The sequence below is a fragment of the Trichoplax adhaerens genome, genomic scaffold (genome assembly GCF_000150275.1).
Source record: "Trichoplax adhaerens TRIADscaffold_5 genomic scaffold, whole genome shotgun sequence".
NCBI classification, from domain to species: domain Eukaryota; kingdom Metazoa; phylum Placozoa; class Uniplacotomia; order Trichoplacea; family Trichoplacidae; genus Trichoplax; species Trichoplax adhaerens.
In genome coordinates this window covers 3,965,848-4,110,026 of record NW_002060947.1, presented here as the reverse complement: position 1 = coordinate 4,110,026, position 144,179 = coordinate 3,965,848, and the positions used below count along the sequence as shown (strand labels likewise).

General features: G+C 33.7%; 21 protein-coding genes across 21 annotated transcripts; 10 read left to right on the top strand and 11 right to left on the bottom strand.

Annotated features, from left to right (window-relative positions):
* Nucleotides 1-1,074: 1,074 nt before the first annotated feature.
* On the top strand, nt 1,075-7,086 carry TRIADDRAFT_24784 (uncharacterized protein; the record flags this gene model as incomplete). The annotated part of the gene is made up of 21 exons (XM_002112880.1): nt 1,075-1,214; nt 1,898-1,997; nt 2,446-2,631; nt 2,742-2,883; nt 2,997-3,142; nt 3,288-3,356; nt 3,443-3,536; nt 3,640-3,770; nt 3,866-3,973; nt 4,073-4,137; nt 4,298-4,427; nt 4,579-4,622; nt 4,688-4,775; nt 4,908-5,022; nt 5,109-5,188; nt 5,520-5,612; nt 5,739-5,854; nt 6,031-6,076; nt 6,260-6,378; nt 6,656-6,779; nt 6,892-7,086. The coding sequence occupies 21 exons, from the start codon at nt 1,075-1,077 to the stop codon at nt 7,084-7,086; spliced, it is 2,331 nt and encodes a 776-aa protein (XP_002112916.1).
* Nucleotides 7,087-7,526: 440 nt separating this feature from the next.
* On the bottom strand, nt 7,527-9,912 carry TRIADDRAFT_56533 (uncharacterized protein; the record flags this gene model as incomplete). The annotated part of the gene is made up of 9 exons (XM_002112440.1): nt 7,527-7,562; nt 7,650-7,754; nt 7,833-7,891; nt 7,985-8,084; nt 8,399-8,536; nt 9,229-9,285; nt 9,507-9,552; nt 9,681-9,742; nt 9,853-9,912. 9 exons carry the CDS (start codon nt 9,910-9,912, stop codon nt 7,527-7,529), a joined length of 663 nt encoding a protein of 220 aa, XP_002112476.1.
* A 1,627-nt stretch (nt 9,913-11,539) lies between these two features.
* Nucleotides 11,540-14,088, top strand: TRIADDRAFT_56532 (uncharacterized protein; the record flags this gene model as incomplete). The annotated part of the gene is made up of 5 exons (XM_002112879.1): nt 11,540-11,735; nt 12,752-12,886; nt 13,294-13,446; nt 13,793-13,892; nt 13,998-14,088. 5 exons carry the CDS (start codon nt 11,540-11,542, stop codon nt 14,086-14,088), a joined length of 675 nt encoding a protein of 224 aa, XP_002112915.1.
* Nucleotides 14,089-15,720: 1,632 nt separating this feature from the next.
* TRIADDRAFT_56531 (uncharacterized protein) lies at nt 15,721-17,559 on the bottom strand (the record flags this gene model as incomplete). Its single annotated transcript, XM_002112439.1, has 3 exons — nt 15,721-16,035; nt 16,826-16,911; nt 17,451-17,559. The coding sequence occupies 3 exons, from the start codon at nt 17,557-17,559 to the stop codon at nt 15,721-15,723; spliced, it is 510 nt and encodes a 169-aa protein (XP_002112475.1).
* A 3,933-nt stretch (nt 17,560-21,492) lies between these two features.
* TRIADDRAFT_24967 (uncharacterized protein) lies at nt 21,493-22,869 on the top strand (the record flags this gene model as incomplete). The annotated part of the gene is made up of 2 exons (XM_002112878.1): nt 21,493-21,617; nt 22,341-22,869. Coding segments are annotated over 2 exons (654 nt in total), but the record flags the coding sequence as incomplete, so codon positions are not given.
* A 4,231-nt stretch (nt 22,870-27,100) lies between these two features.
* Nucleotides 27,101-30,327, bottom strand: TRIADDRAFT_25574 (uncharacterized protein; the record flags this gene model as incomplete). The annotated part of the gene is made up of 7 exons (XM_002112438.1): nt 27,101-27,420; nt 27,515-27,666; nt 27,809-27,947; nt 28,226-28,388; nt 28,699-28,776; nt 29,418-29,549; nt 30,133-30,327. 7 exons carry the CDS (start codon nt 30,325-30,327, stop codon nt 27,101-27,103), a joined length of 1,179 nt encoding a protein of 392 aa, XP_002112474.1.
* Nucleotides 30,328-34,894: 4,567 nt separating this feature from the next.
* TRIADDRAFT_56528 (uncharacterized protein) lies at nt 34,895-38,094 on the top strand (the record flags this gene model as incomplete). The annotated part of the gene is made up of 9 exons (XM_002112877.1): nt 34,895-35,027; nt 35,429-35,908; nt 36,166-36,371; nt 36,478-36,582; nt 36,707-36,806; nt 36,896-36,949; nt 37,026-37,148; nt 37,330-37,608; nt 37,979-38,094. 9 exons carry the CDS (start codon nt 34,895-34,897, stop codon nt 38,092-38,094), a joined length of 1,596 nt encoding a protein of 531 aa, XP_002112913.1.
* Nucleotides 38,095-39,049: 955 nt separating this feature from the next.
* On the bottom strand, nt 39,050-43,974 carry TRIADDRAFT_56527 (uncharacterized protein; the record flags this gene model as incomplete). Its single annotated transcript, XM_002112437.1, has 14 exons — nt 39,050-39,289; nt 39,365-39,468; nt 39,556-39,727; nt 39,843-39,972; nt 40,053-40,216; nt 40,335-40,492; nt 40,572-40,746; nt 40,852-40,939; nt 41,072-41,160; nt 41,320-41,401; nt 41,516-41,702; nt 41,917-42,049; nt 42,343-42,549; nt 43,852-43,974. 14 exons carry the CDS (start codon nt 43,972-43,974, stop codon nt 39,050-39,052), a joined length of 2,052 nt encoding a protein of 683 aa, XP_002112473.1.
* Nucleotides 43,975-44,850: 876 nt separating this feature from the next.
* On the top strand, nt 44,851-49,251 carry TRIADDRAFT_56526 (uncharacterized protein; the record flags this gene model as incomplete). The annotated part of the gene is made up of 14 exons (XM_002112876.1): nt 44,851-44,940; nt 46,510-46,624; nt 46,953-47,056; nt 47,208-47,270; nt 47,461-47,491; nt 47,568-47,707; nt 47,741-47,929; nt 48,095-48,220; nt 48,287-48,317; nt 48,416-48,521; nt 48,625-48,710; nt 48,868-48,987; nt 49,038-49,116; nt 49,239-49,251. 14 exons carry the CDS (start codon nt 44,851-44,853, stop codon nt 49,249-49,251), a joined length of 1,293 nt encoding a protein of 430 aa, XP_002112912.1.
* Nucleotides 49,252-49,687: 436 nt separating this feature from the next.
* On the bottom strand, nt 49,688-55,428 carry TRIADDRAFT_56525 (uncharacterized protein; the record flags this gene model as incomplete). The annotated part of the gene is made up of 23 exons (XM_002112436.1): nt 49,688-49,774; nt 49,842-49,905; nt 50,002-50,076; nt 50,185-50,283; nt 50,348-50,416; nt 50,500-50,540; nt 50,638-50,687; nt 50,978-51,035; nt 51,281-51,350; nt 51,440-51,516; nt 51,657-51,717; nt 52,184-52,230; nt 52,907-52,980; nt 53,117-53,201; nt 53,345-53,421; nt 53,529-53,578; nt 53,666-53,755; nt 53,887-53,969; nt 54,216-54,302; nt 54,500-54,553; nt 54,904-54,964; nt 55,167-55,231; nt 55,393-55,428. 23 exons carry the CDS (start codon nt 55,426-55,428, stop codon nt 49,688-49,690), a joined length of 1,560 nt encoding a protein of 519 aa, XP_002112472.1.
* A 3,025-nt stretch (nt 55,429-58,453) lies between these two features.
* On the top strand, nt 58,454-63,407 carry TRIADDRAFT_25818 (uncharacterized protein; the record flags this gene model as incomplete). The annotated part of the gene is made up of 19 exons (XM_002112875.1): nt 58,454-58,549; nt 59,013-59,123; nt 59,327-59,417; nt 60,040-60,168; nt 60,610-60,656; nt 60,801-60,826; nt 60,981-61,061; nt 61,226-61,355; nt 61,431-61,523; nt 61,611-61,682; nt 61,776-61,838; nt 61,925-61,979; nt 62,108-62,171; nt 62,262-62,298; nt 62,434-62,516; nt 62,595-62,718; nt 62,920-62,991; nt 63,070-63,200; nt 63,290-63,407. Coding segments are annotated over 19 exons (1,623 nt in total), but the record flags the coding sequence as incomplete, so codon positions are not given.
* A 2,383-nt stretch (nt 63,408-65,790) lies between these two features.
* Nucleotides 65,791-66,069, bottom strand: TRIADDRAFT_7635 (uncharacterized protein; the record flags this gene model as incomplete). Its single annotated transcript, XM_002112435.1, has 1 exon — nt 65,791-66,069. A coding segment is annotated over one exon (279 nt), but the record flags the coding sequence as incomplete, so codon positions are not given.
* A 1,712-nt stretch (nt 66,070-67,781) lies between these two features.
* Nucleotides 67,782-71,556, top strand: TRIADDRAFT_56522 (uncharacterized protein; the record flags this gene model as incomplete). Its single annotated transcript, XM_002112874.1, has 11 exons — nt 67,782-67,995; nt 69,080-69,171; nt 69,694-69,760; nt 69,860-69,936; nt 70,111-70,250; nt 70,334-70,419; nt 70,649-70,714; nt 70,825-70,895; nt 70,972-71,062; nt 71,181-71,383; nt 71,464-71,556. 11 exons carry the CDS (start codon nt 67,782-67,784, stop codon nt 71,554-71,556), a joined length of 1,200 nt encoding a protein of 399 aa, XP_002112910.1.
* A 1,563-nt stretch (nt 71,557-73,119) lies between these two features.
* On the bottom strand, nt 73,120-75,456 carry TRIADDRAFT_56521 (uncharacterized protein; the record flags this gene model as incomplete). The annotated part of the gene is made up of 8 exons (XM_002112434.1): nt 73,120-73,262; nt 73,671-73,749; nt 73,862-73,969; nt 74,090-74,204; nt 74,297-74,398; nt 74,504-74,620; nt 74,741-74,883; nt 75,229-75,456. 8 exons carry the CDS (start codon nt 75,454-75,456, stop codon nt 73,120-73,122), a joined length of 1,035 nt encoding a protein of 344 aa, XP_002112470.1.
* Nucleotides 75,457-77,078: 1,622 nt separating this feature from the next.
* TRIADDRAFT_25819 (uncharacterized protein) lies at nt 77,079-82,872 on the top strand (the record flags this gene model as incomplete). The annotated part of the gene is made up of 18 exons (XM_002112873.1): nt 77,079-77,138; nt 77,272-77,301; nt 77,586-77,645; nt 79,519-79,672; nt 79,831-80,018; nt 80,121-80,195; nt 80,274-80,414; nt 80,492-80,572; nt 80,739-80,833; nt 80,912-81,083; nt 81,148-81,188; nt 81,263-81,361; nt 81,449-81,599; nt 81,686-81,752; nt 81,820-81,887; nt 81,960-82,088; nt 82,238-82,315; nt 82,387-82,872. Coding segments are annotated over 18 exons (2,175 nt in total), but the record flags the coding sequence as incomplete, so codon positions are not given.
* A 1,674-nt stretch (nt 82,873-84,546) lies between these two features.
* On the top strand, nt 84,547-86,765 carry TRIADDRAFT_24835 (uncharacterized protein; the record flags this gene model as incomplete). Its single annotated transcript, XM_002112872.1, has 8 exons — nt 84,547-84,634; nt 84,718-84,829; nt 84,970-85,064; nt 85,231-85,486; nt 85,562-85,687; nt 85,935-86,002; nt 86,377-86,573; nt 86,655-86,765. Coding segments are annotated over 8 exons (1,053 nt in total), but the record flags the coding sequence as incomplete, so codon positions are not given.
* Nucleotides 86,766-92,251: 5,486 nt separating this feature from the next.
* On the top strand, nt 92,252-96,910 carry TRIADDRAFT_25611 (uncharacterized protein; the record flags this gene model as incomplete). The annotated part of the gene is made up of 10 exons (XM_002112871.1): nt 92,252-92,372; nt 93,287-93,429; nt 95,490-95,565; nt 95,603-95,760; nt 96,043-96,123; nt 96,195-96,254; nt 96,337-96,388; nt 96,509-96,615; nt 96,702-96,743; nt 96,824-96,910. The coding sequence occupies 10 exons, from the start codon at nt 92,252-92,254 to the stop codon at nt 96,908-96,910; spliced, it is 927 nt and encodes a 308-aa protein (XP_002112907.1).
* A 2,854-nt stretch (nt 96,911-99,764) lies between these two features.
* Nucleotides 99,765-103,717, bottom strand: TRIADDRAFT_25783 (uncharacterized protein; the record flags this gene model as incomplete). The annotated part of the gene is made up of 16 exons (XM_002112433.1): nt 99,765-99,830; nt 99,920-100,039; nt 100,238-100,474; nt 100,641-100,753; nt 100,842-100,929; nt 101,015-101,081; nt 101,180-101,286; nt 101,417-101,553; nt 101,644-101,784; nt 101,913-101,958; nt 102,029-102,111; nt 102,217-102,286; nt 102,489-102,563; nt 102,649-102,705; nt 102,793-102,963; nt 103,661-103,717. 16 exons carry the CDS (start codon nt 103,715-103,717, stop codon nt 99,765-99,767), a joined length of 1,635 nt encoding a protein of 544 aa, XP_002112469.1.
* Nucleotides 103,718-105,640: 1,923 nt separating this feature from the next.
* Nucleotides 105,641-108,265, bottom strand: TRIADDRAFT_37748 (uncharacterized protein). Its single transcript, XM_002112432.1, has 5 exons — nt 108,224-108,265; nt 107,679-107,756; nt 106,584-106,764; nt 106,207-106,304; nt 105,641-106,120 (listed from the first exon to the last, which is right to left on the bottom strand). Exons 1-5 carry the CDS (start codon nt 108,224-108,226, stop codon nt 105,689-105,691), a joined length of 792 nt encoding a protein of 263 aa, XP_002112468.1. The 5' UTR covers nt 108,227-108,265; the 3' UTR covers nt 105,641-105,688.
* Nucleotides 108,266-111,264: 2,999 nt separating this feature from the next.
* TRIADDRAFT_16489 (uncharacterized protein) lies at nt 111,265-111,717 on the bottom strand (the record flags this gene model as incomplete). Its single annotated transcript, XM_002112431.1, has 1 exon — nt 111,265-111,717. A coding segment is annotated over one exon (453 nt), but the record flags the coding sequence as incomplete, so codon positions are not given.
* A 15,758-nt stretch (nt 111,718-127,475) lies between these two features.
* Nucleotides 127,476-136,196, bottom strand: TRIADDRAFT_56514 (uncharacterized protein; the record flags this gene model as incomplete). The annotated part of the gene is made up of 34 exons (XM_002112430.1): nt 127,476-127,596; nt 127,724-127,788; nt 127,867-127,963; nt 128,175-128,221; nt 128,323-128,421; nt 128,497-128,565; nt 128,687-128,764; nt 128,849-128,926; nt 129,006-129,112; nt 129,242-129,292; nt 129,362-129,479; nt 129,568-129,648; nt 129,712-129,793; nt 129,924-129,964; nt 130,239-130,308; nt 130,545-130,591; nt 130,732-130,795; nt 130,867-130,967; nt 131,325-131,414; nt 131,517-131,575; nt 131,657-131,702; nt 131,809-131,910; nt 131,995-132,033; nt 132,132-132,195; nt 132,321-132,460; nt 132,543-132,594; nt 132,708-132,771; nt 133,003-133,073; nt 133,329-133,366; nt 133,427-133,483; nt 133,739-133,793; nt 134,894-134,953; nt 135,066-135,116; nt 136,135-136,196. 34 exons carry the CDS (start codon nt 136,194-136,196, stop codon nt 127,476-127,478), a joined length of 2,466 nt encoding a protein of 821 aa, XP_002112466.1.
* Nucleotides 136,197-144,179: the final 7,983 nt, after the last annotated feature.

The window sequence follows — 144,179 nt, the reverse complement described above, 5'->3', positions numbered from 1 at the left end:
TGTAATTTTAATTATTATAATAAATGAATAATATTAACTACAATCACCAGAGGCAGATCCAAATAGACTTATTTATTAACGTCATGACCACCAGGAGAAAGTCTAATGGAAATCCGCGCAAGAGTATGGTACAATTGAGACCGTCTTAAAAGATTAATTTTAAAATCAATCATTTCGTAACAGATTCATCATGGTTTAGTGCACATGAGTGGCAGTCTCCTAATATAAATTCTGAAGGAATTCTATTTGCTAAAAGTATTCTATCGCCGTTTCAAATACTGATACAACGCCATTTTGGGTCATTTAAAAAAAAAAAATGGCGTTGTATCAGTATTTGAAACGGCGCTAGTTGACTTTCAGTAAATAGAATCCCTTCAGAAATTATATCACGAGACTGCCACTTATGTACACTAAATCGTGAAGTTGTTGGAAGTTTATTTATTTTATTTGAAGGCTTAGATATATCCGCTGATCGTATATTGCAATGATCCAGATTTTTAAATTGTCTACGGCGTCCATTGTACAATATAGTATACTATAGTATACTATTGTAGTACTGATACTGTAGTCCACTCTGTATACTAGTACAATACTTAGTCAGCCCAGTCGCACTAACCTATAGGTAATAGGACTGCAGATTGCTATATATAGTATCGCAAGACGTAGTCGTCGATCCAGTGTAATAACTTTACCCGAGTTAGTTAAGCTAAAGTGACGACATTGGAAAAATTGGAAATTCAGGAACTACTGTCTGCTCCTATCGCTTTAAAATTGAATGGTAGAACAAGTTTTGAAAGAAATGGTAGGATTTCATTGGAAAAGGATGAAGTAAGCCTACAAAGAGTGAAAACTTGAAAGAATATAATATTAGAGAGTACAAGCAATACAATTTGAAAGACAACCTTTGAAAATTTGAAACGGACCTACTAAAGTTTTTAGACCTTTGAAAATCCTCTTAAAATCCGTTGAAATTCTATTTTATAGTCACAATTTTAAATGTGTTAACAACCCGACATTTCCCATTGGTGGCTATTATTAGATATTACTTTACCCTTGTGGTTGATTAATTTAAAAATGCCGACAGGTTTATTACTCAGTGCCGACGATTCATCGAATGATGATTTCGAACGTAGTTGGCAGCAAATTGAACATACTCTATTGGCGCTCTTAAATCAGCAACCTATCAGCAAAAGGGAATGGCAAGATCTCTTTGCGTAAGCTAACTTTTATGCAAGCTTTACTGTATTAATTGATTATGCTACTTACAAAATCTTGCCTATTGAGTACGGTATACGATAGTGACAATTTGAGCTACGGTATATTAGTGCAACTAGGTTGTTGACATGTTATTTATAAATGGTGCTTCCGTACTACGGTAGAATGTTTACTTATGGCCTACATTGGCTCTTGCCAACTTGCAATACGGTATATGAAATATAGAATAACGAACTACTTGTGGATCAACATCGAATGATTTATGCCTAGACGATAGATCGAGAAACAAGTACATATACTGTATCATATAATCATAAATATACAATCAATATTGCAATTTGCATTGGTTAAGGTCATTTTCTGACTATCATTGCATCCCAAGTCGACTGCTAAACTTGTTATAGCAATGAATCAAGAGTAGACATTTACAAATACAGTAAAGCATGTGTCTTACATTCCTTCCATTTTATAGCTATGAATGATAGCATCATCTGTACTTCTCATTCTAGAAAATATATGTCAATACGTAATTAATGAGTTCTCGACCTGCGAAAACTGTCTCGAATACGTACTTGCTTCGGATACTGATAGACATAATTTGTTCCAACCAAAGCTATAGAAGCATTTATATATGCTATATTCTACCGAAACTTTATGCAATGTTATGCCTTCTTAATTCCAGATTGACTTTTCGATTGAGTATGTGGTATGAATCATCCAATCAAATAATTGTCGATAACTTTAATAGCGTTATTAACAGATTTGTCCTGGATAAAAAGGAGGTATGCATCCCAGTAATATACTCGTATGAAGTAGAGATTGGATACATTGTGTATCATTGTGATTTTCTTAGCGCAAGGTAATTGCGCCGATAATCTTTAACAATGTGTCTTGCTTATACTAATACAGTGCGTAGAATCAATAGTGCAGTATTTTTATCAATACTTTTAAAATAATTATTACTTTGTCAGTTTGAAAAGTTCTGTAATTATTCATGAAATTTATTTAGTCGATCTTGTAGCATATCATGTGGTCTCTGATATTATCATTATACGACTAGATACTGTGAACGTAAGAATATGAGCATAGAATAATGTCATACTGAATTTCAAAGACATTCATATATTTAGTTCTATTTAAGATTTAAATATTGTTTGTAGTTAGGATAATAAACTAACCATTATCTTTAATGGTAATATTAAATATGTAGATAATCTGTTAACGTCCTAGGTTCTTGCAGCGCAGAGTGACAAGCTAGTCTTTTTGCAAGAATATGTACAAATTTGGGAGACTTACTATCGTTTATGCGATTACATACCGCAACTATTTAAGAGGTTGGAGGTAGCTTCAACCAACAAATCTGGCAGTGCTGCTTTGTCAGTTAGTAAGAGAAATAAATGTCAAGCTTTTCGAGATGTAAGTGGTAGCAGCTATACTAAGAAAAGGCATAAGTTATTTCCAACTTCAAATATAAAAAGCTCTGCAATGGTGAATATATTAATAATCAATAATTTTTATCATTTAAGACAATGTTGGAGAAATGGAAAGATGGTTTGCTTAATTACCATATCCAAAGATTATTAGATAATGTAATGGAGTTGATAATAGAAGAGAAGCGTAATCATATTTATAATGGACAACTTATTACGAATATAAAGGATGCGCTTGGTAGGCATAAATCTATTACTGGTTAATTAGAATTCAAAGCTTCCTGATAATTCTTTTAGCTGGTCTTGGTAATGTCACCTATATTAATTTAGTTTACCTTTTTTCCTTCATAGTTCATCTCCATTGCTCTAAAGATAAAGATAAGTTGGATACTTATCAACAATTTGAACGAGCATATATGAAAAATATTTTAGAATATTACAAGTTACAATCTTCAATGGCATTGGACGAGATGTCTATGTCGGATTACATTCGTTATGTAAGTTATATCGTTCCAAAGTAACATAGGATATTGTGGCTAAGCACAGCCGCTATGATATAATTTATTATTTGTTGATTATATGTTTGTTTCCTTGCTATCAAGATATAATAGCTATATTATGTCCTTAATATACATATTATAGGTAGATGCTAAACTACGAGAAGAAGAGGATAACTGTCGGCGATATTTGGAATTTAGTTCCATGAAAGTTGTATGTATTCATAACTGTAATGTTTCTCTTACTTTACATTCTTATATACAACTTGGATTGTAATCTACTGCTAATGATTCCTTAAGGTACTCGAATCCATAGAAAATCATTTAATAAATAGTCGAAAATCTATATTATTACAAGAGTGTTTCAAAATGATAAAGAATGGCAATACTGCAGGTTAATCTTTAACTGTCTTTCTTGGCTTTATATGTTAATTAATAATTTCGAATAAAATTTGAATTTTAAACCAGCCACTCAGGTGCATTTTTGTTCCCTACAGACCTTATTATAATATTTAAGTTACTGGATCGAGTTAATGGATGTATTGACAACGTATTGGAAGCTTTGAGCTCACACATACTTGAATCGGGAATGTCAACTTTATTGACTGATGCGGAAGTTATTATTTGGGTAACTTTTCTATACCTTATTTGTCATTAAATTTACCCCTCCTGTTATGTTTAATTTCTCATATAATATTTGAAAATGAACTTTATTCCTTTTAGGATAGCGAAAAATACGTTGATAAATTTATAGGGCTTTACGAAAAGTTTAGTGAATTGCTTAAAGGTGGTTTCAACGACGATGCACGTTTTTTGTCATGTCGAGATCAGGTATAGTAGGAATTTTGGATACCATAGATTATTGCTAATGTGGTCTGGTATAACTAGAATTATAATGCTATTTTGGTATATTTTATTATGTTTTGTAAGGCTTTTAAGAAAATCATCAATGATCGGACTATTTTCTCTATAAATATTCCAACAAAGATCAAAGGGTGATTATTTGTGCATGTATTGTAAATATAAATATGCCTTATGCACTTGTGTAATATCTACAACTATTATTGTTTTGGCTGTTAAATTTTTATATATTTTAGCTGTCAGTCCTTCTATTCGTAAAATATAACATCACACGTAATATTTCTGATCCAATAGCATGGGTAAGCTTGAACCGGAGTCCAGGTGCCCTGAGCTATTAGCAGGCTATTGTGACTTACTGTTACGTAAAACTAACGTAAATAAAAAGTTGACATCTGGGGAGATAGAAAGACGTCTAAAAGATGCGGTATGATAGCTTGATCACGTTATTTCCATTCGGATACAATGTAGAATATGAGCGAAAATTTCATAAAATTTCGTGCAGATGTTATATTTCTAAAAGTCCTTATTGAAGTTACTCGACTTCTCATTGTATTCTTTGCTGCTCTTTGCTATAGCTTCTGTTATTGAAATACGTTCAAAATAAGGACGTTTTTATGAGGTATGAATATTTCATATTTGGTTATGATTCGACATGAACTTAATTGCTCGTAACTTGTTCTTCAGATATTACAAGGTCCATCTCATGAAAAGGCTTCTCCTAGATATTACAGCTGACCAAGAGATGGAAGAGAATATGATCGAATGGTTAAGGGTACATCAAAATGCTGATCTGCACTTTTAGTGATTCATAAATTATACTTTTGTTAGATATTCACAGAAAAATAGTAGGGTGTTATTGTTATTAGCCTATGGTAATTGTAATATTCATTTATTGCTTACATAGAATATAGAAATGCCCGTTGAATTTATCAATAAATTAGCAAAGATGTTTCATGATATTCATATTAGCCATGATGTAAACAATCTCTTTAAAGAAGCTAGGAGTAAAGAGGCATCTGGTAAAATATTGTATACTTACATTATTATAATAATTATAATATTTCTATTGACATGTTTTGATAATGCTATACCTTACTATGTCAAGATACCATTAATGCCAAAATTCTAAGTGCAGCAGCTTGGTCTCGAGGATCAGAGAATACTAACGTATCACTTCCATCCGAAGTAATCCTTTACTCTAATGTTTATTTTATTTTTTCTTTGATTTGTTTGTTTTTGATTATTTAATTAATACTATACTATACGATTTTATCGTTAGAAAGAATTATCATCAAAACCTTTTATAGCAATTTTTACATATTTTAATTAATAGCCAAAATGCTTTCTTATCTCGTTTCGAATTATAAATTATGAGTGATGACAGTACTCTAGAGATAATATAATTCTGTACGAACAGTTTTCTTTGTCTTTACCTGGCTTAATTTAATTCTATGTATGCGTCTTATATTTCAATTTCCTTTAGTAACTTGAATAATTCTTTATAAATTTCTACTAGTTAGCGGAATATATTAAGGAGATTGAAGGCTTTTATCATCAAAAATACACCACTCGGAAATTACAGTGGCACCATTTATATTCCAGCGGCACTGTTAGTATCAGCTCAACAAATTATCAAAAATTGTTAGGAATTTGCTTTATTTATGAGACTAAAATAATAGTCAGCTTATTTTAAGCCGTATAATTGAATTTTTGTTTGTATTCCTTCTGTAATAAGATCACATTTGCGACTAACTATGGTAAGTACGATTTAGAAGTGACAACTTTCCAGATGTCGGTCCTCTTTGCTTGGAATTTGAGACCAAGTGATGAAATCTCGCTCGATAGTCTACGGTATGAAATCCTACATGTTATACTCGTATCGTAGTTAAAAAAGTTCATTTTGTATTAGACTATAAAAATCATATTACAAAAAAGGCAACACTGCCTATCTAGCTAGCTCTTCTACTTTATTGCTGTTGAACATATCATTATTAATTGCGATATTATAAAAAATAATAAACTTTTAGGATTGCAACAGGATTGAATGAATCAGAACTTCGTAAAACATTATTTGTAAGTCTATATTATAAAATTTATGTCTTAAGTAAAGATTATGTATGAAAGGATTGTTGGATTTTTTTAGTAATTTGATGATGTTGATTGAGAACAGTTAACTTCCTTTATTATAATAATTATTAATACGGATATCCACTTATAATACCATTAATCTGCAATATGAACATATCTTGATTATAGTCACTGACTAACAATTCCAAAATGAAGTACCAGATTTTACTTGTCAATCCATCTGTGCAATCATTTCGAGAATATACCCATCAATCAATTTTCAGGATTAATCGTGATTTTAATATTGTGTTAGTCAATACTTGCAATTTGTTTGTTGAAAGGATTTAGATTGTTTTAAATAATTGTTATTGATCAATAATTTATGTTGCATGTAAGATTAATTCAGTGCATAAAATGAGTTAAAAACAGTATGCAGAGAAAATATACATCTATGTTACAGTATTCTTTAGCGCTGCTGCTGCATGATAAATTAGGACTTTAATTTTTGTAGTTATGAGTTAAAGCGTAATGGATGACGTCAGTGTGAGATAAATGAAATTCTTTTTAATATTTTCAAAACAGGAGTAAATCTGGAAAAATACAAAAAAGGGGTAAAGTTACCTTAATTGGGCGATTACAGCTAGCGCCAGAAAAGGGTAACGAAGAAGAAAATAAAGAAATTGCTAGTTTACGAATGCTTCGAACACAGGTATAGCCGGTAATGTGGGTAATGTTTGATTAGAACTTAGTTGCTATACTTTGTCACTAATTTCGATTTGCAGATAAGAGCGTTACCAACTTACACGGTTGTGTTGATTTAGGAAGCTATCATTAAGATTATGAAGATGAGGAAAAGACTTCGTTTTGGTCAGCTACAGACAGAGCTCGTGAATGTACTTAAAAATATGTTTTTTCCGCAAAAAGCAGTCGTAAAAGATCAATTGGAAAAGCTGATAGAAGAAAACTATATTAAGCGGGACGAACAAGATTTAAATACATTTATTTATTTAGCTTAGTAGCACTGTATACGACAATTTTATCGCTTAATGGATTTTCAAACACACATTTACTTGTATTGGTATTGAAATATATATATTCTATTAAGTTATATAGATAAAAAACAAGGATTGCTGATGATATTTCATTGATAATTAAGTTTGTTCTATAGTGTATTACGTAATATTTTTATACAGTAATAAGGTTTTCGGTAATGGCCTTACCAATTTATTGATGGTACTGGTAACATATTATCGGTATGAACTATAACTGGCTGGTAAGTATGCCTAGCATGGCGAAGTTGAATTACTCATTAAAAAACAATGAGTACTGTAATAAATTGTCTGATATTAATAAACTTGATATAATTAAGTTTATAGTAGGTAAAGTTTATTTATACCATCATCCATCAGTATGTACAAAGTCGTAGCCATGCTACAAGTGATTTACTCGAATATATTTACGTTTTCACCATCTTCTTCTTAGCAGATTGACCCTTGATAATCGTAATTATAATTAATAAATAATTGAAAACTATGATCAGTTTTTACCGCTGATTGCATAGAGTAGCAATAATACGTACCATTTGTAAAATTTCAGATTGTAGCTGACGCTCCGCTTTTTGAAGTTCTTGTAATCGATTTAATCTAGCCTGTAACTGTTTCTTATAATGACTTAATTTGGTATTCTATTTTAACAAATATAATACATAATTTAATAAATTAAGTTGAAACGAATTTGATAAAATGATCTTAAGTGGTTATACTTTAGCGTTCAACTTGATCTCATCTTTTGTGCTATCTTGAGAATTCATTAATTCTTTTTCTAGATTTGCAAATGAATGATAGTAATGAAAATAGAAATTGCTTAAATGGGTGTATTATAGGTGAACAAGGAATAATTAGGAATATCACTTACTTTCATCAGTTGTCTCGTAAAATCTAAGATGAGAATTTGATTTTTTAAATCCTGTTTTGTTTTCGTAAAGGCTAAGACTACACTGCAATTTTTCAATAGTCTATTATAAACACAAATTGTTAAAATGTATAAGGTGATACTAGCATTTAAATATCAGTGATTACAAATTGGTTTACACTTCTTTGAGGCAATATTAATAAGATTTCTTTTTATCAATAGTGTTGATGTCAGAGACCGTGTTTATATTACACTATAAATTAGTAGAGTTGTAGAATAATTTTGCAGCATTTTATTCGCATAATCATCCAAAAGAGTGTATGCATGATTTGGCAATATAATTTTAATTTAATCATCTATGCTATAGTACGATGATTGTACTACAATCTCGTCGATTATTACAGATATTATTGCAACCTTTTTTTGGTCAGCGCTTTCTAACAAGATTGCACGTAGTTCTCTGGTCTTAATTCGTCGCATTTCTACAACTTGAGCTTTCCGGTACTTGAAAGGTCGTTGCTTATTATTATCCTTGGCAATGACATGTTTTCCGCCCTGTTAATAGGATATAAATAACATATTGCCTTAGCTCCTATCTAATCTCGATTACAGTGTCTACAGTATCCGTCATTAATTTAGCGATATCTAGTATGGTCGATAAGAAAAACTTCTTTGCATCGATGTTAGTAGCGATGCTCAAGGGCAAATGAATATTATACGAAGAATTTGTGTTAGAATATACGTAAGTCTATCATGCTACAAGTGCTGATTTATTATGTCAAAACTGCACAACTGTAGATAAAACGCCGAGAATCTTTACTGAAGCTATCGCTCAATAGGGCGATCTGAGATTTATGTTAACAGCAAATTGAGAAATTTATGAACTTCAATGCAGTTGTTTTGAAGTCAAGTTATATTAAAATTACACCACCTTGAAGCGAAAGTTGCAATTGTTCTATCGTATGTAATACAAAATAATATTAGCAAAAGGACTAGGTTGACACTTTACAGTTAGTGTCGGATCAAAGTGAACACTGAGCAGGGCAGGCGTTGCTGGTATACAGTATGCCAATAATGACATAATTTAATAATATACCGTGCTGTAGGCTACATGCTGTATAAATGTACTTATAAGTACGTATTTCCAATAATAATAATAATTCTATTAGCTACACCTTATCATTATCATAAATTCAAGCAGGCATATTGTATACGGTAGTATCTCACAAGGTAATTCATTAACTTACGATAACGCGGTCGTTGATCATACCAAAATGGAATTCATCTGGATTTTTATCACGAGCCTAAGATAAATCATAACACTTTGACTTAATAGAATATGGATAACTAGCTGAAAGTTCTGTCGCTTGGCTAACAGAGATATCACCGTTTATAATGTAATAATTAGCAATACATTGTAGGTATAATGAATAGTAATTCATTTGAAGGTGAGCAATATCGTTTTCATTAGAGGGATATTTATACTTTGCTGAAATCGATTAGCTTGTGATTTCTACGCACTAACCTGTATTTGCAATTTTTTCAGTTGCTCTTTTTTTTTTTGATAATTTCTAAAAAGAGACACAGTATAATTGCTTAAGTGAGCTACCTTTACTAGTCATAACTTGCTAGATTAATTGTAAGATATTGAAAATAAGAGTATTTTAATTATGGCTGATGTTTGGTGGTATGATTTCACCTTGCTCTAAGAAGATAATCCTTATGCTTCTCTAAGTGTCCAAACTTTCGTCTCTCACTTGGCTAAATTATTGCAAGTGAAAAAAAATAGCATTGCAACGACATTCTCACTTGAAAGTAGTACAACTGCATGAAATTCAACTATGAACGCATGCAACAAATAAAAAGAGTACTTGATCTCTTTCTCGATGTATTCTCTGACCAGCTTTAGCAGCTTTTTCGAAAGACGCCATGCTAGTAGCAGTAGGCAGCAGCTATGGACTAGAAATAAGATGCGAACAACTTGTGCACGCTGCAGGAATCCTGGAATAGCTCAGACCTTGAAGACCTTTTGGCTGGCCAGTCTCCAGTTACTACAGTACTGTATATCACTATACCACTGTACGCTGTACACGACGGACGCTGGACACTGGACAGTCCATGGGGCAGAAATGATACGAGTTACCGTGGTATACACTGTACTGTACACTGATTATTTTAGATGTCACCCCTTGAAGACTTTTTGGCTGGCCAGTCTCCAGTTACTACAGTATATCACTATACCACTGTACGCGGTACACGACGGACGCTGGACACTGGACAGTCCATGGGGCAGAAATGATACGAGTTACAGTGTTATACACTGTACTGTACACTGATTATTTTAGATGTCACCCCTTGAAGACTTTTTGGCTGGCCAGTCTCCAGTTGCTACAACAGTATATCACTATACCACTGTACGCTGTACACGACGGACGCTGGACACTGGACAGTCCATGGGGCAGAAATGATACGAGTTACAGTGTTATACACTGTACTGTACACTGATTATTTTAGATGTCACCCCTTGGTTCAAAAATCAAAGTTGTATTCCGTTGAAATTCCTGTATAATATATATCCGTCAAATGAGCAAGACTGAGTGATTAGGCTACAATTACCTATAGAATTTCTCTAGTTTGGGCCTGATTTAACTTACACAATTATATCTTTTCAGGGTGCCATTGAAAAGAATCAGACTTGTACTGGACATTGGCACAAATGGAAGGGTAAATTGAGTCAGGTCTAGACATGCACGACAGCACAGTGTACAGTATACAGTACTTCAAGTTGATTAGCGAGTTTTTGCATGGACGATGAAAGTTGGGACCAAGTTGGAAGTGATTTCATTTCATTTGAACTGATTCTGCCTATATTCATGTTTATAGAATCAATTCGATTGCATAAATGAAAGCATTTTTGATTTCACAGTCAAATGATTTAATTACAATGAATGAATTCGCCATACTATTCCATTTGCAGTGACTCCATCAGCATCTTGCCGGTGTCTGTCTGATCGTAGTCCGAAGATTGTTCAGTTCAATGACACGCTGACACGTAAAATGGTACCGTACCTTCCCGTTCCGTTCCGTCCACGATCCACTCCGCGGACTGTCCCAAATTGTCACACCTCAAGGCCAACCGTTACTGCGCAGTACAGACAGTCTATACAGTAGACTACACAAAGAAGACCTACAGTGTACAGTGTACAGTACTCCCAAATTAGTACTGTACATTGTACCACCCTGGAACGCGGTACGGTACCAACGACCAACTACAGAGCTGACAGCTCGCGCAAAACACCAGAGTTGGAGAAATGGCGTCTTGTCGATTGCAAGCTTGCTTTCCTTGCTGGCATTCAGTGTAATCTGTAAACTGTTGCAAGATGCTTTCGGTTGATTGATTGATTGATACTTTTAGATTAATCCCACCGTAGTGTCGTAAGTAAATTAATGTCTTTATACACGAATATACTGTATTTACTACATACATTAATACGACTGAGGATATGGCTGTTTAGCGTATGGGACAAGGTGGTGATTACAACCAAATCCATCGTTGCCATGAATTTTATTCAAAATCCTGGTAGCCTGATCGACCTTAGTTCTATACATAGAGATAGCAAACGGATGAAGCAAATTCCTGCTCATATTGGATTAGTTGTTGTTGAAGATAGCATCAGTTGTAAAGATATCGCCAAAGTCATTGTTTGGTCTATTGGAATAGGCATACCATGTGTTACATTATTTGATCAGAAAGGTGAGAATATTTTCTTCGCTCATTCTAGGTCATCATCAACGCAATCACATGCGGTTCTGCCTGATTACTTCCTGTAACAATACAAATACATTCAAAGTACTCTTTTTAAATCGTTTCATTAATCTTACTGCATCAACATCATACAATTTCAAAATTGAGTTACTTTTAAAACTGTTGGCATGCAATGGATTGCAAGTGATGATCATAATTGTACACGCGTATTCGTAGACCGTACAAGCAATCTCCTGCTAATTGAAAAATTGACGGTAGTGCATGTCTTACTTGCATGCCAATTAGATCATCATGACTGTTGTATTCCTGATATGGTGCGACTGTTGACTTGCTACTCTGCAGTAATTGCTATGTACAGTATTTATATGGACTACCCAAGCAAATTTGTATTATTAACATATTCCATGGTAAAACTACAATGTACTGTCTAGTGCGTCTACATTGCTGTACTTACAAACTGCCCAAAATAAGTGACTAATGCCAAAGTCTAAAAATGTTATATCTACGCTTAGGCACGATATTATTCTTTGAGTGTAAATAAGTAATATTATAACTTAGATATCATGAGACAGGATGTTGAAGTATCTGATAGAGTCAACAGATCTGATTTGCTTAATAATTAAATTAAATAGACTGTAGTACGTACAGTACAGTATACTCTTATGTACAGACTAAAAGTTAAAATCAGTGTTGATAATAGTGCAACTTTCAGACGTTGAATAGTTGTAAATCTAGCCATGTGTATTGCTGCTATTAATTACAATTAATGAATTACCTAAGTAGAGAGAACTCAACTTGTACAATATGACTTCAATTCTTATTCAATAACGGACGCTAGTACCCTGTTATAAATTATATCTTGGCTTTCTATTCCACTGTTGATATAGTTTAAAGTTCATCATATGCTAAAACTGTTATTGAGATGTATAGTAATTTTGTCAAAAGAGCCTGTCTAGCATAATACAATTACGTCTTATTGATTGAGCTATCATCGTTTTCTTCAGGTTGGTTGAAAGAGATGAGACACAAAATTAATCAAGAGGTAACTAATTATTATAACCTCTTACTAAGTAAAGAGAAGACGAAAATGGTCTTAAGTTGTCGTAACGGCATAGCATTGGCTAATATTAGCATACCAGGTTTGTTCATAATTTCGTAAATTGTACGTCATGTTGTGTAAATGTTGTGAGTACCAACAATCGGAAAATAGTCATTTAAGATAGTGTACATAAATATTACAAATATGAGACATGTATGCTATGTTGATAGTTAATAAGATAGAATGGTACCCTTCATTAACTACGGCTAGATTGTTTCTGTCTTACTGTAAGCATCATTATGGCAGGATATGATACTCTGATACTGTATGATTATTTGACATGTTGGATTCTTACAACAATTAGTAGTTAAAGTATCTACTTTCTACGATAATGATATTTTGATAGAATTTTTAAATACAGGTGATCAAGTTGAATAAAAAAGATTCTATCTAATTAATGCTATTACTATACATTTCTATTGGTAACGATCGACGAAAAAATTTTAGGATATTCCAAACCAATTCGCCTAAACTTCCTATCAAATTCAGATGGACGTCAAGATATTGTCACAGCTGCCCAAAAGTTATGCTCTGACTCTAATTTTTATCACGCTACAGTCACTGATCAAGAAATTGACAGGGTTACGTCTACTTTGCATGGTAAGTAAAATGAACAGACTGTCTCCTGTATCAAGTGACATCATTCTCTATTCAGCCTATGGTAGGCAGTTGTATAAAGGATAATTGCAAATATGATTTTGCATTTTGTTGTAAACGTATGTGATTTGCTTTGAGCATCACTAACTCGTATATTGATTGTATCCTTGTGCAGTTGTGCTTAAATTAGTATGCATTGTACTGCCGTTAGCGTAAATTAGGTATAGTGAAAATGATTGAAGCCTAGTATCAAAGATGTTGATTTAAATTTATGTAATAGCTAGAAAAGATGTCAATCTTCTTTTTGTCTTCTTGATGTTTGCATCAATTAATTGAATGCGTAATATAGCCACGCATGGATTTCCGGATCCTGAACTGGTAATAAAATTTGGTGATATTGATTCTATGTTGGGCTTTTTGCCTTGGCAAATTAGGCTGACCGAAATAACGTAAGTTTAGCAATGCTAGAAGTAACCGCGATGTAAGGATATGATTATTTAAGTTGTTATAGCCTGTTATGAATCGATCGTTGATGTACTGATATTTCATTATAGGTCTTTACTATCGCATTGGAATCTGCCGTATAGCTTATTCTTAAACGTTATAAGGGATTACTCCAATTGCCAGCAAAGATTTGGAAAATAAACGACGATATCTATTAAATTACTACCTTACATTATTTTACCTTATATGATTGAAAATACTTAGTAAGCTATCAAACTTGCGATGATTATTATGCAATACTTACTGTAGGATAACGACATAAAATATCAAGAGCTGATTTTGTTTCTAATATTGTACTATGGTATTATTTCTATATTGCTTGAAATAGAACTATGGATGAATTCCTTACTACGACGTAACATACTTGCATATTAAAAGTATCAATAGGAAAATATGATTTTATATAACGCAGCCGATGTAGAATACCCAAATTTGTAACAAAAAATTTTGATTCCTGTCATCATGTCAATGTTAGCGGAATACCTCTATGTATTACCAAAATTTTCGTGCAAAGACATGTATCAGTAACATACTAAGTTAAATAATATGCCTAGATGTATACAAATTTTATAAATGGATACTTTAGTAATAATTCATGATTAATTGTTGTCCTTTGACAAGGTTAAATAGTGTTTGGAATGCGTATTTTAGCTTACCGAAAGATGAATTGCATTGGTTATATACTCTAATTAGCTGTCCTGTAATTATTAGTACTTCTAACTCTGAACCTTGATCAGGTGTACTTGCAAGACTTTGAATGTTTTTAACACCATAATGGTATTATAGCGTTAATATCGAGCAATCGCAAATTCATATGTTTCGTCTGCCACGTGATGAATTACTGGCAATTAACTGTAGTATAGTGTGGCGTTCTATCGATTCCTTACTCTGAGTCTGATATAGAAAATTTTCCTTAATCCGGTAGTAGACTTTAGGGTATGATCGTATTAATCACAATTCATTTTAATGTTGGATATCGACTGCTCGTAGCGTTCCAACTTGTGCCATTAAAAATAGCTAGAGTTCTATGAAGTATTCGACGGTAGTACAAGAATAATAGTGCGCCTGAACATTGGTGTGATATAAAACTTATCATTTTATTATAATACATACGTCGATACGATGAAATTTGTGGTTTCAAATTTAATCTTTTAAAATACACTGATTTGATAGAAAGAAGGAAGTGTATACAGTGTGTGATACCTTGAAGTTTTCAAATGATATACATACTTTGCGTTGACAGTTTATACAAAATTGAAGCTTTTAAGACGTCAAGCAACATAATTTTTGGTTATAGCAAAAGCACTAAAGTAACTATTCTGAGTAAATTAACGGAAATCAATTATAACTTATTACATATATGTTACGGGCAATGTACAGTATACATTGACCGATCTCTTATATATAATTACCGAGCATGTCAATGTTGTACTGTTATCGGATAAATTATTTTATTCGAATTTTCTTTCCACCGCTTATAGCTTCATATATGCGAGTATTGCGATGCAAGAAATTAAAAACAAAATAAATTTACAGAAGATCCCCGATTGAAGCTAACGAAAGCATAGCTCCTAAGGCTATATGTTGTTAGATTGACAATTGCTGAGCTGCCGGGCCTAGTATTATTCTTAGCAATACATTGTTTTAAGAAGTGTAGTGACATCTTGTTGTTGCCGATTTCGTCTACAGTATTAATATCTATAAATTTTGATACCTTTACAGCTTCAATAAGTAGATATAAAAACCGTATAATCTATCTTGCAAGTTTTTAAATCAGTTTTCTTCACTAGCAGGCTTAGGTTGCTGCTCGGGTTTGCGAAGTGAGGAAAATAACGCGAAACTATCAACTAAATCTTGGGCCACCTTAGAATCTATTTTAAATTTTTCAGCAAGTTCTTCAACTGGCATTGATTTATGCTGATATAGTGTAAATAACGTAACAAGTTGTTCCATATTTAACTTGCCAGGCGGAACTTCATCGGGAGTATAGTTGTTATAAGCGGATGGATCTATAGTTTTAGTTGTTACCAGCACCTTTCGATTAGATGCTAAATTTACCAATTCTTCGTTTGGAAAATTTTCATGGATCTTTAATAAAAGTACAATATGGCATATTAATAAGTTCGATATTAAGATCTGTTGACCGTACAAATTAAATAATTTTAGTGGAGACATTGGATGCGACGTATACTAAGTACTCTTGGATAAAGGGTAAGTTATCGTAACTGTTGTATTCTTATTACTCAAAAATACACGTATACTGTTTAAAAATACATGGTAATATCCGGATTAGCCATACTTTATATGCTGCGCATTTATAAAAGCAATTGCAATGGTTTGTGACGGATTAGTGACTTTATAGTTTTCTAAGGTAAATGGATTATTGTAGGTGGTTTTCTTGCTGTTTGCTGAAGAGGAATCTTCAGGTATACTGTACGAATCTTTAATCTATATAACTGTTTATAACAGTACTGCAGCGGCTATATTAAATTTTCTAAGCCTAGCTGCCGATTATGACAACCTAAGATATACTGCAGTGTATTTGATCGGCAAATTCTTACAGCTTAAAATCAATCGATGGATCAGCAACCGCTGATACATAATTGGTAGAAGACAATTATAGGTATTAGAGTTATACTTTACTTTTATTATAAGAGCTCCGATATACAGTATACGCAAGGTATGGCTTAATAGTTACAGTTCTAGGTAAAGTAATAAGACTATCTCTGCTTATACTTTAGGGAACTGTGGAATCAATTTGCTATCTGTGGGATATGGGTAATATAGTACAAGAATGTGCATGCACTAGTGCAGTAAAATAAAATATATAATTAACAATAAATTTAAGCATTAGTAACTATCGTGATAAACTAAAGACCTCAATTTTTCTTGATTGAGCTCTAAGACCCTTTAATCTTTCATTTAAGGTAGAATCCTTCTTGAGTAACTCTTCCGGCTTGAATGCTAAATAAACATGTCAAATAAGTAAATTTAAGTAAGAGTATGTCGAAGTTGAAAAATCGGGAAGTAATTACAAGATGTAATTCGCATTAGTTAAGGCTGATGAGATACCTATGCAATATACGTAGCAATGTATGCATGATTACGATGTATTTAAATTACCATTAATACGCTGTAAGCAGAGTAAATTTCTGTACATGAACTAAAGTGCTGTAATGGCTTGACTGGATGCATTCCATTTGCAGAGTAATTAAAGTATAATGATAGCATTCTGTAGCTAAAGGCAAGAGACTACAAGCTATAGCATCCAGTAGAGTTATATCATTAGCCAGTAGTTACTAGCCTTGTCTGTTAACTCCATTGGTTTACAATTGCAAGAAATGTTGATCATCAACAAATGCATGCGGTGTATTTGCAGATTATAAATAGCAATAATGACTATATGCAGTATCCAGCATGAATATATCAAGTTGCTACGTATTTACTGCCGATAGTGGCAAGTGAAGGAAATTTCAACTTAACCACGCATCATTGATTTTTACTTGGTTCTGGATCTCTGTGTCCTGGATGTCTTGGAGAGCTAACTCGATTAGTTGCCCCTTTTTTCAATTCCTTAGCAGTTCCAGCTAATCTGGACCTACCGGAGCCCATTTTAGTCTATACTTTAATTTATTGCTTAACGTCTCTGATTTATACAGTTACTATAGTCCAGTGACAGCGCTATGAGGAGGAGCTAGAAATCAAGTCAGGGTCGCCTTGAAGAAGAAGAACTTTGCAGAAGGAGCTTTTAGTGGAGTGCTTGCTACAGTACACAGTACAGTACGTACTGTACTGTACTGTACTGTATTTAGCAAGCACTCCACTTCTCGTTTTTGTCCTGGCAGCTGACAGTCCGAGGCTAAAGAGGCAGCGCAGACGAGTGCACGAATGCGAAGCGTCATACTGTACTGTACAGTACAGTACTGTGAGTGAGTGTACTGTACACTGGATGTACTGTACAATAGTGTACATGCGCTGAAAGTTCTTTTTTACGCATGCGTGGTACATTATATTTAGTTTTGTGTTGATTTTTTGGGAATGCAGAACGCTATATATGAAGTTTATTTTAGGGTTATGCAAATATTTTATTACGGTATTATGGCCAATCCATTGACAGTCTGGTAATGTTTTACCGAGGTTTTCTCCGAATTGATTATAACTTTCTTTGAAGTTAATACTACGTCTACACTTGGAATTTCTAGTTCTTAGAGGTATATTCTCTATGCTTCTAGTGGTTTCCAGTAGTCGATGACTCCTGTACTGTACTGTCTGTACATATTGCTGTAAAATATCTAGGGGAGTGTCTATTTTTTTTTTTTTACGGAATGTCTCAAGTACAGTCCCCTAAAAATGTATTTTTGCCTAGTTTAATAGTGATAATTTTTCAAAATTGGAAAAAGGGTGAGCACGACCCAAACATATACGGGTTCATTCTGTCATGGATGACTATACTATCTATACAGTAAAAATGGAGTCCGTGACTGTTCACCATTACAAATTACCTCAAAGAGGTACAGGTAATAATTGATGGTGTAGCAGCGCTATACTGATTGAATGTGCCTTCTTTATATTCTCATTTCTCACCTCTATTTTCTATTAAGGGTTCAATTAAGGCCGTATATTTTCTCTATTTTACTTTCCATTGCTCTGACTGATTGTAATTAAAAACAGATTGACGATTTTCGGTAGACATTCATGCGAGTGCAATGTGTAGGATTAGTGTCGTACTGTGTACAGTACAGTACGACAATGATAGAAATGAATAATGGAGCTAATTACAACTATACTATTATTGGCTAAGTTTTAATAATATGACAAAAAGCGGATAGTTTGTTAAACAATATCATTAAGACGAAAGTATATTCCATATGATCCGAAAGTGAATTGATAAAAGAACTACTATTATGTACTACCAGCGTATACCCGAAAGCTATGCCGGCTAGCGCTGAAAGGCAAAGTTTCATCATAGACGCTTTACAGGCCTGTACAATGTACAGTATAGTGTCTGTCGACGAGCATAGTGTCTGTAGACGAGTATAGTGTCTGTAGACGGGTATCTTGCGTCTTCCGGGAATTCTTCCGAACCCGGAAGTAAAACTTGATCGTTGTTCATTACTGCCGTATTGACAGTACCGTAGAGTACTGTATACCGTACAGTACCGTATACTGTGTACAACATTGCTTTCACATCGAGGTTACAGTGTACAATATATTGTAGGAATTCATTTATTGACGTACTGTGTACACTATGATTCTTTTCCATGGCACCCTGAAAACATAGAATTGTATAAGCTAAATCAGGCCCAAACTAGATCAATTCTATACTTGGCTGTAGCCTAATAACTCAGGGTATGTATAAATACTATACAGGAATTTCAACGGAATACAACTTTGATTTTTGAACCAAGGATAGACATCGAAAATAATCAGATTGTACAGTACAGTGTACAGTACAATGTACTGTACAGTACTGCTATTGTTATTTTTGGGTTTGATCTACAGTACGTACAGTACAGTATTGTACTGCCCTAACTACAGTACTGTACTGTAGATACTGAGACACGTGCACTGCGGTGCGGCACTATACTGTATAGTACCGGGTAGGACTTGAACGCGGAACTATGCATTTGCTTTCTGTTCCATACTAGACAGTGGTGTGCACTTGAGAAAGGTACAATACAAAGCTTTGACATAGTATATAAGTCCCGTTGGGAGGGAGAAATTGTGTTAGTTTGTAGCATAGCGTGCTGTAAGAAACACTGTGAACAAGAAGAAAAAAAAGGGAATGGAAATTATTCGCTGAGAAAATCGATCGTAGAAAGTAAGTGAAAAGTGATTTTTCTAAACAACAATTTTAAGCTATAAACTTGATCTCGATGTCGTCAGTTTTTTCATCACCAAGTCTCTACTCTTCCTTAGTTTAAAACGTTCATAGAAATGGATCATGCTCGTTGTCATTCGTTCAACATACCAATCTATTCGCACGTTACTGAAATTACATAAGCGTATTTTTTAACGATCGCTATAGACTATGGTGCGGTGGCACCATACGTATCAATCGAAAGATGAAAACGTTATTGAAATTGACATTTTGAATGTAGTCTAACGCCAGTATTCCATTGCACATTCGTTATCGTTTCATTAAAAAGCGTCTACAAAGACATTTTACGCAGTTTTGAGTCTATTTCCTACTAATGGTGCTGTTGGCTTACAATTCACTTACTGTAATTTACGCAATGATTTTGACTAATAAATTGTTTCGTTTTTCAATTCTTGCCTTTTTGATGACAGATCACATCAGTTCAAGTACAGCGTAGTACTGTACCGCATTGAAAGAACAAATCTGATTACTTTTTCAACGAAAAGATTTCACAATTTTGACCCTTTCAAGTCGTTTATTCAGCGATAAAACATACCCGGAATATACTCCGCTTTCGTCACCCTTTCCATATCGTAGATCGTTCAAGACGGCACTGAATTTTTAGTCAGAAGAGAAGATCAACTCTTTAAACGCTCCATTACGTAGGATAAATTAACATTACAGACTTATTGACTATAAACCCCCAAATATGATGAATAGTAATTTATTACCGAATAACTATATCACTGCGCGCTCATGGTCGTCTACGTCTAGTTCTGGCAAAGTTCTTGACAATAGTAACGAAAGTCCTCTGTATTCAGGATCTTCAGAAGAAAACTTATCGCGTGAGGAGATTGTAGAACAGTTGAAAAATTTTGCCAAGAAAAGTGGTTATTCAAAAGATGTTGTAAAGCTTGTATTGCAAGAATTGGATCAGTCATTAAGTGTAAGTGTACTGCTTGACATTGATGATGAAAATATTAAAATTAGATCGGCATTCTTATTTTGAATGAAATGATTGAATGATGAAAGTAAATCTTGAAAATTTCATAAAAATAGAATATTTTTTTTACGATAAAAAAAAAAAAGACCCAGCGTTAAGCGCTACATACTACCATACAGACGTCACTGAATGAATACTGTGCTCTGAACATTATGTAACATACTATACAGTATTGTTATAAGTAATAACATATCGAAGAAACGGTACAACGGCAAGTTTTTTTTTTCGCTATAGTACTATACCGGATTAGTTGCGACTCACAGGAGAATGGGACAGGTGTAAAACATTTTTGTCAAGTACAGCAATACGACTACAGTATGGAGTTTCAATAGTGTATGTTGCCCTGCATTAGTTACTCTAGAAGTATAGTATAGTATAGTATTGTATTGTATTGTACTGTACTGTAATTTTTTATTTTTCACACCCATCTTTCAGGTAAAGTACAGTACAGTACAGTACGTGGCTAGACGAAAATTCAAAACAATTTTTTGACTTTTTATACTAACGTATAAATGAGTATAATTGATAGCTGCCATCGTTACATTTTGCTTTGCTTAATGGTAGCTGTATAGTCAGAGAATTGATCTAGAAACTGCTTCTTTGTCCTTAGCTCCCAAGTATAGATGCTTTCTTAAAGAAACTTATTGAAAATGCCAAAGATTTAGAGGTTTCTTCTGGAAAGATGCACAGAATATCTTTAGAAGAAATTGCTCAACAGTTCAACTCTTCCGAAAAGGTTGATAAAAATCAGAATGTCAAATTAAAGTATAAACATATCGTTATTGATGGCAGCAACTTAGCTATGAGGTAAGCACTTGACTAACAATAGTAGTAAAATCCAAAATACTTAGTATACGGTATAAATATCTTTCAACATTGTTATACCAGAGTACTATATCGCATTGTATAAGCTATCCGTCAGTATTTTTAGTTATCTTGCAGTACAGTACTATATAGGGATTTTCGTAACGGTTCTGTGGCTTTTAATTATAATCCTAATACACCTAGTTTATAGCCTGGTCATACATCGATCATGTCTACGTTAACATTCGATTATGATAAGTTGAAAATTAGTATACAGTATACTGTATGAAAGAAAGGATTTTTGATAGGCGTATTATTATATTATACACGTAGCAACATTACAATTTTAAATTCAAATTTCCAGTTTCTAGTTGAAAATTGCTAAATATATAAATATATTTTACTGAGAATCTTGCACTATACTATACATATGTTAAAGTATATAATTCATTATCAGTTCAATTACTTCAATATACAGTATACCATAAAATAAGTAGAGGTGTTTACGTGTTATTGATACTTTAGCAACCGTATTTGTGTGTATTAATAAATTGCAGTCTCAATTGTTATGTGTTTTTATTATCATAATATGTTTAATTGGATTTATACTGTACCTTACAACCTTTCGACTCGAATAATGCAATATGACGTCAAAATCACATGACCCTATTCTAATGTTAATAATAATAAAAACATGTTTTATTCTTATCACATTAATAACAATAGCCATGGTGGTAAAAAAATATTCTCTTGTCGAGGGATACAAGTCTGCGTGCAGTACTTTTTGAATCGTGGTCATAGAGAAATCACAGCTTTCGTTCCTGAGTGGCGCAAAGAAGCTCCAAAGCCTGATGCCCCTATTTGTGAGCAAGATATACTAACACAATTAGAATCACAAGGATTTCTAGTTTTTACTCCATCACGGCGTGTTCGTGGCAAACGTCGAGCACATCACGATGATTACTTCGTAGTCAAATTAGCTGCGGAAAAAGACGGAATAATAGTTTCAAATGATAACTTTCGTGATATACAGCATGAATCACCGAAATGGAGAAAGGTAATAGAAAAGCAGTTATTAATGTATTCTTTTGTCGGCGATACCTTTATGCCAGTAGAAGACCCATTAGGTCGTCATGGTCCAACTTTAGATATGTTCTTATGTAGCGGTGTGGAATCCGATACTGAAGCGACGATCTGTCCTTATGGTCGACGTTGTACATACGGGAATAAGTGTAAATATGTTCATCCTGAAAAATTGAGAGAAGATCACAGCGAATCTCTTATGAAGCCGCCTGTTAACCCTATGATGAACGATGGATCAATTGCTACCAAGTCAAACATGGATATGTTTGCTGGCACTTCAAATTGGATCGTAGCTCGAGAATTTGGCCCAAGCCCTGTATCTGGTGGGCCTAAGTTCAATGGTGGTTGGGATTACAAAGATACAAATAATCACTTTTCTAGTTATGATAGTAGAAGAGAGGATTATGGACGACAAAATATAGGTTACTCCTCATACAGGACTGGCCCAGATAGTCATCGAATGCAACATGGACGGAATGATTATGATACACGCATGTATCCAAATGGGAATACTTCATCTGGTATGTATGCTCACAATAGCAATACTGAGGTTCAAAGTCGTGGATGGTCATGTGGAGATCAAGCAATGGAATCCGGTCGATCCATAAATGATTTTAGAATGCAATCCCATCCATTACCTTTGGAGTCCAGACTGCAAACATTGTCGATAGACAATGAGCAATCCTTCGATCATCGTGGATCAAGAGCTTATAATAATAATCAACCTACTATTAATCGTATACAGCCAATACAGAGGCCACAGGCGCGACCACCACAAAGAGGAAGACCAGACATGTCGAATTGGCCAGCGCCTTGTGCCCCACCTAGACAACATGGTGCAACTTATTTTGATAGGGCTGTATAGCTATAAAATAAGACACAATATAAAAAAAATTAATTGCATCAACTTTGATGTTGGCTTTTGGTTTAGTTATATTTACACAAAACAGACAGTAGCCTGTTACTGGGTTCTTACATCTGTTCACGCCTTGTCTATCCGTTAGGAACAATTAATGGCCGTATAAGCGTTGCTATAATCACCTTAGTGTAGATATTATAGTGAACGGATTACCATTGTTACCCTTCACAAGTATAAATTTTGTCTTCTATAAAGACGTTACTATTGTATAAAATTTGGTACGCCACATTAGTACATAAAATGTAATATTAGCTAATGGTATGGATATATTATGACCAAACTTTCGTAATTATATATATATATCAATTATAATAATGATTCCATAAGATGTGAGAAATATTGATATTAATCTGTCTCGACTAAATAATTTGAAATATTGTCTCTGACTGATAATATTTGAATGTTATCCCTGTACGGTATTATAAGTAATGAATAGGACTGAGGGAGAGTGCTATTAAAATTTACGAAATGATTCATAATTCGTATAATTTGTAATTCTTTGAAATAGGCCTTGTCCACACTTGCAAAATTGATAAAACTAATATTCTAGGAATTATTATCTGTTCTCTAAGCTAATCAATATTCGATAGTAATCGTTAATCATATTTCTACTGTTATGTGGATGATATTGTATACAAATGCGTACTATAATTTCTAGCAAAAGGATATCTTATTCTAAACTTTCAACTCTTTTAATTTTTAAGTACAGTGCTGTCAAGTACGACTGATTTGAAGTTAATATTGTATTTAATGTACTGTAATCATAGGTACATTATTGTCTGAATATTTGAAATAATTAAATTAAATTAAAAATGTTTCAGATGAACTTGTAACTCATACTCAAGTAGATTACTGGTCTTCATTGTTGACTTGCAAGAAAAATATGTAGCTACTAAGTACCTCCAACATTAGAATTATCAAAATAAAAGCATTTTGTGTAACACTGATAATTGGCTCTTATGCGTATGTTTCTTCTAACTACTTTCATAAAAATTGCTAAATCCTATATAGTATGCACTAGTGATGAGCGAATTAACTGTAAAAAGTGAATTCATGGTGCGTAATTTCAAATACCAGATGGCGTTATCATGAATTTCTACCTGGTTTAATATTCTTAGACTTTTCACATACTTGTATTACACATATTATACAGCAAATAGAATTAGATCGTTACGGCGCATAGTAAAGGAAATTACTGAAATAACTTTATAACGGCAATTACTACTGTCAGTATAGATATGCTGAGAATATAAGAATCGTAAACTACTACTTAAGTAAATAATGATACCAGAATTTAAACATCAGAAAAGTGGCGGTTGTTATGGCTAGTAATTTATAATTCATTATCATTACTGTATTGATACAGTAATACCAATGTAGGATCTAAGTACTAGCAGCTTCGAGCCTGACACACGGGATAGCCAGCTTATTTACTGTGCTTCAGTTAATTGGATACATTTTATTTTGTATTCTATTGTGCGTCTAACTTGACTATAACAGAATAAATCCATGAATAGTAATACAGGATTAGGGTAAATTTTAAATGAGCTAGCTTAATATCATTAATTAAATTATAATTTAACTCAAAAACTGATATGAATTAATCTCATTGTTATTATATGGGTCGCTCTGTTTAAATACGAGTACCTCTTCAGCAGTAATGAGTAATAACTAAATACCCGCATGTGCACGTACGCGGGAATATCAGTATACGCTTATTTATAATTGAACATGAATATGAGCTTTGAGGTATACTTTTAGTTTTTATTATTTGTTTTAACAACGGCGTAAGAAGTATACGAGCTTAAATATTAAGCATTCATTCATTTAACCTAGGAATATCTTTTTATTAATTTTAGTTTTGTACGGCTTATGACAAAATGAAGCTTATTGTCGGTCTATTAGCTACGATAGTTTTTTAAGAAGAATCCTGCCTTATGATATTCGTTATTTCTCAACTATAAATAATCTTCTTCACGGCAATACTACCTAATATTAAATGTTCTAAAGCATTCACAATCGCATAAATATCACCTGTAACAGTATTCATGCGCTATAAAGTTTTAAAATTTTTATCAGATAATTAAAAAAAAAATTAATCAAATGTATCACGTTTCTCCCTCACATTTATATACTTTAACCCTAATGCTATTGGAGGAAAGCTAATAAAACTAACTTAATGCTTTGTATATGTACATTTACCGTGCCATCTACCGTCACGGTATTTATGGGAAAACTAAATATTTATCGAAATAGCAATTTTTGTATAATTGCATTCCTGAGCCAAATTCTTCTAAGTTTCTTTATCGTTCTGCTTGTAAAGAAAAATGATTACGTAGTTATTACATCACAGACATTATAAATTTGATTACGTAGCCTTACTATTTTTTAAAATGGAAAAATGAAAGCGTGTCTATTAAAAGTTGCTATTATTAATATCGAAAAATATTTTCATAGCGCACAAAGGAATTAATATCTTTCTGTTTATTAAGAAAGTTAAACAACTATTTGAAGGGGTTGTTAAAGTTTTCCTTATTGCTTTAATATTCATGAGTATAGAAAGAAATGTACTAATGAAATAGATTTTATTTAGATATATAATTGGATTTTGAAAGTATTTAGCAAAAGGTGTCAAGATTAATATTAATATGTTGGAATACTATTGAAATTTTAATTTATCATTTTCACGATCATACGTATAAGCACATGTAAATGGTGTGTATAGTCGTTACCAAGGTAAATGTATGCTTTATTTACTAAATATACTAAGTACTGGTAAACATTCTTCAAGTATTAAATTTAAAATTCTTTGCTCAAAAATATTTAAATCAAGACCTACATTAAACAATAAAGTGAAAAATATTGATAGTCGTTAAATAATATCGTTTGTTCCATGATGGATCATATCTGTTTGGCAATCCACCATTCGCGACACCCATCCCATGATAATGACATCATTCTCTCTAGAAAATAATTGCCATTTGGAGACTACAGTGCAAATATGTACAGGTCGTACTTCAACAACTAATTTCTCAGGGAATAAGTGTATTCTTATGATGAAATTTAGCGTACGAATATTAGACTTTATATCTTTGCGGTATTATATTAGATTCGACGTTATCATGAATGTACTTAAATTTTATTGATGGAGTAATTAACGTCGAAAATGAAGTGCTGACTTGAAGATGTGATACAATTGTCATGATAGTGCAATCTACTCGTATGTCCCAAATTTGTTTTATGTTAAGCTATGAAACAATACTTCCGCTTTATCAGGGAAAACAACATCAGTCTTGGATCATACAATTCAAGAATTGATAATATACAATAATTACCATTAAATACTTCAAGAAATATCAAATAAATTTTTAGAATGGCGTAGGTAATTAATAATATGAGCAGAATATATCGACCACATTAGTAATATACTACTGAAAAAATTTGTACAGATTTTTCTCAAGGAATCGTCATGATGCTGGCTGTTTTATTTCAGTAGTAGATCTTGCGCAATTATTATTGCTTCGCCATCGGTCCCACATATCAAGTCCTGATTTATGATGTCACAGCTATTAATAGGCAATTTATTGTGAGGAGCAACACTGGTAATTCTTATTTTGTTTCTTATAACATCACTGATCAACCAAGGATTTGTAGCATTGGCAGGTTCAATATCGGAAAAGTTACGGATAGATGTTGGTAAATTAGTAGAAGTAATCAAAGATCCATCCCAGTGCCAAATTGAGCCATCATCAGAGCAAGTAAATAAGTTATTTGGGAAGTGACGATGGAATCTGACTTCCCAAACTAAAGTGTAACATAAATTATTATATTAACATTGCAATTTAAAAACTATAACACATAAATTCGATTAAAGAACTGAATATTTTTTACTCTATACCTGTACTCATATGGGCTTTTAGAACAACTGTTGGGTATTTATCTTGGCGAAGATCCCAAATAATGATAGAACCATCATGACTACCAGTTATAGCAACGTGGGGTTGATTAGGGTGTTGATCGATACATTGTAAGCAGGTCTGTTCTCCAGATCTGTAATAAAGTAAATTTATATCGATAACTTTAGTTAGAGCAATTACAAATAAACCGATTTTAGTAGCCTTCAACATAAATACCATCGATATTGTTATCTATCAATAAGCAAGATATTTTTATAGAGTATACTTTGACTTACAAAACCATAACTTTGGCGGGTTTATCATAGGGCTGCCGTAAATCCCAAACCTTTAGACGACCCATAGAGTCTACAGTAATAAATTCTGATATTCCTTCGCATGTTACAGCATTGATGGAACAGCTGCTTATGTTGTCTTCTATACAAAAAATCAGTATTTCAGGATATAAGTGAGCCTTTTGGAAGTATCATACATACAGTGCGGCATTTTGGTAATGATAAATCAACAACTAGAGGTATTCAATTTCTAACGCATTAACTTTTACATTAAATGTATTATGATGTATTGTGACTAGCCAAGAACACCTAACTTCGCCGACAGTATCCCCTATACACTGTAAATACAATGCAATACAGTACTTGGTAGAGTAATATGCTATACTATCTAAGTGACAGGTGATGTGGTTGTGATTGTACCTATTGTAGCAATTGGAGCTTGTACATCAATTTTTAAGATATTGATTCTACTATCTTCACCAACGGTTATTATATTTGGTAAGTTGACAGAAAAACCAGTGCAGGGACAGGAATTGGATGAGAAATGATGGATATTTTTCCATTTAGAAATAGATTGCAATTCCTAGCAAAAGGAGAATAGTAGTGAATAAGGTCTATCGATTTACTCCAAAGCTTCTTTTAGCTATTATACGACATAATCCCTTAGTCAGTTAGTAAAAATAATGAAGAATTGTAGGCAATAAGAATTTAGTACTAACTGCTATAGTGGATGATGCTTCTACGAGATCTATACATTAAATTGTGCATACTGCATATTTAAATATACATAATATAGTATTATGAGTATCAAAATTTGGAAGAACTGTTTACTAATTAGCTGATATGTTCTACGTATTAGCATAAAAAGAAATGAAAGAGCGAGAGTTGCTTACCTGTCGAGGCCGTGAAAATTGAATCAATTCTAATGAGCCATTTGATGAGGACGTCATTAATTTTTCATCATCGATGAACTGTTGGTAAATAAAACAAGGAAGCAGACTTAATATTAGTGATTGTTCTTGATACAATGGCCTACACACATTATCCGCACACTACTAAAACAGCTGGTTGTCACCAGGAACCGAAAGTAAAAAATGAAAATGCTAGCTTCTCAATTAGGAGGCGACGTCATTAAAACTGGTAGCTATCATCTTCAGTTACTGTATCCTAGACATACACAATATCACGTTTATACTAGTGTACAAATTGGTATTCATTTAGTCTAGCTTTTCAGATGTTACTAAGAATTAGAATTTTCATGCAGAAGCTATTCAAAGTATTTTACTGTGATTACATTAAAGATTACAGTAGTTCAGGTAGTGCGTAGGTAGGCAAGAGATGAATGTACATATAGCCGTTGGGAAGACATGACAGTCTGCTACAGAATTTGGTCTATTTTGAGATTGGTATTATTTGAGTACAGCACATTGTATAGTGTAAGCATTAATCGAAATCTACGTATAAGTATTGACAAGCCTTCGGAATAGTGTTATACAATTGAGGTCTATAGATAATCTAGCAAGACAAGGATTATTTTACATCATGCGTAATGTACTACAGTACTCGTGAAGTATGCAGCAAAGTCTTTGCAAGAATAAAATCAATCAATGACCTTTAATTCAGTTACTTCGCCTTGATGATGCATCGAGGTGATAAGTTGAGGTTCATTCAGCGCAGATTCTTGGTGTGTATCTTCCCGGAAAGTTCTGCCTTTCTCATAGTTCCATATATTGACGACGTTATGCTACAATAAAATACCATCCAAAGATAGGAGATTAAAGATCATTTCATTCAGTAAAGTGGAGAATACCTCTGGTGTATAGTACAGGTAGATTGCCTCAGCTATGCGTAAGGCTGTTGAGTCATATGCAATATTCTGTATTACTTGTATCAGTCTGAAATTGCTATTACTGTAAGTAAGTCATTGCAGACTAGGATCATCGTTGTGATTTCCTCTATGGTGTTGAAATGTTAAGTATGGGATTGAGCATTTGTGCAGTTTGTATTTTACGCAGGATGATGGCTAAAGCCAGAACCGAATTAACAGTTGGCTAATTACAATTATTACGCGCGCACAAGTAACTAATTCTAACTATTATCATCCATACCGACTGCTGTTGCTTAGAGTAGCAGCCTAGCGTTGTTGAGAAACGAGTATGCCTACTCTATTTTACACCATTAAGAATACTCACAATCTACACTATACAGTATGCTATAAAGAACAACTCTATTCATATAGGACTACAGTATTGCTACCGCAAGGAGTCATTGAGGTAGAATTGATTTGACAGCCAATTCAATTTAGGACCGAGAGCTAGATGATTTACCAATTCGTCCCATGTACCAGTCGCAAAGATATTCTCGTGGCTGCTATGGCCCTTGGGATCCGGTCTCCAGCGCAATTTGGATATTTTCTTTTCAGTATATTGAATAAGTAGATTTTCATGGCCTTGCAAAGATTGGAAGTTATCCTGCAAGTTGTACCTTTTCTTGACACGCGAATGGACCTCAGCGAAAGCCATGTTTACCTGATGGACTTGGAAAGGGAAAATTCCAGATTGGCGCTATCGCATTCTACTGTATGGTAAGTGCTGAAGTACCTCGTTATGCAATATATGGCAGTACTATACAGTCGAGAACTACCGATACACTATCGTACTGTGACTGTTATGGACAGCTCGAAGAAGACCTGGACAGCTGGACTGACGAACCCCTCAGACAGACGGACTTTTCTTCTTTACCAAATGAGGACGTCAATATGGAAGAATAGCTATTTAGTATGGATCTTTCGGTGTCTATTCTGTAAAATTGCTGGAACGAATTTAAATGTCCAAGTAGAACTTGAGTAACGACTAATCCAAGATTCAACGTAATCTTACTTCAATTAGAAAAAAATCAGCGACAATAAAATGGACCTTTTTCATACTAAAGTAGTGTCCTAACCAAGTGTTTGAAACAATATTTTGATGAGACGAGGTCGACAACGTCTGTCCGTCCAAGGTCTTCTTCGAGTACTATACTGTACACTGAGTGTACAGTACAGTACATGGTAGCTGATTTAGTACAGTACTCAGTACTTTACACCTCAGTCGGACGGACGCACAGACCTTTCTCCAAACCAACCAAGTGTTCGAAAACAATATTTTGACGAGACGAGGTCGGAAAGGTCTGTCCGTCCAAGAGTAATCAGTCCAAGTCTTCTTCGAGTACAGTACACTGAGAACAGTAGTGCTGTAGACGTCGAGCGATTGGACGTCCAACGGACGTTCGATTTTGGACGTTCGGTATGTACGTTCGTTGTCAGATCGGACGTCGACGAACTGTACTGTACAGTGTATAGTGTACAGTACTGTACTGTGTATACTGTACAGTCAGTTTGTATAATCCCACCCCAATACTACTGTATACAGTACAGTACATACAGTACAGTAGTACAAACGTCTTTTACAAACACTTTCAGTACAGTGTACAGTACACTATGTATATACTGTAGTGTTAACACTGTACACTGTGTACGTTGGTACTGTACGTTCAATGAACGTCCGACGTTCAAATTGGACGTTCGTACTGTGTGTACTGTACGTTCGTTCATTAAAACTGGCTAACGTCCACAGTACTAGTCATGACTACAGTATACTGTACGCTGTTACGTACAGTACTACTGTATGTACAGTACTGTACAGTGTATAGTATAGTCTTATACCGTACTGTACAGTGTACACTATGTACAGTATATACTGTAGTGTTAACACTGTACACTGTGTACGTTGGTACGTTCAATGAACGTCCGACGTTCAAATTGGACGTTCGTACGTTCGTTCAAACTGGCTAACGTCCACAGTACTACAGTACAGTACAGTACTGTACATGGTAGCTGGATTCAGTACAGTACTCAGTACTTTACACCTCAGTCGGACGGACGCGCAGACTTTTCTCCAAACCAACCAAGTGTTTGAAACAATATTTTGACGAGACGAGGTCGAAAAGGTCTGTCCGTCCAAGTCTTCTTCGAGTACTGTACTGTACTGTACTGTACATGGTAGCTGATTCAGTACAGTACTCAGTACTTTACACCTCGGTCGGACGGACGCACAGACTTTTCTCCAAACCAAGATGGTGGAAAATGTCGCAAAAATACACTGTAGAGGCCATAGCGTTAAGAAGAAAACACAATCGAGGCTTCGTATGGATCTTTTGTGTCTATATTACGAATTCAAAAGCATCCCATAGACTTTACAGTGTATACTGTATATACAATTGTCCATTTGCTGTAGAGTAAATGGACTTTTAAGAAGCAAATATCCAAATACTCATACTGTCCATACTGTCCATACTGTACAACGATAGCGGCAACATTCATGGCTAAAATGATGTCCGAGCGTCCGAGTCCAGTGGACGTCCATCAAAGGACAGTACTGTACTGCAGACTCAGTTACTTCACTACACCAGGACGTCTTAGACGAGCTGCTGCAAGGGCAAAAATTCCTTCATCCTTTTGCCTATTTGCAACAAGAATTCATTGAAATTGATTGATTTTCCTCTTATTCCTTGCAAGACTTGGTCTTCAAGATCGAAAGCTGTCATTCAATATCGTTTCATCCAAGAGTAATCAAGCTTTTTTAAACACACTGCCTTTATTCTGTACTATGATCGTTAGTGGCCATTGACCTACAGTACTGTACAAGGGTACATGAGCGGATCGATTGGGCAGTATTTTCCACCCATCAAAATTTTCACCATTGGACTAAAAAGTGACAAAAAAATCTTGTACTTTATCTGAAGATGCTCCACTTTGGATTGATCAATCATACAAGTCATTCAATTCGAGAAAATTTGACAGTGAATTTGTAGCGTTTGGATCAAATGCTGTTTCAGTGAGTAACAACACTTGTGTCACGACTGTCTAGCATTGCAAACATACGCCTGTGAATGATGAAAAAGATTTTTTGCTGATTTCATTGCAACCTAGTTATTTTCTCGCTTGATAGTCTCTACAAACTAGTATAAAAGTTAATTTTTCTATTAGCTCGTTCTACTTGAATAATAGTTTGATAGGTTTGGATGCTATGTACTCTTCAGCCACAATATTGAACCATTTCATAGCGTTACTCTAACCTTACACCAGTTTGCCGAGCAACGTTACTGTAGTCAGCCAGGCGAGACAACATGTAGCAATAAGACATTGCCTTCCTAAGAATACATCGTTCTACAATAAAATGGATGCTCAATTACAGTAGTACTACACTTGGCTTAGCAGTAGATAAATGCAAGTTTTCGCTAGTGTTAAAGGCTTAATCGCCTACTTGTTCATGACAGCTTATGTAAGGTGTTTTAAAAATTAGAAATCCTAGTACTGTAGTCATGGACGAGTCGTCCATTTCATAGCAGCAGACGTTTTTTCGCCAAGTGTTTGGTAGTGAGGCTGCATTTTCCACACGTAGTTTGTACCTGCTACTTGATATTTACTTCATTCTACATAGACTACTCCATGCTCGGCTTTGAAAGATCGATTCAATTAAGTAGTCTACACCGTTAACACAGTATACCACCATTGCTTGTACGACACGGTAATACAATTTCTTTTACTTTAAAAAATGCTTCCAGTACTCTGTTCAAATGCAGCACTCGGACTTGCAGTAGATGACTTAGAAAATAATTTCACAGTCGAATGTATAATGATGAAATAAACATAGATAGAAAGTTACCACTACGCCAATACTACTAGCACAACTTTAAACTACGAAAAGCATCCACTATTGGCCTAACTGTATGTAGAATACTTTACTTAAAATCTTCTATTGAAATACTGATTCGATCTGGATAATAGTCGTTCACGTATTTTATTTTTCATTAATTGCTATTACGTATGCATACTTGTGATGTTGTGCTAAATGAATTTTACCTGACTCTTTAACTGTTCCCTTTAAAGGAATCTACATTAAAAAAAAACAAAACTTACATTGCTTTTCATTCGTTCAGCTATTTTACTCTATTAACTTTGAAAAAGGTATGTTATCAAAATATTGTCGGATGCTATCATTTTTTGGTCAACGTACTCGTATTATATCATTAACCAATTTGCTCTACATGTTTATTCTATACCATAACCAATACGATTGCAGTATGTTGAATTTTACAATAACTATAGCTAAAAGAAAATTTTGCTAGCTTTCACTATCAAATTAATAATATACTCTAATTAATTAATAGCTTAAGACATGATTCTACAGCTAGGCAACGTTTCATTCTGTAATGCATAGTGTGTAACTACGATGTCTTTTAAATCATAGCAATTACTTAATTTGATTAAAGCGAAATCAAGCACTTACAGTGAATGTATCAATATGCGTATAGATAGCCATCGTACTGGACTGTATACTGCATAGAAACGTAATTAGTAATTGCAGCTGTAGTTATTTGGTTTTAGTAACGTAGTGGTAGTAAAAGTAAAATCCTATTTCTTTTGTAGTATTAGCAGATATTCTTTATTGAAATATCGTATATACCTATACAGTAGCATAACCCGAAATAATTGAAGTTGGTAATGACAGCTAGTTGCGTAGACTTCCATTCTGCGTTAATTACTTTTATCCATTTGACCAAAGGAAGATACTAATTAGTCATTCTTTACTATCATACGTGTAGAACACCTTTCGTACTATTTAAAACTAAAAATTTATATATCTATTTGTAGCATGAGATAGCTTTAAAATTAGAAAATGGAGATTTATACGAATACATTACAGCAAAATAAGTATACTGTATTCTTAAGAGATCATGAGATCTCGTTAATATTAATACTTAAATCTAATCTAATCCATTATTATTAGAATAAGTTATCGATAGTTAATACATCGAAATATGCTGTACCTGAGTGATATTACGCTTATTTTAGTACTGTACAGCAGATAGGATAGGCAAGAGTTTGATTAAATTGTATGGTAGTTTTGTCAGTATTGATTCATTATTAATTGATCATATTTATTATTATACACTTTTCCTCGTTTGCGTCAAAGCTCAAGGCGATAGCTTTAATAAAAAACACGTTCATAAACGTAAAAGTTAGTGTAAAAAAATTAAAAATAGAAGATGTGGCATCAAGAGGGAAGGGGAATGCCTAATCCAAATGATAATTCTAATCAATGGCAACAGCAACAGGAATATTACCAGCAGCAACGATACTATGGAAATTACTATGGAGAGCAAAATCCAGCGAATAACGGTATGAGATTTTAATACATAAATTACAGTAGATTTAACCATGGATGAAATGATAGATTTTTCTATCGCCGTATCATGATTGCTCTCTGTTGCTTCCCGCATCATAAATTGTGTCTTTATTCATCGGTTAAAAAATACGAGTATACAGTATTGGTACAATCGCTGTGATTATCATTATTATCAGAGCTTAGAGTAAAAGTCTTCGTGATACTTTTTATGATTTGGCTAGAGTCTTACTGAGCTTCAGCTTGTAATGGTTATTAATACGAGCATACAATAAATCAATAATACTGATAAGAATTTCGAAAGAATTTCATTTTTTTAGAGTATCAATTGTATACTATTATTATAAATGCTAAACATATACTTATATATGTCAATATACACATATAAAATGAATAGATCCTGCAATCTGGGCGCAAAAAGCGGCTGAGTGGATTAAACATAAAGAATCTGTATCCCATAGGAACAATGATCTGAGCGGACAATTTGCACATGGTGGTGAGATGGGTTTTGACGGAAGACATCCTTCCCATTTTTATCCTCATGATGCAAATTTTGAGCAAGATCGGTTACAACAATCTAACGTGGATCATTATAACTATAGTGCAATGTCTGGAAATGAAATATTATATGATAATGAGTCATCACAACATATGCAACATGCTCCTGTAATACCAGTGGGTCCGGATGGTATGACTGTAGACCAAGCGCCATATTATAATCATTATCCTGAACAAGATCTATATGGGGGAGCTCCAAATGCCGCTGATAGCTTACCTAATCCTCATGCCCCTATAGGTTACGGCTACGACCAGTATAATGAATTAACAGCACCCGTAGGTTTACAACCCGACGCTAGCCATTTATCCGCTTCTGCAGGTATTATATTATAAGACACATCATCACGGTATCGCATAAATTATCTTGACCATAATCATACACTGTAAGAATGGATCGGTTGATAATTTTATATTAATACTATTACGGATTGACTGTGCTCACTCGTCGTTTATGATAATATCAACTTCTTGGTATTCGCTTGAATTAATTATTGCTATACCACTAAACTTAAAATTTTTCAAAAGTATTAACAATGTAATGAGAAATAACTGGAAAATATTGCTCTTTTTTCTTAGCGGAGAATAATAAGAAAAAAACATTACCGTTGTGGCTCCGACAAAGTCTAGAAAAATTAGAGAAAGATAAGCAGAAAAAGTCTCAACAGGAAAATTTAAATGCTAGTTTTAACAAATCAGATAAATTATCTACATCTTTAAATTATTCTGGGTATGCTTTTGAGGCATCACCTATGAATTCACCTTCACCAATTCAAGAAGCTGAAGTATGATTGGAATAATCCATTAACGTGTATAATTTGCACTGCAAGTTGGTTTTGTTCTTTACAATTGATATACCATTGTTTTTGGTATAATTGCTTTTCTCGTTAGAGCGCACATAGTGATAGCGAAGCATACAATACTGATGAAAAGACAGAAGCATTATCAAGTGCGAATATAGTAAAAGAACATTGCTTACAATCAGAACAAAATTTGGTATGATATATAAGTGCAAAGCAATTATTTTATTCCTCAAACATTGTCGTAAAGATTCTTTGCCTTTAAGATATTATTACCACTTTCATTAACAAAATAAATACTCTTTCTAAAATTTAAACAGTTGGTTCATGTTAGAAAAATTTTAACGGAAGTTCTCTTAGAAGTTACCGACGAAATGATTCAGAGTATTGCTAATGAAAATTTACAAATTACGAAATCTGGTAAGCGAGTGTCCTTACTTTCAGTTGTGGTATATTAATTTCAGTCATATTTTTGGACTAAAATTTGCTCATTTGCTGTTTCAACTTAGCTACAGCGACAGTGCTGGCTAGTTCTAGTGCTTTAGCAGCGCTTGAAGGATTAGGTAAATTTTTACTACTACATTAAAAATTGACTGTGCCAGTAGTACTAACTGTAGCGTGAAAATATTACATACCTAGGAGCTTATGATCAAGACAGTGATGAAGATGACGATAATTCTGCAAAGACTAGAATCAAATCGTCTACAACGCCCAAATCAGAAGATAATGCTAACGATGTTAATGCTAGTTTCGTTCGTGAAGGTATTATAAAATTCAACTTTAGTTCATAGCCAAAAGGTTATACGATAAATCACAAATTATCCTATTCTATGATTACTTTACTGCGCCAGTAGAAGCTATAGCTGTAGAGGGTTCGTTAGGGATTACCAATTAGAGAATTCGAAATAAGGGAATTTTTAGAAATTCAATTATATCGTTATAGGTGAAGCTCCTGGGCGTGAAAGCGATTCTAAACCTCGCAGTCGTCGATCTAGTAATGATAAATCTAACCAAGAAGATTATTCCAAAAGAGATTATCACACTCATCATCGATCACGCCGTCGAAGTCGTAGTCGTAGTCGCAGTTATTCACCCCGAAGACGGCGTAGTAGGTCTCCTGACAGCAGACGAACATCTTATAGTGATAAGTATAAAAGCAGTCGCCATCATAGGGATTTAAGTTCATCTCCAGAATATCATAGATATCGTAAGAAGAGCGTTCGTAAGTGATCACTATTCTGAAGGTAGGCAATATAATGAATTTTTTGTATTGTTACAGCATTTACGGCTGTGCCTTATTCCAACAAGCGGATATCGGCGGTTCTGCACTCTAGTTTTACAGTAGTATCACAACTAATATGTATAGTGCCAAATGTATTGTGCAGTATGTGCACTACGGATATTCGGGATCTATCACATTGTGTAGTTGATTAGTAAATACGCTTACAAAGAAATGAGTGATTACTTACTGTACTGCAACATGCGGGTAATATTCCTTTTCATAATTTTTATGCATTATTATTCCATCTCAGTTACGCTGCATTAATTATTTTCTAATAACTTTTTATTCATAATTTTATTTCCATATATAGCTTTCCTTGACAACTACGATCGCCTTGTAAAGTGTTTTGTTCGATTACAGACAGTATTGATTATAATCATGTGTGAAATTGTTAATCGTGATCGAAAAATAATGGCGCTTGGTTAACTGATACAGTCAGAAATAAATAATATTCCTGCGGTTTGGTAGATCAATCTTCATAAGGTAACTTAATAACTGCAGGCTTTTTAACACTTTGTAATAATCAGACGTGAACTTTGATTAATTAAGGAAATGTGCGAGCATAAATCTGTTTCGATACCAGTTCTACTTGATAACACTAATTAAGCATTCATGAAGATTGGGTAGTCATGAGATGTGCAGAATGCTCTATAATCTATTGTAGTATTGGTAATGCTGCAACAGTTATCAATCGTACTTATATTGTAATCAATCGTTTTTGTATATGTTAAAATTTTGATGTTTAATAAAAAGAGATGTATAAATATCAAATTTTAGTGTGTCCGTACAATATTGCATACTTGCATTCTGGTCATTTATCAATTATCCGAATAGAAACATCAACAACTCATGTTTATTGCTTCGATCTTTGTAGTTTTAAAGATCATATGACTGCACGATTATCTTAAACGATGTAATTTTTAAATATAATCCAAGAGCTAGTTAAGGAGCCAAACATCATAGCATCGACATTATTTGCTGATGATCCCAGTTATTTCAGTGTTGATCCCAAATATTCAGTTTGTTTTAGAGAATCAAGTTGACCTCGATTATACTGCACGATTTTATCTTGTAATCAGCAACTTTAATTAGAACTCCATATGAAGATATCAAGAATCGAAAGTATGTAATTTCGTAAGATAAGTTAACTTCACGATTGAAATGTAGAAAGTTACTTTGCAGAGTTTACTAGCACTGCCAAAAATGAATTTTTGTTGATTATTCATAAATTTAAAATGTTCCGTGTTTACGTAATAAAACTATAACTAAACGCTTAGCCTAGAAGTATAAAATTATAATCCTTTCTTTCAGCTTAAATAATGCGAGATTAGCCTTAAAAAAATCAACATTAAGGTCATTTTTAATTCTTTAAATCGCGATCTTAATCCAACTTCTGCGTCGAACCGTTACTTTTTTTACTATTTGATCTCATTTGGCTATTCCATAGATATGAATAGTAAGTACTTGGATCGCTTAAAAGCGATTCATGATTTCCTCTTTCTAAAACGCGTCCGTTTCCTAATACTAAAATTTCGTCAGCATCGGTAATTGTTGATAGGCGATGAGCTACGTAAATCGATGTTTTGCCTTTGGTTACTTTCTTTAGAGATTCCATTATTGTCTGGTATATAAAAAATCACATATTAGGAGGATCTGGATTATAGTTCACTCGATTCAAACAGAAAATAATTTGTACCTGTTCGGTAATGTAATCTAAATTTGAAGTAGCTTCGTCGTAGAAAATAATTGGTGGATTCTTTAGAATAGTTCTTGCAATAGCCACCCGCTGTTTTTCACCGCCTAATGTTAATACATGTCATTTGATATTGAGATTCACTTATTATAGAGTACAGAAGTTATATTAAATACCGCAATGGCAGTTTTTACCTGACAGTTTAAGACCGCGTTCACCAACTAATGTATCATAACCTTTAGGCATTTGTAATATGCTATGGTGTAAGTCAGCCATATGAGAAGCTGCAAGGACATCATCCTCAGACGCAGAAAGCATACCGTAGTTAATGTTATAGAAGATTGTATTATGAAATAAGACTGTATCCTGAAATGATGATAAAAAAGAAATTTCTATATTTGGTATTGTGCAGATTTTAAAAATACGTTAATAGAGAGCGAATATGACGAAGGCTTTTAATACAGCAAGCTCTTAAACTAACTTGAGGTACTACACCAATAGCTTTCCGTAAGCTATGCAAGGTAATATCGTTTATATTACATCCATTAATTAATATCTGTCCTCTTTGGGGCTCATAAAAGCGGAATAATAATCTTAGGATGGTCGATTTTCTAGCGGAGATGCGAAATAGGACATAAAATTAATATCATTTCATTTGTCAACTAGATATCATTTTTAGCGTATCGAATACCCTGAACCACTTCCACCAACAATTGCTACTGTTTTTCCTGCAGCTACAGTAAACGATATGCCATCTAGGATTTTACGGCCATCCTCATACTCGAAGATAACGTCTTTAAATTCGATATTGGAGTTAGATGCGTCAATATTCATAACCTTTGAATCTGCTTTATCCTGGTAATTTTAAAGTAAAATATTGAATGTGATAACAAGCTAAAATGCTGAAAGCGAGTCATCGAAGTAACTGCTGGTTTATTTTAAATAGATGTAAACCTGCTAAATTGGTACTTACTCGGATGGAAGACTTGACATCCATTAAGTTGAATAATGTTTGCATGTCAATGAGCGATTGACGAACATCTCGATAAACTGAACCGAGGAAATTTAGTGGAATAGATAGTTGAAAAAGTAATCCATTTACCATGACTAAATCTCCTACTGTCATGGTTCCTAAAGTTTCAAGGCATAATTGAGCATATTTGTCAAGCAACCGTAGCATTATAATCACTAACAGTAGGAAAAATTATACCTGCAATTATTTCTTGACTGGCTAATAGCATCATTCCTGTTAAACCGACACTAAATATCATATGTTGGCCAAAATTTAGTGTTGAAAGACTAGTTGATGTCTTTAGAGAAGCCTCTTCAAATTTTATCAAATGTTTATTATATTGTTCTGCTTCGTGTGCTTCGTTGTTAAAATACTACAATTAAAGTCAGGATAGCTCATTAGTCTCCAACTAACAATTGATGGTAATTAACTTAAACTTCGTACAAATTATGATAATACAATTGGAATCAATGCGTACTTTAACAGTTTCATAGTTAATTAGTGAATCGATTGCCTTAGAGCCACTTTCGTTATCAGCTGCGTTCATTTGAGCTCTAAATTTTGTTCTAAATTGATTACGAGAGATACACAAGATAGTGAATTCGTACGTTAAAAGTGAGTTTTCTAAGATCGTAAATGATATTAAAATAATAATTTAACTCTGTAAGTAGCACTGAACGGTCTGATTTGTAACTTACCTCCATTGCGTTATACCTAAGGTAAATACTGCATACGCAGCAATAGTGCCCATAGTAACCAAGACAAACGGCTGGCCGCATTTATATGCCTATTTAATGGTAGTGATTATATATAAAAGTAGTCAGCATTATGTCGTTGAACATTCAATATTGTTGACACTAAAATAACAACAGCACGGTTAGCAAAGGGGTAGAATTAACTCGTACTAGTATATAATTTTTATAGACGATGTACGCTATCATCATACCAAAACTCCAGACACTAGAGACACTTCGAGAATAGTAGGGAACACGTTAAATAACAACGCACTCAAGACAGTATTTACAGACCTAAAATGTTAACAAAAATATCGAAACGAATTTATTGAGACATTGAATTATGATGCTAAACTTCAAAGTTATAGAGTAGCATTGTCAGCATTTATTACAATACTATACTACTACCTCGTGCCACGATCAATGGCTTTGGAAAGAGCTCCCGTATTGCGTCCAAGATGAAATTTAAGGTCAAGGGAATGCAAATGGCGAAATGAATTCTTGGCAATCGTTCTAACAGAATCATGAGCTACTTTGGCGAAAATAGCATTGCGTAATTCACTAAATAATGCAGCTCCAGCTCTTGCTATTCCATCTAGCAATAATTAATAACAAAAATGTAAAAATCTTTTTTATAGCCCAAAATAAAATACGTAAATTTGCATACATTCAATTCAGGCTGTTATACGTAATGATTGCTACAACTTTGGAATGAGAGTACCACTATTTCTGATAGATTTGCTCCTTTAGAAGTCAGCAATCTTTATTCTCGAAATAATTTGTATCGATCATATCTTTTGTCAACTTACAGCCAATCAGTAACGCAGTAGAAACTGTAAAGATTGCCATTATTGGCTCATTCATGTTTAATGTGTTGTTGGTAACATTGTTCAAATGATCCACAGCGTGTTTAAAAAGGAAAGGAACTTGGAGGGTCAAGAGCTAAATAGCGATTTTTATAATCTTATATTAAAAAAATTGATAAAAGGATGATATACTATATTATTTATTATTATCCTTCGCAGTATCTTCATAATTTTAATACTAGCGGACGTGATAATAATTCAATCATACAGGAGTATTGTGATCTTACTGAGAATATTATAATGGTTGGTTATCACATTAAGATGTTATTTTCATATTGGTTGTAATGCAATTCGATAAGATTACATTTTACGTAGCAGTTATCGATACAAGAGTGTCTAAACTGTTCCTAACTTTTGTCTTTAACTAACCTTAGCACCAACTAGCAGGCTCAATGATCCTATAACACGTGCTTTTAAACCTATTTTATTCTTAGGCCAAATAAATCTCAACATAGTTTTAATTATTGCTAATGAGTTTAGTTCCGATGCGTCTGTCACGGCAACTTTGCCAAGGCCTGGTCCAGGGCCGCCGACAGTGGACGCTCCATGAAATGTTTTACGAGTAGTAGTTATGTGCTGAAATTTTAACATGTAAGAGAGCTCAGTAAAATTGATCATTTTATAGTATGTTTAAATCAGGCAGTTTAGTCTAACTAATTTAAATTATTAAATCAATAGAAAAATGATCCAATAAGTGTATATTCTAGTGTATTGAAATTTTGAATACTAACAGGATTCTTTAGTCGCTGTGTATTGATTGGTTTTGAAGATGAGATATTTGTCTGTTAGATAGAAGTTTGATAGTAGGTTAGCTTTTATTATAAATGCGATCATACTTGAAGCAATTATTAATAAATGCAATCAGTACAACTGGATATAATACGAAATTTAGTTGCAAAAAAATAATTGCACATTTGAATATTAGTTAAGGCTGACATTTAATTCGATCAGAGTGATTAATGTGAGTAGTATACAAATATCTATTTACACCTAGACATTTATTGGTCTATTTTCTTATAATTCAATGTATTTCAAGAGTAAAATTTTTAATTTTAATTTTATACTGATGTATATTGTAAATTCTTTGACTTCGTGTGTAAGGGCAAAATCAAGCAGTTGCTATTTTAATTCTGTTTCAACCTGAGCAACTCGTATAACTATTAGTGATGATCCATAGCACACCATAATACTAATTAGTATCTTTTTCGCCGAAGCTTCAGTTATGTATATGATAAATATCGCATGGATTGATGACACAATCTAGCAAGCAAGATGATTTGAACAAGTATAGAGGGAAAACCTGGTGGGTACTTGATAGAACTCTTCCGTCTGTATTTCAAACTGCTTGTAATATAAACTTGGAAAACTGATACGATACTACCACGATATAGCCTAGATGCCCAATGCAGGTATACGAGTATGTCTATTCTATTCGATCATGGTATAGCTGTCAGCAACTGTGGTCATGTATCTTGTTTATGAAGTGAAATGATTGATATTTGTATAGCAGAATTGACGTATGCAGCTGGATATGCCGACAGTAAGATTTCAAAATGCATGATCCACATACGACATCCTCTTCCACGCCGCTATGCACACTAAGAGGGGCGTCTAACTAAAATTAGTATTACCATCCATCTTGGACAGTGGCGGTCATCCACATTTTCAATTCTCGATTGGATTTTATTGATATAGTAAATTCTAAAACTGTAGTATATATCAACGATAGGGTCGAGTATTACGAAATAAAGGATGATGATTGATTTCACTATGGCAGGCAGTGATTGGCTTGTGCCTTCGTTTCTACTCGTCTATCGACTGCCATTGTCATGATCCATGTAGTATTATAGCATATAACATGATGGAAGTGCAACTTACATTGAAACGTAGCCTAGAAAATCGTTTCATACTTGATCGCCAGGCAGTATTATTATGCGCTAGAGTCCATTGACTTCGTGCAACTAGAATTCCATATGTCCCCGTTCGTATGATTGCCGCCATGACGATGATCTAATTTCAACTCCGTAATATTATCCCAACAAAATGAACGATCCTATCACCAATGTTGTACTCAATTTGTTCCTAATACTAATATAAACAACAATCGAAGATACTGTTATGCCATTACATAGTAAATCGAGTGGAAAAGGCAGCTGGAATGGATTTCAATTAGACTTTAGTATCGACTACCATCGCCATCAGAGGATTGCGATAGAAGAGAACACTCCAATCCACTCAAGCCTAATGTTGTGAACTTAGTATGGCTTCCGTCCGAATCTCCCTTCCCCATGCATCCCGTCTTGCCGTCCGTACGTGTCTCGTTTGAATGGCCCTCTTTGGACTAGCCAGATACCCTAATATGGTTGAAACTTGAGTTGATTACTATAGCGATAGAGCGTACGTTTACGATATAGTATAGCAGTATGAGCCATGACCAAGCCAGTCTAACTCAGCATGATAAAACTGATTCTAGTCAATTTCTATATAACAGTACTCCTATTTGCGCATGATATTGTCGGCTATTCCATCTGCAGGATACTCGGGTGTCACCCTATCGCTCACGTGTCCTGTACACCGCTAGGTTTCCTACTCATACTGGAGTTCAACGCCTATAGTAAAGCATGTAAAACTTGTTTGGACTGTCGTCCACAAGACAACAGCCCAGCTTGGCACCTCGTAGGAATCGTAGTTGCCTCTGCAGCTGCTAACATGGCTGCACATCGTTCCGATAGAGAATTGTGATCTACTGGATATTGCCTTTCAGCATAGAATATTATAACAACATTGAAACGCTCTATCATAAGCCAACAATTGTGTGATTCTCCTTTGCAAGAACTGTAGCTCTTGACGTTCATCTGCAGTAGTTGATCATCAATCATGACAAGCTTAATGCATATGGTCGGAAGAAGAAAATTCTCTACTGGCCTACCGTCTATTTTCAAGCTCCATCGGATGGATGCTTATAGGGTTGGTTTGAACATTAAATTCTAATAAAAGAGATTGTAATAGAGATCCTCTTATGCCATTTTATCATGCTTATCTATGGGTCGATCTGGATGTGCAATAGTTTATGCATGGTATTATGCATCCAGCAGCGAAGAATTTAGCTTGCCTTCCAACATAAATTGCGCTCTTGCTATCGTTACTCAACGCCATCTATGATTTAAAGCTAGACGTACAAATGCATAATACTATTGCCCTCAGTCATTCCTTTTCATAAGCCAACTGCTATCAGATCTGTACTTTTGCTATTTTTTGTCATTCTTGTCCGTACATAGCCTGGATGTACTTTATAGATAATAATGTCAACCAGCCATAGTGCAGCTTGTATTCATTACGACATGGAGTGCAGTTGCTGTTATGGCATTATATAACATTTAAATCTACACGTACCAATGCATATTGCCATCAGTCATTGCTTTCTGTTAACTAGCTACTAATAGACCTGTACTTCTGTTCTTTCTTATTCATACATCAATAATTATTGACCGATCTGGATGTATGGTACTTTAAGCGTAGGTGATATTGTGAATCAGTAATCATTCAGTTTGCATTGCAACATCAGTTTCTAGTGCGGTCGTTTTCACAGTATTTCTAGGATTCGAAATTACACGTACTAATGCATGCCAATACCATCAGTCGTTACTTTCCATGGCTTAACTGCTATCACTTTTGTACTGCTGCCATTTTCTTGTTTATATAAATCGAAATAATAATTATTAACCAATCTAGATGTACGGTACTGTATAGATGATATTGTGAATCAGCAATAGTTCAGCTTGCATTGCAACATCGGCTTTTACTGCTATCGTTTTCACAGCATTTTAGCATTCGAATTGACACGTACAAATGCATTCCAATACCATCAGTCGTTACATTCCACGGCTTAGCTGCTATTAGATCTGTACTTTTGCCATTTCTTGTTTATATATCGATCGATCATTATTGACCGATCTGGGTGTACGGTACTTTATAGATGGTATTAAGAATCAGCAATACGAAATTCAGCTTGTATTCCAACATGAGCTGCAGTTGCTATCGTTACTTACGGCATGTACTGTACTGTAGACTTCCCATCTACACTATATAAGTACTCACTATTGCTATCAATCGTTACATTTCGTTCATTAACTAGCTGCTATCGGATCTGTACGTTTGTTATATTATCATGCTTGCTTTTATGTAATTATTATACTCGTATATCGATCGGTCTAGATCTTCAATATTTTACAGATGGTATTACTGCATAAATTAGTCACCATTATTCAGCTTGTATTGCAATATGGATTCAATTCAGTTGCTATCGTTACTCATGACTTTTAAATTTTGCATCTACGCTTATAAATGCATATTATAACCGTTAATCATTACTTTTCATCAACCAGCTGCTATCAGATTTACACTTTGGCTATGTTATATTATTTAAATTAATTTACATTTTAAATTCTCAGCCAACTCCTGACGTAGAATCTGAGTTAATATTTTAACATTTAGCTTTGAATAGAATGGTTTAATATTTATTCCTTGTATTTGCAGGGTATACAAGTATGGAAGAGTTTAGTACAAACGAACACCAACAGACTCATTACACGCCAGTATTCAAGACTAGATACAAATAGAAATGAGCAACAGTCAAGTTCAATAATACCAGGTATCCTAAATTGGCAACACTAATTTTCGGTGCTTATTGCTAATTCTTATTGAGAATATTATTAAAATTAATCAATCACTACGCATTAATAGTTATAGTTATATTATACACTGTATTGTTCAAGTTACCTCGATATTACTGTAATTTTAACTCAAAGACAGTTGCTACCTAACGTGCGTTAATACGTTATTATCAATCTTTTTCGTATTCTAAACGTTACTGTCCTATTTCCTAGTAACGTACATAGTACTAGCCTGATGATTTATACTGGTAATGTTCTATCAACAGCCCTGAGTAACTTTTTTTCCTATTGCATTCCCTATCATAGAGGAGAGATATAAAAATGAAATTGCTGCATTTGAGCGTGGCAAACGAAGATTAGCTCTAATGATGGAAAAAGATCCGGAAACGTTTACCGATCAAGATATTGAGGTAATGCTGCTATTTGTAGAACCATAGCGGCTATCAATTAGAGAACGCTTCAATTTTTTGCTACCATTGTTAAGAAAGTGACACTTTTACGGATATTATTAATTACGTACGAGTCATTCAAATTTTAAATACTATACATCTCTTTGAATAGGAAGCCTTAGCTTATTTACTACCTTCCAGCCTTTTTGCAAAAGATGCAAGACCTATTATGAAGGTATCGCTTAGTATCAAAAAACACTAAATGAAAGTAGTAACTATTCTAGATGGAATGCTATGATAATTTAGCATGGTCATTAACTAATCAATCGGGTTTTTAACTTTTTACAACTTGAATATACGTAGATAAGTATCAGTTACTAAATTATAGTTTTGGTAATAATGGAATATTTAATGCTATTTTTCAGCATCCCCTTGAATTACTGCCGAAAATACAAGGTAAAATCATTAATTAATATAAGCTGCCACTAAATCGTTACTTGGCAATGAAACAATTTCTTATTATTTAAATTAGAAAAAAAAATAGATAAGGATGGCCGACCTTTTGCTGCTGGATATTACACCGGATTTCCAGCATTTTATAACACCATTCATGTAATATTTTTTATTCGATTTAAAGCCATCAAGTATTGCTTACAAGTACAATTTGGTAACGTATGTGATTATTCTATCGAATTAATTAAATAGGAAATAGGGGAACGTGAAGAGTTACTGATGTCCCTAAGCTTAGGAAAGGAAGTTGATAGACTAGCTGATGAAGTCACGCAAGATTTAGCTCCTGCTGATTTTAGTCAAGATAACACCAATCTGTCTTTTAGATGGTTAAGTAGCGATCAGATGAAGGATATATTGCAGGAAGATATTACGGATAGACAGGTATAAAAGTCTAAAATTAAATTAAATATACTATTAATCCTGGTAATTCAAGAAGAAACTCTTTTCAACTATACTCCGTAAAGATGATATTGCCTATTAGGCCTTGTTAATAGTTTTAAAGCAGATATGAACACTATTGATCTTTACTCTCTAACTTCTTGATAGTATGATTATTTAATCGCTCGCCTGGAAAGACTGCAGCAGTTCCCTAATTCCAACCGTGTTAAAGATTTTATGGACAAGTATCGGAAAAACGTTGAACTTAGAAGTACTAAAGTTAAGATACGGCCGGTAAGTTATTTCAATTATACACGATCATATGTGCACGTTAACATTTACCAAAATTCTATCGTTTAGCTAAGTGTTGCGGGAGTTTCTTACAACAAAGGTAAGTTTTAGTAATTATATGACTACAAAAGAACATCCCGCATATTCTATCACATAAAATATATATATATATATATACTTTATACCTATCGTAACTAGGAAAAAGAAAAACTGCTGTTGCTAACATTCAAATACAAGAAGGAACTGGCAACGTTACGATTAATGATAAAAGTCTTGTGGAATATTTTCAACAACTGTTACATAGGTCAGCCATTGTAATAAATTAGACTATATAGTTTAGCAGAGAAAATGCCAATTACTAGACCTATATATTTAATTACATTCAATGGTGTACGTATTTCTTTTAGGGAGCAAGTTTTATATCCTCTATTGGTCTTAAATCTTACCCATGCATTCGATATAACATGCTCAGTACGCGGAGGTGGGCTTTCTGGTAAGGCAGACAATGTAAATTGTTTACTTCTTCTTTCTTTTAATTGATAGCATGTCTGTAGTTTTAGCTATTTAATAATATACCGTAAGCGGTAAATAGAGAAAATATGTATCTTGTGCTATATCAACATCATTCTGACTCACTGGTAAATATTCAGGTCAAGCAGGCGCTATCAGACTGGGAATTGCACGAGCTTTATTAAGTTTTAATGAAGCGTATAAGGAAACCCTGGATGAGTGTAAGTTTGGTGATAAGTTTTGGATAATTTTAGATACAGGTATGCTTACTAAAACTAACAAAAGGTATATATTAATTTCATATTTGAAGACGAACTACTGCATCGAGATCCAAGAATTGTTGAGAGAAAAAAACCTGGACAGAAAAAAGCTAGAAGAAAATTTGCATGGTAAATTTGCGTGGTTGTCGTCACAATTACTACTCTTTTGGAAAGATTTTCATTTATTAAGCTTCAAATATGTGGAATCGTAGTTAACCATTATTATCATTGTTTCTTTATTTCTATAATAGGGTCAAACGATAACTGATGATGGGCATTTTGAAATTTTATCGCGTTATTAAAGTCATTTTCACTTGTGAAAGATAAATTTTACACTATTTCTACAGGAATATTTTCAGCTCTACCATAAATTTGCAGCTTTTTTCCAGTACAATATAATCATAGTGCATCCAAAATTGTCGTCTGGGATGCTATTCTTGCGTGTAAATTCTTGGTAATTTACTGTATATTTCGATGAGCAGAATAAAAATATGTTCGATATAAGTAGGGTGAATATCTTTTGTGAATAGTGGCTCTAACTGCTAAATATGTATCTAGATATTCATTTTTGAACCTATATTGTGACTTTATTTCGGATTTACATGATCATCCCAAGGCTTTCAAAGCTACAATTACACCATTTATCTTGAAATTTTTGATTTTATTTTGCAACAAATATATATAGCATACAATATTTTATTTACATTTTATTTAACGGTTTGACACCTAATATATTCAATCCTTTAGCCAGAGTATTCCTTGAAGCGGCAAATAGCAACATTCTTGCCTACATCAAAAAATAGGTTATATTCCGACCTGCATTTGATAACGTTTATAGCAAAGACGATTATTACCTCAGCTATCTTTTCAGTTTGGCCTAAGACCTTTAAATTATGATTCGCAGCTGATATTAAATGGCTGAAAAATAAAAGTTTTAGATGAACTCAAGCAACAATCCTATACCAACACTCTTATTGCAAAAGATATGACATAATATCGGACATTGTAAATTACCTTAAGATGAAGAGGTAATTAACAAGAAAGCATGGCTCTGAGTGTAATTTTGCTCTTACAAGTTCCCCTTCGAACCTTTATTACGTGAAATAATTATATCTTATAGCATTTATAGTGTTCAATGTAAATTTTCTAACAGTGAAAAGGCATTTAAAAAATTCACTGACGGAATAAAATAATCACCTAGTGATATGTTCCACTAGCTTGATTGCAGAATTTTCAGATAATAAAGATGTTATATCTGCTTCCATGTTAATCGGAACTTGAGTTTTTTCTGCGATACTAATTATAGGTTTTGTCACATTAATTAATGTAGAATAATCAAAGTTAAATAATTGTTTATTACCTAACAAGACGGGCATGTTCATATTGCAAACGAGGGCCAGTATCACCATGTGAAGCTAGCATCTTCTCCCTGATACCGCGGCATAGCACATTTGTTATTATTATACATATAATATGTAATAATACTTTTACCAAAGTTTTGTCATTCCTTACCAATTAAATTCGTAATCTTTAATTCTTTTAGCTTTCAGATCCTATTTAATGTTAGAGATACATTAATTATGTGGGACCACACCAAATTTTCTCGTATTTTGTAATTTCGGCATGCGCATAAGTAGGCCTTATTTTTACCTGAATTAAAATAGCAGCCAAACCAACTAGTTCGGCAATACTTGAAGGATCTAAAAGCCATAGTAAAAATAGTTTAAGGTACAATATGATTTATTGAAGATAGCAGGATTGAAAGAATGCTGAAATTAAACTATTTCTAATTAATAGAAATTTGATTAAATTTGTTAAATAGAAATTGCAAGAGTAAACAAATATGCAACAACAACTTTCATAAACCGAAATTACGAATGTCTTTCTTGTAATCCAAATCGGAATTTAATGATGGTAAGATGCATATCTAGTTTAATTGCATAAATTTTATATTATTTATTTAATATTGTACACTTTGTTGATAATTTACCATTGTGTTTTCTAGATAAGGTTTTCATCATTCTCTCTTTTGCATCATCCAGAATATCCTGTGATAAAATTCAAGACAAAACAGTAATCAACTATACTGTATTTGCTAAAGTATGTAACACACGCATTACATACGCGTTCGATAATATATTATATAATTGATGTCATTTGAATGTAATTTATAAGTACATGATAACTGTTTGCTACCTACGCACTGTCATTAATTCATATCGGCATACTTTAACAATATCTACTGTTACAATTATGACATAACTGAACATAATTTTAGTGCTTAGTAGCATACCTGCAGAAATACCACATTTCCTGTCCGCGTACTCATACCTTTCACCATGCCAAAATCGACATGGTAACAACTATTGGCAGCGTGTCAGTTGATTATAGCAAGTCATATTTAAGTAAAAAGATTTATAGTACTGAATAGACCAGTTGATTAGAGACATACTTTTTGACCCAATTGTAACCACTTAAGTTGAGAATTTTAAATAAATGCTGAAAATGTAGGTTTTGGGCACTTGAAGTCTTACAATAAATTAATGATAAAAATTAATAGTTGCAGTCATTTGCAGATTACGATTCGAAGACAGAAAATACGCAACATCAATTTTATTTGCAGCAATCAGTAATACATTTATTTAGGGAGAAATGTATTTCTTGCTTACCACATAGTACATCTCATCAAAGTTGAACCTTTCAAAACGGTCTATTGCTGCCACAATATCTCTATTAAAATAATATCAGTCTTACATAGGCAGTCAAATATATTTCTCTATAACTATCTCTTACGGCTGTTTATAGTCATAGTTTAATACCTGGACATGTACGTTGTAGTGCGATCTGCCTTCCTTAAGAAGATACGGTCTGTACGTTATTGTTAAATGGTAATACTTTAGTATCTTCTTAAATCACAATCATAGTTCAAAGTTAATTCAGTATATATCCTCCACCTTTTCCGATATCAATTGTAGCAGCTTCATCTTGTCTAGAGTGATAATTAGGACAGATTTTAAGATTACTATTCAGGATATCTTTACTCATTTGATTTGTTTGAAAATAACTATGGTGTCAAATATAGCTAGATAATTTATCAAATAAATAAATTAAATACCAAAGTATCCCTTTTTCTGTTATGATATAACATATGTAGCATTTTAACAGTCTGTATGGTTGATAGTTATCATTGATGTACCTATTGTCTACAAGTAATCCATCATCTCGTAGTTTTTCGATAATGTCCTACATAGAATCACAATTCGTACTTAATAACATCTACAATTAAAAATATTAATGCATCAACCTATAGTTTGATATTCCATCAATGTGATTGTGATACAGACATGGACTCGCTTATTGTACCAAGACTCCCCGGAGTATTCATCGAAATTAATATGAATTCTCTTTATTAAATAGAAAAGTGATTCCAGTCATATACTTCAGTCAATTATTATATATTCTGTCACGTTAACAATAATATTCAGAATCATTCTATACATTAACAGAAAGTCTACTGTTCTTGATTATCATACGATATTAAATTATTAGCAGCATACTTCTGTTGATTATTGGTTACTGTAAAGTTATATAACGTTTACAAATATACATGTAATAAAATGATGCGGTAATAATCCTCTGCTAATATTTATATCGTAATAGGTTGACCATGTATATATTAATATATTAGATCATAAACGATTCTTTTCTGGGTTGTGTGTGTAATACTATCAGTTGCTCAATTTTGATTCTAATGTCTGTAACGATAAGTAAGCGTAAATATAGGTATCTGCGTGCACTATTATGCTTAAGCACAAGAAGTGTAATGGTGTTAATATGCCTAGTTAGAACGGCTATTCTAAAATAAATCATTTATCTACTTGCAATCATACATCTGATGCTAGAATTCCTATCACGTTACCTTGTAAATCTTTTTGTATTCTTTAATGCTCAAACTACGAAATTGTTTCCACAGATTAATGCATTCTTCGTCATCTATAAAAGTAGGCATTTATGTTACAAATACGTAGGCTGCATAGTTACCTCGATCAATTATTAGAATTGGAAAATTTTCTATCTTTCATAATGTCATGGGAGGCAATAATATTACTTTTAATGACCTTAGTCATACCTTCTTCCATACGTCTTGCAAATAATCTTGCCCGTTCTTGAATGCTAGCATCTCGTTCCATCTCATTGTTGATCTGAACGTAAACCTAAAGGATTGAAAACATGAAGCGCACTATAATAATAATTTTCAAAATATTTATAGTAAATGTCTGCATTCCAGGTGTTGCAACATAAAATTATGACTAATCTAATCGATCAAAATTGCCCAAATATAATCTAAGGTTCTAACATCAAATAAATGTTTGATGGCATTATTGATTAAGGATTCCGTAGAACCAAATTTTTGAAAACCAACACCTAATAATCCTGCAATAATTTATGAAAATGTTATGATGTAACGTTGTTTATAAAGTTTGATATAAATTATTCTATTGCACTACGGACCAATTCTACAATCATTGCATCGAACATACCAAACTGAACACCCCAATCTCCTAAATAATTTATTCTTGTTACTTTATTCCTATATTCAAATAAGTATAATGCAATTACACGTCTAAAAAATACTAGCGATGCAATTCGGTGCATAATTAAATATGGAGTATATTACCCGAAGTATTCGTTAATATTGGCAATAAAGTTACCAATAAAGGTTGATCTTAAATGACCGACATGGAAAGGTTTAGCAATATTGGGAGAACTAAGTAGAATTTCATAAAGGTTATTAGCAAAAATACTTTTTATACTCATAATTCATCAATTAAAGTGAGAGGCTATTTAAAGCAATGTTTCCGTGATTAATAAAAAATTATAATGGAAGATGAGATAAACCTGTAATCCACTAAAATATGTTTTTTAGTTTCATTAGAGTAGTCGGTCACAGCGTTGTTATTCATTGCATTGTTCAGTACTTCCTATTTACATTATGATCCAATTTAAAAATTATTACTTGTGTAGTTAATAATAAATTGATCGATAAGTTAGAATATGAGCTAAATCTATATAAAATTACAAGTTATCCACTTAAAATAGAATCAAAATATGGTGTAGATATACATCATAATCAATAAATCATTTATCGTTGGCCTCTAATTTTCTATATGTAGATATGTGAGCTAGTATCAAGATAACAGTCCATATTGATCACTACTAGTGCATACCGTCATCAATGTTTGATGATTGGGTTGAAAGATGATGGATGCTTTATCAACGGTGACGTTATGGATATAATGATTATCAATTTGTACCTATCTCAGTATTTAAGTAGAAAAATCTTTAGGATCAAAATTTTTCACTCAATTCATATTACTTCGTATCATAGTTAATATACTGTAGATTGTCTATAATTAATATACATCTATTAATTACGAATTCTAATTAGTATCTAGTAACGAGACGAGCATAGAGTTGCAGTGATTGTATAATATAATAGTTGTTATTAAACCTGTTGAGCCAGATTTTGAGCTGTTTGGCAGCTGTGTCGGAATGTATTAGCTCCCTAAATAATGTTACAAATGAATAAAAAATATGGCTTTATCTGATAGCATTTTTGACGTAATTTACATAGCCGCATCGAATTTTCATGATGGAGATTTTACTTTCTACTAGATTATGAGAGCGAATGTTCATTGAACCTGTTATGGATTTATATCCTAGTTTGTTAATTACCGTATACATTTTAATAAGTATAATAAAATATGATAAATTCGATCTATGGTTGCTAGACTACAATTGCAATTCTTATTATAATTATTGATGTCGTGCTATTCATGATTTTGGCAATTTGCACGTACTTTATTGTATGATATCATGCTAACAACCGAACCTATTTACAATAAGATGGATTACCTTGGGTAATTGATTGGTAAGAACATTATTTACGGGAAGAATAAATCCAAACGATTTGTAGCTATAATATAGTTAAAGAGTTGATAAAGTAAATAAGATTAAATGGATTGATTAGGTTGCTGTTGAGCTAAGTTAACTAGGATGATTTTAAAATGAAACATGACATTGCATAGAAGTTTCGATCATAACATATACTTACTGTCACTTGTAAAAAATCATTCCTATAGACTACTGTAGAGCTATAAGGTTGCACTGTAGCTTACTTGCGTCCTGTAACTCGTATTTGATTGCTAATGAGATTGACTTCCTGTTGTAATAATTGAGCTACCTAGGACGAAATGATGTATATAGAACGATTTAGCAAAGTATCTATTCCTCATCAAGACAACATGGACACCTGTAGTCCTGTACTCTTCTGTTACATCCATAGTAAAATAACAATTTAAAGGTCCTATCTGTATTGATGAACGAATCAGTTGCAATGCCTACTTGATTAGCAATATACAGGCGAAAATTGGCTGTCATGATGATTCTTGCTCGCTTTGATTTACTCATTCATCAATGCTGCCATGGCTATGAGTTGGATGGACAGACCGGACAAGGCGGTCCAGAACTAGTTGCAATACCGGTACCCTACCGTAGCCAGTAGAGTATGAAGTGCTGTGAGCGTCTACAGTACAGTGTCACCTATTATTCACACTACGATAGTCCAATCCCTGCTCGCCCTATTTGGCGTACTGGTACTTTTGACTTTATTAGTAGGTACTGTATATACTGTACAGTATAGTATTGTAGAGTAGTTTAAGGCTGGGACTTTCTATTTCAAGCCGCACTTTTAGCGAATTTTCTGATGCTAGTCTCTGACGTGTATTGAGTTTTTGTCTTACTTAAAAATCGTTGAGTAGTCCCTGCTTGTTTCTTACTACTGTACTTGGTCCTATGTATATCCATTAAAATAGCAATCTGCTTCCCTGTTGGCGACACGATTTTTTACGTAGGTTTCAAACGAACACTTTTTTAGGCAAACCATTGATCGCTCTAGATTAGGCTTGCTTAAAGCAGCTCGTTTTACATCGTTCAGCGGTATATGATAACCTAATATTGGTGCTGACAAGAGCAGCTAGAAATGGATATAATCTTGGCAAGTTATTGCTGCATACTATTTATACGGTATATCGATTGATATTTCATAGAGTTGCTTGCTCATTCAATGCAGTATGGAAGAGTATCATCCAAAAGCGGAACCAATCACCATCAAAATGGATGTCACCAGTACAGTCAACGCCTACAGTACAAAGTCATCGCTGCAGCTGATGCTCGTCGACGGTACCGTATAATACTTCCTAGGTAAATTCGTGTACTCTGTGTATAAGTCACTACTCCGATACTCATACTATTTCCTATTGTAGCCAGCAGTCCATTCTTGGTGGCCAACTTCATTAAACAGTAAATCAATCTCCATGTCAACAAGCTCCCACAGCCAAGAAAATTTCGCTTAAGCGAGGAGCAAGAAGGATTGATCAGCTTGCAATCATTGATTACATCGTTTATTAAGCTGTACTAGTAGGAATATATCCTGATAGTAGTACAGCAAGCATTCGTTTCTACTGTATGATCAATTGGATGAACAAGGATGGCCGATTGGTGGCTGAATGAAGGTCCTAAGTATATTATATTTGTAAGTATTGTTGCTTTGCTCATGCAATGATGCATGGAATCATTTGTCTCCAGCTTAGCAGTAGGTAGTTATCCAAAGTAAGAGATTAAAACTATTCTAGTCATTGGAGAACTCAGTCAGCAGCTTCTTCTAGGATTGCTTGATTCAATAGGAGATAGAGAAAATCCTTAGGCATGTCAAATTCGACTGTATGATTAAGAAAATAATACAAGCAAGAGGTCGTCAAAACATGCACATTTTATCCTTAGCATGTTGCAACATTGTGTAAATAATTGCATCGAAAGTATTTTTAATTATTTATTCGGCGAATCTATATACTATAGTATATCTACAATCGCTTCGAAATGATTTTATTTATAGATACGTGTAGCTGTTTAACTCGTTTTTTAACCATGCAACGATGATAGACCATTGAGGTAGAGAATAAAGTCGTGCAGTGCTCTATCGCGATTTTAATCAATAACGACCAACCATGGATAATTTTACTTGAAATTTGGGGGATATCAATGTTAAGTAGCTGGAACTTCAGTATAGTAGGAGCGAAAATCAATTTGAAATCATTCAGTAGTCCATTTGCTAGGATATTAACTATAGTGTTTTCTGCATTTGCAGAAAAGTATCATCTTCCGAGAATTTTTGTTACACCCTACAATTTCTCTCTGTCCATAAGCTGCTTAAACTACTCCAATGATGGTATTATTAACAAACTGATACTGATAGCAATGTAATTTATTAACTTTGAACCTAGTAATTTGTAAGATAGGGTAGTTAGAAGATACGATTTCGCCTTGCTTACTTTAATCTTACCATATAATGATCCACTGCAGGAATTATTGGTGCAAACTAGCGATAGACGTATAAGTGTAGATATGGAAAGAGGCTTTATAAAATCGAAAAATTCAAGTTTCGAATTAGACTTCACTTTTATTCATATCAATCGTATGAAGATTATTAAAATCTGGTTCATTTAGTAATAGCTTACATCAAGGTACCGTGCAATAGGCTACATTGATGGTGCTATCAGATCTAATGTTCTACATAGGCTCGAATTTTTTATATCAATTTTCAAAACTTAAAGTACTTTCTTTTGAAGTAGAAACTGTTAATTTTTGTATAAAATTGCATCAACTTTTCTGCTTAAGTGAAGGAAGTAACGGCAAAAATATTCATTCTCTAGTACGATGTAAATACACTGTAGGCTATGATCATGACTAAAACTTGGATTACCATACGTCATTACTTGTGTTTACATATGGTATGCGTTTATTTCTAGCCATCTATCATCTCTAAATTTGTCATAAAATTCGAATATACATAAATATCTATAAATAAATCTTGATTTCATAACTAACAATAGGTCTACTAAAAAGGAACCGTATCTCTAGGAATGATTATTCTTGCAATCTACAGTGCAGTAATATATTGTAAATGATAGGCCATGCTATAATTGGCGATAAAGTTACAATTCGCCCCTAATAATCCCTATTGGTAAAAGTACTAACTATTTTTGTATTTCCCATTCAAATTGTCATGATACTCATGTGTGTTATCGTATTTTGTCAAAAAATTAAGTAACTGTGACTATACGTACTTTAATAGCACCTGCGATAGTACTTTATAAAACATCTTTCTATTACAAGCAATCGACAATAACGTATCTATCATCATATAGGTAGCAACTGCCTGACATGATAGTATCTAAATCGTATTAAATATTAATATAACATCACCATATAAAAAATCGAAATATATATTATTTGCATTGACCAGGTTATTCGATTAGATATTATATAAGGGAACAGTGGCTATGCGAATTTATACCATTTTTCTTACTTTTAATACATATTTTTCTCCTTTTCTATTTAATACTAGTTGCTCTGGATGATTATCAATGTTATCCTCTTTGCTACTACTTATGTCAACTATAATACAGACAAAAAGTACTTTTATTTAAGAAAGTATTTAAAAGTAAGTTCTATTTGTAAAGTACACACATATCAAGCTAGATGGATAACATTTTTTATTTGCCTGAATAAATATATTTTGTTTTCATCGAATACGTGTAGTATAATGGCTATAATAATCAGTCCCCTCGCACGCGCATATTACAACATCTTGTCTATAATCCGTAATTACATCGTTAATGCTAATTGTAACGGAAGTAACTCTCTTTATCCTTACACATTCACAGTTGAATATCAAAGGTAGTTTTTAGTATTCAAGATAGTGCTCTTTGCGCCAGTTGTTTTGTTAAATACTATTAATTATCTAGCAGTGCAAGAAATAGAGAAAAAATTGATACAGTGAGTGAACAAGTACCTAATTATGGATATGGTTTACGATGTGCAGTACCTTCATCAATTAGATTATTAATAGGTTTAAATTTTAAATTATCATTAAACAACTAACTTGAATTTTGACTGATCTCAAGACGGCTGTAGCCTGGGCAAGAGGAAGTGCTGCTGTTTTGAACTTAAATTGTGCCTTAATTCTATTACCAGTATGTCGTAATTTGTTATCCTATGCACGCGGATCGTGTGAGGTAAAGATTAAAAATTGTTCCATACATAATAATGGATATATTAAAAAGTTCAAAGTCAAAAGTTAAATAGTTGATATCAGCTGCGGACATTTTACCGTTCAATTGCCTTAAATAGCTGCCACAGTAATAAATACCATCCATTTTAATCATTGATATGTTAGATTACCCGTACATTTATTTTTGCGTTTGTTATCTTCTTTCAGTATGCAATATGCAGTCGGCGAGTGCGTCGTCTAATGGATAAGAACATTACTTTTCATCGCTATATAGGCTACATGATCTGCTTAGCAACAGGTACTCATTTTAGATACACTTTAATTTTGTTTGTATACCTGTTAAAGATACATTTTGAACTTATCGTATTAATGAATAAGTATAAAGAATCGCTATAATTGTAAAGTATTACTTGAATTCAATTTACATTATTTTAATGTTTTAAGCATATTGTTTATGCTGGATAGCATTGCCAACGCAATCTGCAAGTTGCTATTTAATTTATATCACTATAACATGTCAGTATTATAATGAAGCATTAAGTTATTGTGATTAATGTAAAATTACGGTATTGATGTTGCCAAAAAATGATTAATAACGTAATTTATGCTTCTAAATTACAGTATTATAACCCATTGATTGTCCTAAGCTTATGGCGCAAAGTACGCCTAGACCTAGCACTTAAAATCCTTGTTAGAATTTCTATAACTGATTAGCTACAGTATTTTTTTTATCGAACTATGAATTGAATTATAATTAAAAAGCGAAAATTGAAACGTTTAGTACAATTTGCTTAAATTTAGCATTGTAACTGATTTAATATTATTAGCAATGATACTTGCAAATATAATAATTAGAATGGCATACAGAATCTTATCCGTTAAAGTATTAACATCTGTTGATCTCTACTGTTATTTTGTAGCTATCCACGTATATGCTCATTGCTTTAATTTCCTGTACTTCCTTGTGAGCTACAAGGCGGGAGATCCACTTTTAAATACTTTGAATCAACTTAATACTTCCCTTAATCCAATTCGATTTAGCAACGTAAGTTACCAAAGCGGCAAATTTCATAATAAATATAGGTCATATTTAGATGGAAATGATTATTGATAAAAAAATTTATTTATTCTATATTTATGCGTACTTTTTGACGTCAGGCTGATCTAACAACAGAAGTCTTAAAGACAGGTAAAAAAATCTAAATCTTACTGTTGTTACTAATGCTACAATGAGCTTCTTATTCGATATACAGTATAATGCAACAGTATACCTTAGTCCGAAACAAGAGTTAAATCCTGTTCGTCATGTAATAATTGCATTTCATCATGTGTTTTCAATTGTATCAAAATATAACGATGATGTTACTGTTCAGCAGCCGCTGTATTCAGTTAGCTGATTATTTTACTAATTCATCATCCCAAAGTTACGTATTTATTAAAACTTTACATGCGATGATGGGTATTTGTTTATTCTTTTTTCATGGAATTAGCACCTGGAATAACTGGCATAATTATTACTTTAGCCCTGATATTAATGGTATGATACTGTACAGTACAGTGTACATTCCATACGCATCTTTTAACTTTTGAAGAATTTTTTAGCAGATGAATATTCACGAATTTCGTATTTTTTATTAATTCACTTACTAACAAACGTAATTACTTCGCCATCATTTTCTAGTATGCCAGTTCCACTGAAGTTATCAGGTAAGAATATATTTGCATAAAATGACCGTGCATGCTAGTATTTTTACGAATGATTTTTTATGTGTTTATGAAGTGGTATTGTGAGAACTATTGTAATGCGCTATGTAATATGCGTATTATAAATCAATTGAAAGTATATGAATTGTAAACATAGGAGATCCTATTTTGAAATCTTTTGGTATGCCCACCACCTATTTGTTATATTCTTCATAGGCCTTTGCATTCACGCCGTGATGTAAGTTTGATAAGATTTGTGAATATCGTAGAAGAACTTTGAAATAAATTTCATAGCTATATTGAATATCATATTATAATAGTTCAAGATACCTATTATCAAATAAATAAATTAATAAATGTAGCTTCGCTACTTAAGCTATACCATATCGTTTTAACACTTAGTGGGGTAATTAAAGTGCAAGTCAATTTGGATACTCATGATCCCGATTACTGCTATAATAAACGTCCTTGGGGGCCGCCGAACAACTTAAATTGCTCTATCCCTATTTTTAAAAGAACGAGTACACCACAGGTATAAACTTTCATAAGCACCAGCATCTATCTGATCTGCAATTTCTATAAAATATTTTGTTATGACATTATCTAGGTTTGGAAATGGGTCATTGGTCCAATAGTTCTTTACATTTTTGAAAGGATCGTTAGATTTGTGAGAAGTAAACAAAAAGTGGTTATTTCTAAGGTTTAATAATTTAAATAATTCATCACTTATAAAGACAACATCTGACTTTAAAATATAAGATGCACTAACAGATCATTGCTTGTAAAGGTGATCAACCATCCATCGAAAGTACTGGAAATTCAAATGCAGAAACGAGGTTTTCAGTCCGTAGCCGGACAGGTAATATATCTCAATACGACATTACGCTAGCATTATATAATCCAGTGTACTATCTGATCGCAACTTAACTTTTACGATTCTTTAATATTTTAGTATGTTTTCATAAATTGTCCGAGCATTGCAAGATTCGAATGGCATCCATTTACTTTAACATCAGTATGTTATAAAAATTTTTTAAAAATGGTGTGCGATTTAATCATATTTACTAATTGAATTACCAATAATTACGATTTATATTTTAGGCTCCAGGAGATGATTATTTTAGCGTTCATGTGCGTATTGTAGGAGATTGGACAGGTATGAACTTTAAATGCGAATACGTTTATATGTCTCAACTATCTTACATCATAGTTTAAGTATTTGGTTAAAAATAAGAATACAGTAAATGAATTATTTGATATTAATCTCGTGTAATGTCTACATAGGTGCTTTATTTGAAGCTTGTAAAGCAAATGAAAATAAGGTTCAAGAAGCTTGGAAGATGCCTGAGTATGCATGTAGAAGTTGTGCTCAATTGTATTATTTTTGGATTATCAAACCGAAATTTATTGACTAGGAATGATTGTTAATTAATAATAGCGTCTACATCGATGGACCATTTGGAACCTGCAGTGAGGTATTGGTTGGATAATATGAAATTGTTACAATCAATCTTAATCGATTAACCCTTAAGCTTGTGCTTAAGGCCATATAGTATACTTTACCCTTGAAACGACTTAGATAACATATCCATAATTTGGACAATATGTAGGATGTATTCCTATATGAAGTTGCGATCTGTATTGGAGCTGGGATTGGAGTAACACCTTTTGCTTCTATCCTAAAATCGCTTTGGTATTTATTTTATTAATATCTATAGTCTTGCTAAAATATACTATAATCTTGGCTGAGCTTAGAAAATTTGGGACACAGGTACAAACAGCGACAATCCGACGCAGGTCCCTCAAAGACCAAGAAAGTTTATTTCTTTTGGATATGTCCTGATTCTAATGCCTTCGAGTGGTTTGCGGAACTATTGAAATCGTTAGAACGTGAAGTAAGTTATTATGGGAATGTTAGATCTATAGCATAACCCTATAAAACATCTGAGGATATTCGCGCGTACAACGTTACGGAATATATCGAATAAAAATGTCCAACAATAAATGATCAGTTCTGGTGAAAGAAAATGTGCTAAAAATTTCTGACTTTATAATACTAATGATGACCTTTTATGCAACTTTGAATAAACCTGCAGATGCTGAGTCATGACTTGGGTGATTTCCTAGAATATAACATCTATCTTACCCGTGGCTTAAGCGATAAACAGGTCTTAGCTATAAAACTTAATCTGATTTTATACTAGTTATATCCTCTCTTATAACCCAACATTTTTAACATTAAAAAGACAAAGCATATAATGCTACGCGAAACTGACAGTGAAGCTGTTGATGCTATTACTGGTCTTCAGCAAAAAACGCATTATGGTCGCCCTCGTTGGGATCAAATATTTAGCGATTTAGCTTCTACGCACTCGGGGTAACTGAATGCATATATCTGAATTCTATGACAATAGCAACTGATGAAATTGGAATAACTATAATTGCTCCCCTCCATTTTTATTACAGATCCGATCTTGGAGTATTTTTTTGTGGGCCAAAAGCGTTATCGTCAGTTCTGCACAAAGAATGTAATAAGAACACAAGTGCGAATACTCGCTTCTTTTACAATAAGGAGAACTTTTAAAGTTAATTAATTTTTCTTTCTACGTAGTAAGCCAGTCCTATTGATATTAAGATTAATTTTAGCAAATTGTTCTCAAATCCGTGACTGCTTACTCTAAACTTTTGTTAATATATAAATACCCCTATTTTCTATTTGATAAAATTGATATCATATTTTTACAAGAGATACATTGAAGAGAACGTTATTGTTGGTTCTTATAATAGTACGTTAAAAATAATAATTTAAAACATTAATTACAGTATATATTTATAAGCTTTGAATCATTGAACTAATCCTGCTATAGAAATGTAAGAAAAAAAATTATAGTGTGAATGATATTATACAGAGTAATATTGTACCAGTGAATTGTACTAGAGTTTATGTATCGATATATTTTTGGAATTGACTAGTTAGATGACTATTTTAGCTTATACTAAGATGTGTTGCAAAGTCTACCATGAATTTTGCTACGCTCATTGATAATTACTGTAATTTGTTGCACTCTTCAATTATCTTACGGCTTCTCCTAAGATCTCATCTCTTAGAAGTCCATAAAAATCAAATAGGTCATTTAAATAAAAAGTTATTACACTAGTATTCATACATATCTTTGCTATGTAAATGGCGTATACAGTTAACTGGATGATGCAAAATTGTTTTATATTTAAGTGCTTTACTTTTTACATTAGTATATTCAACATGAAGCATGAATTATTTGTACAGTACTTTCGTGCTAATGTAAAGCAATAAAATTGCTTGTAATTGTGGGTATTATGATTTTCAATTTCATTTTACCTGTAGGCTGTAGCACCATGCAATAATTACAAAAATTTTAACGTTATGATGAATTTTAGGTACTAAATTGTGCATGTACGCTATACCATTTAATGGCTGCACACATTCAGAACATTAGCAACAGCATAGTAGCATTAATAATTAATTAATTCGAGATTTCAACCGTATTTTAAAATTACAGTAATATCAATTAATTAATATAGAATACGTTTTTATCAGGTGGTTATATGTTGCATGGTGAATGTACGCCGCAAACTATCTCTATGCAAGTAGAAAATTTCAAATTCGTAAGTAAAAAAAAAGCTTGCATGCACTGTTTCAAAATTCATACGTAACTTACAGGAAAGTTAATAGATGTGGATATTATTTTATTCCGATTATATTTGAATAATGTATGTCGACCATATCGTACATAGTATAGCAATGAAATTAGTTAGTCATCGATTAGAAAGAATTGGCAATGAGGTTACAAGTGATTGCATATCGAAAAATTGAGGCCGAAGAATAGCCTGATGTATTAATTAATTATTAACACTTTCAGCGATAATAAACAGTTGTGTTGTGCCTATTTCAGTATTCCATTCTCCTATAAGCTTACTTAACTTTGCAATGATTGGCTTAATAAAAACATCATTAGCTCATGTTATATTGAAATGTAGGAATTTCATAAATTGATCTTCGAATAAGCAACAGCAAGACGACTATAATGCAGTAATAATCTTTTATGATCGTTAGAAAATCGTTTATTGACTAAGGTAATAGCTGTTCCGTAAGTACCCATACGGCCAACTCTGCCTGCAATGTGTAAATATTCATTCGTAGTTTTGGAAACATCAAGCAAGATAACATTTTTTAAACACATAAAATCGAGTCCGCGAACACTTTCTTCATTAGTAACCAAGATATCAATCTTGCCACGATTTAAATCATCTACCAATTGGCCATAATCCGCTTGGTTATTATCCATTGTTTTCTCATATAATGCAACAGCATTAATATTATATTCTATGAGCTGTTGTACACAAGCTATCACGGAATTACTACGATGAACAATAAGAAGAGCAGGTTTAGGACTCTTTTTCTGGTTTAAAAGGCGAACGACAGTCATTAATTTACTATGTTCGAGATTATCGTCGTTGCATTCAAATTCTAAAAATTGATGCTTAACTGTTGTACTATCAGTAGAAGCTAAACCATAGCTTAAATATTTAGTATTTTCATCCCATCCTAATCTTTGTAAATCATCAATTAATTCAGGTACAACAGTTGCCGACGCGCAAATTAACTGAAATTTCCTTGGACTAGAACTTTTTATTTGTAGTAATTCACAAGCTATGTCAGCAGCTTTTCGGTGTCTAAATCGCATCATTCTTTTCTTATGATGACCATGTTTTTTCAAGGGTAGTAGAACGCGATCGACTTCATCAATAATCACTCTGTGTACATTGCGAAAAAGTGATTCATTATCTGGATCTTCTATAATTTCTTTTAATTTTTTACCAGTACCGACAATAATACGCGATTTCATCGATCTTAACGTATTACGATTTAATTTATTATCGTTTGAGCTAGAAACAATTGCACGAGTATGATATTTTTCATTTATATTACATAAAGTTTCAATACGATTAGCGTTATAGACAATTTGCATGGCGAGCTCACGTGTTGGTACGATAATAACTGTTGAGAAAGGTTGTTTAGAATCTTGTATAGATGGTAATAGAAAAGCAAATGTTTTGCCAGTTCCGCTATGTGATTCAATGATGGCATCATATCTATTTAATATCGGTGGTATTGCTAGACATTGAATTGGAGTTGGTTTTATTAGTTGTATCTTTTTCAATTGATTTGAAACACCATTCAATATACCAAGATGATGAAATGATGTATTTGCTAGTCGTTCAGCATCTTGATCGATAATTTTTCGCTTAAGTAATGTCTTCTCTCGATCGGTCAGAGGTTGATTACCAAGTGGTATATAATCCAGATCATCATCATCATTTTCGTATGATGCGCTTGCAGTCTTGCGACTATATAAACGTCCGCTAAATATACGTTGGATAATTGCTTTGGATATTCTTGGGCCAAGGTGGTCATGCTTTAGCCACGTCGTGGTAGAATAGAGGCAAGAATGGCGCAATTTTATCATCACGTTCCTAGCACCTTGATAGAACAGCAGTGATGACAGCGATCGATATGGCGTGTAGATTCTATGATATGCGTACTTACTTGGCAGAGAAAGGGACATTCTTGATGTCAACTAATTTGCTATCTACGTCAAAGTTCTGCAACGACTTAATTTGTTCTATAATTTAATCAATCGAAGTGAAAATTCCTCTTCGCTGCAAACACGTTTACATCGAGTTCATTTCATTCCATCCACGTTGAAAAGAGTATTATTCCTGTCTTTTCCTGGATATGAAGCTTATTATACCAATAAACAGTAGGCTTTTAGCTGATTTCACTTTTACTTCATTCGCAGGCTGTTGAATATCGCGATGGTTTATGTGCTTGCAAACCTTTGCAAGGTGCTTGGAGGCAAGGCCATTTGCATCTCAATGGTTATACAGTACAGTTGTACAGTATGTAAAAGTCGTTTGATCGGTACTGAAGCAGATTGACTGTGCACTGTGCACTGTAAAGAGTGCACTGTACACTCTATCCTATTGAGGTATGTGCAAGACAGACAGAGAGACATCCCGAAAAGAAAGAAAAAAGATGCAGTACTGTACAGTGTACAGTGTACAGTACAGCTGGACAAGTGTATTGTACTGTACACTGTACACTGTATCCTATTGAGGTACGGACAGAGCAGACAGGAGGATCTTCCGAAAAGAAAGGAAAAAAGATGCAGTACTGTACACTGTACTGTACAGTACAGTATACTGTATCCTATTGAGGTATGGACAGAGCAGACAGAGAGACATTCCCAAACGAAAGAAAAAAAGATGCAGTAGTGAATGTACAGTACAGTGTACAGTTCAGTTGGACAAGCGTACTGTACACTGTATCCTATTGAGGTATGGATAGAACAGACAGAGAGACATTCCCAAAAGAAAGAAAAAAAGATGCAGTACAGTACTGTACAGTACAGTACTGTACAGTTCAGTTGGACAAGTGTACTGTACAGTGTACACTGTATCCTATTGAGGTATGGATAGAACAGACAGAGAGACATTCCCAAAAGAAAGAAAAAAAGATGCAGTACTGTACACTGTACAGTACAGTACACTGTATCCTATTAAGGTGTGGACAGAGCAGACAGAGAGACATTCCCAAAAGAAAGGAAAAAAGAAGTAGTACAGTACAGTACACCGTATCCGATTGAGGTATGGACAGAGCAGACAGAGAGACATTCCCAAAAGAAAGAAAAAAGATTCAGTACTGTACTGTACAGTGTACAGTGTACAGTTCGTCACTCGTACTACAGTACTGTACTGTACAGTACTTACACATCTTGATGGTGAGGAGTCGATCTCGATTGTGGGTTTGCTCAATTGCATTTTTTTTTTGTCAACAATATCCAGTAACTACTTGGAGAAAGTGATTGAAATTAGGATAGTCTTACTTCTTATTCCATGTAAATTAAAGCATCACTCAATGTTAAACTTGAAGAATTGGTTTTATTCTCAGTCAGACGAAGCAAACCAAGATACAAATACCGACCATCAAAGCGACAAGGATGTAGAATCAACCAGCAAAGACGAGAAACAACCTGATCATAATCAAGATGACCATCAAAATGACCAAATTACCAATGATGATGACAAAGATACAACCGATAAAAATCCTTCAACTCCTTTCAATTGGGGATGTAAGTACCTATTTTCATCTTCTTATAGTAGCGAAAAAAGATCAGTCTTGACTGTGGTGTCTACAAGTACTTCAATTGCAAAATAACCCACAGTACACGTAGCATTACTGAATCTACTTTCTACTCCACCGTAACTACACTACTCTACACTAGGATATTATTGAATGAATTAGGAACATAATTTACTAGCGATATAGAAAGTATTACGCACTGTAGTAGTTATTCTTTCTATCGTAGGCGATATTAGTTTCTTATAATTACGATATAGGAAACTTTCAGTAAAGGTCACAACATCCTGCAGGAACCACTATCCGTACTTGTACCAATTCTACGATATCCTGTACTGTCCAGTGTCCACTATATCCGACTGATCGTCTTGCCGTATTGAATAATTAATTATAAGGGATGCGTCGACTATTCTCTTTAGCTAGAGCAAAAAGATGATAACATTTATTCCAAAATATATCTTACGTTACGTTTTTCCCTTTACCCATTCATAATCTCCTTGTTCACGCTTGAGTAATCTCATTAACTTGATGTAGGGATCGACAGTTAAGGTGTCGCTCATCAATATCATCATAATGGCGATTTACGTAAGAGTGATGAGTAGCGGCTAAACAACACCAGCAGAGACGTTAACAAGATGGTAGATACAATACATCTTTTACTCTGTCTTGTGGAAATGCAATCAAGTAATCGATCCAGTGATTATGGGATATACTATACAGTACTGTACGTAATTTTCTAGTGTTGGATAGTTTCGAAATTATTCCACTATAGGATTGCCACTGCAAAGATGACTTTTTCATACAGTATTGTAGTAGAAATACATCATCTCTCCGATATACTGTGGTGTAACGCCAAGGTAGCTATTCTAATCGGACTTGTTACACTTACTACAGCGATATTGAGAGCACCCGATTGAGATATCACTCAATGTATTCAATCTAAAATCACGATTGAACAGCTTGCTGATATTTACCTACATCTGCTTCCAAGCAATAGTCCAGACCTCAAATGTCTATTTATTATTCACTATACGGTACTGTACGTGACTGTTAACTATCAATATTTTCCTTACTAGCTTTTATCGCCAATGTTAAAAATGTCACAAGCGATGTTGCAAGTAGAACAGTTACGGTTGCCTCTAAACTAAAGGATACAGTGGAAGAGAAGGTAAGAAGCATATATAGCAACTGTGCATAATGCCATCCCCAAGTTACCGTAATAGCAAATTCATTATTATTATTATTATTTATTGTGCCAATAATTAAAGTTGAGATAGTGTAAAGTGCTTAAAAAGAAAGCATTCAGTTTGTACGACACGATTTCAAATTGATAATTTCTATATGTTAATGCGTAGACTACGAACGATTTATGATTACCGCTATTTAATTTACATGCAACCACTAACGTTTTACAATTATGTGCACTTAATAAGCCAGCCATACACACGCTTTCTTCAAATTAGAATTATCTGAACTGCAACATATTGCAGTATTCTTACAAATTTTATTATCTCATTATCATCTAAAATACTGAACCTTATTGTAAAGATGCTTCTACAATAACACAGACTTATACAGTATCAAAGTAGATAGCTTAGGGTCATAGTTATCGAAATTTGATAAAGTAGGTGTACAAATTAATCAATACACACTACCTAACAATAAATTGTATTACAATTTTTAAAACAAGACGGTCATTGGATCTTTCATGCGAGAACAAAAACAATTTATCGAGAGTAAACAAGCAAATCGAATTGGTGTGTAAAGTACAGAGGATACATAGTAGATATACTCAACTTTATTCCAATCTTGCTTACCTTACCCTGATAAATTACTAACATGCTACTAACTGGTAGGTGAAGCGGCCGTACCTCCGTGGGTAGGCTATAATGAAGAAGAGGCTATGAAAACTAGAATCTTAGCATTGTCAAAGGTAATTGAATGATAGTAACGTCATCATATTTGCGCCAAAATGTGCTCGGATTTTCTTAAAGTGAACAGCACAATGCTTGCAAAAGATTTTTTATTGCATCTTCTTGTTGCATTGAATAACGCCGTTCTGTAATAAACGATATTTAAAATTGGGACAAATACTGCAATAATCTAGGACAGAAGAAATTTCTTGAGAAGCCCTCCATCTGGAGCTGAGTTTCGCTTTGATGCTGCTATCTACTATCCTGTAGCAATGGTGACATTAGAAGAAGATGGAAATCTCATGAATATGCGTTTTGAGCTAGTACCTAAACTGTAAGCTGTCTTACACACTACTATAATAAATTAGGAAATGACCTTTACTTAATTTAGTTCTATTTCTAATGCACAAATTGAAGCGTTAAAGAGGAAGAATTTTGGCGTAACTACTTTTATCGAGTTTCTCTTATAAAACAATCTATACAACTGAGCTCTATGGCTGAAGGTATAAATCGATTTAATAACATCAGCGTAACTATTGCGTTACTATTGCAATCAAGCGTATTTCTATCAGCAGGGACTATTTCTTTTGCAGTGCTCACTATTATCTATTCTTATAAAAAAACCTCTGACACATTCATCCTAACTTGTCTAACACGCTTTCATGTGATGGCATCATAACACAAAAATACATGATTGCATGCTAAATTCTCCATTATTTACAAAATTACTAGCGAACACAACTGGAACACCTGAAAGTACTAACAAGCAATCATCTTTGTCCGAAAGTGCTAGTGATGGTTAGTGAATACTTAATTTGGCATAATTTGATAGCTTTGCTAAAATCCTGCTAGTCGGATACAACCAATACCGTTATATGAGTATAAACTTAAATTTGTTCGTATCTTAGTTGACAGTGTACGGGATTCTCCTCGCGATACTGCGACAACTCCGAATACCAAGGTGGAAAATAATGACTCGGTGAGAATCTATCCATGATTAGATCTTATTAAGCTTCACTCTTGAGCTACCAGTATTAAAATATGCATTTTTGTAGATTCAAAACAGCGAAACTGAGAATCAAGATACATCATTACAAGATCAGTCCTTATTAACTAACGAATTTGTTAGTGAAGCTTATACAAATGGTATGAATTTTCAAAGTGAGATAATACAGCACCATTTCCAGTTTAACTCTGTAACTACTTCTTTGCTTTGTAACTTACCTTGCTGTTTGATATTGTAATTGTATAATACTACGTCTAGCGGAATTAAGTCATGCAGATTTAGCAGATGAAATGCACCAGTTAGGAATACTAAAGAAAGAGACAAATGAAACTAATGATACGAACGAAAATAACAGTACAGATACGAAAAACGTTACCGAGGTTGAATCTAAGGAAAAAGTAACTACTAGTGAAGCAGAAAAACTACAAGATTGGGAAATAGAATTACAGAAAGAGCTGGAGGTGACTTACACTTTTCTACATTTTATAGAAGTAGAGATGGCAGTTTTAGTCGTTAACTTATGCTAATTTATTATATAAAGGAATATGAAGTGGTCAATGAAATGAACGAAGATCATTTAGTTCTTGAGGAAGAAATAGAAGATATGCTAGAGCTAGAAGGAGGTTCTACTTAGTAGAATCATTTGTAAACTCTCTAAAATATTAGCTTCTGCTGTCTTATATTTCATTGTATAGATTTATTCTATTTTACACTTATATACATGAATCTGAAACGGACAGTAATTTATGACTTTAATATCACTCTTGGTCGAGGTGCTAAATTATGATTATATTCTTTTCATACGCTCTGAAGAGCAATCAAGGCCGCTTGATATTATTATACATATACAAAAGCATTCTAAAAAGATGATACTTTACCTTTAAATACAGTGATATTAACCATGTATTATAAATATCATAAACTTAGTTCCATAACTAGTTAACCTCATAATTCATTGGAAAGACTTCCATTTACCAAGTATGGAGCGACTTTATTAAAGAGTTTAATTGATTACTGCTACGGGATTAAATGAGCCTTAGTTTTAAACTGTTCCTATCTATCAGAAGTTAATTTCCTTATTGGGAACGTAGATTAAATAGATAAATAAATCTCGAATAAAATACTGTAGATGGTGGTTGATATATATTTACACCTGTTAGCCCTGATTTAAATGTAATCTCACTAGTTTGATTTCATCATTGCAAATAGAACATTAAAAATTAATTAATATATAATGGTATTCATGAAATCTATTATTCTCTACTTAAACTATGTCGTTTCGACTTGCTTTTAGATGACTTAATTCTCTAAGTAGATATTGAGACAAAAAAGCCTCTCATTTTGCTCCTTGCGGGAGTACTCTTTTACAATAAATACATAACTTATAAGTATTTCGGGCATGGACCATAACAATGCCACTGAAATTGGCAGTTGCGTCAAGTTATCAATAAAATTAAATTAATTTATAAGCTCTACCGTTATATAGTACTACAGTACCAACAAGGAAATTGAAATAAAAAAGAGTAAGTAGCTGATGGAATTCTGTAGATTTGCTTCTACCTTTGGCCATCGTACTCGTTTTAGCTAGCCAAATTACAACTTAAGTAAGTTTGCAATAAAAGTACTGATAAGAGCGGTATTGTCCGAATTATTGTTGCCTACCATAAGAATTATCATGAAATTATCATCTCTGAATTACATTTTATTACGATAATTCTGGATTCAAGTTCCAATAATTGCAATACACGTGCACCTTCAAGCGGATTGCTTTATTTCTCAAAATTTTTTACACATCGACAATCTCAAGTAAAGTAAGCTAACAATGCAAGGAGCGCATAACAAGTCATAGTATAAAATATATAGGGAATTGACAAAAATTTTGACTATGTTATAAAACAATGACTTTGAGGTAGCCGGAATGGGGATACCTTTTAGTAACCTATCAAGGGGTTCAATAATTTCATTGGATATCTTTCGTAAAGTTTCTGCAAGTATTCTAACACCAAAAGAAGACTCTAAGACAGTAAATGATTCATATTGCAGATATAGCAACTTGACAGCTTACTATTAAAAATTACAGTAGCGCTTATAAATTGATCGATAGTAATATTCATCATCAGATGATTAACTTTTATTTTTGTACAATATACAAGATAATTCATATTCTGCTTATAAACTCTTTATAACAATTATTGTACTAATCAAGATTGCTTAATGCATTCACAAATTCCAATCTTTTATTGTGCAAATAATTTATGAATTTATTAACTCGCTTCTCACGTTCTTGCCTATATCGCTTGATGATATCATCCATGTTCGTATTTACTTCTCCCGCCATACCTAAATTTATTACAGTAGTTATAATATGTCATAATAGTGGAATTTGATATTTTGTAATTATTTTAAATAGCTTACTATATTAAAAAAAAAAAAGTATTTAGAATATTCTGCCAGCTAGCGGCTAATAAACAAAATTGTAGATCAAGAAACCATCAATTAATAAAAGGTTTCTTTCACCATGGAATAGAAAAATTTTTAATGACGATTTAACTAACGATGTAATCGTAATATTTTAAAGTTAAATAGCCAATGAAAGTAATTATAACCACGTTTAATAAGATTGATAGATATGTTGGTAAATTTACTACCACTCTACTAGCTTTTCAGCATCAAGTATAACTGTAGATGTTCTCATAATTTGCTGAAACAATAATCAGCATCCACCTATGGATCTTTGATAATACTTACAAGCTTCTTTTAAGGCATTCTCCTTGTCTGATACATGTTGTAAATGTTCCTTCATTTGATTGTTATATTGTTTGCCGTCCTACCAATTATATTATTTATCAACAATGTTCAATAAGTTGAAACTTTTTAGCTATTGCGGCATCATAAGAAGATAAAAGGATAATTACGAGATAATTTAAAGTATTCCTTACCTTAATCTTTTGGTAACTTAATTGAAATCGTATAATACACCATAAAAAATTCCAAATCGTAAATTCGGGCCAATATACATCAAGAAAGGTCAAGCATGAATAGGCACTCTTGCATTGAAGAAATATGATGTTGTAAATGTCAAGATTTTAGTCTCATTTTGGTAACTAGATAAAATGGATGCTTGGGATAATAACCTAAACGTCGTGTAACATAAAATTACGCCTTACTTGCCACAGTAAGAAATCACTTAATCGCACTTCTCCAGATGTCCTAATGATTAGATCTGGTTGGGTAGCTTCGCCAGTATACATGCATTTTTCCAAAAGATCTTCGCAAATATCGCTATCAATTGACATATAGGCAATCAATCATTAATAGACAATAACAATAAGAATTGAATTTAGGACAAATCGAGGACACGGCTAAAGACTAACCTAGGTCGTAACATTTGATTTTCGACTCCTATCGCTAATTCCTTCATAGCATTTGTCATCTCATTTCTGGCAGTATAAGCTAAGCATACATTTAAGAACGCCCTATAAACAGTCAATGTCAATTAGCCCTCGGTTGAATAGAAATACTTGTATTTGATATTCAACTATTGTACATTACTAAAAAAATTGCAAATGTATGAGTAGAACCTGTTATTATGCCGAGATATTTTAACTGTGTTGGCAACAGCAACTTGGACATCTGGAGGTAGCAAACTAATATCGCCAAAGATTCTAATACAAATACCATGCTTGTCGATTTTATCTCTGATCAGAAAATAGATCCAAATATAGACTAAGTCCAGACTTGACACACAGCGAACTGCTGTAGTAGCCTAGCAAGGAATTGGCTGTAATTATTGATCAATGTAGCAATACCAAGATTACCTTTCCAGTAACAATCTGTCGAATTTTCCTTTGGCTAATTTCATTAAATCTTCCACTTCCTTCTTGGAACGTTTAAAGTTTTCAATGCTGAAAGCGTATACTGTCACTTCTTTGATGCCTAAATCTAAGCACCATTCCAATGTCTACAACGTTGGGGTATCATTATTTTGTGATAGGACATTATGATAAAGCAATCGATATTTCATTTGACTAATGTATAGTATGTATCCTATTAGCACATATGCAGTTATAGTCCATCCATGTTATAGACTATTTTCAATTGCATACAATTCTATAAGCAACACTAAATTAATTTTGCTATTACTGTTTCATAATACACACCAGCTTGTTTATGGTCACCTGTGAAGAACATTCTAGGCAGTAATAAGATACTGCTGTACTGTACTGTAGTACTGGTAGTGGGGGGCACGTCCTGCAGCTCATATTATCATACAGTATCGTACAGTAAAATGAATTAATCAAGATACCTCTGCTAATTTATCGAATCCCATGGAATGACCAATAATCCTCGAGTAGTTCATTTTCAATGCATATCTTCTATTTCCATCCATGATAAAGGCGACATGTTTGGGTATCTCACCGGCCTTGATGACTTTACAGCAAAATTTTTGAATGAAGCCAGGGTCTTTCCTCTCGGGGAACCAAGCAGAATTGCTTTCTTGATTGCCTCTATCGCTACGTGTAGTCAGTGCCATCTCAATAGACTGTGTTAACAATTAGCAAGTGTACACCTAGGCTTAACTGACAGTGTTCTGAATTGAAAATTTCGCTTTAATGAATGAATTATAGCGCATTGGAAGGAGCAGAAGCCATGGCTGTATCCATCTGCAAGGCAAGGTTTTGACGCTTTCGCATGCTTCAACTGAGTCGACTCTCAACTAGCAACACATGTAATATTGCAATAGACGTGACGTGACGTACAGTGAAAGCTTGTACAGTGTACAGTACTGGTCTTCTGTACAGTACTGTACAGTACAGTACAGCACTGGTGTAATTACTGTACTGTACTGTACAGTATTGTAATTGGGTATTTCATCGTACTGTATTTGTCTCGCCAGTCCGTGACCGTACCGGCAGTTAACCCTCGGCACAGTCCAGGCCGGTCCGTTTACACGTCATGGTAATGACGTACTGTACAGTGTACAGTGTACAGTACTGTACAGTACAGTACAATCAATCTTTCATTGGGACAGGTGAGATAAGATGAGTTAATAGCACAGTACAGTGCGCAGGCTCACAGCCCCAACTTACAGTACAGTACAGTACTGTACTAAGTACTGTATAATTGCAATCAGATTCTTCTCAGTCTCTAGGCTACAGTAGTGTACAGTACAGTACTCCGTACAGTACAGTTGTATCCTTGTATTCATACTGTAGGCGTCCAGTACAGTACAGTACAATAAGATAAGTTAATAGCCCAGTACAGTGCGCAGGCTCACAGCCCCAACTTACTGTACTGTACAATTGCATTCAGATTCTTCTCAGTCTCTACTCTACAGTACAGTAGTGTACTGTACGGAGTACTGTACTGTACTGTACAGTTGTATCCTTGTACTCATACTGTAGGCGTCCAGTACAGTACTGTACAGTAGTACTGGACGCCTACAGTATACTGTACAGTACTGTACAGTACAGTATTTGCTTTGTTGTCAAGTACAGCACAGTACTGTACAGTACAGTTCAGTATTGATTTATTTACTAGTACTGTGTACAGTACTGTACTGTACTGTACTGTATGTCAACGCTCGACGTGCATGCGTCGTCAAATGCCCCCTTGAACAGATCCTGTACTGTACTGTAGCTCATGGACACATTCAAACACTACAGTACTGTACAATACGTACTGTACACTGTACACTGTACTGGAGTGGACTGTACTGTACTGTACTCAGCACAAGTTCTATTAACAGTCATCCTAGACTGGACCATACTCTACAGTACAGTATACTGTATTGTACTGTAAACGAGTATTCAGTCTATTCACTGGTCCCTCCGTAGCCAAAGAAAGAAAGGAAAGAACTGTTGAAAGTACGTAATAAGCCATTACAAACAATTTTAAGCGGGTCGCGTACAACATAGTGTACAGTGATTCATCGGTAAGCAATGACTAATTTATCTCACTAGTAATATAGACAAACTTGGAAAATGCAACGAAGAAACAAACACCAACAAGTAGAAGATAACATTCTGGAGCGAGGTAACTCATTTTTCAACGGTTAAACTACTTGGCGGTTAATTTCCATACTGTATTACTGGCAGTAATCCATTCACTACGGTATTAGTACACATTTGATGTTCTTGGTTTTTTGTTTTCATAGAATTGTACTTCCTAATTGTTCACTTCTTAAGCAGTGGCCCTTGTAAGGAAGCAGCTAAAGTAAGTTGAAGTAGTCTTTCTGATCAACTTGTAGCCTGCGACGGGCAATCCAGTCATCAATACGAGATCGATTATCTCCATAATTTTAAATTCTGAAGGACATACGTATTTCTTTATTCCGTTCTCTATTCAGGTTCTTCGAGAGGAAGTTGACAAGTATCACGTAAGAGCATAACCATTTCTTGTCGCATGCTATTGTATCATCACATCTACCATTTATAGCTTATATAATCCTGCATGGATTGATTTCTGCTGAATTTTTCCTCCATTGCTATTTTCAGTATTCACATTTTACCATAGCTATTTTATGCTTGCCTTCCTACTATAGTGTAGTCATCAATCAAGAAGCCTACGGCTTCTATCTGCACTTATCCCTCAGTTGGATTATTGACAATCCTGCATGTTCAATATCATGTTTAGGTATTTTTAATTTCATTTTCATTTTAGGTTTTGCCTAAACGTTACGATTGGCAAGGAAACGAGCATGATCAAAATTATGATCATATGGTAAGAACGACGTATCATTCTATACTACCAACTTGTAGTAAAGATTCCTTATGTGTCTATTGAAGAATCTTATACCGGCATTTCGTGTTCAACTTACTCTAAGAAAAACTTGATTGCTAATACCTCAATCAATTATTGAATTACAATATTACATACGCGCAGTGTACGTACAATATGATCGTCGAATGAAAATGTATCAATGACGGCTATTCAGCAGTCAATCTACTGTACAGTATTACGCGCGGTCGATACTCTTAGTCAGGACTGTAGACACAGTACACTGTACAGTACAGAACAATGCTTGTGTAGAACCCTACTGTAGCGTACATCGCAGATTGGATAGGACAACCAATATTCAGTAAGGCATAGTATTGTACTTGGACATATATAGTTTACACTTAACAGTATGTGAAAAGTTTGCAAACCCATACACTGGATGTTTACTACACAGTAGAAATTGTATGATTTTTGTTCACTTTTTTTTGGGGGGGGGGGGGAAATCCGGTGATACTATACTTTGGATTTATCCATCATGATGCCAACGAATTAGTGGTTATACTGTAATCTGCCCAAATATCATTCCTCTTTCATTACCACAAATTCGTCCATAACCCATGGAGACGGCAATGTCGTGTTGTATTCCTGTATTCCCCAAAAAACCATTCATCTTTTAGGCAGCACACGAGTAGCAGTAGTAAATACGAAATAGAGTGAATACGATTACTATAATGAAGCTTAAATTCACTCCAGTAGCGACTATACGCCACTGGAATTATTTTATACTCAGTCTATTTTACTTTTCTGCTTCCCATACAGTAGTACCAGTAGTTCAAATATTGTACTTTCTTTGTTGGAGGGAAAATTTTTTTGCGGCAAAAGACGGCTCGTCGCGTACAATAGATTGTACTGTAGGCTCGGTTCTCGGACGGTAGAAACGTCCAGTACAGTACTGTAGAAAAATTGCTAAAAATAGATACTCGACATAATTATACTTGTACAGGTTCAGCAACGACTTGTAGTGAATAAGAGAAATTGAAATTTCTCTTACAAGTCTCTCCTATCAACCCTGTATAAACATCGCAAAGTGACAAACATGATATTTTAAATGGATGGTATTAAGTATTTCGTGACCTTATTTATAGCGGAGAGTTATTAGTAGAATGAGTTAGAACGCTCGCTGACCGTGATCCACTCAACATAGAATTTAGACTATAAATACAGCACTCTACTATAGCTGCTTTCGTAGTGCCATTGCCATAGATTCAACTGTAAGTAACTACTGCAGTTGCTTGATTGAACCAACCTATACTGGTGAGAAGTTCAAAAGCTGCATAAAATACCATCACATTACTTCGATATGTTAACATTGTAATGCGTTAACCAAATATTGAACTGTAATCAAATCTTTGAACTTGAGCTATCAAATGCTTCTTCTAAATTAATTGGGAAACTGGACGACGATTGACAAATAAAACTTGTATTCTGACCTACAGTCTTGCCACAGTGTTAAGATTACATGTAATAGGCATTTTAAAATGAATGTATTACAAAGCCGTATATGAATGACCTATTATAGTCAATGAACAAGTTACACTCTTAATATTAACACCGTCGTCTACTCCATTAGGTGAAAAATGAATGTGCATGCATTAATTTTAGCTGCTTTCAAATGTACTCTTACAATGCAAAATTCCATACAAATGTTGTCATATGAACTGTAAATTCCTAAATATTAATGAACTTACTATTACTTACAGCCAATACTCATCTTTACGATCGATCAACTATAAAATATACCTATCAGTTCGTAGATGTTTTAACTTGACATGCATCCGAAACTGCAATATTTAAATATACGCACTTCCTTTTGTAGCTACGTCAAAATTCCCATATCAAATCGCACCACATATTTCAATTATGCAAACGACTTAAAAATCTAATTAGCAAGCAACCATGCTCACCGAATGTCCGGATTGAAACCCTCCTTGGGAGAGATCAGTTCTCGCTTTTGAATGATAAAACTTCTGGTAATTGCTAGTTGCTCCATAAATCTTTTAAGATATCATTCTACTTCTATTTATATTGAACTTCTATACGTTATACGCGCAGTACATAGGTTATTCTGCACATATAGTGCAATACTTGCAAACTTTAAAATGTACCTCCTGAAAATCACAATTCATAGGTGTCGCGGCAAAATTACCTCCCGTAAGGGATGAATCGTTAAGTTACAATGGTTGCAAGCCTTTCATTCCTAATTATCATACTACAGTCCAGTGCCAAAGTACGACCAGTTCATTTGTGGCTCGACAGCTCTGTGGTATTTCGAAAACTCGCAGCACGGAGTTGATAACTACTAATCGCTTCCATAAGGTTTGCTTTATTTACGTAATAATAGGTAGCTGTTGTTAAAAGCCTCATATTATCAGGCAAAGGTCAAAGACTTATCTTATGTCTCTATCTTTATATACAAAGCATTGTCGAATTTTAGGCCATTTAGCTGCTTCCTATTGTCTACTTTTTGATCGGATTGGCAATTGTATAATAACGGTAAAGAAATATAACTAATTGGACTGATATTAATCTTCTTAGGTTTGCCTCTACAAAGTTTTATAATTTATATCTTAGGGAGCTGATGATGGATTAGTCAAGATATGGTCTCGCACTTCCGGAAGACTCCTGTCCACTTTACGTGGTCATCAAGCTGAAATAACAGACATATCTATCAATCAAGAGAATAATTTAATTGCTAGCAGTAGCTGTGATAAGGTAAGCTATATAGCCTACGATTCTTATTTAACTTCCGTGTATCATAAACACTACAACTGGACTTTGCGTGTTGACAGATAATTAGGGTTTGGAACTTAAAAACAACTGAGCCTGTGGCTGTGTTATTGTCTCATAGTTCTACAATAACATCATTACAGGTTAGTATACCCTAACAAAATAAGCCTATTGTCGTACTTTAGTATTAACGTTTTTATTCATTTCTTATCTCAGTTCGGCCCTAGTCCTTTTAAGGAATCAAGGTAATCAACATCGTAAAACGGCAATTTTCTTACCATACCTAAATTCGAATGTTATGTAAAGTAGATAACTATAATAATTTTTCATAGGTATCTATGTTCTACAAGTGTTGACGGGAGTATCTGTTTTTGGAAATGGGATCCTGATACCTTAAAATTTAGGTAATTCGTAAATATGAAATAACTTTCAAATAATTTATGTCATTTACATTCTCATTCTTAATTTATTCGCCTCTTTAGTAAAAACCCATTTAGATTCTATGAACGTTCAAGGCCGAGCAACAAGATGCTTTGCTCTTCATTTAGCTCGGGTGGAACTTTTCTTGTAACAGGCAGTACTGATAATTTAATACGAGTATATCAAACGCACCCTCCGCCACCTGACAAAATCGCCGAACTGGAAGGTCACACGGTAAGCTCAATTTGCACCAACTACTTCTATTTCGCAATCTTATAGATTAATTAATTAATTCTAGGACCGTGTGGATAGTATTCAACACTGTCATTGTGGTGAACGGTATGTGCAATTTTTAGCATATCATCAGTATGTAATCATGACGGTTTAATTTAAGCTATACTTTCATTATGCAGATTTATTAGTGGCTCAAGAGATGGCACGGCTCGTATATGGGAATACAAAAGATCTGAATGGCATTCTATAACTCTTAACATGTCGACACGATTACAGTGGTAATGACAATACAACAGTACTTTTTTGTTTATATCTAATCAATCGCTGTTAGTGTTTTTATTAATTGTTCTTTAATCCTAAATTAGTAATTCATCGGAAGAGATTGGAAGAGTGCATAAATTAAAAGTAACCATGGTAGCATGGACGCTTGATGATCGTAACGTAATTACTGCAGTTAATGATCGCAGCCTTAAAATATGGAATTCCTATACAGGAAGCTTACTCCAAATATTAAATGTAAGATATTTTCCTTTCTTCTATGCTTGGTATCAATAGTTTTGCGTTTATACTGGACTATTTACGTATATTGTTTTATGAACTAGGGTCATGCTGATGAAGTTTATGTACTTGAAGCGCATCCAACAAATCCTTACCTATTCCTTAGTGCTGGTCAGTTCTTATTTTAATGATCTAGTAACTTAATATATTATTCTATAGGAACTTATTTTATTCTTAGGTCATGATGGGAAAATTACCTTATGGAATTTAAGAAATGGAAATGAAATAGTCAGCTTTACCAATCCGGTACGGTAACATTTGGTGCCGCAACTGAAATGAGCTATCCTGATTAACTAATATTTTTACATGTAATCTTAGATTGAAGGACAAGGCCCAGGAGCTATTTTCGATTGTAAATTTGCTTCCGATGGATTAACGTTTGCCGCCTCTGATAGTTTTGGACATTTAAGTATTTTCGGAACTGATTGTAGTAATGAATACAAAAGGGTTAGTGACATGGTATAGAAGTACATAGCATTTATGGATATCTATATAAGATTTGATTTATTAATATGTTAAGCGCTAATTGAATGCTAATGCTATAACTCTAAACAAATTGATGATATCGTCTCGCTCTTGGTTACCTATTGTGATAGTTACCGGAACAAATGTTTTTTCATACCGATTATCATCCGCTACGAAGAGATCAAAACGAATATGTCATTGATGAGCAGGTATAAATACTTCTTGAATTTAAGTATCAGCAAATTCTAAAAACTAGCTTCCTTTAAATCTTAAATTACAGAGCCAGCAACCGCCTCACTTAATGCCGCCGCCGGTTTTAGTAAATGCGGACGGTATGCCATATGCGCGGTCGTACCAATCACTAGTACCTGGACGAGAGAAGCACAGCAACTGCGATGTTCGTCAGATTATCGACGCTATGTCTGTCACTGATGAAAACGGGAGAAACAGAGTAGTTGCTGGTCGTAATCGAAATCGTAATGTGGGTCGATCTGGACAAGACGAAGCGAATAGTCCTCCTGTCGTAGATAATCAATTGTCAGTCAATTTTATCCAACAAGATCAGGTTAACGACGATGATACTAACATTAGGACAAATAATGTTGTCGACGAGCGTTATCGGAGAGTCCTTATTGAAAATGATGAAGAAAGTAGAGACGATCCTGCAAATAATAGTAACCCAGAAACAAGAGATGAAAGCTTGCTAAGTCCTGACTGGTGTCGCCGTGTAATAATGTGCGATGTTAAACCAGCAGAAGCAAAGTAAGTACCAGAGTACTAGATCGATAAGAAAATAATAACTCCTAAAAGACTTTGTCATCGTTGATTAAGTTTAATACAAATATATCATCTTCTAGATATTACGAGGGACTGCGTTATCAGTTGGCGGACGATGAGCTTGATAAATATACTCGAGAAAGAAGGAGAAAACCTATTGTCCCTCGGTCACAAACTCAGGAGGTAGCATCTTTAACATTTTCTTTGGGTCGTAAAATGCCTAATAGACTATCCTTCTCAAATCCACTAGAGCGTTCTTCAACCTACGAAAAATACGCATAAGCGCAGACCATTGCCTGATAGTCAGCATCAATCAGCTTCAAATCCTAGTGAAGCAGTATCCAACCGAGCAAGTATTGATGAACAAGAAATTGAAAGTAGTGATAATGATAGCGATTTTACATGGCATTCTTCTAGGTATAGTTTAATGTACAATTGTATATCACTTTTATCTCATAATCTACGAATATTATATAACAAAATTTCAGATTCAGTATTTGTAAGTTATTTGGTATTAATTTCATATAGTGTGTCTGAATCTACGGATGATTCTGATTGGGCGGAAGAATCAAACACGAAGACACGGAAACCTAATAGAAAAGTTGCTAGGAGACGAAATAAACGGTTCATTTACACCTTTAATCATTTCTCGTTATTTTTTATCCTTTTAAAGCGAATTTATGCTTACAATAACTTTTTAATTTACTTAATTCATAGTGGTAGATCTCCTTTAAGTTCGAGTGGCAACGATGAAGAATTTTTACTAGATGATGAGCCTTCCTCATCGAATAGGCGAAACCGCCAGGTGAAAAACTTGTAAATTATAGCACATAGGTGGATTGTTTATGTTATATAATATATCACTTTTACGTGAATCTTATCTTTTTAGAACCAACTCGTTGCTGTTAACATAGAAGATTACTTACCAAAACCATGGATAACATGTACCTTACCTAAAAGATCACCTTACGTACCCCAAATAGGAGATGAAGTATGTATTTACATTGTTGCTAATAGTTAGGCTCAAATTCGTTTAAAATTAAGTGCGTTTATCTATTTATAGGTGGTCTATGTTAGACAAGGACATGAGCTATATATCCAAGAGGTTTTAGATAGCGGATTATATCCTGTCGATGTTTCCAAGTTGCCATGGAGTAGGCATAAGATAAAAGTAAGTTGCTTCTGGACCTATGTTAATGTTGATTGTGCTCGAATTTTCCTTTTTCTTTGATCCTAGCTAGTAATTTTAGTAGATTACTCACACTAGAATATAAATTATAATAACACTGCTGTACTTTATGAAGAATGCATAATTATCACATTTATAGCATATTTAGTACGATTGGACGTATTTTAATCTAGCATTTAAAGTATAATAAAGTTTTTACTTGATTGAAATTCAGGGACAAGAACTGTGCAAGGTTCGTCGAGTTCAATTCGAAATTCGTCCTCCTACTCTCTGTGTAGTCCTATTAGGTATGTAACGTTGACAAACTAATATTGCACAGCCATTGGAGCTAGCTAATAACCTTCTAAATTCCGATAAAGATGTACTCGATTNTGAATCAAGAGAAAAGACCGGAATTCATTTTACTGTCAAGTACGAATGATTTTGACATTCTTTATTGCAGAAACAATTCTGATATAAATCTGACAATCGTGTTTTAGGTTCCATGATATGCCTGATGTAGTCGATTTCTTCGTTTTACATCAGTATTATGAACAATCACTAACATTCGGTTGGGAATCAGGTATGACAGTATCGAGTTTAACCTGCCGTGATGTTGTTAGATCACTTTTTCTGAAAACATCAATGTCATTATTTAATAATTAGGAGATAGATTTCGTAGTGTAATAGATGATGGCTGGTGGGAAGGTGCCATCGTAAGTCGTGAACCATTCCAAAAGGAATTTCCTGAAAGCTTCTTCCAATGTTATCAAGTAAAGTAAGTAAAGGGACTTAAAAATATTCTATAACGATCGGCATTATCACACAAGCGTCTATGATTCCACCAACCTATTTTCTACTGGTCAATACTTATTAGTGTAGCCATGATAAATTTAACCTTTTTGATGAATTTTCCAGATGGGACTCTGGTGAAGAAGAAAGATTAAGTCCGTGGGATATGCTACCAATCCCTGAATCTAGCGCAAACGTAGATGATCCTCAAATAGCTTCAAGTAGCGATTCAAGAGGTTCTAGATTACGATCTAGGTCTCTGTCTGATACAACTAAGGATAACTGTGAAGGTGAATTCATATTTTATGATATAATTGACTTGGAATATAGTTACTGTTTTATTATCACCATTAATCTATTTGTCCGTTGGATGTCGTTGCATTGTAGGACCTACTGGTCCTGTTACTGGCGAAGATTTAATTGCGATAACCTACACCACCTCTACCGATGAGTGGCAAAATGGAGATCCAAAATTGGAAATGGAAAGAATTATTAACGGACTTACCGAAATTAGTAAACTGCCTGAAGCTGAACCTTTTATTGCATCAGTTGATTTAGACTCGTATCCTACCTACTGTCAGATAGTACCCTTTATGACAGATATTGGAACAATTATTGAAAAGTTAAAAAATAGATTTTTTAGGTAACGCCTTGTTAATTATAATTACAATCTACTATTTGATTGCAGATGTATTAATTACTATATCAACGTTCTTAGGAGAGTCGATGCCCTCATCTGGGAAGTAAAGTTAATAGAGAAAAATGCTAAAACTTTTAATATTCCAGATAGTGAAATCTGTCACTTGGCAAAAAAAATGGCGAAGCTGGCCGTAGATTTTATAAGGTTGAAAAGCTATTAAAATTTGTTTGCGTATTTCTTCAAAATTTCGATCAATTCCTTAAGAACTTTTTATGATATAGCCTCTTCTTTTGTTACAGAAACGTAGAATGTGTTGACCCGATTGCAGTTTATCATGAAAAAGCGGTTGAAAATACCGATGTTGACGTATGCTTTTAGTTATCTCAATTGTAGTTAGCAAACAGTAAATTTAAGTTGCTCGTCATGTTACATTGATAGTTATAATGCATAGTAGCTGCATAATATTAACTATATACTGTTTGTTAAAGGTTGATGATCTTGAAATTAGCAATCAGGTAAGTGATATTGTGATTACTCTCCGACAGTGCATTACAGGTGAATAAAATTATAAAGTTACCATGGAATATTCATTTTCTTGCTTTGTAGAAGATAATTCGAGGGAAAAAACGTAAAAGGGAAAGCATTGTAAGTACTACATAGCATAACTATAACTTTGACAATTTACCTTGTTGTGATAATTAAATGTGCCTAAGAATGGAATACATATAAATATTTGCGTGTGTAAACTTACATATTACTAAGGAGGTAAAGAACTGGGTTAAACATGCACGCAAGTTAGTTGTGTTCCTATTGCGCCAAGATGTTTCCTTCCCTTTTCGCCATCCGGTTGATACAAAATTATATGCGGTACTGCACAACTGCTCCTTGAAAAGATGATGTATTTAATGTGTTACTAATGTCTATTTTTCTATCTCAGAATTATCTAGAGATTGTAGAAAATCCGCGAGACTTAACAACTATTCTTAAAAATCTGGATCATAATGCCTATCAAACACCGGAAAATTTCGACAGAGATTGTAGATTAATATTTTCAAATTCTCGCCTTTTCAATACCGATGTCAGATCAAAAGTTAGCCATGAGACGTTAATAGAATTCGTTGTAATTTTTTTCATCTAGCTTTATAAACGAATTTACTATTTACGTACGTAGATATTCGAAATGACAACGAAACTTAAGGAGCTGTATGATGAACATATTCAAAGTGTATTTAATAATGTGGAAGAAGATGAGGACTTGCCAATAAGCAAGAAGTTTGTGTAATACTGATACATTTTATGTACTTTATGCAACGATAATTGAAAAATACTTTCAAATTTTGTTTCATCTTAGTCTGCCAGGAAGCTCTGGATACAACGTAAATGCGAACTCGCTCTCTAATTATGATACCGTAGGTGATATACCAACACCCGTTCATAGTAATGGTAATGTTAGTGGTACCACGAATACAAATTACAATCGTACAAGTTCCGGTCCGATTACTAATAGTTTTAACGAACAGAATGTGAAAGTGAGGCCAAGCCCCCCTGTTTCGGATGACTACACCGACGAAGATGATGATAATTATACAGAAGATTCAAGTATAAGTAGTCATGGTGACTCGGACGATGACGATGATTACGAAAATTACGATATTGATGATAACAGGATTGATAAACATAAGCAGTATGCTTCGGTTAATAATAATAATACACAAAGACAAAGCCGTAGTAGACCACGAAAACTATCTATGGAGATTCGAAGTAGTCGCAGAAATCAATCTACTATTCGATCTTCGCATCCAATGGAATTAGATGAGAGTCATTCGCGCGTCTCAGTATCCAGTCGCGGTAGAAAAGTTCGATTGCAGTACAAGCCATCAGATTTCATGTAACGCTAAAACTTGGTATTAACAATATAATGCTGTTTGTGCTCTTTTTCGTAATAATTTACGGGAGAAAGTGCTTACCAAATTTCTAATATTATCCTCATTAATGTAATATACTGAAATTTTTTGTTAAAGATAATGTAAAATAAAATTTGGGATCAGATTTCTACCAATACAAACGATATGTGAATCTATTGTATGGTACGCTATATTCATATTAAGTTCGCTGTAATATATGCGCTGTATAAAAGAATATCTTACCCGCTGTAAACTGATTGCACCTTTGCTGATAGCTTTCTACTTTTTGTTAGCAGCGAGGAAACCTATAGTACGAGTAATTGCACTACCCTTTGGATTGAATTAGCTGTTTATCGATACAGACATGCAGTAGTAACTTCATGTTATGGGAGTAGTTATGTGTAATCAAAATCTGACGTCATCGCTTGTTCTATAGTGCTTGTGGATATACTGTAGTAGGACTAAGGTATAATGCTCTGCAAACAGAACTGTACAGTACAATACGTGCATACGAATACCTAGATGGATCCGTTACTTCTATGTAGTACATCATTAAGTCCACTCTGTTTGCAAATTGATCATCCAATCTATTTTATGATGTGATCCACTCTAAGGTGTAGACTATCCAATTTATTATGTTCAGCTTGCGCGGCAACCTTAGTTGCTTATAGTAGTATGTTGACAATTTCTTATAAAGTATTAACACTATACTATTGATAGTGCTTTACAAGTTTGCCAAGTACCGTAGATTACGATTTTGCTTCAATCTAGATATCAGAAGTTGATTTAAGGTATAAAGCGCAATGCATGTGAAAGTAAACCTCTTTATTATGCAGGCTTACTATAGTATACTAACTCTCATGACAGCAACAAATATTAAAATATAATAACCCGTAACCTCGTTAAAGTTATGATGAACTCTTTGTATACTGCAACGAGATTTATGTTGACAGTGAAATTAATTGATGAAGTTTTCGTTTGTCTTCGCGTATGCATCAGTATGTACTGTAAAATGGATGGCGTTGAGTAATACCTGTGATCCCAAGGTCTATAATGCACAGAGATAAAGATAGAAAAAATATGTATGAGTATACTGTATAGCGTATAGTACACACAATACTGTATGTAGGTCTTGCGGTAATCCATAATCTCCGGTTATTTTAAAGACGAGGACCGATAGTCGAGCTAAATTATCATGAATAAATTAAGGTATAATTAATGATATGCAGGTGGTTTTCTTCGTATTGTTTATATATGTTATATACATTAGAGACCTTTCTTTTTAGAGTCGCATATCTCTCTATATGCACGTATGCTATTATTATTATACTGTACAGTTAATGATGTAAAATTTGCATCCTGCACATCATAGTGTAATATATGCAAAGTAATGGCGGTAAGGCAAATTTTAGGTGGCAAAATATAGATAAAAAAGTCAATAACAATGCGTTCATAAGCGGATATAATATCAGTAAAACACGTTATAATAGCAGCATAATAACCTATACAGTAGAGTATTGTAATGTTAAAATAAAGGAATTAATTATCTTGAGGAATCATTGTGGTTGCATTACCGGTAGAATTATACTGTCATGAGTCATGGTGCAGCAACTGGAAGCAAAGGTAAATTGCTTTACTCGGATAGAAAAATGGTTTAATAGTAGATACCGCTATATAAGTTACAGTATTGGTAATGGATAGGCAAGCAAGCCTACACATTATGAAGGACTTTTAGAGAAGTGGCTAACATTATGCTGGATAATAAAAAGAGTAATCCAAAATTGAATTATATTAGTATTAGTATTAGTATGTACACTGTACAGTACTGCATCAAATCATTACTAGTATCCATTAATGAACTATTACTAGTGTATATGTCTAGTTTTAAAAATTGACATGTTTACTGAAACCCTTTGAAGGAAAAGAGTCTAGACTCTTACCCCCATAAATATCATTTTCCTCGTTTACGTAAGGAAAAGATGCGATGATAACAATATCAAGGCGATACTAAGAACATATTGTACAAAATGAGTTATGCTTTAATGTATTCATTAGTGATAATTTTGATTGATATGTTCAGCGTGGAGTATTGAATGTAGTATTGTTCGGTTGGTTATTATACTAATTATACTAATTAAGGGTAAAAGCTATAAAAGGAGAATTGTATATTGGTTTCTTGATTAGAATTCAACCAGAGATCTCTCATAAACCCCCAAAAGGAAAAAGACAAATTTAAATCAATGTGATTCAGAAAATCTGATAATAAAATAATTTTTAGGCCAAATTCACCATAGGCATAGCAAATTTTCTATTGAAGGGTATATTTAAAACTGTGTCGGTTTCATTCATTTTGATTTTAAAAAATAAACATGAATTTTGCCCATGGTGCCACGACATCTTATGGCAGTTCGTTGTCAAAGTCGCCACTAATGCCTACGTATAATTGCATCTAATTGGTGATATGGAAGCTATTCTGGCTGAGTATATCTATATAGGTACACAAGTATTAAATACTAAAGTGCTTACGTTAACTATCCATCCGGTTACTTTATGTCAACAATGTCTGGTATTAGAGCCCAATTACTATCATGTCCATGCAATAATTATAATACCGTGGAGGGGGATATAAATCAAATCCAATTTTAATTTAATTTAATTTATATGCGTCGTTGATCACAGTAGGCGGGCAGTGATGAATAATGAAATGACTATCTAACTTAGAAGCACGATCCAACACCAGCTTGCTGATCTCGAACAACTCACAAACATTACTTTACAGCTTGAAATTTAGGATCGGATGCTGGTTAGTCATAGAAATTAATGATGATATCCGTCAATGGCTAAGCTTGAAGTAACGACAGATCATCTCTTGATGACTATATTATTATCGTTAGTATGCATTCAATTCGTCCCACTCATAGAGGCAAGAAATCAAGCTCAAATACTATCGACCGGTATTTTGGGGCCGTCAGTTAAGATGCCATTGCATCCTATTTTTTGATGCTAGAGTTACAAGCCATCGGTATTGATATACTGGTCCATTTTGTATGAATAAAGCTTACCAATAAGTATGAAATGATGTAGTCGTATTGATTGGTGCTGTAGAATATGCGGAAAAACGTTTCTACAAGAACGTACAGCGATGAAAAAGGGGAGCGCTGGACTATCACTGTACTTTAACAGTAGAGTATCGTCACAACACTCTAACTGTATAGCAACCAGTAGTACTAGTCAAGGCAAGTTAATTCTCCATTCAAGCGCTCTCTCTAAGTTGAGATTAAGTTCAGTTCAAGCAAGCGGCAATTTTCTTTTGGAGGGGAAAGGGGGAGTGAAATACATGTATGGGAGTTGTACTGTACATCAATGCCTATTCCTTCAAGCTGTCCATGACCTACTTTTGGGTGGAAACTGCCACTGCATTCCTTATGTAATACATGTATGGAAGTTGTACTGTCCATTAATGCCTATTCCTTCAAGCTGTCCATGACCTACTTTTGGATTGAAACTGCCAATGCATTCCTTATATCCACTAGAAAGCCAAAATGACAAGTGTAAGCAAAGCGAACCAGGTCATTGTTGGGTTTGAAATGATGACTTCATTAGGTGACTGAAAATTTTTTCTTTTGGCCTTAACAAGGCAACCCATGCTACAATATTCATTGAAGCATTTTCCTGGTCGATGTCCATTCTGTTGCATGGCGAGCGCCGCCATGCCACAGAAATGTGTCCTCCATTTTTTTACTAATGAGGATATCGCTAGTGTCTGTCTACAGTATTCGCCTTTGGTGTTGACGGTGGTGCTACCTTCAAGGCCTTCATTAACCTTTGAAGTGCTTTACTATGGGAACGTAGCGTGACCATCACTGTCTTTTTTGGGGGATTCAATTTAACTTCTCGATGCAACATTGATGTGTAATTAGAAACAACGATAGGGTTTAGAGGTTATTCGATGTTTAATATGGAATTAAAGCTACCTTCAAGGCCTAAACAGTCTACAGTATTCGCCTTTGGTGTTGACGGTGGTACTACCTTCAAGGCCTTCATTAACCTTTGAAGTGCTTTACTATGGGAACGTAGCGTGACCATCACTGTCTTTTTTGGGGGATTCAATTTAACTTCTCGATGCAACATTGATGTGTAATTAGAAACAACGATAGGGTTTAGAGGTTATTCGATGTTTAATATGGAATTAAAGCTACCTTCAAGGCCTAAACAGTCTACAGTAGCCTTTAGTGTTAACGGTGGTGCTACCTTCAAGGCCTTCATTAACGAAATGCCTAAACAATCTCCAGAACAGCGTACAGTAGAGTCCTGCCTGCAGTCCACAGTCTACAGTACTGTGTTGTACAGTACTATAGACTGTGGACGACAGACTACCCTAGACAAGTAGACATGGTGGTCAACCATGCTCCATACAATCCTATCGTCGATTGTTGAAATGCATACTGTTGCATACAGTCGCGACGATGGTATACGATCGTGTCTAGTCAAGCGAGCGTTATCGCGTCATCACGCTTGTCAAGCGCCGCCGGCGTCGCCGACTTCTCCTGTCCTCTACAGTCTACAGTCTACAGTCTACCATACTTGACACTCGCTTCCGCACTCATGCACTGTGGACGCCAGTGCACGTCCTACACAACGCTACAGTCCGCAGTAGTGTGTCACCACGGTGGTTGAATGTGACTGCACGCTTGACGTCAAATCGCTGCTCCACCTTTTTATTGCGCTCCTTTCTCATTTCTTGCAAGCTTTTGATCGCTAGTTAGTTGAAGACGATTCGATGAATTAGATTGATTTCAATCTTAGGTTGCCACTGCATTCATTGAATACTTGTTCTATTGGCTAAATAGATTGGATACCAATTATGTCCGTTGTCGATCGAGTGACTGCTGCCCGCCATGTTTTAACTGGCGATTTCATCTCCAAAGCTGTATGCAAAGCGACCAACCATGATATCATCTCACCCAAGAAGAAACATGTCGATTGTATGTCGAACAGGATCCACCATGTCCTTTGCTCTATTTTATTCTACTACTGTTATTACTACTACTATTCATCTCCACTGTCGTTACTTGCTGTCATCATCAGCGAGGATGATGGGTAGTGCTTATCCTAAGCTTCTCCCATCCATTTCCTTTTTTTTTCTTTCTTTTTTTTTTTTTCCCACTTTGCATACAAAAGATGCAAAATCGTCGTCGCCATTGCTCTTTTACATACAGGACAAGTCCAACCAAAAGGATCTTTTACTATCTCTCCACGCTAATCTTGATCGACTCGACCACTTTCCATCCTCATCATGGACAATGATGAATTGTACAATCGATCCGTTATTCAATCCATTCACTTGCCATTTTTTCCAACCTTGGATGAGTACTGTACAAAACATGCAATCGTTCGTTGTCAAGAGCTTGTTGATCATCCATCGTTCACACATAGTACTACTGTAGACACTTTTCGTACCACCAATAAGTATATAGAAGAGACAGTAAGATAGTCCAAGAACAAGACTGTCTGCATTCCACTTGCTTGTCATGTCTTTTTTTTTTTTTTCCCCCCCCCTTCCCTCCTTCCTTTCTTTTCATACTTTCATCGACCTTTCTCAAACTCAGTACAAACCAGAAAGACCCAAATTTCTCACTAACAGGAAAATTCCTTCACCAGTAGTCATCATAACATGCTCCAATACTCGATCATCCAACCAACAGTCCTGATCGATAGGGTCCAATGGAGGATTCAAGTTGATATCGATCAAGAATGATACAATTTCCAGTTGGATAACGATAGACTATCCTACTTGTTTCTTCTTCTTTTTTTCCATTGACACCAATCTGTCTTTTGCTTGAGGCAAGATAGCGTTAAATAATGATTCTCTTTTTTCCTATTTTCAACTACCTTCTAGATTTGATCCAGTGTACCCATGGACAAAATGTGGATATTTCTGTCATGGTGGATACCTTATACGAGCGTACTAATAATACCAGTTGGGTGGTAGTTTGCAAGACATTAGTCACTCATCATCAACTCTTATGCTATGGCAATGAGGTAAATTTGAGTCTAATTTGTACCTTCATCAATTCAAATCAATGCTTGATGATTAGTTTATGTTGAGTTACTCCATCCAACTAGTATACACTATGTGTTTTTTTTCCACTTATAACTACGATCTACAAAGGCATTTGTTGTTGTTGTTCAGTCTTTCACTACTCCTTTCTAACTGACCCAGTTGATTGAAGAAATATACGTAACTACAATGTTACAATAACAATATTTCCATTCAATCCATTTATAATCAACCTTGGGGTAAAGTAGAGGACGAGCAACTTTGTTCCATTAGTCGTTATCCCCGCTATTCAGACAACGATATCAAGCCATGGTAGTATTCTTCTTCTACCTCGCCTAAATAGAGCAAATACCCATGTTGTCGTGATGGTCATGATCCCCATTGGATCATCAATAATAGAGCACAACCAATTTTACTCTTTTTCAACACGTTAACTTGTATTGCTTCATCACGTTCTCCTATTAGTCATAGCAACTTCATTATGTTCCAACAAGCTTGAACCACTAAAACCAACTATATCAATAGATATTTGCAACAATCAATCATTTTCGTCAAATTTCAGTCTAAATCAACTCTCCAGGTTAAGATACCACCAACCTTGCGTCAAGTAATACACAGACTGCAGAGTAGAAAGTAAAATTTCAGTACAGAATCTTCAACCATATTTTGTAATCAAGTATTGTAGCTCAACTACAGTTGCTATCCATGTCAACTAAATGTACTTTATTCCTCCTTTATTGCGTTCAACGTAAAATAATCGCACAAAATCGAATGAATGATATAGTTGGCAATTATAAGAAAGTGCCTCATTTCCGCGTTCACAATTCCAAGTTACTTCACATTGAAAGGTAAAATTTTCCGCTTGATCACACTTTGATTTGAAACTATGAAGTACATTTTTTGAATGTACTTTCCAAAATCATTGATCAGTCATACAGCTGTCAACTATTGTAATCTTACTACGGTGATATTTGCACCAATTGATTCAAATGCCATTTGAACGTGTTGTAGAGTACTAACTGTTTAAAAGAAAGTGTAAAATAGCAAGCGAAATTACACTTTATCCATTATTTATAACACACGTAGTTAATCTTCAATGCAAGTTTCCCATAGGAATAGGCGATTGTAAAAATAATGTTTCAGTACAAAAAAATGAAAAAACTCTATATTGATAATAGACTAGAATAGGAGAAATGAACTTGCTTCGATTCTTAATACAGGCTATCAAGCCACTTCTCTCGCCCTAGAATTATACTGTATTATGAATTATCCATCTTTGCCATATTTAGCTGCTGTATCCTCTATTGAATAAGTAATATTTACCCAAGTATAGTGTATCAGTGTAATCAAGAATGACTATTGCATGTACTGTATGACCATGGATGATCTGATCATTGGATGAAAAGTTTAATTTCTTGTAAAAATAATTCACTACATGGGATAACCAAGGACTACTAGTATACTGTAATAGATAGTATGACTAGACTATTTTCAATAGGGATAATGAAGTCTTTTCATTAGAAAGGCAATAGTTGTTATCTATTCTGCCTTATAAAACTTTAATCGATAGAAATACGAATATCGACTACTACTTGAATTAATTGCCAATAAATGAGTATCATTTCTATTTCTCTACTGGATGAGTAGAAGCGCAACAGCTATATGTATTACGTTATTATTAATGACAAGATACTTGATATATCAATTTCGATCATCAATATTGTACACTTTTGAATCACACCCATTTTGAAAGCAATTTTGTGGCATGTATGCATTGACTTTTTATCGTCCGTTCTAAGTTGATACTTTGACATACACTTATATGGCTAAAAAGAGGCGAGCGATTCCTGTTGGAACATTTTTCTATAAATGTCGTTAGGATAAATTTATCAAAAATAGCATACAAGTGAATACATTTATCTGCGTAGTATTATAACAGTACAATCTAAGTGAACTAAAAATTAAAATTAGCACATAAAACTCCTACTCGTCGATGCAATGATGACATTTGTTCAACAATGTACATATATCGTGTTTTCAGCGTTATGTCCAACACGTAGCTTCTAGAACTGCTAGCTTCAACCTGGAAACTTTCTTAGATAGAAGTGGAAATCAAGGTTAGTAAACTATTTGGATTGATATTGTCAATATTAGGAGATGAGTCCATTAATTTACCGCTTTACTATTGTTTAGGATACGATATGTCACTGTTTGCTAGAAGATATGCCAAATACCTCAATGCAAAATCATACTCATACCGTATGATGGCTTATGATTTTTGTAGAGTTGAACGAGGGTATGTAGAAAGGGTTGTATTACCATCTAAATGTAATAAATTTAACCCTGTTATTACCAAGTTAAATCCTTTGAAATAAAATTGTATTGTTTTTTTTAAATTATCCAGGAAAGATGGTATTCTGAGAAAGCAAGAATTCGCTAAGGTAACTATAATGATTAAAGTAATTAAATATGCCTTATTTTGATTATTAGCTTCTCTTTATACTTTTCCTTAGACAATAATAATCATTAAAATTATCAGTAGTATCAGTAGATACACATTATCATATAAAAAATTTACAAAATTTACTAATTAGTTATTGGGACTTGATACTTTACAGTTAAGTAAAACTTTGCCTGCACTCGAGCAACAAATTGATTCCCTTCTTGGAATGGAGGTACGCAGTCGTTTATCATTATTGTAGCATAGGAAGTGCATGTCATAACAATATTCTTCATCATGCACTAGATCACGGTTGGTGAATTAAGCAATGGCGTTATTTCCAATGCCTTCTTCTTATTATTCAAGGTAATTTTAATTCTTAGCAGTATATATTATTCCAATTCAATCAAGTTATATCGTCTTATAAATCATGTACTATCCACTGTAGGATCTTGTACGGCTATTTGCTTGTTATAATGACGCAATGATCAACCTATTAGGTGTGTACTAAATATTCTGAAGTAATAAATACAAAATCTGTCTGAGCAAAAATTTTTTTTACGCATAAATTTGAATAACATCTCTTGACTAGTTCTTCCTCTCCTCTGTATTACATATAGAGAAATATTTTGATTTAAGCAAAAAGAGCTGTAAGGATGCATTAGAGTTTTATAAAAAATTTGTTGTCACAATGGAAAAAGTTAAAGAATTTTGGAAAATAGCTGAGGTTAGCTCAATTGAAAATAATTATCTGAAAGCACTATATCAAGTAGATCCTGAATAGTAAAGTCACAAATATATATATGCATTTAGGATCGTGGATACGACAAAGGGGATATTCCATATCTCAATTCTGTAAGTGATGAACGTTTTGTATCATTTTGGCACAGATAAGTACATAATTAAATCGAACTTGGTATTGAACTTATTATTAGGCACCTGCAAGCTTACTCGAGGCCCTAGAGAATCATTTTTACGGTCTAGATAAAAAAGGAGCCAAGTACGCATTCACTCAAACTTAAAACACATGTAAAATAATGAATGAATTGCTATCATTAATTAAATACCCATTTCCATTTAATACAGAGGCAAAGCTTCAACTGAAGAAATAGAGAAAGCAAAAGCGGAAATCCAAAATATGGAAATATTGAAGGTTATACTGCAATACTGCTTGATAATTTAATATGTAGAACGTTATATGAATGTAGATCCTGTATCATTTATCTATAGCAAAGAGCTTACAGTCTCAACGTTGCACCCGGTTCTGCTACCGCAAATCAAGCAAAACCGCAAACCCCTCAACAACAACCAAATTTAATATCACCAAATTCACCACAGCCCACTCCAACTGAAAAGACTCCTTCATTTGATACTTTTGAACCATTCAACAATGCCCCTGCTGAGCAACCAAAACAGCAACGTACAGCGTTCGATCCTTTCAATTCAAACAGTCAACCGCAGCCTACTGTTGCTAGTCCTCAAGCTGATCTGTTCCAACAGCAGCCAACTGTTGCTAAACCTCAAATTGATCCTTTTCAATCGCAGCCAACTGTTACTAGTCCTCAAGCTGATCCTTTTCAACAGTCGCCTATGGCCAGCTCTGTATCACCACAGCAACCGACAGTACCAAAGAATGATCTAACTGATCTTGGAGGTATTTTTCCTTCGCAACCTACAGGCGCTCAAAGTGGTGCTGGAAATTCTCTCTGGCAATCTCAGCAACAGCCTCAAGGTTCTTTCAACAAAATTAAATGATGTTTTACGCCTATCAGTCATAAACACAGAACAATTACTATATATAACGCCAACTGAATCATAAAATACCTTTACAACTATAAATGAAATACCATAGATATGTTACTATGATATAAGTTCTGGAAGTACTTATACTGTATTTCAATGTTTATTTTAGCTGCTCCTGCTATGCAATTTAATACGAATTTTAATCAACCAACACAAGGTAAAAATATAGAAAAATAAAATAGAATATAATACTAGATGAATAAATTACATCAATTACGATATAATTCCTACTTCTCGTTTAATTTCAATCATTATTTTTAGCTGAATCGTTTAATGCAAATTTCAATCAAGTGCCACAAGGTATCTTAAAATATAAGATTAAAAGTTAGAGTGCAGCTATTTCAGCTGTTGAATAAAGTTTGAAAGAATATGAATCTTTAAAGCATTCTACATACTTATATGGAGATTTCCATCTCAATATATTAGTCTTGACGTTGAGCGTATTTGCTAGTTTCATCTTACTGTAGTAATATACAGTATACGACAAAAATAAAATTGCATATTATAGAGGAAGCGTGTATTAATTTCAGCAATTACGAACATTTGATTTCTATTAATATGTACCCTATTACATTAACCTGTAGCAAATAACGAACCATTTAAAGCTAATTTTAAAGATGCCCCCAACTCGAACAGTGATCAACCACTAGATCGTAAGTAGTCTTTAAAAATTTTCTCACTTTATCCAGTACAAAAGTAGTTTATTAACTTTATTGTTACATTTTAAGTATTTGCTGGAGTTATGCAACCGACCGTTCTTGGAACAGAGAAAGCCCAACAGATTCAAAATAATGATTCAAATGCCCAATTATCGAATGATTTGGATTCTAGCTTAGCGAAGGCCGCTGAAAATCTGAGTACGTAGCGTAACACATGAATTAATGATGGCCAATAATTGTTTAATTTATATATACGAATTGATCGACTATATTTTCTTTACAGCCTTGCGTAACACTAATGCCACTGTTCCTGCAAAAGGATCAGTTATGGCCAGTAAAAAGTGAGTTAGGATAGATATACTTGCAACTGTTGAATATCTTGACGAATAGTACTATTGTTAAACTCTTTATTATACCGTATAATAAATAGATCGAAACATCAATGGACACCATCTCAACCACAAAAATTAACCGGAGGAGATAATTATCAATTTAGACCGATTGCCGCTACTACAACTACAACCTGGGGACAACCTGGCACTTGGAACCAGCAACAGACTGCGGGGGTAAATTGTCCTTATATTTTCTTTAGGGAAATTAATATGTCCTTTTTTCTATTCAAGGCGAAATCTACAGCAGTATTATACCCACTATTATAGTACTAACTATTACACTTATTTTAACATTTTAATAACGAAAACTAGTTTCCTCAACAACAGTTTACACAGCCGATGGCTATGCAGCAACCCGTTAACCCTGTAAGTTGGATAAACTGAAGCCTCTTATTCTACTCTCAATTTAATTGCCAACCCAATTCTCATTTTTATAGTTAAATCCATTCCAACAGCAAAATATGTTTCCAACCCAATCACAACCGCAAGCAGCATTTCAACGACCACCATTGCAACCACAAGACCCATTTGGTTTATAAGGAGAATGTACAACGAAATTACCGGCATGCTATATGATATAGCCTGCAATATATTTTTTTACCTTACTCGTTTATCACTAGTATGGCTATTATAGAAGATATATCTATGTACGTGAAGTCGAGTATTTAGAAGTCAATCACTACTGAAAAAGAAAATTACTACTGTAGATTCGCAATGTATGTCCGTTTACGTAAGTATATTTACACACTAGTTTCTTAAATTATGAACATAACATCATATGCAGTTAATGTAGCCTGTTAGTTCTTATATGCAATAAACAGCATACTACGACGTTCGAGTTTTTTCACAAGTGTGTAAGAAAACTGCTGTAATGATAAATTTTGCATTCATAGATTAATATTAGTTAAATAATTACTTTATTTGTTTTCGTGTTGTATACTATTTCAAAGAGAAGATTATCTTTAGATTGATGTAGAATACGAATAAATTTAGATTATTACAAATATTAGTTAAAAAGGAGGTTAATCATCGTCTCGATCTTTCGCTTCTGGTGGCTTCGGTCCACCTGCTGGTTTTGACATGAAGATCTATCCCATTTTATATGAAGCACAGTTTTAACTTTGTTAGCATTATATAAAATATGAGATAGTCAAATGATAATGCATGTTTTTGTTACCTGATCAACTCGAAGAACAGTAGCTGCCGCATCTGTGGCAAATCTTAGTCCCCAATGTTTAACAAGATACAAATCAACAATACCGCACTCAGTTGCGTTTTTTACATCTGCTTTTCCCGTCTAGAAAATTTAAAGCATCTCTTATTAATGGGAAAGATAGAGTTTTCCGAACTCTGACTGACAAAATGCGCTATATAAACGCAATTGCTAATATAAAGTTCGATAAAACTGTTGCACATTTGCGAATGTTAGAATGCACAGAATTGCAATCCACAGCTAGAGAATGTGCCAAAATGACCCAATACCAAATCAACTTACCTCAATATCAAAACCACTAGCCTTATCGCCTGTTTGATGGGCTGCATATAAATTAGAAATAACTTCATTGGCATTGACGCCAGAGTTTTCGGCAAGCGCTCTTGGAAGCGCCTCCAAGGCTTGTGCAAATTTCTTTATAGCGTATTGAGCTAAACCAGGACACGTTTCACTGTAAGATGAAATTTCCTTCGCTAACTCTATTTCTGTTGCACCAGCCCCGGGTACCAATCGAGGATCCTACGTGTATGAATAAATTAGATTTATAACTATCACATCAGATAAAACCAATCTAAGAATGCGAGGGAAAATCGGTAATTATAGATTTAAACGCAATGGGTTTACTTTTATTGTTAATAGTAATATAGAATATTAAGTAACATAATCATTAGGATAACATTCAAACCTTCGTCAAAGCCTTGTAGGTATTGACACCATCGTCAATTGATCTTTCCACATCATCCATGATATTGTCAGAAGAACCACGAATAACGATAGTTGATACTACACTATCACTCGCTATTTAAAATAAATAAAATTACGTTGCAATAGAGTGCAGAAAATTGATGAATATAACGATAGATAGCGCTACAATATATTAAATTACATTGATCAAATACTGTAACAGTATTATCGCCAATTTCGGTTAAATAAACTCGATCACAACTGCCACATTCATCCGCTGTAGGCGGCATCTAAATAATAGAACGAGACATGAAGTTATACGTGCTAACGAAGTGACCAGTACAGCAATAAGAAATGACTGCAAAGGTATATTACAATTTTTGGTAATGCAGTTGCTCCTACAGTTCGGCACAATCGTCGAAGGTCAAATTTAGAAGGGATTCTGTAGAGATTATAATTGTAGAAGTTACAAATTTATACAAGCCTTTATAATGACTGTCAATAAAGAAATCAATCAATAATGTAACTGTATTCTTTTACCTTACAACCATAATTTTAAATTTATTCAAAAAGTGAAGAGCCATTTCACCAACTTTACCGCCAGAAACAACAATATTACATCCAGTGTTAGCAATTGCTTGGATTTGCTAATAACCAAACATTTCAAAGTAATAGAATACAGATATTTAGAAAATAATTGCGCGCAGACCAAAAAATTATAATAATCTACTCATTCATCACTACTATTTTATAAGGACTACATAACAGTATACATACTGCCTCAAGAATAGTCTCTTCCCCTTTACTGAATTCCAATAGTTCGTCGGCTGACTTCAATAGTACAGTGCCTTTGGTTTCAGTTTGACTAATATCAACTGGACAAGAATAAACTACAACTTTAGCGTTTTTCAATTCTTTAATTTCACCTAATAAGCAGTATAACAAAAACATTGCATTTAGTTAGAATTTTAAAAAAGTCCGTGGGTTGTAAATATCTTAAAAACTTTCTCCCTTGCCTTCAATTCCTCTTCTAAATACCATTCCTCGAAGAACACTAGATCTGAGAACTCCCGATCCTAATATTTTGGCCACCCGGACATTATCCACGTTGAAGAGAACACGATCACTAGCTCCAACTGTACTGACTTGAAAAATACAAATTAAAAAGTAAATATACTAATAGTATCGAGTCTGTCGACAACAACTGTCCTAGTTTACGTTATCAATTTTACTACAGTTACAGGTGGATACATTCAATTATCCATCAACTTACTACAGGCTTTAGCAATCAAATCAGATAGAAAACCTTCATAACCATACTAAAAATAAAATAGAACAAAGACCTTAGTTCCTATTCAAACAATCTCTTGTAATATCGTTATAATTTACCTGTTTACTTGCCACAGAAGTTCTGATAGCGTTACCCACGTCACTCTCATCACGAAGATTTGATACCTTACCACAAACAAGATCTAGAGAAAAGATATGATTAAAGTAAATTCCCAATGTTAAATTTCTACGTTATCATAAATGGAACACTAATGAAGCCACAAATTGTCAAAACGGCAATTGGTTACCAGGCAATATTTCAATCGCTTTTTTGCATGCCATTTCATACCCTTCAATAATCTCGGTTGGTGATAAACCCTATCAAAACAAAGATGAAAATAATCATAATTCAATCTGATGCACGGTACCATACAAAGTTTGCTTAATTTAGTAATGTACAGTAAATAGTGCGTTGATTTACAGTAGCAAGAGAAAACAGCGTACTCTTTCAGTTTGACGATACTGTCGAACATACGTCAACTAGTGTACTGTATCGTTGTGACTGTTTTTTGCAACGTACCATTCTTAGTAAATCTTCTGCTAGCTCCAATAACGCTCCAGCAAATATGATTACGAAGTTAGTTCCATCTCCAATCTAAAACGATTATGCGAGAACAAAAGTCGTTTTTGTTTGGCAAGTAATTGATATTGGAGATAAAGTACTGTGTGTGATCGGTTACCTCTTGCTCCTGCATTTGTAAAGAATACACAAGCATTTTTGCAGCAGGATGTTGAACCTAATTAGCACACAAGGGAATTAGCATTGAATAAGTATAATTAGAAAACTAAATAAAAATTAATTTGAGAATATCTTACGAACTTACCTCCATTTCTTTAATCATGGTTGCGGCATCGTTACTAACGAATAATTTTTCGATATGATTAATAATCATTTTATTCATCCCATTTGGGCCGTACGAAGTCCGCGTCATGCGCGCTAATTCTTTAGCGGCATTTAAATTGCGCAAGATAGCCTCATCAAAGCCACTAAAATGCTGGAAATTGATATTATAAAAGCCATGAGTTAATTACTGTACTATACTATAGGAGAATAAAGTCAGTACAGCATTGCTTATGCCTCAAATATAGGTGAACAGATGAAAATAAATTCAAATTTATTTCAATAGTGCTTTGAACATCAGATGAACTACATCAAAAATGTCAATTTAGAATAATTGTATGACCCAATTACATATCTTTCATTTATCTTACTTCTATACGTTGTTTACTACATAATCGTATATCATGACTCTTTGAAAGCGATGTATAAAGTAAGAAATTTTATAACTTTATCGCTGGATAAAGCGTCACTAGGCAGCAGATCGGTGGAAGAACTGGACTACAAGGCTGTCTATCTAGTACAGTATCGCAGAATACACTTCGTGAAAAGTAACTACAGTATAGCGTACGGCTACCTCTCCAATTTGTCAAAGACCACCTTAGTCGAGTCTACGATATCCATCGATCAATACCTCTACATCCAACTTTCTTCTGCACTCCATAGTGGACTATCATACTTAAAGTCATCCTATAATTTATGACTGTATCATTGTAAGGATAGCACTATCGAATGATATTTTTTAGTAGTAATATCTAAGTATATCTATCTCAGTCAACTGGTCTCCAATTTGTCATTTTCAGGTAATATTGGCACACTATCAGACTTTTCTTGAATGCAAAATTTCATTTTACCTTTGCGCCATCTTTCATCATAGTTTGTAACATCCCACGAGGTATATGAAGAGCCATTTTCGCAGTATTTCTCTGGCGTTTTATATGATTTTACTTCTGCAATAAATTTCCTATTCTGAATCAATTGATACAGCAGAGAATGCCAAAGAAATGTGCTTAAAGGTAACGCGCGATCTTCCACGTTTTCTGACCGTAAAGTCTGTACTGGATTCTGTCCAGCAATTTTCGACTTTTTGACAGTACTGTACTGTGCAACCCCTCGTGGTCATACCGTGATAGTGTACTGTACACTGTACGGTGCGGTACAGTACCTATGGTACCGTACAATGTACTGTATAATCCCGTACATTGTACTGTGTTTCACCGTATAACGTACTGTACAGTACAGTACAGTACTGTACTCGAGAAGGAAAGATTTTTTTTCTTTTACTTGTACTGTACTGTATTGGTTCTACAGTACTGTATACTGTACTGTACAGTACAGTACTGTACAGTATGGCAGACCTGTACAGTACTGTACACTACAGTATAGTACGGTACGGCACGGTCCAGGACAGTACAGTATAGTACCGTACAGTATAATGTACAGTACTATAGTATACCGTACAGTGTACTGTTTTTACCGTATAATGTACTGTACTGTACTCGAGAAGGAAAGATTTTTTTTCTTTTACCTGCATTGATTCTACTGTACTGTACAGTATACTAGAGACCCTCTACTGTACTGTATACAACAAGTGTACTATACAGTATACACCTGCAGTCGCTGTTGCACGTGAGAAAAACCTTTCTCCAGTGCATTCTATAGTTGACGACAGTTCTAATCTCATGGATGATGGACCTCCAGTTCTAGAGGTTCAGACCATGCCACACTGAGCACCGAACAGCCATCCAGATGATTTCGCATTTTAATGTATCCACTGCATCTAAGGCTTCTAAGAAAATCCGCATTTTCAAAAGCCCCTGACTACATCCAGTCATTTCCCTATGACATACGATTATCCAGAAATGCCGCTGAAACGGCTATACTGTATATGAGTAGATGAGTATATCTTCAATGTGCAGTACTTGTCCAAACATATCTGCTAGTGCCTATGCAAATGAATCAAACACTTTTCCAACATCTTAGTTCATTTCCATAAAACTTGGCAAATTGGCTTAGACAAGTACAGTAGAATACAAGTAGAAAGGAGTTTCGGAGGCATTTTTAGATAGGTCACATGGAAATAACTAATGTATATAGTACAGTACTGTACATGACGACAAGAAACGTTTGCTCATTGGCTTGATCCACTCGAGTTTCCTAGTTATCTTTCGTAGTGCCAAATCACGGATACCTAAATGCATTGGTTCTGTACAGTGTACAATCGACATGCCGCTTTGCTCATAATTTACACAAGGCTTACAGTGTTGATTCGCTCGCTATTCACTCACTTTGATGCCGCTTATGCTGAATTGCATAGTATGTAGTAGTAGCCATACAAGTAAAAAAAGCTTTTACCTCTACGGTACTAGCTCAACAACCTATCGCTTCTCGACCTCCTAATTCACAATTTGCAATAGCCCAGTAAATATATAAAATACTTACACATTACTATTGCTATTCAGTTTATATACACTGTATAACTAACCGAACCCATATATTATGTCGTGCCAATGAGACTCTTGATAATAATATTAATCGATATTATACAGTCATATCTGGACTGGAGCATATTAGCACAATGCAAAAGAGACAAGTTATATTTCACATTAGTGCTACCACTCTACTTCGGGTGTACACTTATTACAGTACCCGGTGATCTTACTAAGAAATGATTGTAACTGAGAGTAAGAGTCCTAATTTCAGTCAATCGCATAACTCATTGACAGACTAATCATTCAATGTTGAAATGATAGAAAAGTGAACACTAAAATACCATCATAATCACCAACTTTGGATTACGTTGAACAATATTATAGCCATACTAACGTGCCAGTCATCAGGTAATCGATATTTATTGAAAATTTAACACAGTTTATAAGTATCTACATATTTGATTGCTTCCCTTGCAAACGTTTGTCACGTTCTTCCGCAATTGTCAGACGAATACCTTTACCACGAGGCAAAGAAACGTAAGGCTTAGTACCCTTGCCGATTACGAACACATTAGTCAATCGCGTAGCAAAGGCGTTCCCTTGGGCATCTTTGACATGAACGATGTCAAAAGATCCAGAATGTCGTTCACGATGAGTAATAACCCCAATTCTACCCATGTTACGTCCGCCAATTGCCATAACTTGATTACCACTGTCAAATTTGAGAAAGTCGGTTATTTTTCCAGATTTAAGGTCAACCTTGATGGTATCATTCACTTTAACTAATGGGTCAGGATAACGAATAGTACGAGCGTCATGGGTTACTGCATATGGGATACCCTTCGCGCCAATTTGAAGTTGTTTCACCTTGCATAACTTGTACTAATGATTAAAAATTATAAAATTAATTCCAAGAGCTATAACCTACCAATCATATCACGAAAAACTGTAACTATGATCATATTTACAGATGCTTCCTCAGGCGTAATGCGGTGAACAGTAAATCGACCTTTAGCGTCATAAAGTAAACGAAAGTTTTCTCCAGTTTTTTCAATAGCAATTACATCTAGGAAAAGGGATCAATCATGTAATTGTTAACATTAGTATAAAGATTAATCAATTACTATTCTACGTATTTAACTAGTATCTTGACTAAATAACCATAAATATATCTGGAAAGCTATATCCATATACTATACAATTACAGTACAACATAATGTATATCGCGGGTACTAAGCGCTTATAAATTTTAATTATTATACAAGGTAGTATAAATTAAGGCAATATTTCGCAGTAAAGAGTGTAATGCAACTTATATAAACAAACCATGCTACGAAATACTCACCCATAAACCCAGCCGGATAGGTGATGTCCGTGCGAACTTTTCCGTCAATCTTGATCAGACGCTGCTTGACGATTTTCTTTACTTCATCATATGTCAACGCATATTTCAAACGATTTCTCATAAAAATAGCTAAGGGCAAGCATTCACGAAATTTATGCGGACCACAAGACGGGCGAGGAGCCTAAAATAGTAAGCGCATAAAGCATTAGTTTATCAGCTAAGTAATCCACATAGTTTAATCAGAAATTTTTAAAATTTCAACGACAGAACTTTGTTGTAAGCATGTGTTTGTTTACTGTAAATACGACATAGTATTTGGACAATCGGTAAAATTTATTGCCTAGGGATTAGCTATAACTATCGTATACGTATGCATAAATATGCTTGTCATCTCAGCTTTCTAAAACTGATAATTCATTGATGGAAGCTAAAGACCTGCAAGCTTGATAAATTCGCTATGAAATAAACTACATTGTGGATCTCGAGATCTAGTCTAACTTTAGTTTGCAAATGAACCGATTCTATGAGCAGTGTAAAGTTGCAAACCATTAGTTCAGCATACCACGAGAGTCTACTAAAGGAGTATAGTATGGTAACTACTTTACAACTGTGTATAAATACAAACTCTATGAATACGGTATAGTAGAACTGCCAGGGACATAAAATAGTGTATAGAGCAAAAATAGATCAAAACTGAACTACTTTATACATTACGTACAGTATGTATGCTGTACTCTATCGTACATAGTTTACTGTAATATTTATAATAGTGAATGATACCAGCCGTGAATGGATGATTTCGTAATCAGCTCATTTATATCACAATAGTGTCTTCATGCAGCTTATTGCCTATACTGTACAACCCAGGTAACAAATATTGTAATATTACTAATTGATGATCTAAAACAATTTGTAATATTAAACTACAGTATCCGTAGTTTTACAGTAAATTGCAATACTGAGCTGAAAGCCGGATACTCGTACACGCTTTGGTCTGCCCACTCAGTTGTAAAATCATGAAGAAACACAGCCATCGTGATTACTGACAAAGATTAATTAAGAATCGAACTATCATTAGATGATAAATCTACTCACAAATGATCCTGAAAGCTTATCAAGCATCCAATGCTTAGGCGCATGAAGACGCTTCAAGTGCTTCTTTGGGCCTCGTGCCTAAATGAGTTCAATTACAAATGGCGCTCTATTAATAAAAGTATACGCGTACCGTAACACCTTATTTCAAGCCATATCAAGTGATTTTGAAATTCTCTGCACTCAGCATGATGTAAAAGATGCTGTATGTAAAATTTAGAAATAACTTGAAAATTAAAACTAGATCCAGATACACATCGAATTTAATGCAGTATAGTGGACTAGAACAAACTATATCTTCTACTTTAACACAGTGGAGAGTCGACTGAACCACGTTAGGTTGTCTACCGTATTGAACTGAAACAAACGACACGCACTTTAAAACGGTGCTATAAAAACGTTTTACAATTTAAAAATACATTGCTATCATCATAACTTTTAAAAAAAATGTACGATACGATCAAATTTACAGATAAAAAGAGGATTAAATGAACGATGTTAACGATATAAAACAGATGATTCCACCTCACGATGATCTTGATACCTACCATTTTTCTTTTCTATCGTAGAAACAGCCAGCAGGGCAAAAGGACCTGATTCCCAGAAGTCTTTGCTTATAATACTGAACGCTAAAATACAGTCCGTACAGTACACGACTGTACAGTGTACAGTACTGTACTGTCCGGTACTGTACTGTACTGTACAGTACAGTACAGCAGTGTTTAAAATACATGGCGGGATGGGCGTGACTCGTACTGTAGCGAATATGACTTTTCACTGTAGACTTACAAGCTCGGATGATATAGACTACTACTGTACAGTACTGTACAGTGTACACATTGTACTGTAAATCTTCTTGCCGTTATGGATAGCTATTTATTGTACAACCTTTATTGATCTCATTTTGATATTTCGGTAATTCTACCGTACAGTATATATACTGATGAATCAGTTTTCATGTAAGCATATTTCGTAAGCAGCTTATGCATGAGTTTAACTTGATGAATGACTAATAAAATTCGGTTCAATGAGAACACAGACAAGTTACAGTAACTACTGTACTGAACTGGCTAATAAAACTGTAGTCTCTTATAAAGAGTCTCTACAGTACTGCAGTTGAGTATGGTACTGTACTGTACACTGTACAGTGTACTGTACAGGACCTAACACAGTACAGTACTGTACTGTACTGTACAGTTAGCCAATTCAAAGGTGTGGCAAGCCTAACTCGATAACGAAGGACTATACTGTACTGTACTGTACAGTACTGTAGCACAGTACAGTCTCTGCTCAGTACGCCGTGTGCAAAGTACTGTACACTTTACAGTACAGTAAAAACTGAGGCTTCGAAGGAAGAATTATGGCTGGTGAGCCATTTCATTTTTTACTGCAGGTCAGATATTTCCCATTTACTGTTAAATTAGATTAATTAAATAAGGTACCAATATACACACTGCATTGTAACACCATCACGATGGTAGTACTGTACTTAGTGCAGAAGGCAAAAGAAAAGAGCCTCTGAAGTCTTAACTGTAATGTAAATAGCATTGATGGAGTCAGCCTCACTTTGCTCTTTTACAAGAATAACTCGTGACGGCAGACGGAGATTGCGTAATGCCAGAATCCTGTTTTGATAACAACTGATTAGTGATTAGGAAGACAAGTGGCCACACGTAGAATTACGACCAAGTAGTGGTATGCGTATCAAACCATTGTTCAAACATATAATAATTGGACTATCATCACGGCAAAATCTTGCAAGCGTAACAAATTTAGGTAGTAAGATGCCTTTATTGAAAATAAGATCAAGATGTATATCTTTATCGGTGCCGTAAGCAGACTTAAAAAAAATCTGTAGTAACAAATACAATAACAGATACAGTAATGCTCTATGAAAACGATTACTCATTACAGTAGTTATTTGTTCATTTATAATTTTAAAATTGTAATCATCGCAGCAGAATAGTAATCACTGCAGATATACCCTCACGAACGGTAATAACCGATACCTATTAATGAACTGGAGATTAAAAAATGCACTACGTACATGCTACTGTACTGTAGGGCAGTGTATAATTTTAGTCAGTTTGCAGATTGCAATTCTTCATTTTATTGCTGTTTAATTGATAAGAATGTAAGAACAGAACATGCTGTCATCATTTACATCAGCAACCTGCAGTACAACGCTTAATGTCGCACTGTATCACAGTGAGAAGCATTCGTCTATAGGTACACTAATGTAACTGCAACTGAATAAGTACAGAGTAAAGTGGCAGATCGTTCTTTGAGGGCATATCTGAAATTATAGTGAAACTACATTACAGATACAGTAATTGGTCAAAGTTAGCGTTGCTACTTTTACATCTCGAATACCTATGTACAATCGTCCAAGAGAAATTATAAGCCACATTGATGAATAATACCCTTGCGACGAGGCAATTGAAACAAAAATGTTAGTAGTATAGTACAGCTATACGTATACTATACTGCGCTGCACTTTTTCTACAGCTTAAAAATAAAAACGACGGCAGGAAGGGTAAAATAAAAATTAGACACAATACAGCATTCTTTATATACGCGTACAGTATCAATGTGACATTATAACACAACACTATCACAGATATGAATGATATCACGATACAAAAGTCGACCCTTTATGAAAACAAAAACTCATAGTACAGTATGATCGTTTCGATTATTCGACATAGCTCTCAAATAGGTAATCATTGACGGTGCTAGCGGACTGCACTGGCTGTTTTTATATTTTACATTTACCATTTATGATACAGTATCTTTACATTTCACTGCACAAACGCCGACTAGAATACAGACTGTACAGTGACAATACAGTGCTGACATAATTATTTTATCTATCAACAAAATTATATTCTTAGTAGATCATACAGGATAACAAAAGATGAGGAAGTTAGGCTATGATCAACTGATATCATCAGAAACAACGAAAACGACTACATTTCGTTCATCTTTTCCACGGTTAATGACATGTATTAAAAAGCGATTTGGTCTACATAAAAAAGGTAATATCACAAAAAGCGCCAACTGTACGGTATAGTAGTCGTTAGGCTATTATCGTATAACTGAAGTTCATAAAAAAATTCTTTCGTAGCCATCTTCAAAAACTAGACACCAGTACACGAAAACTGCCATGCAGGTTAAACTAGATAGTAGAAACTCTACATTAATAATATTCTTAGATAATAGACAATGTACAAGTACATTACTGACGATGTTTAGCGAAAAATTTAACAGAGCTTAATTACGTACAATATACTCTAGAAAAAATAACACAAAACAAGTACGGTACTACATACAGCACTTTCATTGATTAAATCGGTTCATAGAATGCTTCATCTGTAAGCTATCATTCATTCGTCAAATTTTCGTTTTACCAACTTACTAATTCACTGTAGTAGTAGCAGCAACTTTCGAAAGATAAAAGAGTGAGCGAATCAAATGAATTTCCCAATTTAAAGTAATAGGTTGAAGTGCTTTTTTGTTTCAATTACTGATTCATCTGTGACTCCACCAATAAATGTGAATCCTCGCCATTACCTGACATTGCTGAATTAAGTCGTTTCTCTTTCTGCCTCCTGTTACAGAACCATACACGCACAACCTCTTTATCTAATTGTAGAGTGTTGGCTAATGAACCAATATCTTGTGCAGATGGCTTAGATTGTTTAAGAAAATGATTTTCTAAGGCTCCTTTTACAGCTACTTCAATAGAGGTACGCTTTTTACGCTTCCTTCCTTGCGTTGCTACTTTATCAACAGCACTTGGGTTACTATTATTGCTATCGGCTTGTTCAAGCCATTTGTTCAGTAACGGTTTCAATTTACACATATTTTTGAAGCTAAGTTGCAAAGCCTCAAAACGACAGATCGTTGTCTGGCTAAAAACATTACCGTACAAGCTACCTAAAGCAAGGCCAACATCAGCTTGTGTGTAGCCTAACTTGATTCTCCTCTGCTTGAATTGCTTAGCGAACTGTTCTAGGTCGTCTGATGTGGGTGTGTCTTCCGATTGATTCTCATTACCTGGCTTATCGTTCTCACGTTGTTCTCTCATATGTGGTGGTGGAGGACCAACATGAGACGGCATCGTTTGGCCAGGTACACAACCATTAATAGGATAAGCAATTTGTGCATTGGCATTTAGATGCGATCTCTGATCAGGATGAACTTGTCCTGCAGCAGGTCCTGTAGGCCAGCGGGGATGCTCCATCATACCTGGATGCGCATGTGCTGGGACTAATTGAGGGCGAGCATGCAAAGGTATAGGATCAGCCATAGTTACTTGACCATCTTCATGCCTATGCGGTTTGATATCGATTAAATTTTGAGAAGTAGCTGTAGTTACTGGCCAAGGAACTTGGCCGCCGCTTTCCGGTAAAGGCCACGGTTGAGGCGGAGGCATACGGCTGCCTCCCATTCTATCACCGACAACATTAGCTTGTACTTGTTGATTAGGATCCTGAAATTGAACTACTTTATGCACTTGTGCGAATTGACTCTGAACATTTATTGGCGTAGCCATTCTTGGATCATTCGTAGAAGCCGTAGAAGAAACAGTCACGCTATAATGATTGGAAGGGGCTGCCATCTTCCTTCGGTCTCGCTACAAGGTTTAGCCGCCAGATACACACACATTAATGTGTTGAAAGATGCCCTATCACGTTTACCACGATTGGCCAGCGAAGATCTGATTGGCATTCAGTTTTTACTTAATTAATCATGATAACGTCAGACGTGTCGGTGATTGGCTGCTAATGTAGTTGCTATAGTGACCGAACTAGTCATGAATATGCAAATGAAGGCCGATAATTAATGCGATGTTGCTTGCTCTCATCTTTGTTTTGATTGTTGCGCAAGCAAAACAACATATTGAAATGCATTTGCAAATCAGCTTTCGACAGGCCACAATATGTAATCACTTACGAAGACAATAAGCTGCCACCATATGCGATTAAATGGCTGTTCTTTTGTCACGTTTTCTTGGCTTGGGCGGTGCTAGGGATATAATGGGCGGTACAGTAAGGATGATCGACATTCAGCCAATGTGAGAATTACTAGTTCATGCATACTCAAAATTCTTCGCTCCATCACTAATTTGACCTTGCACATCACCCAGTACGCTACACTACTGCACGGTACTATCCACTATGTGGAATTGCACTGACTTCAATGCACTGTAGCGAACCCTGAACTGCACTAGCGTACTGTACTGTACAGTGTACACTGTACTGTACAGTACAGTACAGTAATCACCAACCTCTTAGCACTGTATTATGGACTGTAAAAGCTGATTTAACAAATAATTAAAAATTATTATTATTTAAAATTTTATTACTAATGATTATAATATTATTACTGTATTGACTATAACTATTGACAGTGAAATACTGTACATCCATGTCTCCATGGTGTACTACTGTAGTATGAATCAAAAAATTACCAAATAGTTTCATAAAAACAAGCTTTATTGCTGCTTACTGACTGCTTTTTTTGCATTTTGATACCTTTAGTATATTGTACTGAAAAATGCAACAAATGAAGGATTGTAATTATCCCGGTGCTCACTATATTCTCCATTATAAGAGTATCCGATCATGCTTTCAGCCATATCATAGGATTTAGGACTGTAAAACTTTTTAATTTCAGTATATCACGACGCACATACAGTAGTAACTGTCCGAAATTTGAAGATCACATTGTCAAGACAGTGCAGTACTGTACTTTTTCACGTGTGCGCCTGCTTCTTGAGACGAAATTTTGTAGAATTTTTAAAATTTTATTTTAATTCAAACTACGCATATTTTAAATTTACACTTGGAAAACTTTGTCATTACAAATTCGAGATTACAGCATACATTAAAGATGGAACAGTAGTAACACAGCATATAGTAACACTTTAGTATTTATCGCTTATTAATAATTATGATAATTATTCTAATTCTTAATCAATTAATTAACTGCCATATCTGTTAGAAGAGCAGAACATTAGAACGAAGGTAATACCAACAATTTATTTACTGTAAAGACAGAGCTAACATTCCGATTTCAAAGTTCTGATTATATGTGTATATTATTGCTGTGCTGTGCCTTATAAAATTTTATGAACATTTTACAACTGCACTTGGACAAGTCCCGCGTGGAGTAACCGCGACCAATGCTCCTAGAAATGCACTTATTTTTATTATAATTCTATGTTTGTTTATTTATTATACTGCACGGTATATTTATTTTTATTTTTTTATTTAATTAATGATAATATCCCCGTACTTCATGACTAACCTTAGCGATAAGCATACGAGTATACGCATAACTAAATTCTCCTACAACTAGCGAGCTCGTTGAAACCCAAGGCCTAGAGTTAAATACATGTGCTTAGTAGCTAATACACTAGCCATTTGAGTTAATCCAAACACAGGCGTGCACTACACACTGAAATGCTGTTGGTGCTTACTAGTGGCAATAATGACGAACAGTCGCACTGCAGAGCATTGGTAAAATCCTCACTCCCAAGTCCCAACAGCACCAAATAACAAGCACAGTAGACTCTGTTGAGTAGCAAAATACAGTAATAATTATAATTATCTGATATTATAAAAATATGAAGGGATATCAAGCCCTAAAGTGTATTCTTTGCACTAGTTCGATCTGAAACACCTTAGTACAGAACAGCACAATATCTCCAAAAAAATAATATACATACTGTAAGTTCGGTAAAATAAATACGTAAACATTTCATCCATCTACCCCACCCTTGTTTTTCCGGATCAAGACGGCCGACAGGTCTAGCTGACCGCCCAGTAGTGTACATTGTGTCGGAGTTCAACTTTTGCTGTACTGTACTCCGAAGTTCGGAGGCCTCTTCCTGGTTCTGCTTCATTACTCAACTACTGTAACATTACACTACACCGTACAGCACAGACTGCGTAAGAGCTGATTTTGTAGCTTCCATCACTGACTGTCACGTGCTCTTGAGTGACGCGCACGTTGACATCATACCGACTGGCCCCTGGAGCAAGCACATTCATTCTATATTGTACTGTACATACGAAGTGGTTAGAAAATTTTCAGTATAGTACAATAAATAATACTGACGAAGTTATCGAATAAAGTACAACTTTAAATAACCACAACCAACGAACAGAGTTCGTGGGCATACACTAGTAGTATAATATTAATAACAAAATAATTAGTTCTATATGTAATTTATGAGATTTCATTCATTCATTAATTACAGTAATTAATGAATAATGATTTAGAATGAAGCTGATAAATCGATTATTGTGATACTGTTATCCTAAGTACGTCATCTTTTGCAGTTTCGGTTGATATTTAAGTTATTGTACAGTAATTGATACGCACATACGGCGTTCATGATTTACGAGTCATAAATTATAACATTTCAAAAATCAATTGGATTTTCATTGCTTAAGCCAACCAAAAAACCGAGTTAATATACAGTATAACATTACGAGGGTAACATGTTGAGTTAAGATACACGAATATACAAAAATCGAAATTTCTGGAACTCCATTAGTCATAAAAAATCCCCTAAAAAAATTATAAGATTAAGCTTAATTATATTGATGTAGATGCTAGGTGAAGTGGGTAACGATTTATGATTAAGTTATCAGTCACTATAAAATCCGATCTGTTGTTGTTGGCAGATATAACTTCCGATTTTACAAAATAATATGTTATTCCATTCTAATTTACAAAATTTTAAATTCATGCTTTATACATAAACTTGCAACCTATAGAACTCGTAGAACTGCGTTCCACATCGTTTTAGGTTAAAGTCACTTATGTATTTCCACTTTGTATGGTCCTCTAACGGCTTGACAATACTTTACAAGTGCATATTATTTTGCTGTATTTATTCAAATATACAGAAAATGGAATCTTTTGAATCGATGATTATTTAGAGCATGCAGGAATGATGCATAAAATTAGGAATGCAATTATTTATATTCAAATGCAAGAATAAAGAATGAATAATACTATGCATTTTATTATAATCGCATACTTCATTTTTAGGTGGAGTATGTACAGGACATTGTATGGGTATAACACAAATAATGGTTATCAAATTATAAACACAGTATGTAGAGATATCCGCAATACTTGTATAAAGCGCGGTTTGTAAATCTAGCGGGAAGGGCTGGCTGTTTGACGATTATTATAATGCCGTAATTATAACTAGCAATGCTGTTAACTATAAATTAATGAACTAAGATCAGCGGTTAATGTATTAGAGGAATAACATAAAGATATGAATATTATAATTTAAAATAAATAAAGTTGATACAAGTGTTCGAAATATCACTTCAAAGCTCGTTCTACAAGCCTACAAGATATTGTAGAATTCTAGCTCGAACGATATCTCTCTTTATGATAACAATTAAGTGAGTCGGCGGTCAAGAGAATCCTCTCAGAATTACACCTGTCGATGTTTTAATTTTGCTAGATATCACATTATTCGACTTAATATTAGTAGCTACCTGGAACGCAAATCAGACTTAAATACGTAGGCACAGTGATAAGTCATTTATTAGTTACTTGGAACTAGTCCATCTTTTTTTTACTTTTTGATGGATATTTCTGAATTAACTGTATATACAGTATAAATTAAATAATTTAAATTTATTCATTAATGCACAAAGTACAGTACAGTACATACAGTAGTTAAGTAAGTTCCCAGTGCTCTACTGAGTGTACTGTACTCCGCCCACTTTGACACCGGTGCCGTCTCGAGACCCTCTATCTCATAGAGGGTCTCTCGTGCCGTCGATAGCTGCAGTACTGTACAGTACTGTACATTGCAGTATACTGTACAGTACAGTACTGTAGTCGATGACGTATTGATATGCGCTTACAGTACATGTACTGTAGTATACTGTGGGTCTTTACTGTACAGTACTGTACACTAGTGTACAGTACTATAACTCACTAATACAGTACTATACAGTACAGTACTGTACTGTACTGTACAGTACTCTTTGTGTACGCGTACAGTACTGTACTGTACACTGTACAGTATATAGGCCTGGAGTAGTACTCCTTTTTTCACTTTTTGATGGATATTTCTTAATTATCTGTATACTGTATATAAATTAAATAATTTAAATTTATTAATTAATTCACAAAGTACTGTGCTCTACTGTAGTGTACAGTGTACAGTACATAAGTTACCAGTACTCTACTGAGTGTACTGTACTCCGCCCACTTCGACACTGGTACCGTCTAGAAACCCTCTATCTCATGGAGGGTCTCTAGTGCCGTCGATAGCTGCAGTATAGTCGATGACGTATTGATATGCGCTTACAGTACATGTACTGTAGCGTACTGTGGGTCTTTACTATACAGTACAGTACTTTGAGTCTTTACTGTACAGTATACAGTACTGTAACTCACTAATACTATACTGTACTCGACGTGTACGCGTACTGTATCTAGGCCTGAAGTGGAACGCAGCAAAGATGCGGTAAGTTGTCTCTGAGCCATCTCCAAATCTGAATTGCCATAGCACCTAGGGAACCGAAACAACTATTTCCATCTCTGAAAGTCGATTATAAGATACTACAAAACAGTCTGAAATCCGCCTAGATACTTCAGCCATCATGAGTTCTACTGATGTAAATCAGAAGTATCAGAAGCTATTACAAGAATACGCAAAGGTATAGGATTTCTATCAATGTTAATGGGGGTGTATTGCATCAATATTATCATACTTAGCTAAGGCCCGTCTTAATAATATAACAAGTACAATAAGTCAAAATACAGTACACTGTAATATAAAATAGGACTACAGATCGCAATGTATCTTATATCAAGGTATACCATCTTCTAAATTCATGGAATCAATTAAAGTAGATTGATTCTACAAATTAGAACTTTCAACTACCAATATCTGTCGTACCACGCTGTATACTGTACAAAACACCACACTTCGTCGATAGCACCACGTTTGGAGTATGCAAGTGCAGTATGTAATTACAGTAAGAGGAAAGTAAGTAATATCGATCTTAGTTTAACCAATTGAAGTCTGGTTCGTCAAAATAAAATAAATACCATTCTTTTTGCAACTTTTATTAACTAACCTTAAGCTGGTATAACATAGAACAAAATCAAAGTTGTGACATGTTAAACGCCCAACAGTTGTATGAGTATTATAACTAGTATATTTCCACAACCGTCAACGTAATATTAATCTCTATTGAATACGGCGGTAGTTGATGGCTATAGATAATTTTCCCCAACCGCAGTTAGTTTGAAACTACGGTAGCGCTTGACAATGTACTGATTTTCTTAGGAAAGCATAGGTATGCTCACTTTACAGTTCCATTAACTTCTTTTATGTCGACCTATAGCTGTACTCTACATTTCTGCGTTGTAGTCACACACGAGTCGATCGCCAATTCAAGCGCAGCAACTGTCAGTACATAGGACTACATAGAATAGCTGCTTGCTCGTCATAGAAATGCTTCCAGAAATCGAATTGATTAGTATGATACCTTTTACGACTGTAATTTGATAATTAGGCTATCACAAAGTATCCAGATGTAATATAATATTTGAGACATTAAATAATTGAATATGCGTATCAAACTAAAATGATGTCTATCAAATGGTGTAATATAAGTTGACCATTAAGAATGCCAATTAGTTAATGTGAGCAGTAATACTTAAATGCCTAAAGAATAGTATGCCCGTACTATATTGCCACAATAGTACATGATATTCGCACCAATACGTGAAAAGAAGCTAAAGAATAGCTAGTCAGAATACATATGTTTAATTAATTTAATATACCAGAATATCTTTCTATTTCGGCCAGAAATAGTGGTATAGAAATTTATGCTAAACGGTTGCGAATTTTATGTACAGTTTACATTTTGCGAAGTATAAAGCGACGCCTCATACATATTTATCATATTGAAGTAGGCTACTTTAGATCACAGTTTTAACTAGCATTGGATGCACTGAAACATTATACATGAAACTTTCAAATATAATGAATAAAATATTCAATAAGACTCGTAAGATATTTAATTTACATTATGTGTTGTCATGAGCTAATGAGATCAGTTATAAATATATTCGAGTATTCTGACTATTCTATATTAATTTACGTTCTAAATTGAATTTATTAACTTATAACATTATTTTTATAATTCTATAATGTAAGACCACCCAGATTTATATTCAGATTTATCATGTAATCTAGAAACGCTGCAGAAAAATAGATTATTATCAAAGTCTTCTCAGTCATATCTTTAATGCCATTATTAACCTTAAATTTTGTTATGCGAATGTTATTCAGCAACGCGGTCAAATAACGGTACTAAAGAAAGCAGTTGTTGATGAAAAAGCCAAAAATGCTACTCTTGAGGTTTGAAACACAGTAAAATTCGGTAGCTTGTAAATTGTTGTGTCATAAATTATTACAGTATAATGGCCACAGATAATCAACGTCATGAAATAATCTTTAATCGATATAAATAGGAGACACTACAAGAGAAAGAGGGTACTATCGCAAGGAATGAGAACGAGATTCAAGAATTGAAGGAACGTTCCAAGGATGTAAGGATATCAAAACCTTATTGCTTAGCACAGTACCAGATGAATACCATTTATAAATTTATAGAACTCGCACAGTAACATTGTAAAACTATCCCAATCTATCGTAATTAATATAACTATAAATTCGTCATTTTTCTAGAATACAACTCGCTCTAACGCTGTATTTGATCAAGAACTAAATACACAAAGGCAACAAAACGCTAATCTTTCTCAACAAGTAATTTAACTCTACAAGTTTAGATGATGCTGTAGCATACGAACTCATCTTACAATAGAAAGTTGTGTAATGATTATGATTTTATATAATTAATACTTTACCAAGGTTCTCAGAACCAGTTACCCTTTTTCACGGACGGGAAATGGTCGTTCACTATATTAATAATGTCATAACCGATTATTTTGCTGGTCATTTTAACTGTATCGTATGTCTGCAGTGGTACACCTTACTGTCTACGACTGACTCCCAAATTAGCTACGAAATTGATTGACTTTATGCAGTACAGGATACTATACAGTTTCATTGGTGCTGTATAGTAGAATGACCGAAAAAATGATAAGCTTACACATTATTTTGCACTGAACGGCCACTTCTCGTCCCTATCTCTGCCCTTTCCTTGCACCTTGCGTACACTATCCAAAGATACCATACTCTCTCCTTATATTTATATTTATATTTACCGAAGCTGCAAAAAGCAACGGAGCGTCATGATTATGCCATTAAAGGCTACGAAGACAGAATTGTGGAGTTGCAAAAGTACAGTTATAATATCTACAATAAAGATTCTTATATTAGCAAGTATTCTTTCCAATCTTATTACAAAAACTAAATAATAACTAGCTTGTCCAATTTGAAAACGGTTTAGAAATTTAACCGCATTAAAAGGAGAAAATGAAAATAAAGCGTCCATTATAATATCATTAAGGGGCCAAGTACAAGAACAAAATAGGTACCATATAGCGTAATCTACTTCACAAATTAGTACCTGATATTTGTTTAATCTACCTTACTGATACCATTCGCTAAAGAAAATTTTCTGTTTGAACACTTTCATGGTTGATGATTATATCAAATTGAATGGCCGATACAGCACCAATTCAAACCAGGTGCGGGAGACTGAACAAAAATTTCTTCAACTACAGGAAAAAAATAAAGGTCTAGAAAGGTAATGCAGTATATATCGTTGCCTGTAAGATATTTTTTAAAAATATTTGAATTGGTGATACGACGTTTTTTACGTTTTGTCACGTAACACCTTTGCTATTACTACCTTTTTTCATATATCTATGGTTTAACTTATTAATCATCTAATCCCATCTTTCAGTGTGCTAAAAGATTATCAAGAAAGGCAACAAGAAATTAAATCCAGAGAGAAGGGTTTCACTGACCAAATTACAGCCCTAGAGAAGTAATACATTTTGCTATGCATCATACGTTCGTCTACTGTCTCTACCATAATAATGTAAATATTTGACTACAGTAATTCCTTAGAATACAAAGTAAAGCTTGTTTCATATTTAATCTTCAGCCGTTTAAGAGATAATTCACAGAATGATAACCAATTAACCACCCAACACCGACAAATCGTAACGGAATTAGAGAAAAAAGTTGAAAGTCTGGAGCGGTATAGTAACTTAATTGAGCTAATATTAAAGGCAGTTCTATAGTAATATAACATTCATGGCCCATAAAAATTTAATTTTATTCTTGAGTTATTACAACTCTAGTGGCATTAACTAATTGGCTACGTTACATTATATTTATGCTATATAGGAAAGTCATTACCGAAAGGGAATTTCAGGAATCCCTAACCAGACAACTAAATGAAAAACACCTTAAAACTATTCAAGAATTACAAGATAAAATTGTTAACCTTGAAAGGTAAGATCTTGGTGCTAATCATTATAGTAGCTGATCATAATAGTAATAATACTGTGTTATGACTGCTATAATCCGTTAGAGACGTCCATTTGCTATGCGAAAACAAATTATCTAACAATTAGACTTATAATATAGTTTAATTTTTTTCCGTATCTAGCAGTACGATCAACCAAAATCAACAACCGGAAGATTATCAATCCGTTATTAATACTCTACAACAGAGAATCAAGCAATTAGAAATGGAAAGGCGAGTTACCCATTTATTAACAAAAAATACCGATATCTGTAGGTGAAGAAATACGATTAATGACAAAGCTATTTCACCTTCAGTGTACAGAATAGTAAGCAACAAGATATTTCCCACTATCAAAAGTTGATATCAACCTTAAAGAGTGCCAATAATGATCTGGAAGAGTAAGTTTACGTAACCTGTTCTTGTACTCAACACAGGAATTATGACTATAAATTATTATCATAATTACCAACAATTTTAATGTAGGCGATACAGAAGAGAAATGAATTTTGTTGAAATAAGAGCTAAAGAGGCGGCAGATCAATATCAGAATACTATCGACTCGCTGCAGCAACGATTGACTGCAAACGAACAGTAAATTAATACTCTTATCTAGCGTAAACAAATCTTATTTACGACATAAGTAAGATTCTCTAAAACTTTAAAACATTAGGCAACATACTGTAAATAATCAAAGTGAAAAAGATGATCAAGAAATTATAATCAAATCCATGCAAGATCGTATCACGGAACTAGAAAGGTTTATTTTTAGCGGAATCTCATACTAACGGTTCTTAAGTAATCCAATAGATTATACTGCTATAAATATATATGTATTAATGACAATAATGTAATATTTTATATAGTGCACTAAATGACAAGTCTTCATCATCTGATGGACATGAACAAATTATTAGGTCTTTGCAAGGCCGAATTATACAGTTAGAGGAGTGCGTCAAGCAAAAATTTCTAAAATTATTTGCTTATAATCTTGCTATTTGACAAAGTAAAGTGCTTAGTCACCAATCTTTCTATTGTAATAACTTGAAGCGTTATCGCCTTAGGATACAATCGCAAGAGAAAACTAATTCCGAAGAAGATCGTAACCTAAGTGACCAGGAATATCAACGTTTAATACAATCCTTGCAAGATAGAATTGTTGAACTTGAAAGGTACTCTTTCCTTCCTTGTAGCGTGATTATCACCTGAAAACAGATTTCTTTTTAGTTTTACGGAATTTTTATCGGCTAACCTCCATTTTATGTATCAAAATTAGTGCTCAAGCCTCCTCATTTACAGCAGAGCAACTAGGAACTACACGACGAGAAAATGCTGCGCTCGAGGTATTAAAATTAGCAACAATCAAAATTTAAAAATCGATTTAAATTTCATTCCCTAATTCCCTGTATTTATTTAAATCTTAGCTGAAGGTCCAAACTTTGCAAAATAACTTAGAAGAACAAAAAATGAAGCTGGATAGCAGGTAATAATCACACAGATTCTCGTTGATACATAAAAGAGAAGTTAAACTAATCCCATATCTAATATATTATCGTGACTAGTCAAAGACAATTGCTCTCAATAAGACTTGAGCGGGCAAACGTAGCAGGTACTTCAGTCACAATTTGTGCATCGTAATACTACACTATGTTACTGATAAATAACTACTGTATCTTTTCCTGCAGACACTGTTGGGTTTAATGATAATATGTTTAACGATAAAGGTAATCCTTACCCTTCATGTAGCACATTAAATAAAATATTTATGCTCACTTGTATTAAGCGAAAAATAGTAGATTTTTACTGTAGTGTTCTTGCATTTTAGGAAATAAGGAGTTCATAGCGCTCGACGTACCAACGCACGATCATAGCGATGGAGTAAGATTATATCACACACATTAGCAATTTTATTAAAGAAGTTGTTAACTTTCAATAATTATAATTAAATGAGATAGTGAGTATGCGATAAGCTCTATATAACGATATAATTAATGATCTTTCCTTAAAGCTAAAAGCTAAAGCTCTTCTTGGTGAAGCAAATACCTTAGTTGGAGACTTTTTCAAGACTTTAAGCTCTTGGCTAACATATATGCTCCAGGTAGCGTTGCAACTATTATTTGCGTAATAACTACATCTCATTCTGTATTACTAATCATTTGATAATACTGACGCAATTTTTGAATTAACAAAATACTATGCAGCATTGTACAGCCATATCTGAAAATTTCGCCGTAAACTCTATAATCTCTGCTATTCATAATAAGGTTGCCACACATGAATTTGGTTGATTATACTGTTTGTATATCTTGCAACTATCATTCTTAAAAATCTTATGCTCGAAATATATTAAAAAAATCATAGATGAAATCGCAACTACAAGAGAATAGCTCATATTTAAATCCATGTGAACAAGCTTTTGCGATTATGTATCAAAAGATTGGAGACAACCCACAAGTTACACTAGTTAGAACTATTCTATGATATTCAACTCCTTTAACTCGTTATGAAGTATTCCACGGATCTAACTATCCTTTTTAAATAACTAGGAAGGCGTCCTCGGCTTACGCGAAGTAAGTCAAGCATTTCACAGCTTTGTTACCTATCTCAGTAGATTACTACCATATCAAAAGCTATGGTAAGATAAATTCTACTAGATAATTTTCTCCTAATTTCATAAGAATTACTCGGTTGGATGTCTATAATAATACGAATTTATATTCGTATTAAATTCCACTCTATCTTAAAAATGACCTTTAGCTCAAATGCTGTGAATGAACATTTTTCCAATCCAAGCTCTCTTCAACGGAAAAACAAAGAATTCCTTGATGCGTTTCACTATTTTAGCGTCGCCTTTATAAAATTGGATAACTATGTACAGATATTAGGCAACATCAGTAAGAAATACTGTTTATACTCGTGATATCGTTCGAAATTATGGATACGAAGGCTAACAAAACTACTAAACTTTACAATTTAAAGGTTATAGGACACATGATTACCCTCTTTCAAGTCAAGAAGCTGTGCTAAAACATATCGTTACTTCATTAAATAGCATACAGAAATGTGCTAAAGGTAAATTTGTAAAGTTTTCGTTTACGTTAAATTACGTAAGGATTGTAACCGTTATTATGTGATGTAGACATGATGGGAAGGTACAAGTCGAAAACTGTTGAAGAGCAAATGCTAACTTGGATGTCGGAGGTTTGATAACATTAAAAATAAATAATGTTAACTATTTTATGAACTGTCTATTATACCTGTAAGTTTCCTCTCCATTCTTAAATAATCTCTCCTTTAGGGTCTTAAAGTAACTAATGACTGCATAGTGTCATCTGTTGATGCTTTTATATCTACCGCAGACAAGGTAAATCAATATTTATTGCTTGATCGCTGTTGCAATTTATGGCTCCTATTTTATGAAAGACTAGCAACTTAATTTAAACTTTGGAACTAATGTGAAGTACTGGCTTTTGCGTTAAATATACTTCCAGCTTTCTAGATTTATAGGAAATAATTTAACATTCTTCATATCGCGTCTTCGAAATAGCGATAGTAAGGTAAGATCAAATAGGATTCATTTCTAATCGTAGTAAATCACTTGCTAACTAAAAGTCTCTATGCATTTCAGTTGGGGGTAGCTTCCGACACCGTTTCATCTTTTAGAAGACGAGCAGTCAACTATATGACGACGTTAGCAAAGGTCTCACTAAGTATCAACAAGCGATTCTGAGACTGTATAACCATTTAAGAATTTAGCAATTCATTGATTAATAGTAATTTTAATCAACATATTTTAAAATTTTTAAATAGCCGCTCCCTGAATCAATACCGTACGCAGTAGCAATAGAAAACTACAAAAAGGTTCAGAGTTCGACCGAGAATACTGAGACCCTCAGTCAACAGGTATTTCATTCGAAAATTACAATCTGTATTGCTTATTTTAATGATTTAATTTGTGGTAATTGTAAAATTATAAGTCGATAAACTATGCTTTCTATTATCTTTAAAATGTTTAGGTTGCTGGTAAAAGGGAGCGTATCACTCAGTTAGAGAAAGTAAGGAAATATGGCTGCAATTAGTTTAATTCGTTAATAAGAAAATAAGAAATTAAAAATATAAACAATACTTAGGAAAAAGAACATTGGATGTTAGAATACCAATTAAGTAAAGTTAAATTTGAAAAAATGCAACAGGTAATAAGTTACCTAGAAAACTTACGCGATAACTATAAAGATGAAAATAATTCATATAAATTATGAACAATAAATACTTATCAAAATGTTTTTTCCGTAATTTTATTTACCAGAAACTGGCACATCTACAGCAAGAAAATACTACTTTAAGACAAAATCCTCAAAATTCTGATAGCGTGATCGAGAATGGAATCGATAAGGTATACCGTGGTATTCGTGGAATCTATACTTAACTACAAATTGCCTTTTTCATCATTTTCACGCGACCGGTTCATAAAATAACGCATGCAAAATGATTTTTCTTTTATTAGCCTTCCACAGACACTGCATTAATTCAAGGCTTAGCTGTTCCTACGATGGCAATGCCAAGTCAACATTTAATTGATGTTACACAACCTTCCACAAATGTTAGTAATCAAGTTGTAATTTTATTATAGCCTGAATTCATTTTGTATGTTATCATTAAGCCACTTCATGTTTATAATTATCCGAATGTACTATATCCCGCTTTAGTTAGGAACTGTAAATGATGTTACCGATTTCTTAAGCGATGAAGGAGTAAGTTACTAACAATATTACTAGGTCTGAAGTTCAGAAACTATTTCAAGGTCTCTTATATTCTTGATCTCCTTTGATAGAATGAAGATATTGAAAGCAACCGAGAAAATTTGATCAAGAATTATTACTCTGCGAGAATAATGGAACTTAATGCTAAGGTATATGCTTAAAGCACTTATTATTCAGCAAGAATTATGAAATGTTAATGTAAGCATATTTAATTATTGACTAATCAACTGCATCGTGACTATCCTATGCTAAATATTTAACTGAAACGCTACCAGCTTCAAGCGATTGATAGTAAAGCAACGTCTTTTTTCTCCGAGGTAAAAACTTACTAGATATAAAAAACCGTCTCCAAGTATCTCTTTATAAGGAAAACACTGCTTATGCCTTAAATTTTTTTTCATTAAAAATTATTACGATATTAGAGTCGAGTACTAGAAAAACGTCTTGAACTATCCGAGAAATTTAAACAAAAATTAAACCTAGACCTAGAAAACGCACAGACTATTATCTCGTCATTAAAGGTAAGAATAAATAAAATAATCATATCCACGACGACATTTAAGCTAAGACGTCGTGGGTACCAGCTACTTTATAAAAATCATGTCGCTATACCTCATCACTTCACTGATTTTGTGTAACATCTGTCCTTAAATTTCGTGTTAGGATGAACTACAAACAACAACTCGTAGCTACGATAGCCAATTAAGCATGATGAGCGAGCACCTTTGCAATATGAATGATAAACTGACTAAAAAACAAGAGGAAATCGAAGCCTTAAAAAATCTAAAGGTTCACCAATTTTCAAACTTCTATGCACTATTGTCGTGATTATCAGAAGTTACATAAATTCTGCCTGATCGTTATCTGAGTACTTGTTAACACGAATTTCAATTTCTCTTTGTCTCTAATACTACTTTCATTTATTGTTTAGGGAGGATCACGAAGAAGATAATACGATCTATATTTCTGAGCAAGTCATTTTAATTACTGCCACCCACAAACAATGCTATCTTTCACTAACAAGACATCAGCAATACTTTTCCTCAACGGCAGCTGTAGATTGATCAATTATTAAATCATCATAAATCTCGATTTAATTCGGATAAAATAGCATGTTATCTCATATTCAGAATTATAGTATATATGACCAAGACGGGAAAAATAGGTTTATATTTTCAATTCCACACGTTACGAAATCTCTTTCTTATGTGTGAATTTACGAGTTACTATTACACAGTTTTTGATAGACCGTTAAACCTTTCTAGATCAAGTATATGTTCTTTACTTTTTATTTCCATACTACGCAGAAAATACTGTCGTTCGTTAAGAAGTTGAGACATCTATATTTACTCAGTAATGACATAATTACAGATTGAATCATTGAGAGCGGATAAAAATAAAATCGTTTTTCATTTTTTAATATCTCAAACAATCTACTTACATACAGTAACAGATGACAGTATAACTGACAGGAGATTTACAATTTGACACAGAAATAAGTTAAATTAATAGTTGTTTATACTAGTTTTTAATCATGTCAATCCGAAGCCTTTACCGTTTTCGATTGCTAATAGCAGTAACTTTTCTAATTTATTTTTATTCTTATAATCTGGCAGTAATAGTCTGTTAAAGCAGGTCATAGCGGTAGGTAGTCTAAAAGAACGGACAGAAGTTCATGTTAGTAATTGGTACCAATCCCAAATTTAAAAGTATATATTATAAGATAAAATAATTTAAGCTAAATTGTATGCAGACGAGAAAATTGTAATAGCTATAGTACCGATTTGAGTCACCGCCATTTCGCTGAATAATAATTTTAAGATTTCCCAGGCCTTTAAGAGGAGCCTAAAAATTTCGAAATTGTTTTCACAATAACCAAAATATCTTACTATACTGAAGTTAGGACACCGATAATGGTCGTACCCTATCGCTGCCAGTTACAAACATCAGTAACAATTTCTTATGCTTCTCATTCATGGCGTGAACTAATTCCCAAAAATGCACTATTATTACACTTGTGCTGGTGATGATAAGGATATACATAAAATTAGATAAGGAGCAATGAAATAACGAATCATTGCTAATTTCGCAATATTAAGAGTACGTAAGTAACATCAGGCGCGAACGTAGAATGTCATACATGTTGTAAAATAGTCGTTACATTTTACAATAGAAGAACACAATGGTAACTACTTTTAGATTACGAATACTGCAGTAAAATTAAAATTCACCATGTATAACCATCGTAATTTGCAGTGCGTTCAAGACTGTCAAAATCCTGGAGTATAAAGAAGTCACATTGAATATTTTAGTATCTTTAAGTAACAATTTCTTTAATCATCCTAAATATATTATAACAATGTTTGATATCTAACAAACCAATTCGTTACTTCCACAAATAACTAGATCTAATTCTTCAGCCCGAAATAGAGTAAGCGTATCTCCCCCACAAACTTTGTGAAATCCACGAGAGAATGGCTGAAGAATAGCACAAATATGAGAGCAGCACGATTTTTGCTGTATTGCTATCAATCGGAAATCCAAATAACTTACCTGAAACTGTTTTTCAATGCTATTTACTAACAAATGTTGAATATATAAATTAACGAACTCCTCTCGATTCTATCAGTGAAAAAAGCGTGACATTAATGGTAATCAGTAACATAATTTATTTTGCTACCGTCTGTTTTGTCTAAGCGTAACATGTTGATGTAATCCAGACTTAGTCTAAAAATGACATTACCTCATTAGTTACCGGTATCAGAGATCCACGTGGCTTTAATTCAACATCTACCATACGTCCAAGAGACATATAAGATATCTGCACGATAAATTCAATAGAAAAGCTAATTTAGCAACTTCTCTCAGTCACCTGAAATCTAGACCTTAATCACTAAATATCCACCTCAAAAGTAAAGCAAAAAATATCTTCTACATCCCCGTCATATTCCAGTAATTCTTGAAGACTGGCACCAAGTGTTGGCTAATGTATACCAACATAGTAACATAAAAATTTATTTCAAAAATCACAGACTATAAAATTTTACATTTTATCAACATACTTGCACATCAATAAGATCCTTTAAATGTAATTGTTCCCCTTGTAATTTCTTGTATATAGATTGAGGAAAATGAATATCCAAGATGACACCATTATAGATTGCTAGCCCTATGTTATAATTAGAATGTTTCATGCGGCATAAGTTAATAACTAACGATTTACTATTTGTATTGATAGAGACAATATTCTAGATAAGATCACAAATTTCCCAAATCCTAGAAAGTAGAATTCTGTTACCTAAAATTATCCCGACCAGTTCAAACTCCCTTTCGGATTCTAACGAGGCGCCTAACATCGTTGCAATGATAATTATGAGAATTATTCGTAGTAGCTATTTGAATTAGCTACATAACTTACTGTCTATCCAAAATTTTCTCGACTCTTCAATATATGTAAACATGCCATAGCTGGGGTCAAAAATACAGTCTACAATTAAATGAAAAAATTCCTTTTGCAATCCTCCCATATCTAATCCCTAGGCCAAAATCAGATTTAGGAAATTATTATGTTGGTAAAGAGATAGTATTAAGTCAGTACTTCTTAAGTATAAGTTATTAATGTACTTGCTCTCCTCCACCAACGTATTTTATCTTGAGTGGCTTTTTTAAATCACTTTCCTTCGATCGAATTTGTTGCATTGTATCCTAACAATCAAGTTATTATCTCAGAAATGGAGAATCAATAAATGACTCAATCTATTATCGCACCTCTATTAAATAGTCACGCCTGACTTCTAGGACCAGAAAAGGGCACATTATAGAATGTAGTGAATCTTCAACAACTCTTTCCCTATGCAGTCACAATATGATATGTTTAAAACTTAAATTACAAGAAATTGATACTTTCTATATTCTAAGTGAAATGTCAAATTTATCAGAGCACTATTTTATTAAAATAGCAAGCATTCGAACCCTCTAACCTCTCGCTCCCTTGTAGAATCATTTGTGCTTGATGAATTTCCTATACATTAATAAAATTCAGAAAAATTTACCTCAATATCAAACTTAGCTATATTACATATAAAAGTAGTATATCAAATTACAGCTTGATAAATGAAAGCATCCTGATATTCCTCTTTCATCTGTAGCATGGCATCTAAATGTAGTATATTTACTTTCGCCTAAATATTTCGAGATGAATAAATCTTCAGGGATACAAATTTCTAATTTTATTAAGTATTTAGAAATAAAATTCGAAAAGTAAATTCTAAATAAGTAAAATATATGCTACTTACAGCTGGGTTGAAAAGGAAAGGATAATCAAATAAGCATTTAGTAGCTTTTGGTGAAGCTATCAGACTATTCCTGCATTAGCGTGTAAAAAAACATTATGTATACAACTCCTCTACAGCATCACCGTAATATTGTTACGTACTGTCCACTTCCTCTTGAAGTTATCCAATGATGATGCTCTTCTTTAAAATCGATTTTACTATTCAACGTTCATCCATACAAACATCCATAACACATGATAAAAATTAAAATTCTCACTCTTTAGCTTCTACAATATAACTAATGTATTTATACATTTGTTAACATACCGTGAAAGATCGTCACTGTAAAATTCACTTAGTGATACGAAATGCGCCTAGAGGATCAACATCAATAATTTGTTTGTATTAAATAAGTCATACGTAGTCTATAAAATTTTGTTGTTCCGGGCATATATGATTATATTCGTAGAGAAAGATGAAGCTCTAGTCATATACAGTTCTGGTTCTACTATACCTTCATATTAATTGAGTGTAAAACTCCAAGTAGTTCCACTATAAGTATGTTATGAGAATTAGTCCTATCAAATAATAAGCACTTACATAAATCTTAATACATGCCATACGTCTACCACTAATATTGGACACTTACCTTTGCTTAGTATGTACAACAGCGCTTAAATGATCGAGAAGCAATTTCAGGATGCGCTTAAATCCAAGTTGATCATACTTTATCAATTTTGTAATGAATACCTAAATAGTACGTATCAAACCTTAATCGACGGCAAATATTACCGTAACAACTATTGCAGTATATTATGCAGACACTAATTACGACTCGTATAGGCCCTTACGTCCTTTACAGTGCTATCTGAATTTGCTAAAATTTTGCAGAGCTTATCTAACAAATCTTGTCCTTGTGGACCCATTAGTAATGGGCATTCTAGAAGAATTATAAACTAAGATAAAATTAAGATTAGATACTTTGCTCTATAACCTTCAGAGTGCCCTTGGGTTATACATTCAATAAGAAAAAGCCACTAGTAAGCTTTATCAGAATTCGTACGTTTACGCATATTATTACCGCATCGGCTCAACATATTCCCATACCTGATTAATTTCTTCAGAATTGACAACAGAATTCTCTAATCGAGTTAACAATATTTCAATGGAATCGATGATTACGGGTTTGAATGATTCCTAAATTGGAAAGGAATTAATGCAACAAAGATTTCCATTAATTTTAAATCCGCACATTAGTGAGCGCACATTAATATACAGTACTGCAGTATCAAAACAAACCAAGGGTTTCAAATCCATAATAATTTCAAAAGTTCTTCTCATTAATCTCAAGTCGAGATCTGTTACATCCAAATATGATCATAAATAAGCTAAAATAATAGCGAATATTTATTACTAGTAAAGAGTACAGATCTTATTACCAATATTTAACATTCTGCTGCTATCAGAACTCTTCGTATCTTGTACCTACAGAAGTTTAATGAAACAAAAATTTATACAATATTATAACTTGAAACATTATGGAATTCAGAACGTCTTACAAAATAAATAGTAGCAAGATTAAGATGCTTACTAAGAAGCTATCATTCAGAGCATCAGAGGAAGAAAAAACTGTTCTGAAGGTATTAACAAGAAACGCAGGATCACCACATTCAGTATAATTATCAATAGCTTCCTAAACAATTACACGAATTATTAGATCAGTACTCTAATGATCAATTTTACAATAATACATATACAGTATATCAGTTGATCATACCTTTACCATACCGTACGTTAAATGTGTAAGAGAAAGCTCCTATAAATGTGCATGAACAATACCGATCAATTTGTAAATCTCGACTATTCAATTTTTATAACTAATTAAATAAAATATTGCATAAGCAAATTACGTACATAAAGTGAAATACTAGATTGATCGCATTGTTCATTATCAGTTCCTCTTTTATCATCGCTCCAGCTATTACATTTATATACGCCCGTATATAATTAGAATTAGACATAAAAATGATAAATTATTCCATAGCTGCCTCCCAATTCAACACTTAATTACTAAAGTCATACGAGTGTACAGTATAAGTTTACCGCTCTTCAATCCGTTGAGGGTTTTCTGCGTGAGAAATGTTTCTACTATCATATGGACTTCGGAACAAGCACTTAAACGGAGATGTTGAAAATAGAGCGTGTAAGAAGGGCCTAGACGAGTTTGCAGCTGCTTTAAATACCTTAAAGTCCAATTATATCAAAAATAACCTTAAAGACAGAAATCAAGTCTAGTATAAAGCTTAATAAGATATTTCTAATTACTGCATCGGGAATTAAGTCCTCTTCATATTTCCTACCGCTACACAAAAACAGCCTAAAGCAATAGTACAAAGGAACAGTTATGCTAATGTTTTGACAGCACAACAGTACTTCGTATCAAGATATCTGTCGTTTGAATAAAATCTTTTAAATCTGAACGCATCTTACCTCTGTCGTGAAGCTAATTCGATACTTACAATAGCTGCCATATCACTACTGAGTAGTTTAAAATCTAGTAATTTCAATCAATTTCTAAATTAATACGTAAAAACTAATACAATTACTAAGACTACGACCTCCAGCTACCAACTAAGGCAACATTTATCTCGATAATTTCTGGAAAGTACAACCCATTATTTATTGGTAAAAGCGTTTTATATGGATGCCACTTAAACTTCATGATTTCGATATACGAGTAACGAACAATTCTAATTCAATTTAGCAGCGAATGAGTTGATGTTACCTTCATTGGAGCGACAAAACTTATTCCTACAGTTCGATTTTTCACAACCAATAGTCAGCTGCCCATAATAACTACCCAGTAAAAGAGTTAGATATTATCAAAGATAGTCTTAATACTTTACATAGAAATTTCTGTAATATTGAGAAATAATAGCTGCTATCATATTATCCCATTTTATTTTAACTTTTTAAGTTTATAAACAAGCTCTACAACGTTGTATTGTTAACGTAAACTAAATATCGTAATTAAAAATTGGTTTTGCATGTAAGAAGGAAAAGACTACAAAGTATGGTAACAACTTTCGTCGTAAGTTTTCTATCACTCACCAGCTGACCAAGGAAACAAACGATTGCTGAAATATAATCTCTCAGTTAAAAATTTAATCATTTTCATTAAATACTAGAAATTTAACTCACACTCCTACCTTTGCTTGTGAAGTATTAGTATTTGGTTTGTTATAACTCCTTGGTAAGAGAGCAGCCTAAAATTATAATGTATGTCATCAATAGTATCAAACTAACAGTAACGGCATGAAATATCGCTGAATAAAGAATCCAAACAATTACTTAAGTTACAACGTATTCTGAAATACCGCCGAATAAAGAATCCAAATAATTACGCAAGTCATAACGTATTACGAATTCATATGTAATTAAAATAAATGCAACAGTCCAAATGTCTGCTATAAATCTTGAGACACGTGCATTTTTAGTTATATAACACATGTATAGCTGACCTGAACTGATAAGTTAGAATCCGATAAGGCAGCCAAGTTACTAGCACTTAATGGCCTTTGTTAAATCAAAAAAGCCATCAAAGTATTAAAACGTACTGCGTGCGAGTATAGAAGTTGTATATATATATATATATATATATATTACGGCAAAAACTCGATATACAGTGCAACGCAAATGCAATGAAAAAATACAGTAACGTACGAACATGTGATTAACCTAGCATCGGTGCAGTTTGATACAGCTAATGTATGAGAGATATTATTAAGCAATGAAGTTACACAAAAATTCTTATACATAGCGGCTGTATTTGAATAGCATTGTTCATAAATAGATACTAACACTTGCTCGCATCAATATGATAAACAATGATTAATTAACAAATATCAACTATGTTTCTCATAGCCTAATTCAGCCTCGTATAATTTACAGTTTATCAAGACTATAAGTATCCGAATCCGATCAAAACTATTGAAAATCTATTTTACAGTAAGTGACCTTGCATGCTTTGCAATATCTCATCAATCAATTTAAACGAAATCTAAGGCAATTATGAACATCACTGAAGCTATACTACATTTCTAGAGTTTAAAATCCGTCATATTTAATATAATACTCTTACGATAATTAATTCCAGCAAGGAGTTAATGTATTAATTAATATCGTAACACATCTAAATCATTTAGCCATTGAAATGTACTTATACTGTATGGTATAATAAACTAACAGCTAGAAGTAATGTACTATCTGAAATTATCTAATACTGCTTTTATACTCGCACTTTTCTCCATCAATCATCTGTATGTAGACTTGCACGTCATAACCACTTACTACGAAATTGCTGATCATTGCAGCATAATAAGATATCGTCGGTATAACTATGCATATATGGTATATCATGAGCTTATCCATAATAATTCAATAGCATACAAACTATCACTTAGAGCACGTACAATTAGCTCGTATGCCTTTATATTATCGATTTTCCGAACTATCAACTGTAGTTATACCTCTACACTACATGCAGCCTAGTCTGACGCTGTCTTAAAATACTGTTAACGTATGATCACTGCAATATCATGAGATGTAGTCAATATAAATACACAAATACACAAGCAAAATTCATACGGAATTTTTCCAGTATAATATAAACTTACCTCGACAAATTATTAAGATGAGCTACGCTAACTGAGCGACCAGCGCCAGTAATCAATATACTACAAATTGAAAATACAGATTCATAGTTGAGTTAGAACAATAGCTGATAGAAATTACGGTAATTACTGGATGAGAATCCGATCAGAAAATGATTCAAATTTCTTGAACAACCTGCCACGTAATTGTGCATCATCCACACTTTGCCTTCTCAGTTCACTTGATCTATTTTTTTATTAAATTACAATATTATATTTAGTAACAAGCTACGAAGCTTGACAGGCTGCTACATAGCTATATTGTATGCATTACTCATCACGCAATCAATCTACAGCTAATACTATACAACGGACATGTACCTATATTACTAAGAGTATTGCAAGTGTCAAGCTTATAGAATCAATTTCATTTCATAGGTATAATTTACGTTGCTACTACTGTCCTAGTAATCAGCCATGACATCAATCAATCCATTAATTCTAAAATCAATTTTGAATGTAAGCATATCATGGAAATTGATCTATGCACTTTAGCTGCTTCTCTAAAGACAATCTGCAGCCGATACTGTACTGAGCGTACAATGTACACGTATATTACTACTGCAAGTATCAAGTTTACAGGATCAATTTTATTTCAAAGCTATAATCTACGTTGCCATTACTATCCTAACAATCAGTCATGACATCCATCAATCTATGAACTCTAAAATCAATTTTGAATGTAAACATATCATGGAAATTGATCTATGTACTTTAGCTGCTTCTCTAAAGACAATCTCTAGCCGATACTGTACTACTTCTGCAAGTATCCAGTTTATCGCTATAGTTTACATTGCTACTACCGTCCTAGCAATCAGTCATGACATCCATCAATCTATGAACTCTAAAATCAATTTTGAATGTAAATATATCATGGAAATTGATCTAGCACTTTAGCTGCTTCTCTAAAGACAATCTCTAGCCGATACTGTACTACTCCTGCAAGTATCCAGTTTATCGCTATAATTTATGTTGCTACTACCGTCCTAGCAATCAGTCATGATATTCATCAATCCATGGACTCTAAAATCAATCTTGAATGTAAGCATACCATGGAAATTGATCTATGCACTTTAGCTGCATCTCGAAAGACATATCGCTATCAAACGAATGCAACTACATAACTCTGTAGGCTATCACTTGAAAGCTCTACACTGTATTACTGTATATCGTCAATGCTTTGAGAATTGGTTGAAGACATTTACCTTTTAGAGGGTATGGATTGCGGCTTAGCAAATAAATCTTCCTCTTTACTCTTCTTCAACATGGATGCTGTACTATCATATTATACTCTAAAAAGTTGAGAAATCTTGGCTACTTTTTAGGCATCAATGATATTTATAAATTGGTTTCAATATCGCAAGGCGAGAAAATGACCAGCGACCATCTTCCTAGACGGTCAATTGGGAGTCAAGGTACCCGGTTGTGTGCCGTGCTGTCAGCAATTTCTAAGAGCAAATTCTCCGCTGCCATGTACCGTATAGAGGATTCATTGCTACGGTACAATGATAGCCAAACAGTACTGTACACTGTACAGTAAAGTACACAGTACTAAATTCAACGGTGAATTTAGTAATGTACTGTAGTCTATGACAGTAGCATACTGTACGTTGTCATGGAGATCCCACCCAGAAGCTTAGCACAGTCTTCATTCGTATTATTATTATTATTATTGTACAACTAAAACTCTCTCGTGCATTTGGTAGTGTAGCTAGCGACTGCAGTAAGTTATACTGTAGTAACTTAGGATTATAATTATTATAAATAATGTCTCAATATAAGATATCATGCCATTGCAAAGCTGTATCAATAACGTTGTGCACAGTACAAGGAAGTTTTCAGGCCATTATAAATAAAGTCTCAATAGAAGGAGGTATCGTGCCATTGCAAAGCTGTATCAATGACGTTGTGTATGTACAAGGAAGGTTTCACGCCTTAAATTTGCAGTATTACTTACTATATTCAATACAATCATGTTACTTAGGGCTAGCGGATAAAATCTATAAAATTTGGAACTAAAATTATCATGATAGTAATTGCAAACAAAAACAAATAAGGTATATAAATAACAAATTTATACTACTGTACTGTATTATTCATTAACATGTTCCTAATGCTAACACAAAATACTGAAACGTATAAGATTGAAATAAATAATAATCATCGCGGTAATAAATCTAAACAAAATAAAGAATATAAAATTATCCGTACATTAAAAATGTAACGTCTTGAAAGAGCTCTTACTGCATGTTTGGTACGCAGCGCAGTAACACGTTCGCGAGATTAGTTCTGTTACATCACGCACCCTATATATTTTACAGCATACGATCAAAGTTTGTATCATTGAAGCTATCAGATCCTCTGACACTATTATAATTGAATACAATATATACTTAGTTGCGCACTATTTTACGTGTAAGAACTCTATCGCTCGCTTACAAGTCAGCAGGTTGTAGGCTAGTATATATATATAGGAATATACAAGTAATATACGATGGCGACCTCAGACCAGGCCTCTGGGCCTAAGGTGGATACTATTGAGACTTCTCACGGAGCTAGTACTTCGTATATTTTACTGCAGTACAGTATGCACTGATCGTATAGCAAAAGTTTTGCAACTTCCTTCTTCTTCGCTCTAAAATCCGAAAAATTCCCTCCTGTCCAATTCGAAATCCGATGGCACCGTATAACAATTTTGTAATTAATCGTCAACTTCCAGATACCTAAGGTATGGATATACACGTATCTAGTAGTCCATACCTCAGGTATCTAGAAGCTCAGAGTTGTACAGTATAGCATACGCGTAAAATATATATGACACGGGCCATGTATGTTCGGCGGGATGTGGAGTGGTGGCTCAATACAATATTAGAGTTTTTTACATTGCCCGCGACTATATATAGAAGGAACATGGACTAGTGCTGGTGTTGGTTAGTCTTTTAATTAGATATGATGCACGGTAAGCTACACGGCCTTGTCAAAATAGCATTTTGATAAATTGCTATAGTTCGAGAATTTAATATAAATTGTTGTTGTTTCTGTCTTTACTTAACTCAAATAGGAGCAAACATTGAATAATTAATAGTGCCTATGTAGGTACAAACATCATTGAAATATACTATAAAATCTACAATCAATTTACTAACCCGTTCCCATAATTATAATTAACTAATTACATATACGCCGCGTAGATTACGGAGGTACGTATGATCGCCATAGTTATCTGCAACATAAAGTTAGAAGCTGTCACAGGATTGAATAAGAGTTCTTGATTATAAAACTGATTAACTGTAACTTAGGAATTACTATAGCATAGCAGATACCTTTAACGCACTGAGCATAAGACACTATATTGCAAAATATTTTTAATCAAGTGATTGATCGAGCTACAAGTAAGCTAATTAAAAAGTTGCTAGTAACATTGCTTCCATTCTACAGTATAATATACCAAAAGTAGCCGTAATGATTACAGCTAATTACTGCAGATGAGTATTTTGAAAGTATGGTGTCAGAATGAAGTAAAATGCAGTGACATAGAATAGCCAATTAAAGTAGATTGTATTTGCCATGATAAAATGCTACGCATCAACCAAGCGCTTAAAGTTATGAGCTAAAATTTTGAGTTGCTCAATTACGAACCTCAAGGAATATCCATCCACTAAAGTGCCATTTAGCAAATCCTAGTCTTATATTTATCACCGAGCTTTTTACTGACACAATTTTGCACTTGTTGCATCAGCGCGCAACGTTGAACTAAAATGGTAAAGTAGAAGTAAATATCACATTAAAGTTAATATATTAGCACCTATTCATCATTGTTTACAACTAGTGAAAGTCGAGATTACAGTGCAATATTTTTACTTTAATGAGTGAATAAATTCGTCAGTTTTGTAACCCTCATGGTGTTAAGCTTAACCTAAAGTATAAACAAATTTGTTATATTGATTGTTACGGATAGTTTGTTATTCAGGCTCAGTCAGTCTCAAGTACTGTAATGTTTATGAGCAGAGTATACCAATGATTCCGTATATGTTTTAGGAATGGCTGTGAATTTTGCGCTGTATCATTTTTAAGTTATTAAAAAAATCATAATTGTCACAATGCACTGATCTTGATAAGTAGTTCAAGATTGAAGAATATCATAATATCTCTATACGTATTTTTGTTATAAGATTTTATACCGTACTTATTGGTAGCAGCAATGAACTACTGTTATAAAGCTCAGTTCCAGATTCCCGCTTTGAATGTTTCCATCAGACCTTAGTAGCTGGATTTTGGCTCTAGTATTATCGTAATTAATGGCTTACGTACAAGCATTTAGCTACTGTACTTCGCCTCCCTGAAACTTATTAGGTACAATTTCGTTTAGTACGTTCACTGACTTATTAACAAAATTAATTAGAATTAGCAATAATGTCATGCAGTGTAGTAAGAAAGATAGTCAACTGATGTAGACATTCTTTTTGATTTATATGCAATTAGATATTAAAGACTAGTTTGTCCTACACACTTGGTGCCACTGAGCCGATAAACATCCTAATCCATTGCTATTGCTGCTATATTAAGGTATAGCGGGTCTTGACAACGTTACATTACACCTATACTAGGGTTTGAAAATCAGTTTCAGTAATTCGAACTTGAGATATTATCCATTCACTAAATTTAACGGTAAAGCTCAATATTAAAACCAAAAAATTAACACAGCGCGAGAAGTGCCGCTTTAGAAATTGCTTTAAGACCTCACGAGTCACTTAATTACAATTATTGTATACTAATTCGACAAATCTGTAGTAGTAACGTTGAGGTAAATTTACGAGCACAAAACTCATTCTTAAGATCAGACTGTGCGCAAGCAAATTACTCCTATAAATACACGTACTGTATAGTAGTGTTTGTATCTTTTCGTCCAAAAAAATGATCAATTATTAATATTTATAACTGTCCCAAATAGCACTACTAGAATCCATGGTAAACTGGTTTTGCTCAATGTCTTGTGTGCCGTAGAAATTTCAGTGATACGGAAGATCGATGTTCAAAATTTTCAGATACCTTCATTTTATCTTTTAATTTCCACAAAATTCTCACTTAATATCTAAATTTCAACTTTGAAGTAGTTTATTAACATACTGCATCAAGCTAGGATTTTAACCAAGATATAACAATGTCATAGTACATTACAGTTTAAAATTTACGGAGAATACAGAGGACAGTGTCTCACTTAATAAGTTCCTTATATTATTAAGTTTGCTATCTTTATCTGCTTATTTGTTAAAAGGACCTATCAATATATTTATAAAGATACCTTTCTAAAATAATGAATATTAAATCGGTTAATCAGTCACTATCTACCGTTCTACATTGTAAATAAACGACTATAGAAGTAAAAATGAACAACCGGATGTCCCTATAAATCATACAACGATTTGGTGTATGAGAAAACGAATATTTACGACATCATTTAATCTATTTGAAAGGTATTTTATACAGAAATTACACTGTAATCGATCTTTCTCAGACGATATCAACTATCAAATAAGCGCTTGTCCTTGTGACAAACGCTAAAAATTTGGAACGGCCAAAGTTTAAATGTACTCATACCACACGTTACGGTACCTATCCAATAGTAATCACGATTGATTATTTATGAAGGTTACGTACACGCTACACTCTAATCGTATATTTAAGTTTTTAAAAGTTATAAAGCTACTTTATAAAAATACCTGCTACTAAGGAGAAAAAAAATAACAAAGGATTTATAAAAATATACTGTGCTCCCGCATTAAAAACATGATCATACGTAGATTGAAATTATAGATCACCAACTGACAAATAAAGTCGATATTTCAAAACTTCTAATTAAAATAACCCGTCTAAAAAGCAGCTGTGGCTATCCAATATACCCGCTATGAAATAATTCAATTCAGTCTTTGAAAATTGACTTAAGAGAATAATAAAAAACCTTGCATACATAATGATCAATGCCACCCGTGGCATTGATCATTGTTAGATAGTTGAAAGTCAATGATAATTTCCTTAATTCTATAGCTGTTTAATCGAACAGCTTTTCCTATAATTAGACAATACCGTTAATGATTCTGTCATTTACTAAATTAACTCTACGAAATGGTGTAGTATACCTACGAGTTAAGATGGAATAGTCACTGGTATACCGTAGTAACGAGATAGAATATTTGAGTTCTTCTTTACAGTAGAATTACTTAGCTTTAAAATTAATTACCCGATCAATCAATCAAGCAATCAAAATAAATATTAAAACTATCATCATAACATCGATCATATTCGACTGATACGATAGATTAAGAAAGAAAATAATCAATTTAAAAGGTGGAATGATATTCCACAAATCCATAAGTTACTCACGCATCCAACCCATTTTTACTCTAATTTTTTATATTTAACCTTAAAGAATTCTTTTAGTTGTTAAAAGTTTTTAAAAACTTTACTATATACATAATATAATCGATAATATAGCAAGGACTATATCTGTAAGGTATAAAATATCCGCTTTCTTAAAATAGCATATAGGGTCAAGTCCATTAAACTGAGAAAAAAATTAATGATAATAACAGATTGATAAAGGAATTAACAAACGACCATTTAGAATAGTTCATACGGCTACAAGACCATACTTTCGTGTAATTTATTTTATTTATTTACCATTATATATATAAACTTTAGAAGATCAAGATAACAAGAAATATTAACTTAATAGGATCATACCTAAGGCACATCATTATTATTTTATAAACATTGTTTACTCATGCCTACCCGAAATAGGCAGCACTATACTATGATTAGAATAGTTATTACAGCTTTAGTAAGCGATAAACCCGAATATTATTTTCAGAAACACAACGCCATTTTATCCAAATCTTCTCCAATCAATAACAAAAAATATAATTTCATTTTTCAACTCCACTTTAAATTTAATAGCGTCCCAATAGTCCAAAGTCGTATAAAAAGGGGCTCGATGATCAATTAATAATATGGAATATATACTATAATTTAATTTTTCTTTTCAATTTAGTGATATGTCTATCCACCTGTCATGATGAAAGTACTACTGTCGTCGCTAGAGGGAGAAAATGAAATGAGTAATAATATGACACTACAAAAAAAGGATGAAAAATGAATTCTACAGGAGCAAACCCAAGTGTCGATGTTTGAATCAATAAAATAAGAACAAGGAAAGATCACCGATTATTTAATTACTTTTCTCTAATGACTTAGCATAAAAATTAACCCTTTTATTAGCAACTGCTGTTAAATTGGTCTATTCTTTCTGCTGCTATAAGCCACATGTCATTCCTTTTTAACCAACAATACACCATTGAAAGACCAACAACAATGTAGCAAGTATACAAGCCTGCCATCATTATTTCATTGCAATTTACTACCCTATTAACCTCTAATTTGCACAGCTGCTTACTTATAGGCTAATATCATGATGCCGTAATTTTATTACCATAATTAATAATTTTTTATTTGAGCTATCCATCACATCATCTTGATTAATACATAATAACTTCATTTAAACTGTTTCTGTACCTGATTTCAAAGAGCACTCTTCTCAAGAAATAAGTTCATTACAATATTGATAACAGTTGTAACATTTTCTTAACGTCTGTGACTTACTTAAATATATTTTATTGTTATTTTGTTAAATATGTAATTAATAATAAATACGCTGACAAATTTAATTGATCAAATGAACATATTCAAATATGCTGATTGATTTTCGTCACGTAGTGAAAATTCAAAATTATTACTAAAAGTAGCAAATAGATTCTATCACGACGGACATAATCTCTGTGCTACTAATTTATAACAGATTTCGAATCAAGTTATACCTTTCCTTATCTATCCTTGAATACCGATAAATCGATTTCCTTCGATTAGAATCAACTACACTCGAATAAGCTGCTAAAAAAGGCACTATTATATTATGTAGAGAAATATTAAGAAGCACATTATAAGTACTTGTATCTTAAATTTGAAATCACTCTTGCCGAAGTGAACTTTCGGCTAAAATTACGCATTTACTACCAATATAAATATTTTAATAAAAGCACACTCAAAAATAAAAATCAATAGCGCACTTGATCGAATACAGGTATTTCTTGGCGATCGACGTTTTCATTTGATTCAAAATTGCAAATCGATTAACAATATGAATAAAACATGGCTTTTCTTGTCCTACTTACCATGCATTTTTCTTACCCTTTCCGATCTCACAAAAATAAGTCTAATACCAACAGCTCTATATTTAAAATACTTTTACTATTATTGAGTCAGTGTTTGCGGATAAAATGAGATCAATAGAAATAAAATTAATAAAGGATTTGCCAAGAAGAAAATACATTTATTATTATTAGTTTAACCTAGTGATTATACACACAATCATACAGTAGCGGCATTATATTTTGGATCTACAAACAAATATAACTAAACTGGTCACTCCTAGTAAAGCATTAGTCAATTTTACAATTGTTTATTTCTTAAAATATTTTGTAAATGTGTACATTTACCAAAATTGAAAATACGCATATATCAAAGGGGCAATTTCTTACATAATTCGAGTAATGGTACAGTTTAAGTGATTTATTTATGGTTATAATTCTATTTTTCTAATATTGGATTGATCTCCTTAACTGATCAACTGATTGTGCTGCATATTTTCTCATTTTCAGTTTAGAGTTGATAAGTATCATCACAAATGTATCGATATGTTAAGAAATGGAATTATCACAACATAAGAAAAATATTGGTAACTATGGACGAATAAATAAAATTAAATTAGAAGAATTTTTATATCTAACTGTATTGCTTCTTTGAATGACAATAAAAGCATCACTAATTGAATAGATGATAAAATAAGTCAAAACAATGTAAACTTATTTATTTCTGGTTAAAGTGAAAATTTATGATTTTTATAGGCAAACGACCAATTGGTATAGAATTCCCTATTTTATCTCTCATACTATGGTATTATTCATTGATTGACTTATGATAAATTTATTTGCTATTAGAACTGCATAATTAGCTACCATTGTCTTCAGAAATCCTCAATTTTAGCAGCAAGTGATATGGTGGTATGAGTTTTACTTAAGGTGTGAGTTAAAGGAAAGCTTTTCAATTATTATTCCTTAACAAAGTGAATATGTCGATATACTTGAAGAAAAAACGATTATATATTTTCCACCGCATTTCTCTCCAAATATTAATTCTG

What these genes read in the sequence shown, in the direction of transcription:
- TRIADDRAFT_37748 (XM_002112432.1), bottom strand. An exon ending in ATAAGCTTTCAGGATCATTT is followed by an intron (nt 106,765 to 107,678) that starts GTGAGTAGATTT and finishes TTACTATTTTAG; the next exon opens with GCTCCTCGCCCGTCTTGTGG. An exon ending in TTACGCCTGAGGAAGCATCT is followed by an intron (nt 106,121 to 106,206) that starts GTAAATATGATC and finishes TTTAATCATTAG; the next exon opens with TACAAGTTATGCAAGGTGAA.